This window comes from Solanum lycopersicum, chromosome 2 (genome assembly GCF_036512215.1).
Source record: "Solanum lycopersicum chromosome 2, SLM_r2.1".
Classification (NCBI taxonomy): Eukaryota; Viridiplantae; Streptophyta; class Magnoliopsida; order Solanales; family Solanaceae; genus Solanum; species Solanum lycopersicum.
The window spans coordinates 63,392,634-63,495,895 of record NC_090801.1 but is presented as its reverse complement, the minus strand read 5'-3'; the positions used below and the strand labels follow the sequence as shown (position 1 = coordinate 63,495,895).

Genomic DNA, 103,262 nt, shown 5'->3' with positions numbered 1-103,262 from the left:
TATGACATCAAAAAAGTTGTAATAGATTTTTAATAACAATACAACCAAATATCTTTTCTTAAATGTCATGTGCATCCTCACGCAATTAATTTGGAAACAAATTTTCTATAGATTTTTTCTTTTTTGGGTAGTGTGATATTTTCATTAAACCACAAATATCTATTAAACAATGGTTTTTTAGTAATTTTAATATTATTTAAAGGCAAAATAATAATTTTATAATTAATGATCAAAATGAAAATTTATAAGAATTCATATATGTCATTACTTTTAAAATTGGCCCATAAAGATATTTTTATAATTGTTTCAAAATGAAGAGTTTCTATTAATTAGCATTTTACAAACAATAATAAATGCTAAGCTTGTTTTGACATGTTTTTGAAAGAAAATTTTGAACTACTTTAAAATAAAATGTGTTTGAATAGTTAATATTTTGTTCCTATAAATACTTCAAAGAATTATTGCATAAATATATTTTTAATATTTGTTTCAAATATGTTCGCTAAATTCATATCTTGATTATTAAAATCATCTTTAAAATGACGTATCAATATTTTTCTAATTAATTTACTTTTTAAAAACAATAGTGATTCTAAGCTTGTTTTGACATATTTTTGTAAGAAAATATTGAACAAATTTAAGATAAAATGTGTTGAATAGTTAATATTTTGTTCCTAAAAAAACATTAAAAAATTATTGCGTAAATGTATTTTTAATATTTGTTACAAGAAAAAATATCACTAAATTCGTATCTTGATTATTGAAATAATCTTTAAAATGACGTATCAATATTTTTAATTATTTTGAAGAAATATAAAATTACATGACTAAAAGAACTAACAATGTTTGACTATTAAGAAATCAATGATTCGATAATGTATTTCATTAAAAGATTAAAAAATACAAAAGTTTTCATTTTTATATAATAAATATTTTTTAATATTAAATATGATAAACTATTTAATAGGGAAAATTTGACAAGAAAAAGAATTAATATTCAAATTCTAAGAAATATTTTAAAATACATAATAAAGGAATATGAGTAATAGAAAAATAAAAAAATAAAAAAATAAAAAAATAAAAAAATGAAAATCTCTATAGAAAAGGTCTTAGAGAAATATAAAGGAGGAAAAAAATTAAAATATGAATAATAACTTGAAAAAGAAAAATAAGTATATTGGTTATTACTTATCTTGTGCGGGTAAAATTCAAATATTCTTTTACAACATGATATAGAGTGTAGTATTAAATAAAATTATTAATATAATTTAGAACGTAAATTAATTCAATTGTTATCGTATATAGAAATAAAATTGCTTTTATTTTTGTGGAGTTGGAAATTAATATTTTAATAAATGTTTTCAATATTTAAAATATAACATTATAATAATTATAATTTTATATAGAAATAAATTTAATTTTATGATAGTATTTATTGTTGTGGAAGTTAGAAACCAAGTTTTTAATAAATACTTTTAATATTAATATCAAAATAAATAGAAGTATTTCTATTAACGAAGACGATAATGAAATGTATCACAAAATTCACCAACAAAGCAAATTATAAACACATCATTTGACATAGAACAAAATGGAAATGTCAAACAATAATTTATTTTACATTTGAAACGAAGGATTTAGTGTAAATTTGTTTCAACTTGACCTTATATACTTTCAATTCCATTCCCAATATAATTAAAAGAAAATTAATTTTAATCCCATTTAAATTGAATTGAATCAAAAGAATCACTTTCTGTCGCTCAAATCTAAACGTATTCAAATATTTTGTACGTTTTTTTTAGTTAGTAATACACTAATACCAACACAATATCCAAGTTCAAATAGGTGATCAAATTTGTGACAAATATCATAGAATCTACTCGCTCTTGTTCAAATTATCTCCTCATAGTGTTGCGTGAATTGACTCATATTTCATTTCCCAAGGAGATATTCTAAGTGTGTTAAAGACATGTCAAATTGGCATGCTTTCAGTTTTACTTATATAGAACATTCATATGCTTTAGTTTTTTTTCAAATATTTCCTTAATAAGTTTGTATAATTCTACCACTCAACAAGTAAAACAATATCGAAAAGAGGATGGCCCATCAAAAGTTGACAGCAGATCTCAACAACATACTTAATTAAAGCAGACACATCAAAGCATTAATAGATCATCGATCATATGAAAGAAGAGATTGCTTGAAGAAGTCAGAAGAGAGACTTTCTTCCAAATCTTTGGCTATATGAAAATGTCTTCGCAAGGTAATCTAAGTTTAGACGACAGAAATTGTTATGATAATCTCATTTGTTGTTATTAATTGTAGTTCCATTTGAATGATGACTAGTGGTTGTTGTAAATAAAGCAAAGAAGATCCGATGAGGTGCTAGGACTTTATGATAATAAGAGCAACAAGAGACTACAACTAAGTAAATTGATATAAAGAAGCGATAAAACCTAAGATATAGTTCAAAAATACCATACTTAAGAGGAATTGTAGACTAACAAGGATAAACCGTCTCAAGCACTTTCTTTCCCCTATGCTCCTTCACACCTCCTTCTTTACTTTCATCACCACCAACCACACGCCAATTATCATTCAAATCAAACTAGCAATAACGACATTAAATGGGCTGTTACGACAACATATTCATAAACTATGCATATAAAGACACTTTCTATCATCTAAAACCTAGATTACCTTGGGAGGATATTTCCACAGCCACAGATTTGCAAGTAAGCCTCTCTTTTGACTACATCAAACAACACCTTCTTTCGGATGATGATTTAATAATTTAATAGTACTTAAATGTGTCCGCATTAACTGAAGATGATACTGAGATTACCTACTGGTTTTTTATGCGCAATCCTCTTCTTAAACATGTATTTACCTGTTGAATACTAAAATATGCAAATTTGTTAAAGAGAAATCGAAATAAACTAAATCTTTGTTAGGATAGATTAGCAAGATATGTAAAAGGGGTTTCTTCCCTTTGTCTCCAAAACTAATCCGCTCTGCCCCATAACTATCAAAGCACACAGAGAAGGAATTTGCCATAAAACCTTTTGAGACACCGTACTAGGGACTGATATCTTCTCGATACCAAGCCCAAACAAACTGTTTGGTGTTGCAACATCTTGAAAAGAACCAGTTTGAGTCTATCCACTACTGCACAATTGAAATTGGCATGTATTAGAAATGAATTTGAACAGAAGCAGAAGAATTGCTCAGTTAATCGAATGTACTATTCATACAACACATCTAGTTAAAAATGCACTGTAACTTGACATCAACTAGGGAAAAAATAGTTCAGGATACATACTCAAAGATCATTTATGAGTTAGGACAGGACATCCCTGAGTCGAATTTGATCTACAAATCTAGAGCTGCAAAGTAGCTTGGCCTTGCATACTATAAGGCCGCGGCGGATCTAGGGTATAAAGTTAGGATTTTCAGCAATAACTTTTGCGCAAATCTTATATTTATACAGAGAAATCTATTAAATATACAATAAACTTTGTCCTTCCCCTGTTTTGCTTTTAAGTTTGTAATTATTGGGAATTCATAAATTGAACTAGAAAGGAATTCGTCGAAAATTTATATTGTATATATATAAGTAAAATGGTGTCCTAAACGACCACTTACCTTTGGACACCGCCCAATAGGCATGTATAGCCCAGTGGTTCTTCGGGCTGTTAAATTGCACAAGGGAGCTTAGGGATCGCAAGTTTGATCGTCACCAATAACATTTGTCCTTTTTGCCATTTTAATTTTTTGAAAATAGAGCTTTTTTTTAGTTACTTTTTAAATCTAAAATATTTTAAAATAGAGCTTTTTTTAGTTACGTTCTAAATCTAAATAATAGTTAATAAATTTATTTATTAGAAATAACTAAAAATTAATATTATTTGATAAAATAATCCTTAAATAGATACACTTGAAAAAAATCAAAAATTTAGAAGCCGATTAAAATTTTAATTGATTTGATTTTTTAAAAAAATAATAGAACTCATATTTTTAATTTAAGTTAAATTATTAAACAATCCTAATTTTTTTTCCGCGTACTTTTTTTCCGCGTTTCTGAAAACTATAAATAAAAGGTAGCCGCTAATTTTTCATCTCACAAGTCTAAGTGTAACATGGATAACTCCGTGTCACTGCTCTCCGGTGACGATGGCCGATCAAGATCAATTTTCCCATCTTGGTATTCTTCCATCCATAAAATCTCGACAACTTGAGTGAATTGAAATTCACGCATGCTGTCGATGGCCGATCAGGATCAAGAATTCTCCACTGGATTGCTGTCTCAGTGACGATTTCGATCAAAACCCTAAACCCCAAATCGTAGAATCCTCGATGATTCAGGTATCCTTTTCTCTATTCAAAAAGAAACAAGGTATCTTTTAATTCTTGCATACATTCCTTCTAAGAAAAAAGCCAAGAAATTGTCGTCTTTTTTAAGTTAAATTGGATCTTCAAGAAATCTTTTCTTCTTCAAAAAAAAAGTTATGTTATTATTCTCGCCGTGTGTGTTAAGTTTGTTCAAGAATCTGTTTTTACTTTTCTAAGGGTGAGGCTATTTGGAGTTCAATATCATTATGTTTTCACAAGGGTTGTTTAGGAGTGTTTCAACAGCTCTATGCTGGTGCCACAAAGTCATTCTTTATGGAAAGACGTGGAGTTGTTCTTGAACCCACTCGCACAACTCTAATTATAAGAAGTTGTGATTAGTAGTATTTTGAATTAAGTAGTTTAATTATTAGACAGACAGACTTTGTAAACGCCCTCAATGACCATCTTCCTTTACATGGTCTAGACTTTTCGACTTTGATTGTTTGTTATTGTTTTCATTTGAGAATCAGTAAAAGTCTGCTGAGAACGTCATAGTCAAGTGACTAACGGAGGCAAGTCGTGCCTTCATGCAGTTTTAATCAATTAGACTGATTGCACCTGTGAATTTGTATGTGGCTTGCACGCAAAGGCAGTGACCGGTGGGACTTGTGCGTATTCTAAATTATTTTTTCCGCGTGTATTTACAAAAAGTTTTCATTTGAAAGCTATAAAATGACACCGCCTATCTTCACACGCTACGTCTTCTGATTACAAATTACGCTACTGGTGCAGTATATAACTTCATACGCTACTGACGCGCATTGTAGAACTTCATATGCTATTTTCCTTTACATGGTCTAAGACTGTTTGACTTTGACTGTTTCATAAAATGGAAAAGTGTGCCACCTAAGAAATAGGGAATTATTTGATTCGTCTTTTTTGATTTTGTAAATGTTTTGAGGATTAGTAGAGGTGGGCTGCTGAGAACATCACACACTTTCAATTGTTTAGACTAATTCCACCTGTGAATTTGTGTGTTGTTGCACAAAAGGCATTGACCAGTGAGGCTCTTCAACGAATTCTTATGTTCCTCTGTTTGCTGCTTCCTTGTAGGGCTGTTCTTGTGTTTGTTGTTCTTATAAAGTAGTGTGTTCCTAGTTTGAAATTTAACCCAGTTTCCACTTTCCACTCTCCACCAGGTATCTGTTGCAATAGGAATTGGACCTGCTATGTAAATGTGGTATCAGTTCCTTTCCCACCCCTCACTTAACCACCCTTTTCATGATATTACTCATGCACTCCCTCTTTTGTTATTTTTTGTACTCACTCTACTCAGTTTTATACACAATGAAGATTAGAGGTTTTCATCTGTCGATGTTCAATCAAACATGTTCCTTGTCCAGCTAAAGAACTGTTGATTTGGCACGGCACTTCATATTTTGGTTCTATGAGATTTTTCGAGAAATTTCATTTTTTGGTCTTCCTTTTCTGTCTCATAGGCAAACTGATGCTTGCAGCCATGCTGGGTTTCAAAGCTTTTCAGCAAATCATTTTTGGGCGTCGCAGAGTTCAATTTTTTTTGCTGGTAAATCACCCTTTAGTGAAACTACAGGATCTTCTACTTTTCTTGTTCTTTTATTACTCTCTCTTGTATAACTCAAAAAAAGCAACTTAGCATGTTCTCTTTGAGCTGAACAACTGTTGATTGGCATGGCAGCTCAGGCGGGTATATGAGATTTAGGAGAAAGTTACATTTTATGGTGTGTTTTCTCTGTCTCATAAGGCTTAATGATGCTTGCAGCCATGACAGACCGATTTTTGCAGTCATTCTGGGTGTCAAAGATTTTGAGCTAATCATGTTTGGTTGTTGCAAGTTCAATATTTTTGTCACTAAATCATCCTTTTTGTGAAACTACACGACCATCTTCTTTCTTGTTCTTATTACTCTCTCCTGTATAACTCAAACAAGGCAATGAAAATCTCTCTTGAGCTGAAATACTGTTGCTTGGCATGGAACCTCAGGTGGGAATATGAGATTTAGGAGAAAGTTCCATTTCATGGTGCATCTTCTCTGTATCATGATGCGTGTAGCCACGAACAGATTCCAAAGCTTTTAAGTTGGTTCGTGTTTCGGCTTAGAAAAATTCAGTTTCCTTCCCACCCTCCCCAAACCGCCCTTTTCATGAAATTAAACATGACCTTCCTCTTCTTTTTTTTTTTATTACTCTCGCTGCTCCGTTTATTAAAACATGAGGATGTGGAGGTTTTGCCTTCTGGGGAGTTCAATATTTCTTGTTGCTCTTCAGGTGGGTTCAGTGTTACGAAAGGCGCTCGCCTCGTCGCCAAAGGCGAGAGGCGAGGCGAGGCGAGGGTGGCTCGCCATTCTCTGGCGAGGCGAGGCGAGGAGAAAAAGGCGAGCCCCTGGCGAACTATGGCGATGAAATGGCGAGCGAAAGGCGCCGCCTTTTTGATTAAAAAATTTTGACTTAATAATATTAGTCAAAATTAGGGTTTTTTTTTTACTTTTGAAAATTTCTGAAATCCTCCACATCGCGACTCTCTCTCTCTCTCTCTATCGATCGATTGACTTTTCTCTTCTCATCCATCGCATCGCTGCTCCCTCGCTGTCCCTCGCTGTCGCGCATCTCTGCTCCCTCGCTGTCGCGTCTCTGCTCCCTCGCTGTTGCGTCTCTTCTCCCTCGCCGACGACCCTCGCGACTCTCACTCTCTGTTTTCAGGTAATGTTTTCTCATTTCTGATTTCTCTCTCCTTCTTCTGTTCTTATTTTTTCTGTTCTTCTTCATTTTTATTTTTTTTTTTGGTAAGCTGCAGTCAGGCAGTGCTTACTGCTTTGTGTAACTGTAAAGTGTTAATTTTTTTTAAAAAATTCTTTGCTAATATGTGTTATTGCTATTAAGACTTTGGATAAAATATGCAATTAAATATTTTTAATTTTTGGTATTAATTGGCGCCTTTATTCAAAAAGGCAAGCGCCTCGCCGCGTGGCGAGGCAGGCCCTTGTCGCCTTTTGTCGCCTCTCGCCGTCCACAACACTGGGTGGGTTTATGAGATTGTAATTAAATTTCCATCTCATGGTGTTTCTTCTCCATCTCACAGGCCTGATTGATGCTTGTAGCCACGACAGATTTCAATTCTTCTGAGCTCATCATGTTTTGGATTTATAGAGTTCAGTTTTGTTTCTTTCGCCAAACCACCATTTTGGTGAAATCACACACGACCTTCCCTTTTTCTTATTTTTAGTGCTCTTTCCAATATAACTCAAAAAGGGCAATCGTTCACTCTAGAGCTGAAAAACTGTTTTTTGGCATGGCATCTCATGTGGGTCTCTGAGATTTTTGAAGAAGTACCATTTCTTGGTGTTTTTTCTCTGTCTCTCAAGGCTAACTAATGCTTGCAGCCATGACATGTTTCTAAGCTTTTGGGCTGATTCGTGTTTTGTGTTGAGTTTCTTACCCATCCCTCGGTCGAACCACCCTTTTTGTGATATTACACAAGCACTTTCTCTTTTCTTGTTCTTTATACTCTGCTCCATTTATACACAATGAGGTTTTGGAGGTTTTCATCCATCGATGTTCAATTAAACATGTCTCATGTCAAACTAAAGAACTTCTGCTTGGCACGACACTTCAGGTGGGTCATGAGATTTTGGGAAATGTTCCACTTATTGGTCTTTCTTCTCTGTCTCCTAGGGAAGCTGGTGCTTGCTGCCATGCCTGGGTTTCGAAGCTTTTGAGCTAATCATGTTTGGGCATTGCAAAGTTCAGTTGTTTTGTCACTATATCATCCCTTTGGTGAAACTACATGACCTTTTACCTTTCTTGTTCTTATTACTCACTCATGTAAAATTCAAAAAAAAAAAAGAAGCAATTTAACAAGTTCTCTCTTGAGCAGAAAAACTGTTGCTTGGAGTAAGTTCCATTTCATGGTGCATATTCTCCGTCTCATAAGGCTTACTGATGCTTGCAGCCAAGACAGATTTCAATGTTTTTGAGTTAATTTGTTTTTCGGCTTGGCAAAGTTCAATTTCCTTTCCCCCTTACCCAAATCACCCTTTCCGTGGAATTACACATGAGCTCCTCTGTTTGTTATTCTTATACATCTTTTTCCTCTGTTGATAAACCATGTTAAGAAACCAAGAGGAAGTGGAGGTTTTTTTCTTTTGTGCAATTTCAATAGAACTTGTTGTCTCTCAAGGTGATTAAACTGTTGCTTGGTAGTAGGTGCGACACCTCAGATGGGTCTAGATTTTGGAAATAAATTTCTATTTCATGGTGTTTATTCTTCATCTCACTTGACTAGCCGATACTTGTAGCCACGACAGATTTCAATGCTTTTGTTCTAACCGTGTTTTGGCTTAGCATGTTCAGTTTTTTTCTCTCACAAACCTCCTTTTTTGGTTATATTACGCATGACCTTCCATTTTTCATATTTTAGTTCTCTCCCTGTATTTCTCAAAATGGCAATCAAACATGTTCTCTCTTGAGCTGAATAACTATTGCTTGGCTTGGCATCTCATGTGGGTTTGGGTGATTATGGGGAAACATCCATTTCATTGTGTATTTTTCTGTCTCACAAGGTTAACTAATGCTTGCAGCCCTGACAGGTTTCTGAGCTTTTGAGCTGATTCATGTTTTTGTCCCACCCATCACCTAACCATTATATTCAATCAAACATGTTGCTTGTCGAGCTAAAGAACTGTCGCTTGGCACAACACAAACATGTTGATTCATGTTCTCTTTTGAGCTAAAATTTGATGCTTGGCATGACACCTTAGGTGGGTATATGAGATTTAGGAGAAAGTTTCATTTCATGGTGCATCTTCTCTGTCTCATAAAGCTAACTGTTGCTTGCAACCATGACAGATTTCAAAGCTTTTCAGTTGATTCGTGTTTTGGCTTGGCAAAGTTCAGTTTCCTTTCACCCCTCCCCAAACCACCCTTTTTGTGAAATTGCACATGACTTTCCTCTTTTGTTATTCTTATTACCCTTTCTGCTCAGTTTGTATACCATGAGGATGTGGAGGTTTTGTCTTTCCTGGAAGTTCAGTTAAACTTGTTTTCTCTCGAGCTGATGAAACTGTTGCTTGTCACGGCACCTCAGGTGGGTTTATGAGATTTTGAAATCAAATTTCCATTTCATGGTGTTGCTTCTCCATCTCATACTGTTAAGTTATTTGTTTATGATTTTTGGACTACCAGGAAAAGGTAAAAAAATATGTAGGTCGCTTGAAGATGAAAGAGAATATTTAAAGTTTATGTCTCTTTTGCTTTTCACATTTTATATTGTTTCTTACTTCATTTTTTGCCTTTTAATTGTGGATCCTTATTTTTGCTCTCAATGAACTCAAAAATGCTCTTTGCAAGCAATACAAGCAATCAACTTGAATAATGTAAGCTTTTAGCTCAGTGCTGTTGAGCTTTTAGCTAAGTGCTGTCTTTATTCAGTTATAAATTTTTGGAAGCCATTTAGGTTCTGGACTGACATTTTCTTGAGCCTTTGCTTTGTCTCCTTTTTGCCTGGTTTAATCTGGGTTAGAAAGAATCAGCCGAATGACGCTTGAAGTCTTGTGAATTCCCTTTTGTTAGGTTAGCCCCAAAAGCCAAGAATGAGGCAGCAGAGAGCATGAGATTTTGTCAAGGGTGGTTTCCTACTCCCTAAAATTTTCCTATGATTTTACATTTTTTAAAACAAATTAACAGCCCTTCAAAAAGAAAGAGACAGAGAATACACCTGAGTTTCTGTGTTTCATTGCATTTTTGCATTCTTAGACGTATGCTCATAGGGCAATACACACACAACTATACTACAACAGCTTGACTATGAATTTTATTAAGGAGGCAGTGATGATTTTTGGGCTAACTAAATTTGGGCATTGAGATCACTCAACCCGTATCATTGCGGGGAACCTGCTATGGCCTGTAATTGAGACACAAAAATCACACATGCAATCATGTATTGCAGCCATGGCGTGGTATGCTTCTCTTTGGCCTTACCATAACACAAATTTGAGCCTCAATTTGCTAAAGAGAAGGGAAAAGGGTCAAATTTTTACCTCTTTATATGCACAAGGGACAATATCATTTCCATGATTAATGTGGGAGATATTGAACCCACACACGTCCTTCTGATTTGCAATTTTGATGTTTTTCATTTGTAAGGTGTCTCCATCTTTTGACAAGTACCAGCTCAAGAATGAGGCATTTGAACGAAATGTTGGATTATTGAGGGGTGGTTGCCTCCCTTCTCTTGTAAGCCCTGATTCTATTTTTGAAGTTTTGCATTTTTATGCATCTTTTATAGCTTCAACGTTTATATTCCTCCCACTGATGGATATATGTCTGTCTAAAAGTGAAAAAAAGCATGACACACTTCTTCGTAGGCTCTTTAATCTATTTTGAGGTATCAATATCACTGTTTGTTCCGTCTTGTTGAAATCAAGAAGGATTTTTGAGGGTTTGACCCTTTGAAGTGTCATTCTTGTGTATTGTCTCTTAAGGTCCATTCTATGTTTTATGAATTGTAACTTATAAGGGAAGAACATTTTTGTTCAAACATTAAAATGAGAGGCTCTGATATCTATTTTTGACGTTTCTTTGTAGGAAATTGGTAATAATACTCATTGGAGGCCAAATAGACATCGTAAGATTTTGAAGGTTAAAGTTCTTTGAGTTTTAGTTGGTAGTATTCATTAAGATAACTTTCAAACAACCTAGTCTTTGTTTTGCCATTGTTTAAAGGACGGCAAGTGTTTGTACCTTGGAATTTGATGATTGCACGCAATATGTTGGCACACCAGGTAATTCCGTATAAGCATACCTGATATGTGCGTTGACTGCTTTTGAGTTGATTTGTGTTTTGGCTAAGCAAAATTCAATTTTGCTCCCCCCTCCCCCACCAAACCACCTCGTTCGTGAAATTATACCTGACCTTCCTCTTTTTTTATTACTCTCTCTTCTTCGTTTATTAAACCGTCAGGTTGTGGAGGTTTTGTCTTTTGAGGAAGCTCAATAATTTTTGTTTTCTTTGGAGCTAATCAAATGATGCTTGACACCACTCGTCCGGTGGGTCTATGAGATTTTGGAATTAAATTTTTATTCCATGGTGTTTCTTCTCCATCTAACACGGCTAATTGATGTTTGTAGCCACGACAGATTTCAATGCTTCTGAGCTCATCGTGATTTGGCTTTGCACAGCTCAATTTTTTTCACTCACCAAACCACCCTTTTGGTGAAATTACACGACCTTCCATTTCCCATATTTCTAGTTGTCTTTCCGGTACAACTCAAAAGGGCAATCAAACCTGTTCTCTCTTGAGCTGAATAGCTGTTGCTTGGCATGGCATCTCATGTGGGTATGTGATATTTTTGAAGAAGCACCATTTATTGGTGTTTTTTCTATCTCTCAAAGCTAACTATTGCTTGCAGCCATGACATGTTTCTATGCTTTTGAGTTGATTCGTGTTTTGAGTTGAGTTGGAACATACATTTTGGTGCTTAGGTACTTCTAGCCCAGCTTATGGAGAGAGTATATGTGCCTGTTTCTTTCATCTTCTGTTACGTTTCCTTTTTGTCTGGCCATCTTATCTTATGGTTTTGAATGCTTGCTTTACACCCGTGACATCGAAATACACCATTCAGATGATATGCATGCTTTCCCAGCAAGCTTTGATTGAAAAGGAGAGACTCTATGCTCTTAGATTTCTAATGTTTCTTTATTGGAAATTGTTAGTTAAACTCACAGGAGGCCAAATGGATATTGTAAGGTTTTAAAGGTACAATTCTTTTGAGTTTTAGTTGGCAGCATCCATTAGGATATGTATGAAACTACTAACTTGGTCTTTGTTCTTGCCATTCTTTACAAGATGGCAACAAGTGTTTATGCCTTGATGATTGTAGACAAAATAATTGTACAGCAGGTAATCTGCATATTGAGACTACTGATACATGAGTTGACTGTTGTTTACTGATAAGGAAATTTCTAGGAAGCAAATGTACTCCAAGTACTTCTAGTTTTCTGACAAACAAATAAAAATATTGAATTATATATGTTACTTTCTAAAGCTGTACTATGTCTTGATTGATCTTTTTGTTTGCATATATAATCTGAAAGGCCAAAGAGGGTGTTGCATTCTATGAAAGAGTCTAGAGTCTCTGCTAAGAATCACCCCTGTGCATTCCAGTGTCTCCTTCAAAGTTTCCATTTTTGTTATTTTTAGTACTCTTTACGGTATAACTCAAAATGGCAATCAAACATGTTCTCTATTGAACTGACAAACATGTGCTTGTTATGACATCTCATGTGGGTCTGTGATATTTTGGAGAAATTTTCATTTTATGATGTTTATTCTCAGTCTCAGAAGGTCGTGGCTTACTGATGCTTACAGCCATGACAGGTTTCTAAGCTTTTGAGCTGATTCGTGTTTTGACCTGACAATGTTCAGTTCCTCTCCAACCCCTCATTGAACCTCCCTTTTCGTGATATTGCACAGGCACTCCCTCTTTTGTTGTTCTTAGTACTCACTCTGCTCTGTTTTATATACATTGAAGATATATAGGTTTTCATCTGTCGATGTTCAATCAAACATATTGCCTGTCCGGATAAAGAATTGTTGCTTGGCACGGCACTTCAAGTGGGTCTATGAGATTTTTTGAAAAGTTCCATTTTTGGTCTTTCTTCTCTGTCTCATAGGCAAACTGATGCTTGCAGCCATGTTGGGTTTCAAAATTTTTGAGCTAATCATGTTTGGGCATCGCAAAGTTCAATTCATTTTGTTGGTAAATCACCCTTTTTTGTTGAACTACACAACCTTCTACTTTTCTTGTTCTTATATTACACTCTTGTATAACTCAAGAAAAAGCAATTTAGCATGTTCTCTCTTGATCTGAAAGCTGTTGATTGGCATGGCAGCTCAGGTGGCTATATGAGATTTTGGAAAAAGTTTCAATTCATGGTGCATCTTCTCCGTCTCTTAAGGCTTACTGAAGCTTGCAGCCATGACAGACCGATGCTCGCAGCCATTCTAGGTGTCAAAGCTTTTGAGTTAATCATGTTTGAGTATCGCAAAGTTCAATTCTTTTGTCGCTAAATCATCCTTTTTTTGAAACTACACAACCATCTTCTTTCTTGTTCTTACTCTATAGTATAACTCAAACAAGGCAATTTAATATCTCTCTTGAGCTGAAATACTGTTGTGTGGCATGTGGGTCAATGAGATTTTGGGAGAAAGTTCCATTTCATAGTGCATCTTCTCTGTATCATAAGGCTATAACTGATGCTTGCAGCCATGACAGATTTTAAAGCATTTGAGTTGGTTTGTGTTTTGGCTTAGCAAAATTCAGCCCCCCCCCCCCCTTCCAAACTACTCTTTTCGTGAAATCACACATGACCTTCCTCTTTTTTTTTAAAAAAAAAAAAATTATTCTCTCTGCTCCTTTTATAAACCATGAGGATATGGAGGTTGTCTACCGTGGAATTTCAATAATTCTTGTTTTCTCGCGAGCTAATTAAATGATGCTTGACACCGCTCCTCAGGTGGGTCTATGAGATTTTGGAATTAAATTTTCATTTCATGGTGTTTCTTCACCATCTCACACAGCGAATTGATGCTTGTAGCCACGACAGATTTCAATGCTTTATGAGCTAATTGAGTTTGGGTTCGCAAAGTTCATTTTTTTTTTTCTTACCAAATCACCCTTTTGGTGAAATTACTCACGACCTTCCATTTTTCTAATTTTTAGTACTCTTTCTGGTATGACTCAAAAGGGCAATCAAACCTGTTCTTTCTTGAGCTGAAAAGCTGTTGCTTGGCATGGCATCACATCGGGATCTGTGAGACTTTTGAAGAAGTATCATTTCTTGGTGTTTTTTCTCTCTCTCAAGGCAGACTAATGCTTGCAGCCATGACATGTTTCTAAGCTTTTGAGTTGGTTCGTGTTTTGAGTTGAGTTTATTTCCCATCCCTCACCGAACAACCCTTTTCATGATATTACACATGCACTTCCTCTTTTCTTGTTCTTAGTACTCACTCTGCTCCATTATATACACAATGAGGATTTGGAGGTTTTCATCCATAAATGTTCGATCAAACTTAGCTCATGATGAAGTAAAGAACTGTTGCTTGGCACAACGCTTCGGGCGGGTCTATGAGATTTTGGGAAATGTTCCATTTTTGGGTCTTTCTTCTCTGTCTCATAGGCAAACTGGTGCTTGCAGCCAAACTGGGTTTCGAAGCATTTGAGCTAATCATGTTTGGGCGTCACAAAGTTCAATTTATTTTGTCGGTAAATCACACGACCTTACTACTTTTCTTGTTCTTATATTACTCTCTCTTGTATAACTCAAAAAAGCAATTTAGCTTGTTCTCTCTTGAGCTGTAAATCTGTTGATTGGTGGCTGCTCAGGTGGGTAGATCTGATTTAGGAGAAGGTTCCATTTCATGGTGCATCTTCTCTGTCTAGTGAAGCTGTCTGATATTTAGGAGAAAGAGAGCTGCAGCAGCGCATTTTAGAAACTCGCCACCTCAAATACACCGATCGCCTGTTTTCCTCCCAGAGTCCTTCACGGATCGGCTCTTAAGATGCCCAATTCTAGCCTACTTTTTAAGAAAAAAGATTTAGAACTTGGTATCAAGAAAGAAACCTAAACACATTTTCCCTCATTCTTATCTGCTGGAAAATTCTTGCAAGCCTTCTTTAGAAAAAATCAAGAACTTTGCTTTTTAAAGTTACATTGGTATTCAAAAATACATATTTTCACAAAATCGAGAATTTTTGCATGAATGCTTTTTTTAAAAATTCTTGAACTTGTTGCCATATTTTAAGGAAATTGTAGTTTTCAGGAATATATTGGCATTGCACATGTCAGAATTTTTTTTTTGAAAATATTATGTTTTTATTCTTGCAATGTGTGTTAAGGGTGTTCAAGATTTTGTTTTTACCTTTTTAGTGAGATCGGTAGCATTAAGTGAATGCCTCAGGCTATTTGGAGCTTCACCCAGTTTCCATCAGTTATATGTTGCTATAGGCATTGGTACCTGCTACGGTATGGTGGATGGCAATGGTAAGTTTTAGTTTTTTCAACATTGATCTAATGCACTTTGATGTGCAGTAAATTCTGTTCAATTTATTATATATTATCATCTGCTATGTTTTCTTCATGGTCTCCTTCTTTGTACCTGAATTTGAATTTGTTGTACTTGTGTCGAGGGTCTTTCGAAAACAACCTCTTTTCCTACACGAGGTAGTTGTAAGGTCTGCGTATATTCTCCCTCCTAGACCGCACTTGTGGAATTTCACTGGGTATGATGTGGTTGTTGTTAGTATGATGCTCCATTCTAGTCATAATTTTTTTTCTAAATGAATATTTTTGTAGCACACCTCTCTTTTTTTTTGATGAGATTTAGAGCCTGTTTCGATTAGCTTATTTTAGGTGCTTTTAAGCCTAAATAGCTTTTAATCCAACATAGTGATGAACTTTGATAATGCTTCTGACATTGAAAAGCGAAGTAGATCAAAGATATATCCACTGTTTTTGTTTAACCTAAAAAATTCCTAAGATCTTTAAATGATTTGACTTTGGAGCCTTCAAAGACCTCTGTGGGATTTAAGGTGAGATTTTTTGTTGGCATTTATTATTTAGTTGTTTTGGTGTTGGGAGACTTCTGACATTGAATTTGTTTTTGTAGAAATAAGTTTGTGTTGGTGCTTGTTTTGTGAGAATTGGGTTGGATTGTTTTCTGTAAAAAAATATTTGAAAACACCTATTCATTTTTTGAAACTATAATGTGGGTTAAATAAATAGGTTAAAACTGGCTAAACATCATTATTTATTACTAATTGTATAGGATTTTAAAGTATTAAAAAGGACCTCCTGAAAGAAAGCCCTTTGTGTCACAGATGTTCACGAAGAACAAAATAATCTCCCAATTGTTATGGGAGAACCATGAAAATCACGTTTCTTGCTTTTATTGGTTGCAAAACCAAACAGGCTGTTAACAAGGACATGTACATATTTGTTTCTTGATTGTTGTGTTGTATTTCTTATTATAATGTTTTTTCTGCTTACTACGTAATTCTTCCAGTTTGAATGAGTCTGATATTTAAGTGGGATCAAGGTAGTATCTCAGGAGTTTCAAACTTGCAGGTCAATCTGAGCCATTTAGTTAACAAGAAATTTTTTTGTTATTCAGAATAAAATTGAGCCCTAATATGGTAGAGACAAGTGTTAGAGAAGGACGGGTCCTCAATCCTGCCATAAGGAATATGAATGTTAAAGAGAATAGGCTTCTGGTGACTAGTTGATTCTTAATGTTACTTGTAAGATTGGGGCCCCATCCTTATCTTTATTGAGGATACTATCATGCATATTTGGACTGGAAGTAACTCTCGGTGAGAGCAATTGTACCCGACATTCTTATGCAACATCACTTTGATATACTGTATTTGATGTTATTTGTACATGTGGCTTTGATCACTCCACAATCCCTTCCCTGTATGCTGTAGCCCCCCCCCCCCCCTGCCTGCGTCCCTAAAAGGAGGGTGGGGTGGGGACAAATTGTGGAAAAGAGTTTAGAGTTACTTATGCATCAGATGGTGCAAAGCATTTCAATGTTATGCCATCATTTAGTTTTATCACTTTCTTATTTCTTTAGTTACTTTTGGAAAACCTAGATAAGAATTTAGTTGTTGAAATATTTTCCTCATCTATTGCTATCCCATTTCATTCTCCTCTTTTCAGATATACCTGTGAATTATGAGATCAGGAAAAAGAGGTGCAGGCCCAGAGTTGAGAAGCGAAACTGAACTTCCTTCCCCACAGCCAAAGAAACTGACTGGATAGTGCACTGTCAGGAGAGAGATTTGATCTTCACAGAATATTATGTGGGGAAATGCTTCTGAAAAGCATGATCCCGAGTCCAAATTCCCCTTTGTCAGATCAAAAACTCAAGTCGGTCAATCGATGGCTCTCTTGCTCATTGCAGAGTCGGCGTAAACTGGATATCCAGAAACTCTATGCAATCCCTTTCATCTAACATTTTACCTACAGAGGACTATTTCCTGGTTAAGAAATTCAGTGCTTCAGATAGATTCTAACAGTTATAGCTTGCATATCAAGCTTCATTTATGCGATCGGGGAGAGGTTGCTACATGAGAGAAGGAAACCATTTATGCGAAGCCCTATGCGCAGAAGTCTGACCCCTGATGGATCATCCTTCGATAGTGATGAAGATATTAGGTTTGAAAAATGTAAGTACAGAATCAAACAAAATCGCCTTAAAGATGATTAAGAGTGTTGAATTTGAAGTAGCTGACGGTGTTACCCATGTCTTGAATCACAGGTCTCCTGGTTTTGAGAAACTTCTCCAACTTAGATCAAGGTATTGCACAGGGACTGGGAGGCATAATAGTCGTGACACGTGCAAGTTGACCTGAACATCACCCTCGGAATTTTATTTTATTTTATTTTTTGCAGAGAGAGACAAGGCAAGTGAGGTTTGGTTGATTTGCATCATAATTTCAGATTCCTGCTGATTTGGTAGGATCAGCTTGTTCAGGTTTTTCTACTCTTTTTGCCTTTTGGCGATATAGTTTCTAGTTTCACGTTCTGATTTAATCGGCTTTTGAGGAATTCTAACTGCTTAGGAGGTTGATGACCAACTTACAAAAAAATTATAAAGAATTCTCATAGTATTTGTTGATGAAGTCCTAATCAAATTCGCCCAACGAATGGGAATTACACCCCGATTATTCAATGTGGTTTTGATCGATCGATTCGATGGAGAACTTTAGGAGTTCTTCATTTTGCTTTTAGGTGCTATGTCGTGGACTCTTTGTTGACATTAATAAGGGAAGAGCATAAATTCAATATGTTCCGTTAAACGGTAGCCGCTTCCAATATTTGCCTTCTCTCTTTTTCTTTGATCCTTTTTTCGATGTTGACAGTAGTTAAGTCATCTTTCTCCCTCAAGAATTGGACCTTGAGGTGCTGCTGCCGCATTCCAACAATTACATTATCAATTTTCTTCAGAATGTTTGCATTCATAATCTAGATCAGAAGTACTCTTGAACTTGTTGCTTATAACTCAAATATCTGATTTCAATAGTAGGTTACATGGATATAGAAGCCAACCAACTGAAGAAAATTAAAAGTGTGGCTGTGTTTGTTTGTTAAACATCACTTACAGTAGTATTACTTTGGTTATGGTATGGAGTACCAGAGAGGCTTTGCAGCTTTCTGGAGGCCTCATCTGTTCCAGTATAACAGTAGCTCTTTGAGGATTCAGGATGCACAATTTCACTTCTAGTATATTCATCTGTTCATTCCAATTGCCTATAACTCTTCTAAATATGCTTACAAATTCATATTCTATAGTTCCTTGACTTCAAATATGTTCTCTTTGAAGCATTATTCGAGATCAATAATCCCACTTGTTGAGTTTATCTTTATTTCTTCTTCAGATTGTTAGTGTGCCTGAAGAACACAGAAACATCCACGTGGCAATACTATTCAGGTATACTGAATCTATTTAGTGCCTATTTTATCTGCATTATCTTTTTAAAAATGGCAAGCTAACAATTTTGTGGGAAAAATACTCAACACTTGCTATTTGGATGGTAATATAGTTTAGTGCTTTTTAGAATCAATTGGATTAAGGTGGGAGTTGAATACAAATCTCTACGGAGGAACGAATGTTTGACCAAGGAAAATCAGATGTCAGGCGCTGACCTGTTCAACAACAAGAAACAGAACGTCTTCAGCTAAACTACACTTATGTTGGGAACGGGAGGTCAAGTGATGATCTCACTGCATATGGACTTATATCTAAACTTTCGAGGCGGTTTCCAGATTTAGTGAGTTTATCTTCACTGGATGAGGATCATCTTGTTCAGGTTTTTCTACTGTTTTTGCCTTTTTCCGATGTAGTATCTAGTTTCACGTTTTCATGATTTAATTGGCTTTTTGGGAACTCCAACTGTGCTTAGGAGGTTGATGACCTACTTTAAAGCTAGACCTCCTGATAATAGCTGATGATTTTAATGATATTTATTGATAGATCAGAAAAACAAGGAGGAAGAAGTAGAGATACTTGGACCTTTAGATACTTTAAGAACTTTATATGGAACTTAGGTGCAGTTGACTTAGGTTATGATGGAAAACCTTGGACGTGGTGGTGTTACAGGGAAAATGAGGGTATAATCCAGGAAAGGCTAGATCGTGTCTTAGTCTCTCCTAATTGGAAAATTAAATTTGAGAAAGTGAATGTGCAACATATTGAAACTGAGGCATCAGATCATTCTGCCTTGATGTTGTCTCCTGATGCTGAACCAATAAGGAAGAAAAAGCGGTTTTACTTTGATAAAAGGTGGATTGAGCATGAAGGGGTTGAGAATATTATTTCAAAAGCTTGGTCGTATGATTGTAATGGCTTTGAGCAATCTCAAGTTAGCTTTAAAATCAAACATTGTTGTAGATCTTTGGTGGCTTGGTTAAGTGGGGTAATGGTAATGCAAGAAAGAGAATTATTAGCATTAAGGGAAAGATTACAACCCTTAGGAATAACGCTAGTAATTTTGACTGGAGTAAATTAAGGTCACTGAAAAGGGAGCTAAGCAAAGCCTATATGATGAAGAAACCTTTTGGAAACAGAAGTCTAGAGCCTTATGGTTGCATGAAGGGGATAAAAATACATCATATTTTCACATGGCAACCTTGCAAAGAGTTCCAGACATCTGATGTGAGGTGGGTGGTAGACCAAATTGATATAATTCAAGAAGTTGAGCAGTATTATAACAGTCTATTCTCTACATCTAACCCGACAGACTTGAACTGTATCTTAAATCATATTACAATGATTGTTAGTGATTCTATAAATCAGGATTTAATTAAGGAAGTTGATGATGAGGAAATAAAGAATGTGGTGTTTGCAATGCATCCTCTTAAAGCGCCCGGTATTGATGGTATGACTCCTCTATTTTTTCAAACGTATTGGAATATCTTATAGAAGGAAATCTGTGATGCTGTTAAAAGTTTCTTTGGTACAGGATATTTACTCCCTACATGGAACCATACTTTAATCACTTTAGTGCCCAAAGTTAAAAGCCCCACCTTGGTTTCGCAATTTAGACCAATAAGTTTATGTTCTACCTTGTACAAGATCATTGCAAAAATTCTGGCTGCAAGAATGACATGTGTTCTAACTAAGGTGATATCCCCTACTCAAGCGGCTTTCATATGTTGGATATGTCGAAAGCCTAGGACAGAGTTAAAGGGATTTATTTACAAGAAATGCTTTTACGAATGGGTTTCTATAAAAGATTTGTCGAATGGATAATGCAATGCATCTCTACACCTACTTATAGTCTTAATATAAATGGGAGATAGTTGGATCGGTTAAACCTACCAGGGGGATAAGACAAGGAGATCTAATATCACCATTTTTATTTTTAACATGTGCTGAAGGTTTATCAACCTTATTGAACATATCTGAGTAACAAAATGAAATCCAAGGGCTAAAGTTGAATAGACATGGGCCAAGTGTGACTCATTTACTTTTTGCTGATGTATCCTTTATATTTTGTTCAGTTAACAATCAAAATGCAAGTTGTGTAGCCAATATCTTAAAGAAATATGAACGAAGCTCTGGGCAAGTGGTTAATCTAGATAAATCAGCAATCTGTTTCAGTAAAAATGTGAGAGAGGAGGAGAAAGTTGAGATATCCTTGTCGTTTGGACAACGACAAAGGAATGACATGGGTATGTACTTAGGTTTATCGGCTGTTGTGGGACGCTCCAAGAAAAGGATGCTAGAGTTTATAAAAGAAAGAGTCCAAACGAAAATAGAAGGATGGAAGGTTAAAATTTTTAAGTACTGCAGGAAAAGAAATTATGCTCAAGTCCGTACTAGCAGCGATTCCTACGTATGCGTTTTCTTGTTTCCAACTCCCTGATGGTGTATGTAAGGAAATTACATCCCTTTTTTTCAAATTTTTGGTTGGGACAAACAGAGGAGAAAAGAAAGATGCATTTTGAGAAATAGGATTGATTATGTCATTCTAAATCAATAGGAGGATTAGGCTTTAGACATCTAAAAGCTTTTAATATGGCTCTATTTAGCTAAGCAAGCTTGGCGAATTCTATCTCAACCAGATTCTTTAATAGCAAGAGTTCTTAAAAGCAAATATTTTCCTAACTCAACCTTTTCTAAAGCTTCAACATCATCTCTGGTTCCTGGATATGGAAGAGTATTTTGTGGGGGAAGAGATCTTTGGCTAAAGGATTAAGATGGCGGATTTCTGATGGGAAATATATCAATGTGTTGATCGGCCCTTGGATACCAAATAATAATGGGTTCATACCTAAGAAGATTCATGGGCATAGAAATTTAGATTTAGTAGTATCTGATTTAATTGATAAGAATATGCACGCATGGAAAATACAGGAGCTAAATTCGTTGTTTGAAGCTGAAGATGTTAATGCTATATTGTCTACCCCAATTTCTATTGCAGGTTCTAATGATAGGTTAATATGGCACCATGCAAAACAGGAGACTATGAAGTTAAGTCAGGTTACTACATCGCAAAGGATTTGATCTGTAAAACAAAGAAAAATCTGGAAGCTCAAGCGAGTTGTCATTCTTTTCCAAAATGTTTTGGGACTTCCTATGGAAGTTGGGAGTTAAGAATAAGCTTAAACACTTTTTGAGAAAATGTGTTCTTAACTCTCTACCCGTTCAGAGTAATTTAGCAAAAAGACTACACAAAGTAGATAAGACTTGTAAGATTTGTGGTCTTGGACCTGAAGATATAGGACATATGTTATTCAAATGCCCTCGGTCTCAACTTGTGTGGAAGCAATGTCCTATAAATTGGCCTGATATAGGATATATTAATGATTTTTCTATATGGTGGTATGGCTTGTTCTTAAATACCAAATCTTTTCCTGAATCTATTGACTTGTTAAACTTGAGCGCTAACATTATGTGGCAAATTTGTAAAGGTAGGAATAGTTGGTTGTTTAATCAGGAAAGGTTAGAAACAAGAGATATTGTCTCTAGATCCATGTTCGAGTATAAAGAATATAAAGAGTTACTAACAAAAAGTTTTTCATCTTGTTCATCTAGAAATCATCCTGTGATTAAATTAACAAATTTGCAAGATGGAATGTTATTGTTTACCGATGCAGGATTGCAGAATGATGATGGAAGGGCAAGTATCGGTTTTGTGGCTTTGGATAGCCTTGGAAACCTGCTTCATGCCCATGGAGCCCCAATCCAATTTGTTGGGGAAGTCATGACTGCTGAAGCAATTGCTATTAGGAAAGCTCTTGAATATGCTATCACTAAGGATGGAAGAGAGTGAAGATTTTATCAGATGCTAAAAATGTTGTTTATATGATTTAGAAATGAGCACAGACTTCATGGGAGATAGAAGTGTTGTGTGAAGACATTTGGAAGCTTTCAAGCATGTTCATTTATGTAGAATTTATATATATTTGTAGATTTATGAATAAAATAGCGGATAGGTTAGCTAGATACTCTATCTCTTTGTTGAAGGAAATCCTTGGGAGAAGTTTTTCCCAAGTTGGATCATTCAGGATGCAAAAGACATGTTTAAACTATGTATTCCGTTGATGCAATAATAAAAGAGGTTCTGTTACGGAGAAAAAAAAATAATGAGATTATTACACAGAATTGCTACTTCATAAAACCTGAATAAATAGAAGCATTTATAAATTCCCTCGTTTTCCTTTCCAGTTGTCACATAAAAGAAGTAAAGCAGATCGGCATGACAGAATTGATTCAACTTTTCTACTAGAATAACTGGTTCTGTTCATCTACAGACAATCAAATCTTAACTTCTACAACATGTCATTAGCCAGCAGTTTAAGACAGGTAAAAAGAACATTTAACATCTGTTAAATTCTTAAACCCTCCGAGAAGTGGCCAAATTTATAAAAAGAAAAATCCAATCAGCTAAATAGTATTTGCAAATTGCAACTACTACAACATGAAAAAGGGGTAGCCAAGCATACATAGAATTATAAAGTGCTACAACAACATGATTTTAAGGTCCCACAGCCTTACATCACAATAATGTTCAGTTTTGGTGCAATCAGCCTATTACCTATACAGAACATTAAGATAGTACAAAAAATTTTGATTAATCCCTGCAAAAAAAGGGAAAGCGGAAGCTCCGGTAGATTTATTCCACCAGCTGCAGCAGCTAAGTCTAGTCCAATCAACCTATTCTGATTGTACAAACAAATTTTGATTGATCTCTGTAAAAAGGTCTCTGCTCGCTATTCAGACTTTCAGAATCTATGATGTAGGATAAATTCGGATGAAGGTATTCTGTCATCTGCAAGACATTACTTAAGCAAACGAAACTCGCAGTTTCTACACATTAACGAAGGTCTGCACGATCTCATATAACCTTGAGATGTATACCTAAACTTCTTTGAGAATGGGCCAACCTTTCTTGATAATATCATTGATCTTTCCATCAATCCGCTTTTGGATTCTCGATGGACAAAGCTCTGCTGCATAGCCATTTAGTTTTGTAGCCAGTGTTGATCTCTCAAGCTCCTCCTCAGGCAAGTTTCCCATCAATTGAAGTAGGAAGGGATTCCGCTTGAGCTCAAATTTCTGAAAAATGGAAAGTAGCGATTTGTCAACATGTGTTTCAAATATCATTGGAGCAATGACAGTCAGAATTAAAAAGAAGAATATATAAACATGAGGAAAGAAAAAGAGTCCACATTATTCACGAATCAATAAATGGTAAACCACAAAATCTAGGTGGCTCTGTTTCTGGGGAAGTTCTGGGTCTTCTTTTTCAGAGAAATAAATCAAATAATCTTTCTCCTTTCCTGATTTTACTCCTAAAAAAATAATTAAAGACATAAACATTTAGCAACAAAAAGTCTTTCTTTTCCAAGTGACTAAGAATCTAAGTATTGTAACAAACTGTGAACCAAATGGTCAGAGTGGGCATCATCTGTAAAGAATCATAGTTTGATGTAGATTCTCTACCATTTGGTAACTTGTATGGGAGATTTCCCATCATCAATAAAATTATTTACCTTATCAAAAAAGTCCAGACTCCACTCGTGGTATGTTGTTTCTACTTTGTACCTCATAAAAAAAAATAACCTACAATTTTTATTCCTTTTTGGTTCTCCTGTAGTCCTAGAGCAACTCTTTCTGAGAGTTACATCTTGGCAGTTTCCTCACAAAAAGATTTCCCCTAAATAGACAAACACGTTTCCCATTAGCTTTGTTTTCACATGAAAGAAAAATTGCAATAAATGTTGTCTATCTACCACCTCATCTAGCCTGCTTAGATTTTTTGTTCCCAACTTTTAAAGCAATCCGGATACCAAATTCCTTGGTGGTTAGAACAAAGGATCAAAATAACATGAGAACAGGGAAAAGGCCAATATGGTATAAGTCCCTATAAATTTTCCTTGAACTATTATCTGTAATAAATCAAATACTTTATTAAGATACACCAAGATAGGGTTAAATACACAAGTATCCTATTATAAATAAGCTTTCATTTCCCTAGATGTTTAGTTAGCTCTTCTAACTAGAGCACCCTAACCCCTGTAAGTATTATTGTTATTTTTTGTTATATCCATGGTCTTGGCATAGTTCACTCATGTAGTGAGCTAACTACTACATCTCTTTTGCATGTATTGCATCTTCTTGATGCCTTATTAATGGATCTTCTTACTTCATTCACATTTTTCGTTGGATGTTCCAAAGAAACTGCAGTCATGACCATTGTACACATTGGAAACTAATAAAAAGAGAAATTCCATGGTTTAAGGAAGAGTCGTCAAATGAGACTCCAGCCAGAACAATATATGAATTTTATGATTCCAATTTTTGAAAGAACCCTATGAATGGATAAAGCTTATCTACATAATCTCTTTTACACACTCATAACTGATGATGTTTTGACGTCATCTGGAAAACAAATCTCTATGTTAATTTATCCAAGAAAGCTCAAGAATTCATCCAAATGAAAATAGCTACTCTCCCAATGTCCAAACCCCTATTTCTGATTGGCATTGTGCACACATTGCTAGCAGACCAGATGTACATTTTTAACCGTTCCATTTCAAAGGAAGTACCTCATATATTCTCAACTTTCTTAGATTTGTCGGATGGAATGGAGAAGAATAAAATAGAATATATAGGAATACAAGAAAGATTCTTTTCAAAGCTAATCCTTTCTCAATCGGGTCAAGGGGTAAAAGGCCCCCCAAAAGCACTTAGTAAGGTTTTGAAAATTCCCCTCCTATAACTAGATATACTATCCTGTCTATTTGGGATGTATCCTTCTATTCTTCCACGTAAAGTTCGCTGAGGATAGGGCAAACTGGTAACATTTGGTTGGACATGAATTCTGTGAAGTCATCAAGTACATTTTTCTATGCTTTGGACTCCACTCCTTTCTGCAAATCAGGTAGATTAAGATCCCACTCAAATGTTTCTGTTTCCTGCTTACCTCATATAATTCTTCCTAAAGGCACTATACAATCCTTATAAACTCCAAAAATAACAGAACCAGGGTTTTGGTCTAGCCGTGAGTCAGCTTGTGATGTGTGGTTTAGGTAGACGTCACGAGTGAGAACCTTATTGCACACAAGTTTTATACTTAAGTGGAGAGAGGTAAAGAGATGGACCCATTTTCCACCGAATTCCAGACCATGTGCCAGCTGACACAAGGATTTTTCAGTTACACTTGAGCAAATATATGTGTACATATCACTCCAGATAAAACCCATTCTATTCTTCCCCTTCGCATCTGAACTGTCAAGAGAGGCATTGCATCAATGGAATCTCCTGAATCCCCACCATGAATAACTCTATGAATTTTATGGAGGTAAGAATTAACAATGGCAGGAAACTTCAGTACTAAACCCTTTTTTTGACTAGGAAAGGAAGTGCAACAAACACTCAGTACTAAACCCCTTCGAAATTATGATTAGTATTAGCATAATGTAGTTATGGATACTAGACCTGATGTTCAGGCTCTGCAGGATAAAAAGCTTCAAGCTGTTGAATTTGAGTTGTAACAATGCTGCTCTTTGACTTTGATTGTTCTCTTTCTTTGCTAACAGCAGCCAATCTGGATTCCTCAGTGCCGCTTGTGAAAATAATAGACCTACACTAGGCAGATTTGTAACATTGTTCTTCATATGTTTGTCTTCAATCTCAAGAAAAAAAAAAAGGAACCCGGGTTGAAGTCAAGGATCCTACCTGTACTGGTTACCCACATCAGGACCTTGCCCAAAGACTTGCCTGGAATCATGGCTAGACCAGAAGACCTCCAATAGTTGTCTGAAACCAAGTACTCGGGGGTCATACTCGACCTAAAAGAAATTAAATTTAGTACATTGAACAAGTTGAATAGGAGATAAATGAAACATTCAAAAATTTTAAATGTAAATGTCAAGATAAGAAAATTTAAAAATGCCACTCAACCTATAATCCATTTTACTTGAAGCAATCAGGAACAAACCACAGATAAACATTTAATCACTCCAAACAAGGGACAGGAAAGCTCATTCAGAACCTAAAACAGTTTCAGGCAAGACTAGAATGTCAACCAAATGGAAACTGTAAAACAAAATTACATCAACCACTATCCGCAAAACTCAAAGAATTAGAGTTCAAAAGTATATGTAGCAGCAAGTAAAAGCTATAAGAAAAAATCCTCCAAAAAGGCACAAAACGTTATCATATCTAGTACACGCAATGACATGTTACTGTAACCCTTCCATATACATTGCAGTTATACAAGACAAAGACAAAAAGGTCTGCAACTACAAATTAGAAAGGGACTAATCAGTCATCGAGATATTAATTAGGTTTAGCACGTCAGCTTATGTTAACTCAGCTAACAATAATGAGTAAGATATGTCTTAGCTGACTCTTCTATCACATTGTTTGGATTAGATAACCACTGATTAGAGAACTGTTTGCTCATTTCCCACCTCAGCTAATGTCACTATCATCTCATAGGAAGTGCAATCCAAGCTGTTAGCAATTTGTCCCTCATATACATCATTGCAACTGAATTTTGATCAAACTTGCTCCTGGATTCTGCATACTCTAGTTTATTTTATAACCACAAAAAGTTCATACTCCCTATAACCTAGTCTTTCTTCAAAGATAGTCGTTGGTAATCATACACAATAACTTCCATATTCCACTTTATAACTAGAGATGCTTCCACAATACTTTTTTCTACCGAAAATTAACTACTACTAGTATTTATGTACATAACGAAGATACAAGGCACTGGTTGGGTCTACCCGAAAACCTAATTGTAACTGTCAATTTTTCTTCTCACAATGGAGTCAACATAGGTAAAAATGTTCCAACAAAGGCTTTTAAAATAAAAGCTGGCGAACACATTACATTAGAGTGATTTCAATTACAGGCGATTAAGGCACAAGTGTGATGAGGCAATCAATTTCAGTTCTTAGTCAACATAAGGAAGGAGATCAAACAAATACCTGTACAGATTCAGCGTGGTCGCCCAAATTTCTGTACTCAGGATTGGCTTTTGAACCACCAGAATAACCGACGGTGGTTCTTACGATGCCGTTTAAGCAGCCAAATGACGCTTCCGATCTCCAGAAGCTTCCGAGAGCAAAAACTGCAGTTTGTAATGGCTGATTAGAGGCATCCTGTGGAACCTCCTGGATCCGATCTGGGAATCGGATGCTCAGAACTGGATTCAATGCCAGCAGAATGATCGTGAAAAGGAAATGAAAGCAAAAATGTGAAAAGAAGTAGTTGCTCTTAGCGACTTTCATCTGTACACATGCAGGGAAGCCGGCCGATTACACCCAATTTCCGGCAAAAATTTTCGAGGCGGAATAGTTCCAGTCGCTCTCGCTGGAATTGCCAGCTCCGCTTGTCCGATAATTGCTCAATTCCGATTTGTCAGAAAATACCATCAAATCTCTGTTTAGATAGAAAATGGTCCCTTATATTTGGGCACGTAAGAATAACCTCTTAGATATATTTTTATATAATTTTAATTCATTTAATTTATCAAAAATGTTTACTTTTATGTTTTTCTTAAAATATTTCACAAACACTAATTATTATATTTAATAAAAGTTTCAAAAATAAAAATAGTTTAATTTGAACTCATATGTGAAGATGAAATTTTTAGATTTTACAAGTTTTGGCATTTAATTTATACTTTGAATATGTATAAAACGAGAAAGAGATAAATACAAAAGAAATTAGGTAGGAGACTATTTTTATTGTATAATTATAAATGTAATATAGGACAAAAATATATGTATTTGCATGTGTATGTATAATATTCTCTCACTTTATACTAACAGAAACACAATTTATACACTTTGGTTATTTGTATAAGCAAGAGAGGCGAGGGTGGCGAGCGAAATTAGGGAGAGTGGCGAGCGAGATCTGGTAGAGGGGAGAGAGGGGAACGGAAATATATGTATTTATACAATTTCCTCTCGCTTTATACAAACACAAGCATTTTATTCATTTGTATTTGTATAAAAAGCGAGAGAGGCGAGCGAGATTGCCACCAAACGAGAGAGGCGAGCGAGACTGCCAACAAACGAGAGTAGCAGGCGAGATTCCACCATGGAGAGTGGCGAAAATAGCTACAGTTTGCTATAGGGTACAATTAAATAAAAGTATATTTATAGTATTTAATTTGAATTAATAGTTTGTTATTATATACAATTTAACTTTCACATATAGCAAACACAAAATTCATATTTGTATGTTATACCAAAGTTTGCATAATTGCGCTTCATAGCAAACATATATATATGTATAATTTGTTATACATATACAATTCGAACATGTATAAAACGAGAAAGAGAGAAAGACAAAAGAATCTGGGTAGGAGAGTACATTATTGTATAATTATATGTGTAATATAGGATGAAAATATATGTATTTGCATGTGTATTAATAATTTCTCTCGTTTTGTACTAATAAAAACACAATTTATACACTTCGTTTCTGTTTGTATAAACAAGAGAGGCGAGCGAAACTAGGGAAAGTGGCGAGCGAGATCTAGCAGAGGGGAGAGAGGAGAACGGAAATATATGTATTTATATAATTTTCTTTCGCTTTATACAAATGCAAACACATTTTATTCATTTGTGTTTGTATAAAAAGCGAGAGAGGCGAGCGAGATTCCACCAAGGAGAGTGACGAAAATAGCTATAGTTTGTTATAGGGTACAATTGAATCAAAGTATATTCATAGCATTTAATTTGAATTAATATTTGCTATTATATACAATTTTTTCTTTTTATTATGATATTTATAATTTTTAATATCGTAATTTATGAGATTTAACACAAATAATTCTCCACATACATAAATTTGAGATTAGAATTTACCAATTATGATAACTTTCTAAAATTGTGAGATGTCTTATTGTCTATTCGTCTATTTGTTTTGATTTTATGTATCATCAACTCCATAGTAATATCTAACATGAAAATAATCATATAAGTTAAATACAAAGAAGAATTAAAAGGAAAAAATTTCTTATTTTGGGGTTAAACGTTTTATATAATGTGTTTTTTTTTTTAAAATTCAAAATCATTGTGAAAGTGAACTGAAGGCTAGAAAATAATAATAATAACCAGTAAGGTACTAAGTTTAATATTTAATATTTATATAGAGGTAAAATTATAAATTACAACAGTCTTATTGAGTTATGACTTTACCCAATAACTCAATACTAAAGCAAATCGAACTGTTAACCGATTTTTTAATTTTATAAAATCATTAAATCTATTTAACCTAATACCAATAAACGAATAATATTATTTTAAATTCAATTTATTGGTCAATTCGATTTTTGCAAATCCTTGTCCTTTTAAGCTTTTTAAGTCCAATTTGGAGTCAAATTTCACTTGCATTCTCTCATATTTCCACTTAACATTATATAACAATATATTCGGTCTAATCCTTATACTTCTGGGATGTTATAAGAAACTTTAGAAATAATTTGATGACTCAATTGCAAAGTCTCGGGAAATTTTGGTAGTGAAGTTAAATTTCCCAAAGAAAAAAAAAGTACTTGCTGTAAAAGAAAAGCCAACCCAATACCCATCATGTAACACGGGTGAAGAAGAACCGTTGGATCAGAATTGATCCACCGGCCAAGAACCAGCAAGAATTTGCCCTAAGAACCGTTTGATCATTGTGGTTAAGCATTTGTTTAGACTCTGTCACAGTAGAAGAAGCTGCACTCCCCACTGGTCACTAACCAGCAACGTTAGGTTTACTGAGAAGTAAGGAAAGCGGGAGGAATCAGCCATGAGTCGGAGCTTGGGCATACCGGTGAAGCTTCTACATGAAGCGACAGGGCATATAGTGACAGTAGAGATGAAGAGTGGAGAGCTGTACAGAGGAAGTATGGTGGAGTGCGAGGATAACTGGAATTGCCAACTCGAGAGCATCACTTACACTGCCAAAGTACGCTTTAATTATCCTTCTGGTTTCATTTGGGATTTTGCTGATTTTGTTAAAGCGTCATTATTTGTGCTTTCTTTTTCTGTTTCTTAAACCCTAAACCCTAGTTATTTTCTTCGATTCTCTTGTCTGCTTATGATATTGTATCTTACTCTTGTTTGCACTTATCCTATATTATGTTGAACATGTGCGTTTGGAAACAAGCTAATTGATTGTCAGTGCAATATTTAGGGTGACTATAGTGGATACTTGTTTAACTTCCAAAGAGGAGTAGTACACAGAATGACATGTTCATTTTTTACTGAGTTTTATCCACTTACCACTTGTTCCACATTTTACCAGTAGAGTGTAAACACTCCATGTGAAGATATGCTTATTCACATTGCTCGAAGTAGGAAGTTCTTGATCACCTGAGTAGCTTGATTTCTTTGAATTTGCTACCGGATTCATATTATCTTGGTTAGGCATTTCTAGACTGGGATTGCTCTGAAACATATCATATATTGACTTTGAATTTCAAATTATGGCCTCTATTATTTCAAATCTTCTCCTAAAATTCGTAAATATCAAGCCCTGTTTATTCATGTATAGTAACAAAGCCTATTTTTTATCACTTAGAAACACTTATGTTATCTCGATAATTTTACCTTTTGAATAGCTTTATTTAAAGTCTGTTTGATTCGTCACTTAGAAGCGATGAACCAATGCAAAACAAGGGATTATTGCTTCATTGGTGAAGCCATACATTTAAGAGAAGTGTGTGGTCCACACAATGATGCACAATGTGATTCGGATGAGAAGCGGTTCACTCTCTTAATCTCAACTTTGAGGATTAGGCTTAAATTAACATTATTGTTATATGATGCTAATATTAGTTATTTAGTTGAAATTTGCTTACATAGTATTTCTTAATCTTTCATAAATTGTGTGCTTTACTTATCGCCTTTTCACTTCAAGCACCGTGAACCTTGCCATTTTTTTTGTGTGTTTTTGGCTGATTTTGAGTTACTTTTGTCACATCTCAACCTTGAAAAGCAAATACGGTGTTGAATTCATAGATGTGTAGCCCAAAAACAAAGATTTAGAGCATCTCTTCTCCAATGTTGTAAAGATAGCATAAACATTTGAAAACCTATAGAAAAAAAGAAAGTTTTTGAAGTTCAAGTTACCAAGAGTTTGCTTCCTTGCTTTTCGAATAAGGGGGGACTATAGAAAGCCTCATTCAACCATATAAAACAGGTGCACTTTTCTGGCATTCTTGAATGAAGGGGAATATATTGTTATATCTTGGGACAAAGCCCATAAAAGCCAAGTGTTGTTTTTCTTGCTTCTCCTAATTACCAGAACAAACGCTATATTGCTCATTCATGAGGTTGGCAGAATCATACATGTTTCATCTCGCTTGTTTCTCTACCTCCTTCTGTCTCCCATCAATATGTGAAGGTCTCGATGACATCCATAACTACATTCGAATTTCTTCTAGGCATAAAATTTGTATTGTCAATTAGAAAAATTGGCACAACAGCACAACTAGGCATATCAAACATTGATAATGGAAAAGTCCGAGTTTTCCTGCCATGATGACCCATTTTGAGGCCTCACTCATGGATAGAATAAATGACCAGTGGACCTTTCTTTTTCTATTTTTACCTTTCAATGGAAATTGAAGAGTTTATGAAATTTCTTTCAACTGAAAATGAAAGATCTTTTGTTTTTCTTGACTGGTTAACATTTACCTTATCATAAAAAAGATGAGAGCTGGAGCAAGTCCCACCATCTTCATCTGGCCTTAGAAGATTCATCATTGCTGAAGAAAAAACCAACTAGTTTGGCTGACTAGTGCACATTGTGTGCAAATTAGGTGCTTTTCATTTACTTGTCTTTAATAAGGAATGTCATCCCCGATCACTTTCGTGGGTTACTTTTATTCTATCGTGTTCTTGAGAAATCTGCTTCATGTTAATGGAAAAGCTAGTTCCAGTTATTGGAGCAATGTCTTGTCATTTCTAGTGTTGAGCTAAATTCCTCCAAAAAATGAATTAAGGAGAAGATGCTTTGAAGGCACTCTTACTCAAGCTTCAAGCTAAAAGCCAGAGTCTTAACATGTCTCTGCAGCTGGAGCAACCTTTCCCCTGTAACTTCCCTGATATGTTTTTGAACTTTGTTAGCTCTTTAACTTTAGGTTAGACCTTTTGTAATAGAGCTAACATTGTCTTTTCTTTAGTATTGTTCTGTAAATTTTGCATCTCCGTGATGCCTTCGATGCAATTCATTTCCTCATTTTAAATAAAAAGGAAGTAACAAGAAGATGAAAAACTAGAGATTTTAAGGAGGACTTCAACTTTCTAAAGAACGGAGATAGGAAATCTTTCCAATTTAGGAAACCTTTATCTTCCAAGTTTTGTTCTTCCTAATTTTGGGCCTACTGATGTCATATCAAGATGCTGGGAGTTCAGTAGAGATTTAGAATTTTTGGCATTTTGTCTTGTAACTTTAATGTGCTATCTGATAATGAGCTCCACGTTTATATTTTTTGAACTGTATGCCTTCTTTTGGCTCCTCACTTGTTTCTTTTGCTTGGGTAGGTGTATGCAGTATTGCCTATAAATTATGAAAAGTAGGAAAAAGGGAGTTTTACCTGCTGCTGTGCCTATCCTTGATTCTTATTACAATTGTTCTTCTTTAGTAAAAGGAGAAACACATGTCTGAAAAGAAAATGCATCAAGATACAAAATTGTATATAAAAATTAAATAAAGCACATAAAACTATCTAAATAACTATCTTAATTTTTAGCAAATGCTGAATTTTGTGGTAATACTAAAAATTACACTTCTAGGCATATTTTGGTGAGTCGATGAAGGAAGTGAGAAGCTGGATTAACTAGAATTAAAAGTCTCTTTTACATTGCTAATATTGATCTCTGCAGGATGGGAGAGTGTCGCAACTAGAGCATGTTTTCATTCGAGGCAGCAAAGTCAGGTACATGGTTAACTTTTTTTGTATACTGTGCTATTGCTGGTAAGATCATATCTGAACATTGATTTCCACCAGGTTCATGATAATTCCTGATATGCTTAAGAATGCTCCCATGTTCAAGCGGCTAGAAGCAAGAATCAAGGTTCTTCCTCACTTTCTCTAAATTGTCACTGCTCTTTCAAGGGCTTTGCTTATGATTATTTTCATTTTTGAAGGGAAAAGGTACATCACTTGGTGTTGGTCGGGGACGTGCTATTGCTATGCGAGCTAAAGTGAGTGCTTCTTCAGTTGTCACTGTTCATAGTTGGACTTTTGTATTTGAAGTCAACTTCTAAGTTTACCTCATCTGGTACTCGTAGACCTCAAGCTCATTGCAGTTATGATTCGAGAGGGCGATGCCAACTTTACTTTGGTTTAGAGAAGAGGAGGGGAGAGGGAACTTTCTGATTGTTTTACCTTTCCTTCTATTTTTTCCTTGAATTTTTTTTTTGCTAGTTATAGGGGCAATTTTAAGAAGTGTTAACCCTTTGACTTTTACTCTTTTTATCCTTTCCTCATTTCAACATACCTATATTGCCTAGATTTCTCCCAGCGCTTTTATTTGGCTTTCTTTTTGTTATGGGGGAAAGGGTTGGAGGGTTGTTATTCGGGGGAGGCGGAGGCTGTATATAAGGAATTAATCATAAATATGCTTAGCCAAGTCTTACAATTCTTCTATTGGAGAAATACACCTGATTGTAAACACCTTGCTTGCAGGCTCAGGCTGCTGGTCGTGGAGCACCACCTGGTCGGGGTACTGTGCCACCTGTAAGAAGATGATTGCTTGATGCAGGATTTTATTTTATCTGGTTTAGCAATCGTAAAAATTCAGTGTAAGAATGTTGGAGTAGATTTCTAAGGTTGGTTCCTTGGTCTAATAGTCTGAGTTACATTCATCTACTTTGTAACTTAACCTTTTTCACATACGACTAGAGAATGCTGGAATATGAGTGCTTTTCAAGTTGCCTCTGTGCTTGTACTTCACCTGTGTTAAGAAATATGGATTAGTCCAGTTCTTCACTTTTTCACCCTGGGTGCCCCAAGCATGTCATTGCGCCTGTCTTTTTAATGCTTGATGTGGGCCTTTTGAGCTCACAAAAGGAATACTCTGTTTGCTTGGGAAGGCATGTTTTATTTTTGCTTGTTGGAGGATCCGTATACTATCTATTGCACTTCAGAAGCCTACTTTTGCATTGTTAAGCTAACGTGTGCTTGGAACTGAAGAGTGTTGAAAGTGCCATTCTTTTTCTTGTTTCTTTTTGAGGTGAGGTAATGAGTCTTAATTACAATCAAAAACATATATTTGGTTAGTTATCGATTCATTACATCTGCATCTCAAGTTCTGGGATCAAGAGTTTCTGCTGTTCATTTAGAATCACAAGGAGGCTAAACATTTTATACTTAGTTATTTGGTCATGTATGCTAGTAATGCAGTACTCTAATTAGGAGGAGAATAAGTGAATAAAGCTAGTGCACCTACTTCCCGAAAGAGGTTTAGAGTACTAAAACACTAATTAGCAAGAAAGTTGTAACTGAACGGACAAACCAGAAAGTTATGCCCCAAAATTCACGTTGCACATTCCATAATCCGTTTGTTTCTAAATTTTAGTTTTACCGGTTTGATTAGGGAAGTAAAATTTCACCTGCAGAAGTGCCATGCAGTACTGTGTAGAAATGTTATTTTGAAATGGTCTTTGTTATTTGCAGATAATAGTCTAAATACATTTCAAGGAGATGATTCTAGAATTTTCAATATATTATGATATACTTGCTGTGTCATTATTCACATAGGGTCGTATTACTGCATTCAAAAAGTGTGAGCTAATAGTCAATGATGTGGAACGGATCAAGACTTAAATTATAATAGAGACAATACGTTATTCGGTACTTATTGCTAGTGTTAGGTAGCAGATAGTTGGTGGAATGTTTGAGGTTCAACTCCCGGTATAGTTAGATGCTCATAAGAAGAAAGGGAACAAAGTACAAGTAAAATACATACGACGGTGGGAACATAAGAGGAAGTTTGAGTAGGGAGTTTGACAAAAGATATTGGGTAGGCAGGTGTGATTCAAATTGTGTGGTGGAAAGCTGGGGAGGGCTTTTGTAAACTACCAATGAGGTGAGGAAAAGAGATATAAATTGAACAAGTGTAGACCAATGATTATGAGGTTCAATTTGTTCTTCTTTTCCACCTTTTAAAGGAATATGCACACTTAAGACAGTGACTAGTAACAATTGTTTATTGAACCTTGAACAGTTTCAGCCATAAACAAAAAAGTATAAGACCATAATTTTAATGCATGTTTGATGGCTACAACAAATCCTTTGAACACTAGTTTAACAAACTGGTTAAAGGTTTGCTTTGTCTTTGCTAATTTAATCAAACTTCTTTTTTCTTCTTCTGTGGCTTGTGATATCTGAGGTGCAACATTGATGTTGATTGTCTCCTCATCATATTAAATGCTAGCCAATGAAAAATTGTCTACTCTTGTGTGTACGGTGGTACTGAATTTGTCCTCGTTCATGTCTTCTGGTAATGGCATAAAATGTAGCAGAAGAGTACCCCAGTTGAACATGAATGCATATTTAGGTAGGTACATATTGGGACACCGACTTTAAATGATGTCTCAAAGTATTGTGTTTTTGATAAGTCACCATTTTGTTATACTCTCTCTATATGAGGAAATTCTATGTCTTAGATTCTGTACTCAATCAATTTTAAGCTTACCATTACTAGGTGCTCTTCTTGTTACCGCTAGTCTTTTTTCATTAATTCCAAAAATTCTATATCATAAATGTAGATTCAAGAAAACAAAATCAATAATGAATAATATTTTTTTTTAAGGAAAACATAATACAACAGAAAGAAACCTTTTTTTGAGAAGGTAAACCAAAACAAAAAACAAATCAAAATCATTTGGCCTCTTTTAGTTCTAGACATATAGTCATTCACCTTTTGAGTTAAGGTTTTTGCTCGATGTCCGTATCTATTTTTTCACGGCGAAGAGTCAGGTGTATTTCAGTTTATTGTTTATTTGATGTTGGATTCAAATCTTATATTGTTCACGTTTTAAATGTTTAGTCATGGGCGTTCGGGGGGTGTTGAGTCCCATCACTGCAACAAACATAATTTTTAGCGATATTAAATATTGATATTAATAAAGAATGTCAAAGTATTTATCGGCATTAATTAAGTGACATTAGAATCAATGTCGCTAAAGGGTTTAGGAACATATATATAAAGAGTGTCAATTGCCGTCAAAAGTATATATTTAGCGGCAATTAAAAATTCATTTTTATTTTTTTAGTGCATATTAGTGAGGTTCTTGTATAATTCTTACCCGTTGAGCTAAGTTATGATGTTGAGTTATGCTTAGAAATGTGTAATCATCAAACTTAATAAACTAACAAAAGCTTCAGTTTTTGAATCACATTATTATTGTTATTGGTACTCTTTTATTTCAGTCCGTTTGTCTTATTTTTTTTTAGTCCTTTTAAAATGAATTATCTTTTTTCTTTTGGGCACAAAATTAAAGAATATGTTGCAACATTCCACATATCATTAATCTAATTTTTTTTCTTACTTCTTTTAACTTCTTGTCAAACAAAAAGTAAACAAATAAATTAAAATGGAAAAACAAGTGTTTTCATTTTTGGAGGAGCATGATAAAGGCAAAATAGGAATCAACCAAAACACAAATTACATAACTGCTGACAATTTCTTGTATAATTTATAACAAACTATTAATGAGCAATGGTATTTATTACTTAATTAAGTATCGATAATGCATTACACATGATGGATTCCATTTCATCAGATAATTACAACAGAAAAACCAAATAGACAAAAATCTAACCTAAGAATCTAAGGAACTAAAAGTATTAGCTCACTCATTAGAACAACTTTAACTTTTTCTTTTTTTTTTTTAATAAATCTTACTTTTGATGATAAAATATGATGTGAGATATAATTACCTATTTTGTTAATTAAACTGTTCACATGTCTCCCTTTTAATCTCACTTTGTCTTCAACTGACTCATGCGTCCCAATATAAAAGTAAACAAACTTAATATTTGGACAAAAATTATATATTTAATTTTTCATATTACAATTCTAAAGTATTATTAATTAAATTGATTGATAAGTTATAGACCTATAGGAATATGCTCATACTGGTCTGGTCCTACAACCATGTGCTTTAAAAGGATGCGTCTTTGTTAAATTATCACATTATCCTATCAAAACCTTTATTGATTATATTATTGAAACTAATTAATATTATTCTTGATAATAATTAATACAAGGATTGAAACCTTTTTCTTTTTTTTTTTTCTAAGAGAAAGTAACAATAAATTAATAATAATATATGCTTATTCAAGGAATTAAATTTGGAATTTTGGCAGAGTAGTAAACATAGAAATAATACAACTCTTAACTAACATTAGCCAATATAAAATCTAATATAATTAAAGCAAGGGAGGAGAATACAAGAAAATTAAAAGGTGCCACATAATTAGAATTTTGAAAGAGTTTCATTTTTTTTTCTTTTTTCAAAATAATGTGACACCTTGATTGTGACACATTAGCAAAACGTTAGTAGCAGAATAGTAGTAAACGCGTTAGAAGATGAAAGTTTAACCCAAATTTTCCATTGGACAATTTTCTAGTTTTTTTTCTAGAAACGATTCTTGATACTTCTCCTTGTACTAAAAATCAAACATAAGATATATATTGTACTAGTAACTAAGAGTTTAAGTTTTATAATCTGTAATAAATAAATAAAATAAAATCGCATACTATTAAATCACGAGTTCCGAGTCTAACGTGTAAAAAATATTGACAAAAATTTCAAAAGGATAAATGAAAAAACTTTTAAACCAAAATGGTAAAATCGTCGGTGGTGTAGCGATTTAGGTGATGCCATTAAGGTAAATCGTTGCGGTAGCGATTTGTAAAATTTATTTTTTAAGTTTTTTTAACAAATCGTCGCTGCCAAGGTAGCGATTTGGTAAATGATTTTCTTTTTTAAATTATAAATTGCTGACTGCAGCGATTTTACTTAAAAAAAACTTTTTTAATTATTTTTTGAAGTAAATCACTGCCTTGGCAGCGCTTTTACTTTATTTTTTTTTTAATTTTGAAGTAAAACGCTACCTTGCACGATTTTACTTAATTTTATTTTTTTTAAATTTTAAAGTAAATTAACCCGTTAAATTTGTAAAAATAAATTTCACATGCATGTTAATATTATATCTAGGGAGTGAAATTACTTAGTTGTTGGTAAAATATATGTGCAAAACCATACAGGACATGTTTGAAAAAAATAATTAATTAAAAAATAAATATAAATTGAACCATTGATTAATATCTAAATATTTCGTCATTTATACTCTTAGAAATGCAGTTAAATCAAACATACAACTATCACATTGATTATATTTAAAAACTATATAAAAGATATTATAAGTTAAATAAATTGTCGATCTATTTGTGTAAGCTCTAAGGTTTTATTACGATATTATTTACAACTATCAATGTATATAATTAATCGGTGAGTTATAATTGCTTGAAAATAAAAAGGAAAGCAGATAAATTGATAGTATTGAATTTGTATAATATATATATATAACAATAGAAACAAGAGATTTAATTTCCACGGGTGCAGAATCCACACACCACTGATGAAACTAACAACAATGAAGTAGATGAAAATTAAAACCAAATATACAAACTCAAAAAGAGTTTATAATATATGGGATTATATCCTTTTGTCAGTGAAATAAAACCTATTTAGTACTTTATAATAACATGATATAATAGAGAGAAAAAAAAAGGAAAAAGGAAGATTATATTTTGTTGTTTCATCTAAACATTGAAATAAGTGAACAAAAATCATGTTCATGACAAGGAATAGTAATGCCCATATCATGACTAAATCCAAATTCTTCTTCAGCTCTTTGAAGCAAATTTTGAAATTGAGGATATGTTAACCAAGAAATAGGTATTATATATCTACTTCTATTTTCTCCAACGTACACAACAAAATGTCCTTTTGGAACATCATGTGGGAAACCATTATTCTCATTTTTTCCAAAACTAGAACATCTTTTGATCATTTGTTTCAAAGCTGCTGTTTGTTGTTTGCTGCTACTTGTTTTCTTTAAACCCATTTTGTTGTTGTTTTAGAAAGAGAAATTATTAATATTTTGGATGTGTGATGAAAAAAAAGAGAGGAAAAAAGGAGTATTTATGGAGGGAATATGAGTTGAAAAATGAAAAAAAAAAAAAAAAACAAAGGCATGTGGAGGGAGTGGGGACAAAAGAAACTGAGGGATGGTTTTATTATGGGTACGTTTGTACGAGGACATTGAGGGTCTTCTCTACCCTACTTAAAACACATTATACTAAACAATCTAGCCTGGATCAATACATACATAATTTTGTAATACATGCTTATAGAATTAGATATTTATCCATCAAGATATTATTATGTTGTACTAAAATTATGAATTGTACGGGTAAAATCACCATGATAAAATTACCAATGTTATTTGTCCTGAGTTATAGTCAATTAGTTCCGATACAAAAGTTATTTTTGTATTTAAGTAGGGTTAATGACAGACAAATTGTATAAATCATTGAACAAGTTAATTTTAGGAAATTACACCCAATGACCTTGAAAGAGTTATTTTGAACTTCTGATTGTCACTTGTTCATAAATACAAAAAATATTGCTCATGAGTCAAAACTTGTTAAACTTAAAATTTTACCAAAGTAAAAGAGATATTTACCTCCGTTCCTAATTATTTGTCTATTTTTTCTTTTATAGTTATCTCTAATCATTTATCTATTTCGACAAATCAAGAAAAGATAATTTTTTTACCTATTAGATCCACAGTTAAATGATTAGTTACTTTGCAAAATGTAAAACTTTTCATCCACTTCATAATTAATAAAGGTAAAATGGTAAACTCACTACATTATTAATTATTTTCTTAATAAATGTGCCAATTGAAAAGTGGACAAGTAAAAAGAGACAGAGAGACTGTAAAACAAGGTCACCTAGTAAATAACCGGATCAATATAGCTATTTCTTTTATGATTTGTATAAATCAAACTGATAAATATCCTTTTCCTTTGTCATGATTATCTCAAACAAACCAAACACAAATATAATTTTCTATGTATTATGATAACTACTTTACAGACCCATTAGAGCTAATATTAATGCACACCAAATGGACCCTAACTTTAAATGAACTGGCTTAGGCTAATGTCCAATATGACTTGCTAATGAACATATACGCAACCGAATCAATGTAATCTAAGTCTAGATATATCACATTTTGTTAGAAGCAATCACTATTCTTTTGTAAAACGTCGTTTTTAAATTATAACGATATTAAATTTAATAATAATCAATAAAAAATGTCAGTAAATATTTTAACACTTTTTATTAATATGTACATTATTATCGTTAAAAGTTATTTTTATTGTTTTGTGAAACATTATATTACTTGTGCCAACGTGATTTCACACACACATGTTAAATGAAATGTAATTTACTCATGATCAGGAACTTTTAAGCAGAAAATTGAGGAGACATCGTTAATTAGTTGTAAATTAACGTCGTCTTAATTAAACAATACAATAATGTTGACATTATATTTTTTTTAAAAAATGTATATGCATGGCTGTAAAGTCAAATACTGGGGGCTTCGAATTATGAAAAATAGTCAAGTTCTGCTAAAAATGGCCACTTTGAAAATGTGGACAACATTAAAAGAATTGCAAGGAGTAAGAATTATAACTGATAAAATGTCGAAGCCACTTTAAGTGATTCAAATTTGTTGCACCTAAAGTCAAAAGATTTTAGCTTTAATTATTATTTCCTCATTTCTAAAGATAGTTATTACATATTATTTCTAGTATTAAAAGTTCTAAACAAAATTAGTTAGTTATTGTTAATTTATCATTAATAGTTATTGTTACTGAAGATGACATGTATGATTATGTTAAAGAATGATAAAAGTCTCACATCGATGGTTAATGAAATAGAAATACTCAGTAGACTCGCTTGGACAATCCTCCTTCCTTAAAGCTAGTTTTTGAAGTGTGAGTTAAGCCTAAGACCTAATTTCACAGATTATTCATCTATACTAATAAAAGGTAAAATAATTTAAAATTGTTTCTTAATTAATGTTTCTTTAAGAGGCTTGTAAAAAATCTTTTTAAGTGGAACGCTTGTGACTTTAATATCCAAGCCTATGGTTTATGCTTGAAAATATTGGAATATTGCAAATTCCTAACAAGTAATATTTTCTTTTCATATCATTTGTGTAACGGCATAAATCAAAATATGTCATTTTCATTTTCTGTGAAATTATCGAGTGTAAAGATTATTAAATACGCTAGAATGATTTGTCACTATGCTTAAGAACCCGCGTTTTGCTAATTTCTATATAAGGGATAAGATATATTTTTGAATTGTTTCCATTTATAAAAGAATTTATTTCATATTTTGTTGCAAAATATTTTTAGTCAAAAGGAAGAAAATAACACTAATGTATATAAATAAATACTTCAATGTTTAAAAATTGTTATTGAGGTAATAATAATTATATTTGTGTACATTTTATCTTCTTGAGATCTTATTTATATGATTTTATTAGATATGTCAATGTTATTACTTAAAAATTGTTGTTAATCTTTAATTAACGAAGTAGAAGAAATACTTTAAATTATGATCAATTTCATTATAACTTATTAATTTGTAATATTTGTTTTAGGCGATTTTATTATTATTATTATTATTTTTGGATATTTTAGTGTCACTAATTATCATATTTTTTGTTATTTTATTGAGAAATAAATTAGATAGTTGCATTTTGGTAGGACTAAAGAAATATTTGAAGTACAACTAAATTATATGTTTTTATGAATACTTTATCGGAAGAACTCGAAAATTCGGAAAAACCCGAAGTTGAAAAACCTGAATTTCATGGTTTTATTTGGTTTATACATTGAAAAATCCAACATAAATAATTTGGTTTGATATTTAAAAAATCCGAACCAACCCGGTCATGTACACCCCTAGCTATTACATTAACATCAAAGATTCGACTCAATACTTTATTTCTGTCCCAGTTGGTCCTGATTCGACATTAAAAATATATTGACTTTTTCCAACCAAATTAAATGATCCAAATAAAATCAAATTTCGCTTTATCAATAATTTCTTATGATAAATTGATTTTGTTTTAAAATTGATTTTTCATGTTATATTTTACTGTACAACTGATTTTCATTATATAAGTACCACTCTTTGTAAAATTATCTCTTTATAATAATCATATTTAGGTTACGTATGAAATAGTATTTTGTAAGAAATATATTATGTATAAAATAAAATATTAAAATATTTATAGTAATCATTATATTTAAATAATGCCATATATATATATATATGTTTGCCTTATTTTTTCTATTTTTCTATTTTTTTTATTAAATTAGCTAAAAAATACATTCTTTATTCTTGGTATACAAAACAATTACACAATTTTTTATATTTTTATTTATAGCAACCAAATAAGATTTAAACGTCAAATATCAATATGCATGTATAATACCACCTTACTTTTTTTTAATTTCTATTATGCTTTGTACAAAGATATCATATGTTTTGGGGTGTGCATGGATCGAGTTAATTCAAATTTTTCAAATGTCAAACCAAATTATTTATGTAGGATTTTGAAATTTGTATAACAAACTAAACTAATAAATTTCAGGTTTTCAACCTCGGAGTTTTTTGAGTTTCACGATTTCAAGTTTTTTTTAATAAAGTATTTATACAAGTATATAATTAATAACTTGTATTTTTAAACATTTCTTTAGTCTTATCAAAATATAATTATCCAAAGTGTTTCTTAAAAAAATATTACAAAATATGATATAAGTGATGATACTAAAATATTCAACAAAATAATAATGAAGTTACATAAAATAAACATTGTCAATAAATAAGTCAAAATGAAAATGCATAATTTTAAGGTTGTAAATCATGCCATATGACTAAACATAAAAGAAAACTAAAATTAGGTACAATGTTTTTTTAATTATTTAAATCAATATATAACTAAGAACAAATATGCAATATTATTGTTATACTTAGTATTGAGTTGACTTTTTTCGTCAACAATAATATTGATTAGATTGATTTGAGCTTCGTCAGAATTAATAATATCGATGAATATATCATTTATTGGACTATTCAAAATTCTAAATCAACTTGAATAATATGTTAAAATATAAAATTATAAAAGTATTAAGAAATATTTATAAATAATAGAAAGTATATATTTTTGCGTATAGAATAAAAAAATGTCAGATTGATTTAGTTTCAAATTGACTTTTCAAAATTAAAACCAAAATAATTAAATGAAGTCAAATTTATTTTTGTTTAATACGAAATCAACTCAACCAAAACTATTAATCAAAATTTTCTATTAGATTTTGTTTAGCCCTGTGTTTCTCCTTTTTGAAGAAAATTAAATGATCGCATCTCTCATATGAAATGATACTCCCTTTCCCATGAGTATATTCTAATTATTCTTTATATTATATTTATTTTAGTTGGTAAATGAATTTTATTAAGTGTTCAAAAAGTCAAACTCAATACATTATTCAGATAGTACTCACATTAACATCGTATATTCATATGTCACCGGCACGTGTCCCTAATAATCAACGAAGAAATAATATTTTAGGTTTAACAATATTAGCTAGAATATTTGGGTTGACATTGCTAATGGTGTTGGATTAAAGAGAAGTCAACACCACAACATTTAAATAAAGAAGAGTTATGGATATACACCATATCTTTTGAGGTCAACTAGTCTATAAATTTACTTTACTTTTAAAATTATTCAATTGAATTTATAAGCATGATTCAAAGACACATACAAATTCAGGTAATTGATTAAAACATGTGGTTTATATACGGTAACTTGCTTAATCAATATAGAATTGACATGAATTAATAAGTTAAAAGTAAATAGAATGAGTTTGTGTTCCGATGCTTAGCTAGTGATAATTCTTATGCATTATTGAGACTTGTGATTTTCAACATTGAAAAGTATTTGTACACAACCATAACGAACCTGTTTTTGCCAATTAGAATCATATTTCAACTTATAAAAACGATAGATGGATAATTTTGATATGTAACAAGTATTGGACCACCACGTTAGATAGTCAGAAATAACCAAGGACATCAATCATCAATTTTTTTTATATATAAAAAAATTAGTAAATGACAGCACTTTCTCTTAAATGTCACTCTTATTCATGGCCCTAGGTCATACTCAATGGTTTCAAAAGGATTGAAGTCGTTAATTGAGTTTATAAGTTTAGTTACACGAAAACTATGAGATAAAAGTAAGCCTCGTCAGACCATAGAAATATGCACAAAGAGCTCACATGCATAGAGTTTAGTTAAATTATATCAAATTCCGCCAAAGTATAAGAATGAATCTTGATTATAATTTTCAAAACCTATAGATTACATATCGAGAATATTCGTTTTGTTATCCACGTGTATGTCACTTAAAGTTGCAGAACAAATTCCTCATCCTAATGATACCCTATACTTTTAATCTTTTCATATAGGCTTAATTTTTATCAACGTGATAATTCAAATGTTCACTTTGGGGACACAAATTAAAGGATGTACAAAAGGTAAAAGCACTTAGAGTGAATGAGAATGACTTTTCAAACTAACGTACTACAACTTTTAACTTTGATATAGATTTAAGCCTAAACTTTTTCCAACTTGTGAGGTGATGTGAACCAACTTGGTGTTCTCTTACTTACCCTATCGTTGAATTATCGATATCCATGGTCTTGTAAAGTTAAAAGTTATTAACGAGAAACTCAGTTGTTCAATCATATTTTCAATATGTCTCCCTCACACGCGACCTTCACTCTTCTCTATTTACATCTTCCTATGCCCAAGGAATTTCACTATAACCTTATCACTCTGGTCCCTCTTAGAATAGGAACCATATAGCTGTGATATGTTTAAACTTAAATATACACTAGTCTATTCTAGCTGCATGTCGTGTATTGATGCAGTGACTTTAAAGCGTGTTTTGATGGGCTTATAGATTATAACGTATTACGCTAAACTTAGATTATTATTGATTTTAAAAAAGTGCTGCAAACACATTTTTAATCTTTGTCCAAACACTATAGTTTGAAGTACTAAAAACAAAATTGCATATCTATGAATTAATAGAACTATTAGGAATTTCAAAATGCCAAATAACCCCCTTGAGCCTCTCCTCTTTCGACATGATAACCTTGTTCTAAAGAAAATGTCATGTTTCAACTTATAATATAGACTTCTCACATTCAAAAGAAAAGCCAGTTTTCTGGTCCATTCAGCCTTTTGTCTGTTTATTATTTTAATAATGGTGATGATCAGCCAGTCTTCTATTTCATTTGATACCTTTTACCGAATTCATGATTTTAAGTTTATAAACTCTAAATTATAGCTACATTTGCTTATTTGATTTCAATAAATTATTTATACTTATTAAGTGAATTTTCTACTAAACAAATAAGGTTTTGAATCAAAACTATTGAATTTCACCCCGGTCAAATAAGAAGAAATCACCTAGTATCTTATCGTAGTTTTTGACTTTTTGTCACTTGATTGACCGCTAAGACACGTCATTGTAGTGGTTCATTCAGTCCTCTGAAAGCATCATTTGTTGTTTGGCGGTAAGGAGAAAATGAAATGTCTCAACATCATAAAACCTACCATGTGACCCTGCTTGAAGCTTGGTATCAACATCATAAGCAAATAAATACAGAAACTGACGTACTGCTAATGTCTACCCAAAAGATATAAATGAGAAAAATGACAAAGCAGACATGTATTCTGAAATTATAAAAAGAGCACAACTATTATTAAGTCTTCTATTCTGGTGACAGGTTATGATAATTTTCATGTTCTCAGTCCTTCACATGTGCTGAGGCCCAAAAGCTGCCTTTAAAATTTGTCATTATTAGTGTTCCAACATTCCAGAGAAATAAATCATCCCATCCCATGCCTAAGTTAAGAAATTAGTTAGAAATAAAACTAATATAGGTAGTAGAAACAAATGAAGATTCAGGGTCCAGAATATGTAACGACCCAATCCACTAGTGATACTATTTTAGAACCCGAACATGGTTTTAAAACTCATTACTAGAGTTTAAAACGTGTTTGCTTATATACCCAACATCTCTTTATGTCGATGTATAAAGGGGAATATAGGTCAAGAATGGCTGATCATTGGGGTGGGTTCTGTTATGAATGAAGAATGGACAACATAACACTCTGCTGACTGAAGGCAAAGGACCATCAAAGTTAATAATAACACAAGAAACAAATAGCATTTTCTATGTACACCCCTAGTGACAAGTGACAACATAATACTTGAATTAGCATGTGAAGCCATGTTACTCTTGCTTTCAAGTTGAAACAAAAACGGAGGCTGCTAATACATCCGAGTTTTTAATTTCTATGGTAATCATAAACTTAATTTATCCTGTGTAGTACAATTTGGAAATAACGAACACCAGAACATGTGAATTCTTTTGCCTAATGTCTACTGAAATGAACCGCACAAATTACTAGTTTAAAGAAATTGCACAGTGATCTCCAATGAACAATTGCAACTAGACAGCCCATTATAGAAGAATACACAAACTGAACATAGTAAAATAAGTTGAAAATTTTCATGTACCCACCCCCCAACCCTATCTGAAACTCAAGGAAATCTTAATTGATATGAGAATGCACACTAGAATCCAACCTATACAAGGGGCTTGAGCTCGAAAACCAATCTCAGTCAAATTACTATTTAAAAGAAAACATGTGGTTGCCCTTCCTTTGTTATTTCCTGAGTGAAGTGATTTCACAGAAGCCCCCTTCAATAAGAAAAGGTATAAATATGAAAAATTCTACACCCTTTGGATTAGAGACTTTATGGAGAAATTGGGTTCTAAATCCCTAGAAACAAATCACGCATTTTTGAATTGAAACATTCTCAGAAACGGCAATTTTTCCAAGAATCACACCTCTGCCACTCAGACCCTTGTGCATGAAATTAGTAATCAATTTGATTGTTATAGTCCAAAGTTGAAACTCTGTTACGAATTTTGACCACATTCTTCAACTGGAACATGTTCAAAAGCACCTACTCCAAGCATCACCTCTGCCACTAAGATCCTTATGCATGAAAATAATAAATTTGGTTGTTATAGTTTGACTCTATTATGGATTTTGAGCAAATTCTCTTGCATTAATTTGGTTGTTATAATTTAACCATTACGGATTTTGACCACATTCTCCATAAGACACTTATTTCTTCCTTTCTCCAAGCTTTGGTTATGAAAAAAGGAACAACATGGGTCCAACCACAAGCCCACCAAATTATTGCTATAATGATGATTTTTTATTTTGTAGATATGCTCAAATAGGTCTATAATATAATATTCCAAATTGACTGTCACGCTCTGACTATTGCTTCAAGCTTGAAGCCTTGTGGAACAACAATGATATACTGGGTCTTGTATAATATTTAGTAGGGCTGCTTATTTTCTCACTAGCTAATCATATATTTAATAGAGAACTCATGCCGCCAAAACTGAAAAGGTACTTAAAAGAGGGTACTGCTATTGCTAATTAGTTTACTTTCTTGTATATAGGTCAAATACCTTACCAGACCAGCAACAAGAAGATTCGAAGGATCAAGTTGAGTCAAGGTTAACTGGTTAAATACCAGGACAGGGTACATATGGGAGGAAAAGTTCTACTAGGCTTCCATTCATTACCAGATAAAAAAGAAGCAACACTCAAACAGCTAAAGATCTGCTCTACAATTGATGCTAAAGAATGTCAAATGGCTGTCATAACAAAAATAATGATAGTAATACTTTCAACTTCAACCAGAAAAAAGAAGAGAATTTATCACATCCAGGGTTTTCTTTGCAAATAGTTGACGGCGCAAAGTTAAATGAAGCGCATTATAGAAAAATAATAGTCAAAAGGACTTATCCAAGTGCATGGTATCACATATAAAGCCAAAAGAAACAACTAACTGCAAGTACATGTGCTAGATTTCACACAGCAACCCCACACAGATACCAGAAACAACAAGAGCGTAGTAACTGAGACATGAACTATGGAAAGACCATGTTAAAATTGAGAAGACCTGTCGCATAACTACTGATGTGAAGAGTAGCACCAACCAAAAAAGTAGAAACTATTAAACATGAAAAGCAATAATGTGATGAGCTTACCTTTGCGTAAAACCTGTCACTGAGGGAGCAAACTCACCAATTTAAGTCTCATGTAACATATCCAGAAAGCAACCCAGTAAGACTTCAGTCAGGAAATTTTCTTTCCAATTTTTTTGACAAATAGTTTCACCATAAATCGTGGTAACATTCTTCTTTACAGAGGAGCCAGAATAACACAACTATCCTAGATGTTACAGAAAAATATCCTTAGACGTTACCCAGGACATAGTACAGCTTGTACCTCACAGCATATGGAGGAGATAGACATGAAAGGAGGGGCTGGGGGATAGTGAAAGGGTCAGGTGGAGATTTTGACAAGATATGGATGGAGAAAAGAAAATGAACTTCCACTAACTGAGCTAGTCGACATGTACAAAAGAACATGTAAATGTGACCGACCAATCATGTACATACTCTAATCAGAATCCAGTTTGAATGTCTGGGGTAGCTCATCCATCACACTCAACTGCCTCCTCAGCTTAACAATGTGAGCTTGCACCTGTCAGACCAATATCCAATCAATTAGCTAATAGTAAACAACTAATATTACAAATGTGGAAATTGAGCCTGTAAGCTCAAAGTGCATGGCTTAGAGGAAAATAAATGAGAAGATAGACAAATAAATAATCAAGGAAAGAAGGCTGGTGTGGCCAGCTATAAACTTATTTACAAAATATCTAATTTGCTTCAAAATGCAGCCTTTAGATATACATATTTGTATTTTGAGGTGTTCAACACAGTTGTTGCTTCAAATGTTACGAGTTCATCAATCAGGGATTAGAATCACTTGTACAATATAGCTGATGCATGAAGCTTTGAACCATAACTCGTTAACATGGTGAAATTGGGTTATTTATATCATCTAGCGATCAGCTTGTCTCTTCTTTTTTCTAGTGAAAGTATTCATCTACTTCTCTGACTAAGGAAAAAAAAAGTACTTGGTCTCTTAAGAGCCAACGGCATATGCTTGAAGCTCCCTTTAAAACCCTAATGAAGTAGATAACTGATGGTCTAGAGGAGAAAAAAGGCACACTCCGGTCTAGACAAGACAGTTTATCCAGGTCAGATGAAAATCGAGAATCCAATCCTAGAACTGAAAGATACAAGTAAAGAATATACGACTGCATAGAGAAATTAAAGCTCAAAGAAAAATGTCGAAACATAAGTCTCATTCACCCAACATGTTTAGATAATACACTTCTGCTCTACATTTCATCCAAAAATGAAAAAGGTATAGAGATGAAAATGAACATTTGAGCTGTATTAACATAATTTATGTCAGAAATGTGTTTTTATAACCGTGGAATCCAGCCAACTTGTGTGCACTCAACTAATCCCATGGTTATCTGCTTTCTCCCACCAACACATGGTAACTCTGTCCACAAAGGCTTGGAAAAATGGAAGAAATCACCTACTGTGTTTGCCTGTGCTGGGATTTGAACCTAAGATCTCATAGTTCTTAACCCACTTTATTGGCCACTAGGCCACACCTTTCTGTCACCAAATAATATTGCATCAGCTTAAATAACTAGGTTGCTACGCAGCTTTATATATAAGAAATTACGCATCCAGCTTTATCTCACGAGAGGTACAGACACATGATTTCAAGAATCTATGAGCATGACTGTTTTTACACAAAGACGTTTAGATGTACTGAGCATGTCTGCTTATGTGTGTGTTGTATGTGTGTGAGGGAGGGAGAGGGAGAGAGAGTTAAGTTAAGTTAAGCTCACCCTCTGACGAGCTGCTGTGAGTTTTAAGAGTTCATCAGCCTCAGAGAAATTGATGAACCACTGACTAAGAGGATGATTTTTTGTATCACCTCTCTTCAAGGCATGCAGATCCTCAATTGGTGCTAAGAAACATAAAGTAGAAAATTACAAACTGAAAGGACCAAGTTACTCCAGCAGCAAAATCCAAAAGATCTCAGCAAAGCAAAGAAGATATTTACCAGGAGGCAACTTAAATGTTGTAGGAAGCCGTGGAACGACTACTGAAGGATGGTTCTGAATACGAGAAAAGAAATCCTCAGGAGGATCAGGGAATACAATCTCATTGTAAGTTTCCACAACAATAGGTTTCTTTGTCGACTGGGGGCCAGGCTCATTCTCTGCGTATAACTTCAAATGATGATACCTGGGGAAACAAGAGCACTGGAAGTATATCCACACTGCCAGGCAAAGTTTAAGGAAAAGAAGATAAAGCACAAAGTAAAGAACTTACAAATCCAACTTCTTTTCACCAACGTCATCGTGGAAGAGAAGGGATATTGCAATTTCAAATTCGCCCCAACCACATTCTGACAACTCAAAGGGTGGAGATTCTACCACTCTAACAGGATTGTTAAAGCTTGGATGCAATTGAAAAACAACCTTCTTGATAACTCCACTAAGATCCTCATTTGTTGCCCCACGAACATATACTGACCACCTATGTGACTGAGTTCTGATTGACAAACCGATATATTTATAATTGTATCAAGAAGCATAATACTCTTACCAAATAAATGCACTAAAAAGAATGTCCATGCCCACTTACTCAGTGGCTTTCTTGCCTAGCCAAAATGCAATTGTTCCAAAGACTATTGGGACATAAATTTCAACATCTTTCAGCCTCTTGCTTGAAGTCTGTGTAATACCAGAAATTAATCAAATTATATGTCAAGCTATGGAAGACGTTAGGAAGCGAAAGAAACTAGTCAATGCGCAAGGGTCAAAATATTTCCAGAGTAGACATAAATAACACTCTGAACTGCTCAAACAGAATAATTCATCAAATACATAAATTATACGCAGCATGATAAAATATTACACTCTATCGTTTATGTAAAATCGAATCCTGCAGCTAATATGAAAAATAAAGAACTACAACCGCTATATTATCAAAAACAAGGTCTACGACCTCCACTTTTACCAATATCCTAACACGAAACAGAATTGAACCAATATCCGCACAAACACAGGAGTTAAAAAAAGCATACGATACACCAAAAAAAGTAGAAAATAAATACTGATTAGTACTAGTCATAAATTTATAAGATAACAATAACGTACCTTTTTTTCAAAATCTTCGGAAGGGTTTGCAATTTTGGTGAGATGTAGCCTTGGATCAGACTCATTTCCACCATGTTCACTGTCATTCGGCGAGTTTAGAGGCATTTTACATGCAAAAACGAACCTAGTTATGGAAATTGTGAAGAAATTGGAAATTAGGGTTTTGAAATTGAAGAGTGAAAAGGGGAAATCTGATGAGTTTGGTAGGAATTAGAAAGGCATGGTGGGTTTTGGGTATTAAGTAGAGAGAGTATTTGCATGGAACAAAGAATGTTCCAATTCTGGTTTTTCGCCTCCCTCCAAACTAACCCGCCAAAAAATATCAACGATGTCTCTCTTTCTCTTTTGAGCAAAATTGTTATATTAAACAAATATATGTTCTTATTTGAAATTTAAAATATTGAGAGTTTTACAAAGTTAATCATACCTAGATAGAGTTTGATCTGTTTTGCTTTGTATTTATCATATTTATTTGGAGCTATATCAACTTGATAATGTATCATTTTATCTATTCATTCTGATATAAAATGTTACATTGAGTTTTTGCTATGTGTTGTAATTAGTCAAATTATTGATATGATTGATAATTAACTTCGTCTGCTAATTTTGATTAGTCATTTTACTATTCAAATCATCCTCCTTTCTAGCGAATGATGGAATTATTATTTAAAATAAAAAAGTTACTTTTAAATATTATATACAACAGTTTAGAAAGGTTCTATTTGTATGATATTCTTGTAATTATTATAAGGCCAAAATGACAAATATTGAGTAAAATAATATGATATTTGTGAAAATATCGAAGCATTATCAATATGATATTTGATAGTTTGATTCAGTCTTTTCTATTTTAGTATATATATCGTAATTCATTTTTTTCTATCTTAGTAAATATATCGTAATCATCAAAGAAAAATTTGAGAGTTTAAAATAATCAAAGTTTGCCTATTTAGTAAAATAAACATGCTTATCCAATAATGAGAGGTGTATCTTCAGCTAAGAATGAGTTAAGAATTACAATTGGAAGATACTAGAGTAATAATGAAAAACAATAATTTTTTTAAGATACTACAAAATTATTTTAACCCACATTTCAATCCGAGTAACTTTTGAATGGGTCAATGACTTAACTTTTGGTATATCACTAATTTAGGTAGTAGAGAGCAAGGCATTAACATACTTGTAAAACAAAGACCAATGACGCAAAAGAAACAAATATGATTATATCAAACACCAGTGTGACTGCCATCCTCAATAAACTGAAACTGTGAAAAACAGAAATTTGTCATAGATGTAAAAGGCACTACACCGAAGAGGGTGTCTAGTTTTTCCATTAGATTTGAGGATAAATATGCATTTTATCAATGAGACACTCAGAGTTGCATAAACTGGATATAAGGTTTTGCAGTCTTCACCTTTTTAAGCAGGTGACATTAAACACGAAAAGAAGCAAAGGGTCTAAACACACTGAACTAAATATTTGAAGCACTTAACGCCATAACTTTGCACTGTTCATTCATAGCCAAAAGCTGTGCCTCTTTCTTATCAAGCAGAGCAGTCAACCTCACATTTTCTTCCATCAGTTTTTCTACTTCAGCCTCTTTCTGCGTCTTCTCACTCTCCAGTTGTGTTGACTTGGCGACCAGCCTGGTTTCACATAAAACAAACTCAGCACACAATTTTTCCGCATGATGAAATATCAGTTGATCAAATTATTACAGCTTAAACATTTCGTGCCAATTCGGATATAAGAAAATTTAGCCTGAGAACAGCAGAAATAAGGAGCAGAAAGTTTAAACCTTGTGTTAGCTCAATTCAAATCAGATGAAACTTCATCAAAGTTCACGCTTTCTTTATGTTCTGTACTACTATGTTACTTGGTCGTACAACTACCAACGAATTTAAGATGCTAGTTGGGTTGAGCAAGAGAGTAATGAAATGGAGGATATTGCAACTGAAGCTATCATTTCAAATATATAGCATCTCAAAAGTTCTAATCTCAATTAATTATCAATTAGAAAAAGATTGTTCGACTTCATTCTCAAAAGAAAAGAACAAATTTATGCCATTAGAGATAGAGAATACAACCTTTTCTATTAATAAAAGTTTGAGAGAGCTAGGTTTTAAAATTGATGAACTTGATACTCATTATTGCCTTATATTGGATTAAGGTGTTAAAAACTAGCAGTAAAACCTTCCGAGTTTATTCTCAATTATTTCATTCTGGTATCATCAAGTTTTATTTCATACTTTGAGATTCTTTAGTTTCTGGACTGATATGCTTTTATTCGTATACAAAAAAATAAAAACAAAATTAGGGACTTTATATTTTACCCTGCAAGTTTATGAAAAATAGAGAAATTATTTTAATTTTGTGTTCTTTGGCCAATGTAGAGCAGATGCACTTCATATAGAGTAAAGGCTCTAACCTCTGCACCTTCGACTATTTGTTCTAACTTCTCACAAATATTTCTATTAAAAAAAGTGGACCTTCAACCTTAGCTCAACCTCAAAAGCAAGCTCATCGCTGAGAATTGTCTAAAACCATAAAATGAGACATCAACCAAAAATTTAGAGATGTTTTGTTCCCTAGAATCAGTACCTTACCGTATTGTAAGTTAGTAATAACTAATATAAATTCTCAACCAAACTTGACGGAATAATCAAACTTTCCCAATCACTTCTTTATCTTTTCCCTAATTTCTCACCCCTTGTAGAGTTCTCAGATGGTATATCTGTCTTACATCTGGGAGTCAGTGCAACAAAGCACATACCAAAATAAAATAAACATTAACTCCATAAGCAACAATTTGGATTTTTTCCCCTTTTTGGTTCTGTTATCCCTGTAATATCATGTAAACAATGCATTGTTAATTTCAAATGGTCCCAGCCCTTAGCAGTGAACAATGATCAACACTGTTAAGATTCAAATGATCCCCCATCCCACCCCAAGCCTGGAAATAATAAAAAAGAGAAATATGGTGGCCTAAATCTTTACAAGAACAAGATCCTACAACAGTCCAATAGCTTAAAAGGGACGTTACAGCACTAAGCTTGTCAAGAGTCCAGCATGGTATTAATAATCTAAATCAACCACACTCAAAGAAAAAGAAAAGTTTAGAACACTTGAACAACTATGAGTATCTAATTATCTATGCTGGCACTCCCTTTAAATCAATAGCTGCCTTAAGGTGAAATACATATATATACTACTTCTAATTCCTAAAAGCAATATTTTATACACAAAAAAACAGCCAGACCAGAGAAACAAGGTAGTAATGTAGTGGAGCTATCGCAACATTTTACCAAAAATACACATTAGACTTGTGCATTTGTATTGCGACTATTATACACAAGCTGCAAGGCAAGTATTATTCGATCACACAGGAAGAAGTTGTGCTTGGACACTTGTATTCTAGTTACAAGTTGTATGGCAAGTATTAAAATATAGTGCTATGAAAGTGAGGCAAAAGGATATATTTAACATTTAACTTCATGCATCAGACACATTGTATAGCCAGGAAAAAAAGAAAAAGTTCAGTGCACATGTTATGGTTAATGGAAATTTTTTGACAAAAGGGATTCACTTACCGCTCAAAAAGCCTTTCAATTGTCTGGAATTGCTTTTCTGATGATAGAATTGTTTCTCTCACACTAACGAGATTACTGACATAGGATTTTAGAGACTCAAAGTCGGTCTTAACACGACAAAGCTCCTGCTCATTTTCTGCAGCTCTCTGCCTCTGTCTAGAAGTTTCTTCAACCAAATCTTCAACTCTCTGCCGCATCTCAGTCAGGATAAGATTTGTACCCAGAGCAAATCTTTCCATTTCCTCTAACTTAATAGACATGTTTTCAATAAGGAGCGTCTTCCTTTTAATCTCTTCTTCACCTACTGTTACCTTGTCTTTCTCTATAGCAGTTTCAGATTCCGCCATTATAATCCTCTTGACAAGACTTTCCATAACATCTGTAACCAATTGTACACTTCTGAGTAATTCACTCATATAAGATCCATCTTGTTCATCAAGTTGACCATGTTTACTCGAAAGTCTAATCCATAATTCATCATCAGCATCATTAAAAGATGAGAGATCAACATCCCTAGTCCAACTGGATAATGGTATACCATTTTTATCAACAATACCCACTCCATCTAGTTCTTTGATGCCGCATGAGGAATGGGCCAAATCTGGAACAGCCACGACTCTGGCTTTAGCTTTCAAGTACGTCATCAATGTTGTAGCAGTTCTTACTCTATGCCATAGAACATCTAACTCCTTCTTTGTATCTTCTTCTGATCCCTGAATAGAAGCTTTTACCTCCAACAGTTTTGCTTGTAAAGCATCCACTGGGGACTGGCTTTTCTCCATCTCTAGCTTCCAAGTAACGTCAGTTTGAGTCAATTGGGATTTTAAAGCTGAGAGATCAATATTTCCCTCCCCCGCCATCACCTTATCAAGTCACTGATGTGAGTTCAGGAACCTAAAAAATTAAATGTTTTAGGAACATTGGGTTTTAGTAACTAGTAGAAGACAGTTAATATGGACCACATGGGAATCATATCAAAACTTTAACTCTAACAACCACACTGCAGTTCTCAACCTTCGGGTAAAAAAGGCCCATCGTATAAAAATTCTTCTACAGTGATTTCATTCAAGCACAATATTCAGATTAAAAAAGGTTAAGCTGCACTCGTTTAAAACTTGTTGAGGAATTCCCATGACATTGGATAAAGAATAATAAATCCATCACCATGTTCTTTGCAATGCCCCAGGAATTAGTCTAATTTCATTCACAATACACCACAAAGACAGCATTTCCAGATAAAAGTTTATTAAGAACATTATAAAGTCATACAAATTCATGGCGAACTGTGCTTTCCCAAGGCTAGAAAAGTACAAAACAAACTGGCAGGAAGTTTAGACATCACTCTACTGATTACATCCATAATAATCCAAAACCCAACTGTCAAAAAGCCTTTTTTGACGAAACAATATCATAAAAATCCAAGAAAGAGAAACCCCATTACCTGTTCTTTCCCCTCCTAGAAAAATACAAAGAAAACAAAACACCCATGTAAAAGAATTAGAATTTCAGACAAAGAAAGGGACAATTTTCCCGCTTAAATTATACCAAAATCATAGGATTAAAACCCTTCTTAGCAATACCCATCAAATTCCGATCAACATTCAAAGAATTGGAACGAAAACAAATACAACATCAAGGTAATTTGTCAATCTAAACAACTTTACACAGTTATAAAAGGAAAACAGGATTTCGGAGGCAAACAAAGTAAGCAGAACGAAAAGTTACGATTTGTGAAGATAAATAAAAGGAGGCACCTCGCAAAATTGAGGATAATTTTGGGTGTTGATGATGATGATGCTTACAGTCTCATAGAAAATTATCAATGGAAATTTCCATTACGAACCAATTTGGTAAAGGCAGTTCATCGCTTTTTGTTGTCTCTTCCTTTTCCTTGTCCAGTTTCCTAAAATAATTATTTAGTGGGACATTTAGGTGTTTTGTTTACTCCAATAAATGATAAACCACCAAATGCATTGAGGATAAAATGACAATAAAAAATGTTTATGGTTGGTTGTGTCATGTTCAATTTTAGAACTTCTTTTATATACATATCAAATAATGTTGTCTAAAAAGATATTTTAGGACAACCCATTTATTAAAATTGGGGGAAAAATGAATATTTTCTCAAATTATCGTACATGATATATCAATATTCTACATAGATTTTTGAGTTATTGATACTTTTATTGTTCAAAAATTAGTTCGAGAATATATGTATCATTTTTTTCTTTAAATTTTAAAACTCACTTATAATATAACTGTATTTTTTAGGGCAACTTTCACAAAATAACAAATAAAAATTCATATTTGTATGCTATAGCAAAGTTTGCATAATTGCGCTCCATAACAAACATAAAAACTGTATAATTTGTTATACATATACAATTAAAGCAAATTATATAAAACGGAGTGCATAAAACAAGAAAGAGAAAGACACTCAGGCAAGAGAACTGTATAAAATGAAGTATATAAAACGAATTGTATTATTATAAGTGTATAGAACAATTATATACAATTTGAATTTGTATAAAATAAGAAAGAGAGAAAGACAAAAGAAACTTGACAAGGAATATACAATTGAATCGAATTGTATAAAACGAGAAAGAGAGAAATTAGATACAATTTGAAAATTGTATAAAACGAGAAAGAGAGAAAGGCAAAAGAAACTGGGTAGGAGAGTATTTTTATTGTATAATTATAAGTGTATAGTAAGAAAATATATGTACTTGCATGTGTGTATACAATTTTTTCACCTTTTATACAAACAGAAACGCAATTATACATTTCGCTTCTGTTTGTATAAGTGAGAAAGGCGAGCGAGATTTGGGAGAGTGGCGAGCGAGATCTGGAAGAGGGGAACAAAAATATATATATTTATACAGTTTTCTCTGCTTTATACAATTAGAAACGATTTATATACACTTCTGTTTGTATAAAAAGTGAGGACGCGAGCGAGAGATTGGAGGAGAGTGGCGAGCGAGATATTTGGGAGAGAGGCGCCTGACAATTTTTTGCAAACGTTTGCTATGGAGCACAATTAAATCAAACTCTGACTACTCTATTTATTTTAGGTTATTAGTTTGTTATTATATACAATTTTCCTTATTTTTTATTAGAAATTACAATTTGAACCAAAAATAATTGCTTATAGAATCACATCTATGTTAGTTTTATGAGCAAAATAACGTAAAGTGTATAAAAATATTACTCATAAGACTATATCTTGTTCAAAATTTCCAAAAAAAAAATACCAACTTCCGAAAATAAATTTCCAAAAAAGAAAATTCACAAAACAAATGTCAGCGTAGAGTTGGTTGTACTTAGGGTTATTTGAGAGGCATGTGTTGATCAATTACCCATAATAAATAAAATTATAATCAAGAAAATAAGATAAGTAATTTTATTTATACCGTCTATATTCTTAATTATTTTTTTACATTTCTCTTAGTCGTTTTTAATTATTTGTCTATTGGACAATCAAGAAAGAACAAATACTTTTTACTATTATGTCCTCAATTAATTGATTTGGAAAAGGTAGAACTTTTTGAAAATTATAAGTTTTAAATTCATCCACTTTATATTAATAGGGGTAATATGACAAATTCACTATGTCAATTATTGTTTTTTTTAATAGATGTGTCAATTCGAAAGTGAACAAGTAATTAGCTACAGAGAAGAGTATTACATTTCATTGACATTTGTAAAAGTTTCAATAAATTAACAGGGAGCATAAATTAGCAAATCCTTGTTTATGTATCATAATATATACCATTGGTCATAGCTCAGTTAGACAAACAAGAAAGAAATTTAAGGCATGAACCTATTAAATAGTATAACTGCATCTGGATGAGATGACTTTTCTTCTTATTTCAAATATTTACATAGGAAACACCCAATGCATGGACAAATATAGATGCCTCCAATTGCATACAAAGGTGTCACTGCTAGCCGCTAGGTTGAAGGAAGTTAGAAATGTACATTTTGACAACTTCTTTACTTTGACAGAGTAATCGCTCTTAGGAACATATCTATCATGATACATTTCTTTATATATAATATATACATGATTCGAGCCAAAGCCACTGACCCTGTCCAGATAGAGTATAGTTTAGGCCACCAGCCTGGTGAGGGCAGGCTGTCTGAATTCTGATGAAAGGTTAAGGCAAGGCCTGCTTAGTAAACAGGGAAAAATGAGTGATGGGGTTGAGTTTTCAGTTTTTCACAAATGACTCTACTTGTGAAGAAGAGGTGATAAGGCCTGAGATGAGTCCTACAATGAGGGCACTGTTGTAGGTTGTTGGTTCACTTTGCGAAATGTTGTTCCGAGAGTCCATGTATGTATCACTAAGGGATGGTCCCCCAACAAGAGCTCCAACTGCAACATTTGGATTAGAGTGTCTTGTGTGAAGCCATTTGAAGCCATCACTGCAATTAGAATTAGCATTTACTGGAATTGAAGCACCTCTATGGTGAACTTGCTGAGGATATCTACTTCCATAACCAACAAGGTAGCTCATTTCCATAGAATTGTTTCCCAAGATATAATCCAACTGAAAACAAAATAAGAGGTTCGCTGTGATATAGAAGTTTGATGGCCTTGAAGTGTATTCAGAGTTGAAAAAACAAAAATACTGCTTAAGATCATTCAAGAAAGAAGCAAATACATAAGATAAAAGTTTATTCAAGAGATTATTTAAAAGATGTTCTTCTTAGCCCTTTGGTCCGTTTAACGGACCATTTCATCTATACAGAAAATCAGATGCTGGAGTCATGTGTCGTTCGACTGAAACTACTAAAAGGATAATGACATGTTCAATTGGCCGTGCATACATTAGTACATACCTGTGAAACTGCAAAGTTGCGCAATTCTGTTGGTTCATACAACTTCCCACTGCAATATAAATTTGATGTTTGGGAGCTAAGCATGTAATCACTGTAAACCACTGCCAGAAATGAAGAGGCCACAGAATACTGGAATGGATTCCACTGGTTCACCCATACCAGGCCATCTGCCACAAAATTATAGTTTTTTTACAGCACCTTTTCTTTCAAAAAAGAAAACATCATAATTATACAATGACTTGCTGACATATTTTTTTATTTGGAAGGTATTTTAAAAGACCAGCTCATGTTTTTCATTCCTCAGCTTGGGGTGTATTGTTGGGCCAAATTTTCTGACAGGGTCACAATTTCATCATAATACCTGCTGTTCTTTGGGAGGTTGCCATTGGGGATTCAGGTAGAAGTCCACACAAAAAGGTCTCAGCAGTTTGTCTATACGACTGGAGGGAAAGACTTTCCTCAGTTGAAATATCTTCATTTGAACCAAAAAAATTGACCCTTGATAATAGGACCTGAGTCAAAGGTTAAAATCAGCATGGTTGTTAGCTGGAGAAATCTTTCAACTAAATAATACGAAAAACAGGCCAATACTCAATTTTTGTTTATGAACATGATTTATCAGAAAAGAGGTACATGCTTTACCAAGTTATGGGCCTTTACCTGTTCTAACAAATCAAAGGATGCATCAAAAAGCAGAAGAAAGTTCTTCATAGTGTTTCCAAGTATCACATTTGTCCAACTTCATGCTAATTGCACAAACAGATACTATATCTAACATCTAGAAGCTAGAATTATGGAATACATATAACTTCGTGGCATGTATGCGTTGAATACCTGAACTCCAGCCAACTTGTTTTCCCAAGAAAACCAAGATGGATTTCCCCAATTTGCAAACGTATTGCCATTTGTAGACACATACGTTAGGTAAGATTTGTCTCCAGTAGCATGATAAAGCCAAGCAGCTGCCCACAAGAGTTCATCCACAAATCCAGTAGAATTATAGAAATCTTGCACTCCAGGTATGCTGATACTATATGAACCTCTATAACTATCAGCAAACTTGAATAACTGTTTGGCATGCTCTAGCAGCGTTCCTGAGTAGGCGGAGTCAATTGACTTGAACACCAAGGATGCAGCCGCCATTGCTGCTGCACTTTCAGCCGCAACATCTGTCCCTGGATACGATGTGTTAACTTGTGTAAGAGGCCTTTTTCCTGTCATGGCCTCTGGTCTCTCCCAGCACGTGTGATCGAGCTTTGGGTCTCCCACCTTTCTTGCAGATAAAAACATAAAGACACTTCACTAAGCAACATTATCTTTTTCTGTTAATGTATGTGCTGTGTGCAGCAACTTGCTAAAAGGATGTTGTTTGCATTGGCTATAGATTGACAAGCAAACAGATACTCAGCAGTCAGAAAATCAATTACTCAAGGTCAGACAACACGGAAGTTCTACATTATTATAGTGCTAATGGAAGGAACACTATTCCGCACTCGTTACAGTTCTATGGGAGCATGGAAGAGGAGATAGGAGATATCATAGTAAAAGTCCTAAAAAGTGTAGGAAAAAAGTTTTTCAAGAAACTGAAAAAATGCTTCTTAAATTGTTAAAGGGAATTGATCTACCTGAATATACAGGACATTCTCAGAAGGATGAGCATTTGTAAGAAAATCAGTGATCCACTTGAGGGATTCATGGGCGTTATCCAGCTCGTTCACCATGTTCATGTGGTTTCCATACTCCAAAATAGCCCATGATAAAACTGTAGCAGTGAATGCCATTGGAAATCCAAACTTCACATGGTCTCCAGCATCATACATTCCTCTACTTAAATCCAAATTAACTTCACTTCCATCTCCCATAGCCGAATCTCCTCTCCAAGCAATCTTATTATTCACCAATTTTCCAGCTGCAGTTAATGATTCAAAAATCAAGATAAGTACTCCTAAACTTAAGTTTAATTAAGTGACCAATGTGAATATAGCTATTCTTACACTTCTGAACGTCGAAGAATTGCATAGCAATGCTAAGAGCATTTGCATATTTTTCAACCACTTGATGAGAATCTGCCTCTGAAGAATTAGACGGATGAAAATATTTTCGGAAACTGATTAAAACTGCAGCAAGAACAAGAGCCGTGATCACCAGGATCAGCCCCCTCCATACCCATCTTTTATCCTTGTGTGGTTCTTTCTCCATTCAATTTCAGTTCTCTTCACCGAAATGTTTCGAATGAAATCATGAGCCTCTCCATTCTATGACCGAATGATGAGAGACTAGATTATGATAATGAACTAAATTATACTCCTCTTGTGGCCTATTTATATATGCTATTTGAGTATCTTGACAATCACCAAAATACAGTAGATAGAGATGAAACCGGCATATCTGAGCTTTGTCTTTATCTGATTCTTGATTTCTCTACTTCAACTTTTTGGAAGTATTTGGAACTGTAATTAACGAGAATCTTGATGCTTATTCCTCTTCCTAAACTATGTCACCAATAAAACCCTCCCCCTTACAAAAGGTTATTCTTTTTTAATCATATTCCAACTATGCTTGCTCCCTCTTTGTCAAAGCAACAAATAGCTTCAACTTTACACCATACAAAAAGGAATATTAAAACATCAAAGTAAAAAAGTGCAATATTTAAGTTGTGAAAGAGAATATATCATGGACCATCTTAAATTTTCTTATGTCATTGGGTATTCAAAGAGGTTGACAATTTCAAGTTCAACAAATAGTATTAAGGGGATATTTGCTTCATGTTTTACTTATACAAATATATACATATGTTCTCGCATAACTTATACAAGTATCATCGTTGAACTTCACAAATATATATAGTATCCAATTGACATGTTTATTTGCTTAAATCTAGTAGTACTAATAACTTTCAAGTTACAAAAATTTGGAGTAATTAAAGCGAAAATTTCTTCTGAAACTTGAGTTTTCCAGTGGGTCAAGGTTTGTCTCCTGTACCTTTAAACATAGATTCAGGAGCAAGAGGAGTAGGAGTATCCAACTGGTAAAGGTCAAATGCAGGACCAACAAATCGAAAAAGTATCCAACCCCCAATTATAATAAAAATAGAAGCATAAGCAAATTTGTTTAGCCAGAACAAAAGTCCTTTTTCTCCGACGTACAATTCGATTGCCTTCTCAGTTAGATTCATTGATTCCCAATCCTTTGGTGGAGGTTTAGGTTTAACAGCTTGTTTCCCTGCATTTATCATTTCTTCTTCCTTCTGCCTTTGTCGTTTTGACGGACGTCTTCTGATTCGAATCTCCACCGTGTTTGGTTGCGATTCGTTGCCATTATCACTGCTGCTGCTGCTGTTGCATTTGATGGGAAAACGAATTACATGGCGATGTTGAGATTTGGAGAAAAGTTGTACTGGAAGAGGAGTGAAGTGTTTCGGGTAGGTAGAGAGCATCGTTGTGTTCATTTTTCATTTGCTTTCAGGGAATTTAACAAAGTGTGAGGCCACAATAGTTATCATTACCTTATCCTTTTATTTATCTCAATTAATTGTATTTTTTTTATGACAAAGAAAATTCATAGTTATTATTCATTAATGGTAAAATGTAATTCCTAAAAGTTATTTGTATTTTGCATCTATGTAAATATTGAGAATGTTTGCTCAATAACACATAAATGTTAACTAATTTCCAGCTTTATACAAATCGTTTTACTATCTTCTTTTTATCAATCTGAGTTTCGAGATTGCTTGACAATCATAATGGAGTTTTAAATGAATTCTTAGATATTTTTTAATTATGATATTTTTTGAATAACAGTAAAATATGTATAAAGAAAATAATTTTTTTGAAAGTTACAATTAATAATCATCAGAAAAATTTGTTGCTATAAAAATAGTACTTATTATAATTTCTTTTCAAAACTGCAAGTCTCAAATATTAAAAGAATATTTTTTTTTAGTGAATAACAGTAAAATAGACAAATGGAATAAGAATTTCTTCCCATCTCTCTTATAGTTTTTTTTTTTTTAAAAGTAAACAAAGATCTTTTTAGTTGGGGTAGCCTTCATGAACTTTCACTATGGAAAATAAAATCATTTTAAGATGTGTTTGGGAAAAATTGAAAATATTTATTTTTTAACAAAAGAACAAATTTTAGCGATATTTTTTAGTCTCATTATTCAACTTAGGCGAGAAACTGAAAATTCAAAATATGATACTGGATCGAAATGCAATTCGAAAATCGGTCAGAATGGGTCCCACATGTTATTTTTCTGCTTTCAGTTTCTCGAATTTCTCTTTTAAGGTGGCTGCTTTTTCCCCCTACAAAAATTAAAATCAGGGTATACTTGGGAAACTTCAACCGCTTAATTTTCTCTACCTATTTGAATTGACAAAACACCCCTTTAAATTTATTAGAATTGCACCCCACGCCTTATTCTCAAAGCAACTTCACAATTCAATTCTTCAATTCACCGAGTTGACTCCTCCGCCATGTCCGACCACCAGAGAACTCGGAAGGACGATCCCTTCCTTCTCAATTACAACTCCGATGAACTCAGAATCGCCTCTGAATTTCTCTCCAATTGGCTCCCCTTTCTCTCCCGTGACCTCTGCCGCTCCTGCACCCACACCCTCTCCGACCGCATCCGATCCCTCAATTCTAGTAATTTCTCTTTATCCTTCTCTATCCTTATATTAATGTGTGTTAATGCATATGTTTGATATTGAAAAACGGTGTAGTTCGTATACTGATTTGTACTTGCATAAAGTTCACAGCTTTACTCTTTTTATTGGATGAGATTTATCGTGTGTTGCTTCAAGTTTGATTATTTGTTGAAATTTTGTAATAAAGATGTTTTTGGGCAGTTACTTAGTCGTGAAGAACCCTACTATGATTTCTGCTTTTCGGTTATACTTTAATGTTATGAAGGTTGTTAGTTTTCTGATCAGAGACTTTGTGGGTATGATTGCAGAAGTTAGTGGTAATGCAGAATGCTTGAAGCAACCAAAGAATGTGAGTGTTTTGACTCCAGAACGTTGTGATTCGGATGGATGCAATGGGAGTCAAGAGAATTGTGACAACAATTCGCTTGGAAGTTGGAACGATTATGGTGACTTGAATGATAATGCAGATACAAACTCATTGGGGAGTTGGAAAGATGGGGCTGGTGGGGAGCCCTTTGAGGAGCTTTCTGTGGACAGAAATTCATCTGACGGTTGTATAGATGGCGCAGATTCACAATCTCAATCTGTTGGAGAGGCATCTACAAGTGAAGCATTCAAATCATCCTTACCTGTGACTACCCCGAAAGTGAAGATGTCATGGGCTGATATGGCTCAGGAGGATGAACTTCAAGCTGAGGAAGTGAGTGAGTCAATTGCCTTGAGAAGTCAGGTGAATGGTGTGGCTGAAGAGGAAATTACTAATCCGGAGAGTAAGCAAAAAACAGAATTGTCAAGGGAGAAACGAGAGTACATTAGATTCTGTAATGTGAAGAGGAAAAAGGATTTCATATGTTTGGAGAGGGTGAGGGGGAAAATTGTGAATATACTTGATGGATTGGAGCTACATAAGGGTGTCTTTAGCGCCGCTGAGCAAATTAGAATAGTTAAATATGCGGAGAAGCTTGACCAGATGGGGAAGAATGGGGAACTGAAAGGTTTGTTTTACTCTTGATATAGCCCTTAACCATTCTTTTTCCTTTTCTCAAATGGATTTTATTGTCATATTGGGTTTTGCAAATCATGCTTAAAGCAGGTTTAGTTGCTTGCTTGATATTGTGTAGCTGTTTCTGTTTAAACTTCAAGTGTGTTTGAAATTTAAGCTGGTATTTCTGTGAATTAGAACACTCATTTTTAATCCATTTTGTTGTTGTTAGACTTGTGTTAGCATTACAATATTAATGGTGTTTGATGATTGGTAATAACTAGTGTGTCCTCTTTCTTTCTTTTTCTTATTGTTCTCTTTATTTGCTCTTGAGCTCTCTAAATCATGGCATGCAGTCCTGTCACTGACAGAGGGAAAATAATCTGTATTTGTTGCATAGATGTGAGGTTATTTGTCAAATTTATATTTGTTTCCCTGTGAGGTGGTAGGGCTGGCTGATTTTAACGGAGAAATCACACGGCAAGCTCAAAAATTCTGCTTGATTGTGGGTACATTACACAACTGCTAGTTTTGTAGAATGTGAGATGTACCATTGTTGATTCTGATTCAATTTTTCAACAATTTAGCAATGGAGTAAAGCATTTGATGTTAATATAGTTGTTCATGCCTGAATCTTTATTTTGGCAGATAGTCACCCAATTCCTTTTAGGTTCTATGCTATTTAGATGCTGAAATCTTTCAAGTAGGGCGATTGAAATGGAGTTAGTCTATTAGCTTAACTATCAGAAAACTAAGAAAAAGAATTTTGGCTTTGCTTGAGAGAGCATCAGTTTATTGCATTGGGGTTGGCGTGCTTCTTTTTACCTACCAGTATCTTTTACAGTAAGAATCTTATGCAGGAAAACATACCTATTACTCCTTATTTGAGATGATATCTAATCATCCAGATTCAACATTAGATTTCTCTTTTTTGTCTGTTATTGAGAGCTGCAGTAATGTATGTTAAACCAAAGCTGTTTGGGCATCCTAGACTTCAATATATTGAAATGGGGAATCTTGTCTCAGTAATGATTATTCTATTTTAGTTTGTTGATGTTGATATCTATATAAGGTGGTACTGTGGCATGAGAAATTTCTTCTTCCTTTTTTTGTAATTGAAGAAACTTCGTTAAAATGCCTAGTTTTAATGCCAGATGTCTAGGTTTATTGCACATACCTAGATTAATTGCATAGAAATCGAGTAATATGGAAACTTAACTTATTTACCGTGTCTAAACTAAAAGGAAAAAGTCCGCTTCTACTATGGTAACTCTTGGAGACCCACATTGGTGGGTCAAAGTTTACTTGGTCTCTTTATATGGTCTTGGGCAATCCTCACGTCTTGAGCTTAGCTTTTGAAGTTTTATTACGCTCAAGGTCCATTTCTCTAACATGGTATAATAGTCAAGCTCATCAAAATTCATTGTTTCCAATGTTGGGTCCCCTATCTTATATTGTCCATGCTCTAGATTTCCAATCCTGGGCGTATGGGGTGTATTAGCTTCCCATATTGACGGGTCAAGACTTATTTGTTCTCTTTATATGTTCTTGATCAATCTGCACTTTGTGATCTAGCTTTTGAGGTTGAGTTAGGTTTAAGTTGTTTGTACCTGTATCAAGGTCAGTAAAAAATACACAAATATAGACAGAAAATACACTTTTAATCCGAGTCCACAGAAGCTAAGTTGTCTCCTTAAGAAATTTAATCCCCTCACTGTACCCGAGGTTACATATTAATATCTCTGAAGATAAAACAGATTAATCCTGTTAAAGAAGTAGCGTTACCTCAAACTTCAATAACTTCAGCGAACTTAAGAACAGTAACAAGCCACACAGACTCAGTCGATCGACAATTTTGTTTATGAGAGCAAATGTATGCAGAGAGAAGGAAAAAATCTTCAGTATTCGAAAACTGGAAAATCCTCTTATTTATAGCCATTTTCAGCAAGGGACGCGTCTGTTCGAAAAAATATGTTAAGACCCGTTTTGTCCAGAGCGTTGTGTCGTTTGGGAAGAGTAACGACTTTTCGGAAAGAGTAACGACTTTCCGGAATGTTACCGTTACACGCGAATTAAAATCCCGTTATATTAAATTAATTTTGTTGATTAACTAATTAACTAACATCCTGAATTAATTTATAAGAGAAAGGAAATTAGGAAAAGAATTTAATTGATGAGATTGATGAAATAAATTTTGTCCAAAAATATGATCAATCACATCATTTGTCAAATCCGAAGTTGAGCGACGACGACGGCAGCGCGAGGGGCACCTTTTACTTGATTCAACTTAGAAACTGTTACCTGTTTGAACATTAATAAAGATATCATAGATTTTTGTTGGTATGGTATAGGAAAGAAGAAGTTGCAAAAATAACGATTGAGGCATAACTATAAGTTTTCATTTGAAAAAATTAGCAAGTAGTTTTACAAGGTGCACATTTTCTCTGTTTGGCTAATTTGTCGTTTTCTGTTAAGAATGACACAGGCACCTTCTCTTTGTGAAGATTCGTGAAGCAGTTCAGGAACCTTTCTTTTATAAATTTCTATATTAATTCAGTAATTTTACCCTAGTTTCGTGTCAATTTTGTCTTCCTTGTGACTCACATCACGAATTAGTTCGATCTGGTATTGTTTTTTCCTTTATGCTTGTTACAACGGTGATTTTTTTTCTTTGAGCTTCCTCCTTAAGTTTCTCTTTTAAATTTGTTTGTAAAGTTATTTCTGTCAATTTTAGTTATCTCATGGCTTCTTACCTGCCTGTGGTGATTGTTTAGAGAGGACTTATACTACACCAACAAAGTGGATGAGGGGCAAAGGACGTGTGACAATCCAATTTGGCTGTTGTTACAACTATGCACCAGTAAGCATTTTACAATCTTATCTTTCATCCCTCCTTCTCCACACAGAACTGAGTGCCTTAAATTATGTGTTATTATTAGGTGACAATTCTGTAACGAAGACCCCCCCCCCCCTCCCTCCAAAACCCAATCCCCAGCAGTTGACAACCTTCTTATATGATAGGGATGTGGCATATGGGTTAATCACAGATGGCATAATGACTAAACTTTCTTTATGGCAGGATAAGAATGGCAATCCCCCAGGGATCCTCAAAAGTGAAACTGTTGATCCATTGCCTGATCTTTTGAAGGTCATGATTAGAAGGCTTATAAGGTGGCATGTGATGCCTTCAACATGTGTTCCAGACAGTTGTATTATCAACATTTATGAAGAAGGCGATTGCATACCACCACATATTGACAATCATGATTTTGTGCGCCCATTTTGTACTGTTTCATTCCTTAGCGAGTGCAACATTGTGTTCGGATCCAACTTGAAAATAGTGGGTCCTGGTGAATTTGCTGGTGCGATTGCAATACCATTGCCAGTTGGGTAAGTGAGCGTATTCGTCTTATCATAACTTGTGAAATTAGGAAGATTGATCATTAATGACATTATATTGCAGATCTGTACTTGTCTTGAATGGAAATGGAGCTGATGTAGCTAAACACTGTGTGCCAGCTGTGCCTACTAAGAGGTACAAACTGAATGTTCAGAAGTCTCTAGTCATAGATAAATCTTCTGTTCCGCTGTGTAACATGCTAACGTCTTGTTAATCCTTATCTCACATAGGATTTCAATCACATTTAGAAGAATGGATGAATCTAAAAGGCCAACTGGATATGTCCCGAGCATGATTTACAAGGGTTGCAGCCCTTATCATATGAATCAGACTCGCAAAAGAAATCAAGCTCCTCTAGGCCAAGGTTTTCCGCAAGAAAACAGTCAGTGAGACAAGAAGAAGAGAGCAGGGAAAGAGTAAAGATGCCAATGAGAAGGCATTCGGAGCCCCGTTATCCTGGTCGATATCGAGGAGGACCTGCAAACAGGCAGTGGTATGGGGCGAATACGGAAAATTGAAAGGCACATTCTGACTTGTGTATATATTGATCAAATCGTCATCTGCTAAAATTATCAACATTGTTGGTATTTGGGTCCCCTCTCATCTCCTTCTCGAGTTGGTGAAGCATTAATATTGTGGTACATTGCTTGTTTGCTACTCCATTTGATGGATATCTTCTACTATAGAAGCTTAATCCTCCCGCTCTTTGATCTGCATTAGCAATATGGGAAACCAAGGAGGAAGATTCAAGTTATGTTGTGGAGAAGAGTGATGGTGTGATCTGGAGATGGGGAGGTATGCTTGTAGCTCTGATGTAACATGTATGGTCTTCCAATTTGAGGTGGGCTGTAATGACTCGTCAGCTTGGGTAAACTCTACTCGCGCTACCTCAATAGTACTCCTCTTGAGGAATGCCCATCCGTGTTAGCTGATTGTGACACATTTATTTGCCCAGAAGTTTTGGTGCATATTGCTTTCTCCAAAGGGTCGCATTGTTAATGTATGTTTTCAAGTTAAGTTGTCTTATCTGAGAATTTGTTCTTTTTTTCCCTACTTGTTGGCTAAGTTTTCCATGGAATATTTACGGCTACTTGTGATACTTGTAAATAGGAGAAAGAGGGATTTCCAAAGATGAAATTTTAAATCAAAACAACTATTCTTGTGACTTGTAATACTCATTTCTACATTTTCTAAAAATATGTTTAGTTTTATTTCAAAAAAGTTTTTTTATGTTTAAATTTAAGCTGAGTCAAACCAAACAAATTAAAATTCACGGGTGAAGCCACAACAGAGAAAAAATTATCAAAAAGCAGTCGATTAATTTGTCATATATATCTAATTTACTAATATAAATACATTGCCTAAAAAAAAAAAAAAAAAGAGGCGGGTGGGTTCGTCCGGCTCTTGAAAATAATACTCTAAACTTTTAACTATACACAAAATTGTACCAAGAGAAAACAAAAATCAATACGACCGAAAAAAACTCAGAGATCAAAAATAAGTCTATTATTATAAAAAAAAAAAACCGAGGATGGAGCTTTTGAATTGGAGGAAAATAGTGACAGTTAGTTGATATTTTGATTCTAAATGAAAAATAAATGATATTTCAAAATAATTCCCTAAACTTCGATGAGCATTTAGAAAATTGATTCTAGAAAAATATATAACTGGATCAATACGTCCTAAAAAAACTCAGTCTTATTAGAGATCAAAAATAAAAGTTTATTACTGTACATATTTTTTTTTTATCAAGTAATATCTTGATGGCCATGCATAACCTATTATGTCTGTTACGAAATTCTAACAATCGATCAGTAGGTTGCGAAGAGAAACTCATCGCATTTGACTATGTAAATTGAAATATATTCACACATTTCGCTATAATGTTTTAAGAGATATACAAATATTTTGAACGAGTCTTTATTAGTTAGGTAGTATATATAGTTATTTTATTATTTTTGAATTATATAACTCATTTTATTGTCTCTACTTCCCTTAACTTATAAGCACATTGTGAAGAAAAGGAACATGTCATCGATTGATAAATGTTTGTCAAAATAAGAAAAGCCTAATAATAAGTGGCAAATGGATAAGGCCTCACTAGTATTCCAGACCATTTGTCTAACAATTGTAGTATGTGTTTCTTTATGTGCTGCAGAAATTGTTATGAAAAAAACAGAAAATAATTCAGTAATTTCCAATCAAAGACAAATGCTTGCAACAAGTTTTATTATTTATTGTTTATAGTGTTTATAGTTCTATTTAAAGCAAGTTTTTTTTATTTTATTTATGACTTTAAGTTATTTTGTCGTCATGATTTCAATATTTTTTATTTCGTGTTACTTAAAATCTCAGACCTCTCTGCATTTGGCTTCTTCTCCAAAAACCCAGCCATAAATTGATCATCTCAATTTTTTTTAATTTTTTTTTGTAATAATAAATCGAATTGATGTCAATTTCAGTGTTAAGCGTTTGATCACTAAGCTCTATTTATTCCATTCATATTTTGCAGTCGTGCAATTTTATTCCTTATACCTAATTAAAAAACCATATTAAATTTGCAAATTGTTTTATACTACATTTACTCCTCTCTATAATGTATTCATGGTGTTTTGTTGGTTGTATAGTGTAAATATAATTTGGGCGGTTCATAGTTATGGTTGAAAAATCAAATTAAATTGAAATTTGTATCGATTCGATAAAAAAATAATATTTGGTTAGGTTTGATATATTATTTGGTTTGATTTTGATTACACTAAAAAAAATCACAAAAATAATCAAACCAAACCGATAAATTAGAGATATAAATTTTATAATTATTTAGCTATTATTCATAAATAAAATATAAATATTTTATTAAATTTTAATTAACTTTATAATTTCTCAAACCCAACACTCTAGCCCAACTATAGTAATACAGTACTAAGTGCAAGTCCATTAAAATTCATTTTTTGGTTTTACCTACCCTACTTCAAATAAAATATATAGTCACACTCTCTAATAATTGAAACACTTTGGTCGTGTAATGATAACTCTAGTATTATCTAATTGAACCGACAATTGCTATTTTGTGGATTATTCATGAGCTAGATGTTTTTGTCAATCGATGTAAGTCCTCAAAAAATTACTATTACTTTTAAATCGGATAAACCAGAAAAACTAAACCGAACCAACCAAACCGACAATAAACAAACTTATTTCTGTCGTTTGGTTGGTTTGGTTTTAGAAATTTTAAAAACCGACTAGATTGATTTGGTTTTAATTTTAATCAATAATCGATCCAAATCGAACCAAGCAAACGCCCCTAAATATAATACGGATTTTCTTTAATGCAGAATTTTTTTTTTAAATGGTAATTTCTGAAATTATGGTGTTTTTTAAAAAAAAATGATGATTACGAAAATTACGGCCATACACCCCACACGCTTCCATATTTAAAAGCGTCTCAAAAAATACTCAAAAAACAAAGAATTCTTAAATATTATGCAATACATCATAATTATAAATGTATAGGTTACTAGTGAAACATACCTTGTATCTATTTGAAGGAATGATACATGAATACATAGTAATATATTTACTAATCAAATCAATTTTTGAAGGATCGATACATGGATATATGATTCTGGATACAATTATTAATCAAAATATAGATTTGAGTCAAAGACTTTTACATTTATCATATGAAATACGCAGGAATAAACAAGAGTGTTTTTCCAACTTATTGAGAATAAGTATAATAAGAAAGACACAAGTATACGGATGAACATTGATACATCTAAATATGTGAATGAGAATACAATTTGATAAGCTACATTAAAGTATAAAAATGAATCAAAAAGTTTCTCAATAAAATAACTATATTGAATATGTATAATACACATTGTATAAAAAAAAAAAAGGAAAAATAAACACAAATATAATTTTCTTCTCTTTTCTAAATTGCATACGTATGGGATCAATACGATACTTGGATCATGTAATGAACTCAAATCCAACGATAACTCAAACTCGCTTATCCACTATATTAATTAGGTAAAGATCAATTACAATTCCACCAAGAACTAGGATTGACTGAAGAAAGAGACGAGGAACGAGACTTAGAGAAAGCAGGATGAGAGATATTAATTTTGGGTAAACATGATCATAATGTTATATGCATCAAACTTATTTTTCTTACAAAGACTCTATTTATTAATTCGGATCCTACACATAGCCACTTAATCTGGTATTAAGATCCATATAATTTTTACAAGTTGGACTAGCCGTCACTGTATTTATATGATTCATTCATCCTTATCTATCAAGATTGTTAGCCCTAACTTCTAATTAGGACATCGTGAATAAAATAGAGAAAATGATGATAGTCAAATTCGTAATTAGTGCGAAATTCAGAAGAAGAGGGATCCTTTTTCGACGAAGATATATAAAAAAAGTAGTTCAAGAGACTCATTAATTCGCAATATAATGCGCAATTGTATAATTCGCTAGCCTATTTTGCTGCAATATCTGTATAAAATTTGTTTTGCATACAGTTGAATCGAAGTAAAATGTTTGTATATTGCATAATTATAAGTGTATAAGAAGAAGATATATGTTTTTCTCTCGCTTTATACAAAAGTAGAAACACAATTTATACACTTTTGTTGTATAAAGCGATAGAAAATTGTATTTCACTTCAATTGTATAATTCGCAATTGTATAATTCGTTTTGTATAAAATTTGCATTTATATACAATTGAATCGAATTAAAATGATTGTAAATTGTATAATTAAGTGTATAGCACGAAGATATATGTTTTTTGCATATGTATATACAATTTTCTCTCGCTTTATACAAAATAGAAACACAATTTAAACACTTATGTTGTATAAAGCGAAAGAGGCGAGCAGAGGGAGAGTGGTGAGCGATAATGGGAGAGTGGCTAGCAAGAGTTTTGGGAGAGAGGCGACTGGCAAACTTTGGCAAACGTTTGCTATGGGGCACAGTTAAATCAACCAGTAGCTACTCCATTTGTTTTAGGTTATTCGTTTGCTATTATATACAATTATCCCTTTTTAGTTTAATTACACTATTTAAAAAAAAGGATCTTTTTATTAGAATATTTTTTACTTAAATAATACTTATTTAATTATGATTTCTTAGTTAGGTAAGAAATCACTTATCTAAATTATACTAAGTTTGTAAAAAAATTATTACAAATATTTTCTTGATTAATTATGTGAAAACATATAAACTTTTGAACCAAACATAAATACTAAATACACCATATATAATAAAGAAAATTATACAAAATGACAAACTAACAATGTAAAATAAATATAGTAGTCAGCGGTTGATTTATTTGTATTCCATAGAAAATTATTTGTCAGTCGCCTCTCTTTCTTATATTCTCGCTCGCCATTCTCCCTTTCTCGCTCGCTCCCAGTCGCTCGCCTCTCTCGCTTTATACAATAGAGCGAAAATTGCATAAAGCGAGAGAAAATTGTATATACACATACAAATACATATATCTTCGTAATATACACTTATAATTATACAATGCAAATGTTTCTCTGCCCAATTTTCTATTGTGTTGTTCTCTTTCTCGTTTTATACATACATAATTATATAATTGATTTGTATAAGTTTTTGCAATTTTATAAAGATACTTTTGTATAACGTTCATTTAGACATATAGTTGCACAAACTTATACACATATATAAATTGAAATTTGTTTGTATAATATATATATATATATAGAGAGAGAGAGAGAGAGAGAATCATACCTCCAAACTATGGACGAATCTTCACTATATAAATATACAAACAAATGTTTTCTCTTTTTCTCTTTACTTAATATATTTCTTCTGCACTGTATAAATATACTAACTATACAATTCACCCAACAATGATTCATCCGTAGTTTACAAATAAATATTTTCTCTTTTCTCTTTACTCTATACAATTTCTTTTAGACTGTATAAATACACTAATTTTAGAATTCATCAAATAATGATTCATCCATAGCAAACTACAATTTTGCTACAAAATGCAATTGTAAAAAGTTTATCATTGCATAAAATTAAAAATGTTATATTTATTGTATGTGAAAATTCCGTTGGTAGAACTTGTTAGGAACAAATGCTATATGGTCCCTGCCTGTTACAAGAACTTCCAGTCAACTTAATACATTTATTAGAAAGAAACAAATATAAATAGTAAAAATTCATCCAAAACATAAAACGAAAGACATAATTACCATTTGTGGATGTGGTGTACTGAATGCGATTGCTTTATTTTTAATTAGAGATTTTAAATTTAAGTAAAAGTTCTAACCAATGCAAAGTCAAAATATTACAATTTCAATACAAATATTAAACACCTGACAACGAAAGAAATAAAAAAAAAGAAATAATCAATTTAGGGAGTGGTCCAAATTCAAAACTTTTGAGTGCATTAAAGTTGTAGCCACCTACCTAGAACACTCCACACTAAAACTCAACAAAAGTGTGAAAACTTTAAGAAAAAAAAGTATAGTACATTAAATATTTCTACTTCAATGGACCACTATATATGGCCATATATTATGAATATGTGGGAATATCCAAGTTTAGTAAGTCATACTTCCTTCACATGCATAAAAAAAATAAAAAAATTGTTGTTGTTTTTTTTCTTTTAAAAATATCATTCACAACAGTGAATATAAAGTTTGTGTCTAGTTTTATTTCTCTTTTTTTTTCTTTCAGCATTTGGTTTGATAGTCTCTTTCTAGGAATTAATTGACAAGAAAGCTACAAACACAATTTGTGCTCATTCGATTCATTTTACTTGTTGTAAGTACTAAAAATAAAGGGTACAAAATAGTTATAGATAATTTTTTAAAAAATAAGATATGGTTCACCACTCCTTTTATCTAATATTACTCCGTATAATATTTCATTTTACTTGGACTTTGTATCAAAATAATAATTATTAGTAATGTAAATAACTACTTCCTTCATTTTATTTTACTTGCCCCAAAATAAAAAAATAAATGTCTCAGTTTATTTGTCTATTTTAACTAATTTAGAAAGTATTATTACTTTCTTTAATGCTATCAACTACTTTTGCGGTCTTTAATTACTTGTTTGCTTTTAAATTAACACACTTATTAAGAGAATAATTATTGATATAGTGAATTTATCATTTGACCCCATTAATTATGAAGTAGACATTAAAAACTTAAAATTTTCAAGAAGTTCTACCTTTATTAAAATAATTAATTAAAGATATAATAGATTAAAAAAACATTATTCTTTCTTGATTTGTCAAAATGAACAAGTAATTAAGGATAACTCAAAAAGAAATATGAACAAGTAATTAAGGATAACTAAAAAAGAAGTATAAATACGAGAGAAACAATAACCGTATAAAATAATAATAATTAAATTTTAAGCTTCATAATATCATATATTGAGTATAAATTTAAAATAATATGAAACGAAAGGAATAATAATAAAAAGAAAATAAAAAGGTAGAGATGTCTAAAGATGATGTGAGGAAAATCTTTAGAGATATTGGGAAAGCTAGCTATGGCAAAATTATAATATATTATATTTATCTACTAATACTAATACTATAGGATACATTATGATTACCCGTAAGAAAAGGGGAATGTACGTACTTTTCAAGAATTGTTGAAGGCTAGGGATGAGGTAAGAGCCTTTGCTTTGTTTCAAAAAAATATTTATATTAATTTAAAAGGGAAATATGTACAACTGATTTTGAGCTTTACTAGCAAATCAATATCTATAGACCTTGAAAGACAATTTTCTTTCTTCTTTTTACTCCATATTCGATATTGATACTAATATTCACCTTCAAAGTTTCACAATTTTATGTAATAGCTATCATATTTATTTACACATATTACTATGCTTCGTTATATTTATTGATTATATAGAAGACTTCTTCATCAATAAATAGTGGTATTTTCTGTAGAGCTTTAGGCTCTTTAAAAATAACTCATAGTTGCTCGAGTTGTATTACGTTGTTGGATTACTGTATTCTGAAATGGACAAGTCAATAGTGTAACTCCTGAATCGGTGTATATTATTGTCATAGTAGGCTTGAATTTACTTGAAGAGAACGAGGTATTCGCTGCTTAGCCTAATTTGTTTATTCATTTTTGTCATTTTATTTTTAACTATAATTTATTTTACTTGTAATATATTACAACAACATAAATAATTTGAATTTAATGATTCACTAAATCTAACGATAACAGTTTACTAAATATTTACTATTTGACGAAAAAATGCTTATGTTTTGAAAAATTTAAAATTAAATGTATATACTTACAAAATTATTTTAAACTTATCCGAAACGTATGAAATGAATTGCCATTTAATAAATAATGTATGGTATTTCGCAGATATTATAATTTAGTAATTTACTAAATGTAAATTTTATACTCACCGTATATTAGAATTTATATTAGAACAATTACCAAACACGTAGGATTTAAAACCAATTATTTATTTGAGACATTTTTTTTAACTAAAACTAATTCTCATCCAAACGCAATAAAAAAAAATTTAATCTAACAAAACAAGAGAAAAGACAAAATTTATGGAGACCGGAAGTGTATAGTATTACCCAAGGGAAAAAACTAGAGTTAGTCTTATTGTAATGATCCAACCTACTGATAATATTATTAGTATTATGTCTAAACTTGTACGGTTTTAAAATACATTATTAAATATGTTTATTTATCTATTATCGAGGTGAGACTTTGTATCATCCTATATTAGAGTGTCACATACACCTCCTCTTAATTTTGACTCAATGTATTCGTTAGGGTTTACTCCATTGCAGAAAGTTTGTCTAGATTTAACACTGATGTTCAACATGCCGTATCGAAATTTGCTCAAATTCAATTAAACTCTAGCCCATAATCCACATCGACAAAGGCTTGCATAGAATGATTCGATGGTTTTTTCTTTTTCGTATATATTACCGGAAATAAATACCAAATGAAAATTTCTTCTTCGATTAAAAATCAATGAATTTTATTTCCTCAAGCCAAAATAGGTACCTCTTTGTGCAATATGCTATGCATGGCCAAAGATAGGAAAAAGGAATTTACTTAACCTGTCAATTTCTTGTTTTAATATCCCCCTTGTCCTATTTAATAAGAATGTTTTTTTTATTTGAAAGTTAAATAATCTTTTTTTTTACAAGTTCTTTAAATTCTGAAAAAATATTTGAATTATTAACTGTGATTACTATATCATATACGACAGAAGATAGTAAAGAGTAATTTAGTCTAAATGGTATTTTCATTAAAAAAATAGGAAAAAAAATTTAAAAAATACTCTAACTTTGATCGAAATTGATGTTACAATATTAAATTTTATGAAGAATTTTTTACCCCCTACACTATTTAATAATATATTTAAAGGTATACACCCACGTGTACACATTACTATTTACAATGATGTAATATTTATAATATACACATAAATGTATACATACCTTTAAAATACACTATTAATAATGCAGTGGAATAAAATATCCTTTTCAAAATATCATAACAATAATTTTAACTAAAGTTCAGAATATATTTTTGACTTTTTAAAAATATTATATATATATATATATATATTTCGAGAAAAAAAAAGTGAGACAGCTTATTAATTAATGAGTAGTCTATTGGTGAGCTGAACATATAATTTAATAAAATGCGGCGATAGAAAGCAATTCGTTGAAAGTGACGGATTCTTTTTAAGGATTTAATTAATTTACATTTGTTGTTGCATGTGATACTAAGTTAAACTTATCAACTTATTGTGATTAGTTTAAACACCCACTAAATCTTTGAACTCTTGCTCTTAATTTCTTTCATTATTTCCTTGTCATTCAGGACCAAAGAAAAATAAAAACCCTTTAGATTAAATTATACAGGTTCTCTTAAAATAAAGAGAAAAGATATAAAATTATTATTAAAGTTGTTTTGAATTTTCAAAAAGACACTATAACTTTGTGAATGTTCTATTAACTCATTGAATAACTTCACAATAGTATGTATATTTCATTTTTTTTACCTAATACCTCTTATATAAAAATATTTACAAGTCACACACGAATAGTCACTTGACACGTGTTAAAACTAATTTTACATTATTATTTTTTTGATTTCTTTTCTTTTCTTTTAATTTTTTTTTATTTTTGGGAAAATGGTCTGATATACCTCTCAACTTTGTCATTTAGAGCTGATATACCCCTTGTTATAAAAGTGGCTCATATATACCCCTACTTGTAAACAAATGGCTCACATATACCCTTTTTCTCTAACGGAAATGAAAAAAATAATAATTTTAATCTAAATTTTTATTATTTTTTTCTAAAAAATATAATCCCATATGAATAAATTAATCCTCGTCAAACTTTTTTTTTTTTTGACTTTTTTTTGTTTCAATGACTAATTTATAATTATTATTTTGATAATCAAATTTATTTATGTTTCACTAATATTTTTGTAAAACTTATTATAGATGATCAAATTTTTTCTTCGAATCCGAAATTAAATTACAATACACACACAGAAAAATAGTTTAAATTTTTAATTCTTTAAACTAAGGAATGAAAGAAAAAAACAAAATAAGAATAAGAAATTCAAATAATTATAATAAAAGAAGTCAAAAAATAATTTATGTATGAAAAAAATTAAAATATACCTTGAACTTTGATAGAAGAATCATATATACCCCTAAATATTTTTTTAAAAAAAATTAGAAGTAGTAAATATAAATTTAAAATCCGTTAAATGAAGGGTATATGTGAGCCATTTTGTAACGGCAGGGGTATATATGATGTGAGCCGTTTGTATAACGGTAAGGGCATATATGAGCCACTTTTATAACGAGGGTATATCAGCTCCAAATGACAAAGTTGGGGGTATATCAGACCCTTTTCCCTTGATTTTTTCCTGTTTCTCTTTCTTCTTCACCCTCATTATTTTTTCTTTAGCTTTTATTATTCCTTTCGTTGTTAGAACAGCCTCCAAATTTACTGTGGCGGGACAAAATTTTTGACAACATCAATAATTATTTGTCAAACTATCAATTAATTTATTTATGAAAATAAATATTAGTAAATAATCAAAATCTAAATATTCAAAATATCATTAAGTCAAAATATGACATTTAAATAACTTCCTTCTTCAACTTCTTACTCTCAAATCGAGTTTTTCATAATTTCGCTATTCCTAAATCTAAAACTTGATTTGTAGGAGGAATAAAATCACTGAACTAATTATTTATTTATTTATTTATTTATTTTTAAAAAGAAGAATAAGAGTGAACACAATAACATTAGTTTTTTAAAAAACGAAAGAAGATATAAACGTTCGAGAAATGTGAATAAGCTAATCATGGTAGGAAGATGAGAAAAAAGAATTGAAAAGTAAAAACTATTCATAATAGGAGCTTTAGAAAAATAAATACATGGATTTATATATATATTTTTTTTAAAATAAGTCAAATTGAAAGTGCCACATGGCAATTTTGCATTGGTCTGAAGCTGTATGAACAGTCCTTCACGCGTCCAAATTTCGTAAAGTAATAGGACACAAGCAAAAATTAAGATGTCTTTTTGAAAATTCGATACAACTTCAATATTAACTTTATGTCTTTTCTCTAATATAAATATGAAATATGTACTTCCACTTCTCCTAGGATATTATATACGCCCTATGTTTCAATAGCTTAAGTTTATTTATAATTTATAAACTACGTAAAAAGTATTATAAAAATTTATTTAACTCATATTACGAAATTGAGATATATTTAAATTTAATTAGCCAAATAAAATGATATTTTTAATAAAGCACGAAGATAAACTAATAATGTATATCAAATTTAAAAATAAAATATTTTTTTTAATTAAACTCTAATACGTACGTACCCCGAACACATAAAAGGTAAAAATATTTTGGCAATTAATATTGGTTAACGTGGTGTAGGTGCAGAATATGAATTATGTAGACGTGATATATGCCATGGCTTTCAATGTCCGGTCTTTCTGTCATCACTTCACTCTTCTAATTCTCTCTCACTACCTTTACCTTTAATTTGTACTTGCTCTTTCCCTAAAAAGTTCATCATATATGCTCTGCCTTCTAGTTTCATGTCTATTGTTTTCGTAACCTATTTATTACCATCTCTGTTTAATACTTTTTTTCGTTTACTTTTATTTGTCAAATATATTTTTTAATACGAGGAAATTTTATAATGTATAATGTTTTACGTAAATATCTAATTTTTTAAAATTATTAAATTAATGAAAGATAAATTAAATTAATTTTCGTAAAGCAAAACGTGACTAATAAAAAGTGAACGTAAGAAGAATATAATAGGATGAACGATGATCTATATTAATCTCTTCGCCTCAGTTTATACGACGATTTTTTGGATTTATGTAAGCTATTTTATATATATATATCATGTAAATATTTTAAATAAAAAAATATCACATATAGTAAGATAAATTTTGTATTTTGAAATTTAAGAATATAACGATACTTATAAAGTTGAACTACTGCTCTCTCTTTTTTTGACATAACGAACGATTATTTCAAGAGGTACCTGCAACCTTCCATCGTAGGAATATATTGTATGATTTGGTGGCTCTTGTATAGGATTTCTTTCGGGGCAGTACGTACCGATGTGTAAATGAAGGATGGGGAAGTTCATTTAATTTCTTAGAAGATGTGTGGATATACAATTGTTTTTTTTTTATTGAAAAAAAAAAATTAGAGAAGAAATGAAACATTAAAAATAGGGAAATAATATAATATTTTGTATTGTTGAAGAAGTTCACTAATGATCTTTTGGATATTTACAAGTTCTTCAACTAGCAGAAAACTCTGACATTAATGCTACTTGTGAGAATGTGGCTTTAATAATTGCCTACCAATAGCAGCTGCATTTATATGCAAATGACCACACATCATTTGCAAATTAGTAAACTTTTTGAATCTTTTTCTCTCTATTTTATTTTTATATACAATTACCACTCATATTTTACAACATTTACCCTATTAACCATTTTGTAAGTGCTAACTAGATAAAGTACAAAAGAATATAAAAAATTTATTCCCCTAAATGAAAGTCTAAAAATCACAAAATGAACATATTATACATTCATTCATTCATTTAACAAGAAGCTATATATCTAATTACTGTCCTCTCATAAAGCACACTTTTTTCTTTCCCATATATATATATATGTATATATCTCCAAAAAAAACTTTATAATAATCATAACATATAGTATTATCATTTGCCTTTTCATCCAAGCAAACTCCATCTTTTTTATCTAGTCCCTCTTTTGTCCCATACTTTTTATTTCCTTTTTACCCTTTGCTCTGTCAATTTCAGTCCTTCTCTCCCAGATATCCCTCTTGATTTTCTTCTATTTATCATCCTCCTACATGTACCCTACCCCACCCCACCCCAACACTTACAAAAAAAATTTCTTTATAATTCTCTTCATAAGTCAGTGTGTTTTTTTAGTTTTACATACATACATACATTTGTAGAGTTGTTGTTGTTTTATGATGGAACATCAACACAACATAGAAGATGGTGGTAAAAATAGTAACAACAGTTTCCTGTGCAGGCAAAGTAGTAGCCGTTGGACGCCAACGAGCGATCAGATAAGAATTTTGAAGGATCTCTACTACAACAATGGAGTTAGGTCTCCAACTGCTGAACAGATTCAGAGGATATCTGCTAAGTTGAGACAGTACGGTAAGATTGAAGGCAAAAATGTGTTTTATTGGTTTCAGAACCATAAAGCTCGTGAAAGACAAAAGAAGAGGCTCATTGCTGCTGCCTCTGCCACTGATAATAATAATATCTCTTCCATGCAAATGATTCCACATCTTTGGAGATCTCCTGATGATCACCACAAGTACAACACTACTACTACTAATCCAGGTAATTCTTTCTACTTTTTAGTATTGTCTTGGTTAAAATAAAGCGGACTACCTGCTGCTATAACATGTTAAAATACATTAATAGTTTACGATTATATATATACAGGTGTTCAGTGTCCATCACCATCTTCACATGGGGTATTACCAGTGGTACAGACTGGAAACTATGGTTATGGAACTTTGGCTATGGAGAAGAGCTTTAGGGTAAGTTTTGGCCTAATAAAACAACACCAATCTTAGAGTTAAATACTCTATGTTGCTTGTGTTTTTTTTTCCAACTAAGTACACATGAAATGAAGAAGAAAAAAAAAGAAGAGGATATATATATATAGTCCTATTATCAAAACAACATTTTCTTCACCATAAAAATATGAGAACAACTACTCAACTTGTCATATGTCAAATTTTCCTTTATTCTATACATATAGTATATAAGATTTGAACTAGAAAAAAAAGAAAATAAGATTTTTGAAATTGAACCCTAATTTTGCAATTGTTGTTGATGAATGGTTGAAACAGGAGTGTTCAATATCACCACCAGGTGGTAGTTATCATCAAAATTTGACATGGGTTGGTGTTGATCCTTACAACAATATGAGTACTACTTCTCCAGCAACTTACCCTTTTCTTGAAAAAAGCAACAACAAACACTATGAAGAAACCCTAGATGAAGAGCAAGAAGAAGAAAATTACCAAAGGGGTAACTCTGCTTTAGAAACTCTGTCACTTTTCCCCATGCATGAAGAGAACATCATCTCAAATTTCTGCATCAAACATCATGAATCTTCTGGAGGATGGTACCATTCTGATAATAACAATTTGGCTGCTCTTGAACTTACTCTCAACTCTTTCCCCTAAATTATGAACTAGTCTATCTTATGTTTGTAGTAAGTAAGTACTAATCTAATTTGGTATGTGCCAAGCTATTTGGACCTTATGGTAATGTTAATTAATCTTAATCTAAGTTGTACTAATATTATTAATTAAAGTATGGATAAGTTTATTAGTCTTTCTGTCTCATTTTATATGATATTTTTTATTCCTAATCAAATCGTATCACGTGAAATTTTAATTTACTATGAATGGAGGAATTTTATTTTTGATAGGCACTAGTCAGTAATCACTAGCAGACAGTACGAAGCAAATATTGTACTGTTCGTACCTACACCTATGGTAATATAAAACCAACATGCCATGGAGTTTCTAAGCCAAAACATTAATTGAGATTATGAATTCAAGATGATTAATAATGGAAGAATTTAACATTGTGCTCTCATAATATTTTTTTTTTAAGAAAAAAAAAGTCACATCAATAACAAAAAGGTTATATGACTAGGGGCGGAGCTTGAGATCAGTAACTATTAAAATTCATTCGCTTTTTCATGTATTTACTTTTTATATTTTAAATTTTCTTAATGAAAATTTACACTTTTTTTTACCTCATTTACAACATCATGTAATTGTATACGTTAATACTTAATATGGTAACCTAGAAAATAAAGTTAAAAGCTATCATAACATAATAGTTTAGAAATTATTTGTACCGTTAGGGTATGAATGTTAATTTTGTCGGGTCAGTGAGAGAAATGTTTGAGAATATATGTATCCTAATTCCTAGGTACTTACTTACTAATAATTACCCTAATTACGGGTAGTTTCAACACTAATTAATAATTAATAAAACCAATAATTGTGTACATGATTTTAAGGAGGAAGAGTAGAATAGGACAGAATGAATCTAAAGTTGAAGAATAATTTTAATGATAGAGGATAATTAAATCATTCAATATATTATCATAAAAAGAATATAGATAATATAGTATTGGTTACCACTTGCCACATATAACATGCAACTATTAGAATTGTCTTTATTGCTCTTAGAATTTTGGTCAACAAAGTGTCTATATCATTGAATTTAATTATCATCTCATGCGTGCCTTGAACATTTCTGTTTTACATCTCTTTCACGTGGAATAACAGATATATTGTGGTATTCCTTTCTGAAATAAATTCAGTATTTTTATTCTTTCTACCTCTCCGTCCATTTTATATATCACGTTACGCTTTTCGAAAGTTAAATTACATGACTAATATTTTAAGATGTTTGTATTTTTTTCATTTCAAATTTAAATTAATAATTATTTTAATTCAAATTGGTTTAATTAAATTTCGTAAAACGAAACATGACAAATCAGAATGAACCAAAGGAAATAATATGCGTGTAGTAGTTAGTAGTCTATATTTAGGGTTTGATCATGGTCTTGGTCTCTTGGATGATGACTATTGCACTTTGAAAGTGGACAATTTTTCCTATTATAACTTTTTCTTGTTTAATTAATATCACCTTATAGTGATAGAGATTTGGCATAGACCTTTTACCTTGTAAATTAAATCCAAGTACAAATTACGTTAACCAGAAAGATGTATATTAGGACATCTCTCCAATTTGACCATCACTTTAGGTACTTCAACTAGTTTAGTAGATTTGAAGCAAGAAAAAAGAGCCTGTTTTTTTTTTGTTTTAAAAATCACTCTCTAATAATCTGAAAGTGAAGAGTGTTTATCTTCTGAACCACACGTCTCGTCAGAATGGCATGTTTACAAGACCACATGTTCATACAGAAGTATTATTTGAATGACATGAATTAGGATTGTGTTTGAGATGGAGATTTAGACGACATGAGAGACTTCGAAATGACTTTTCCAAACTTTATCTTACCAATAAGTTGTCTTGCCTGATATCCTTTTCCTAAAAGATTTGGCATGATGCTTACTGATTGGACAATTCGTACTACTTTATACATTTCATAGCATTCCATTTTTTTTTTGGACATATTTTACATTATATTCTATAAAATATTCAAGATCAAAACACTATTTTTATATACAAAACTACTTAAATTATGGTTATTGTTTTGTCCTTAATTTTAAGAATGGACACGAGGCATTATTTTATTTTTAACTAAAAGGGATCATTTGGTTTGAAATGTTGATGTGTTCGGCCGGTTGGGAAATGTTTTTCAGAATTTTTTTTCGTCTTCCTTGCTTGTTTTATGTGTTTGATATATAAATAAAACATATTACTCTAATTTTTCATACGTATAATCTAGACAAATACTATAGAAAATGAGGCGCTGATAGAAAGATAGTGTGATGGAGATAACGGATAGAGGGATGAGTATGATGAAGGTTATCTATATTAAAAACAAAGCATAATTAATATAAAATGATAATGTGATGAAAATGACGGATGGAGGGATGAGCATGATTGAACGTTATTTATATTAAAAACAAAACATAATTAATGTAAAATATCATTATTCAACTTTATTTTCATTGATGAGCCTATTGGCCAAGGTAAAATACATAAATGTAGTGCGTGTATAACCTCATAACATCTAAGAGAATCGTAAACTTGTACAGTCTCAACTTTCCGCAGCCTCATAATTAAATTACAAAATGGAATATGTATCAGAATATTTTAATCATTAAATTAGACGATTCATCCTATACTCTCTCCATTTCAAAATAAAAATTAGTTTTTCCTTTTATTAAATTCAAATTATGTTTAATGTATCAAAATATTTTTAAAAATTTTTTTAGACTTAAACATATCACGAGAAATATCAGCTTAAAATAGTTAATTTCTCTCAATTTCAATTTATTTGTCTTTAAAATCTATTTTAAAAAGAACATCTCTTTCCTATTTTAATAAGGCTCAACGTATCTTTAGTTAATACAATCGTAAAATTCATAAGTCTTTTACGCAAAATAAAAATGAATTATTTTAGAGAAAGAATGAAGGGCGCGTGATGTTGAAGGATTGTTATAGGGGACAGACATACCAAGGCGGTGCCGTAGCTCTGAAATCCTAAGTAGTCTATAGAGCAAAAAAGGCAGTCAGTGACAGTCATCCAATCCAAATAGTACACTTTCATAAAAGATTTTCCAATGATCATCATTTTCTTCCTCTCCTTTTTTGCTCATCGTAAACTGCAATAGCAAAATCATGAGCTTTGAGAAAATTTCTGCACCCCACTACAATGCGGCCGTTATTTTGGAGTATTTTTTTTTCTTATCTGCATTTTCCAATTTTTTTCATAGGAAATATAGCTTACGGGAAAAAGATAAATTTAATTGGATTGTGACTACCGAAATTCAAAAGGTTGCATTCATTATATAACTTCTGAGCCCATATCGGATAATCCAAGTGTTCTACTGTATCTATATTTAAGAGTATGTGAAGGCAAATGCCATTTTATTCCCCTAAAACTGATCTTGCATAGAAGAAGTATATCTATAATTTGGATATCCCTTCTCATCCATAGGTGTAAGAATAGTACATCCACAAATTTTATACAAAAATAGGCTTTTTATTTAATTTAATGCAAGCAATTAGATGAAGTTACCGATAAACTAACTCCCAGGGAAGCAAGCCTCCAAAAAATGGAGATAATTATGATAGGTAAAGAAAATGAGTTATGAAGAAGCAAGTCAGCAGACTCGAAAGAACAAGAGACAAAGCTATGTAACTGACAAGTGGGCCACTGACGTCGATGGTCCAGGCCAGTTATGGTGATGGGCACATATAACATTACTTCATTCACATTGTAGTGAATTTTCTTCCATCAAAAGCTTCCTTGGTCCCACTCCCTAGCAAAAGCTTCTTTTTTCTTCTCTAAAATAATTAATTATATGAAGCAAGTCCCAATCACAAAGATTTCGCTGGGATGCTTTCCCCCATATATGGGTTGACAAGTTTCTCATGCTTTACTGGTTTTCATGAACCTCATTCCCTTTGGAGCACTCTCCATTTGAACTTATACTCACCACCATCACTTTGGAAAAAAAACACAGCCAATGCCATCAACTACACAACTCAACTAACATGGTCACTCGCTTACCAACTCTAAACCAATCAATAGTCGTCTTGAAATAATTCAAACTCACTTACCACTTTCCAAACAAAAAAATACACATACATCCTAAAATATCAGGCATTACATAACAGGACATATTCCAAACAAAAGATAGGCACGGAACATCAGGAAAATAAATGAGTTAGATCAAGTAATTTACAACGAGCAAATATGGAGATACCATCTAATTTATCTTCAACAATATACCTGATATTGACAATTTCAATTTCCTCTTTTCTTTTACTTTTTTCTCGGATGTAAAGAGGATAGTCAGCTAATGCCAGATGCTGCTTCTCTAGAGACAGTAGGATGAATCGAGACTTACTAGGAGCGGACAAACCCAAAAGTCCAAATCTCATTAATCATATGAGAGCTTAAGACTTAGAAGTTCCATTTGTGATAAAACACAATGTGGCCTTCAAACAATCAAATAAAGTTTCATGACAAATCAATTCACTAATAGAATTATACCACCACAGTTCTGAGCTAGACCAATCTTTCAACCTCCCAACTACTGATTTTTGGTGTAGCCAACACTGCAAATGTTAGACAGAACATCAGTAAAATGCAGAAATCAATGATATCAACTAGGCTATATTTTTCAACAAGCTGAATTCATATTTATACTACAGAACCAAGACATTATGCAGCATCCATAAGGGGACTTATATTCTCTAAATTGCATCATTCAGCGAAAAAGGAGGTATGCATAGTTATCTTTCACGAGCTTGCCTTGGAGACAGAAATTTTTTTTGGATGACGGTGGTGTCAGTGAACACCTCGACTATTCCACCGAGTACCTACTACCTCCCACTAACACAGTGCCTTCCCACCAAGACTCTGGCAGCTGTGAATAAAGCATCTAGTATTGTTGCCTCTGCTGGGACCCTAGACCTTATGGCTCTTCTGACGTTCCATAGATCACTAGGCCCTAGCACATAGACATATAACATATCAAAGCTAAGTGCTTACGAATAAACTAACCAAAAGCTGTCCTACCTTCTACGGAATCTAGACTCCCCTTCAACCAGATAAAGTTAACATGATCAGCGCTCAAACTCGAGAACTGTTCTGAAACACCTAAACACTTCACCATTTACCCTCTGTCAGGCTACTCAATTGAGGCAGGTTTCTTAACAGCTTTCATTTTCTTTCTCCAGTATCATACAACCATTTTAGTCGATGACTCTGGACATCAAAAAATCTGCATAGGCTGCTATAGCATGTTTCAACGGAAGACGGGGTCAGAAAAAGAGAGAAAGGGAGAGGGCGAGAGAAAGAGGGGGTGTCCTGACAAATATATATCACCACAATGATGAAGTTATCATAAAGAGCAGAGGTATAATCCATAATTGTCGCCACTGTAGCACTGAAGGGGGGTGACCTGACCAAAATACATCACCATAATGATGAAGCTATCACAAATACTTAGAGCAGAGGTGTGATCCATAATTGTCGTCAATGTAGCGCTGAACAATTTCTTGTCAAGCATGTAAGTTCATATTTTGGAGGTATGGTTATGGTCAAAGCATTTAGCATACATTTAAACCACCACCTAATGTTATAAACACAACTGGAGAAAAAACCTGTTAATTCCACACACAGTAACCAAAATAAAGGATTATCAGTCAACAATGTCTTTAAGCAGGAAGAACCAGTCGCATCACTACACAGCAGTGTTTCAACATAAAACAAATTGATAACATGCAACAATTAACCAGCGGAAAGTTAGACATAGAAAAGAAATTTTATGCTCTACATATGGAAAATTTCAGTACCTGATCGTCCAGTGTTCGACTTCAGAAAGCACTCTGACGAGCATACATTATGATCTGTGAATTCTTAACATCATGCAGACAATGCTCAGGAGGAACAATCCAATAGGTTTTGGTGGCCTTGTTCTATCACTTCCCAACACATGAAGTACAGTATGAAATTCCACTATTTTCTTCCGACATAAGCTGCTAATTTTGATAGGTCCGGGATCCAAAATGAAAGCTCAGAAGAACCGGTCACAAACATTAAGCTTCCTGGAGCCCACTTGATCATAGGTGGTTCAGTATCTGTACTCATCCAACTGGCTACCTAAGATATGCAAATAGAATCATAGGATGAGTCAATACAAGCAAAATTAAACAATATGCAAAGATTCTCTTCTAAGCAAAGAAGCTTCACCGCTTATGTATTGAAGCAGCTGCTTGAAATCTTCTTCTTTTTTTTCCAATTCTATCTTTAAGTGATACATTTTCCCTTGCACAACTAGCTATGAATCTCCACCTTTTCACATCATTTTTTGCTCTCTAAAGCTATTTATCACTAATAATAAACAAGTGTTTAGCTTAAAAATTAATTCTAACAACATACAACATTTTTGTCATCCCATTCTCGCAAGTGTAGCATAATACCAAGAGAAGTGAACTTCCAGATAGTAGGGCGGAAACGCACATGCAAGAGCAACAATAGAGAAGTGAGGGGGTGAGGAAAGGAGAAAGCACTTGACTGATCTTTATAACTAGCAAAAGGAAAAGACTGATCCATAAAGCTTTATATTTCCTTCTAAGAAGACTCCTTTTCTTATTTACAACTAAAGTTCCCTGCAAGAGACCACCACTTTACATGCAAATATTTGATAGTAGCAGACATAGGATTCTGTTCATACTTCTTTACCGCTCCGGACACTCCAAGCATAAACACTACCATCACCTGATCCTGCAAGGTAATTCAAAGCAACATGTTATAAACTTTACCTTCTCTGTCTTTTGGGAGAACGAATGGCATAAATAAGTAAATTTGCTTTGTAAAAAAACAATTCTATAACTATAAAACTCTAATATGACCTCATTTCATTAGGATATGCATCTGAGGATAGAGTTAAGAAGAACAAAATGATCCTAATTGGTTGTAGACAAACTGAACTTATGTATCCAAAGCATTAATGGGACAAAGAAACTGATACACATACACCCTTTGGCATTTGGATTCCGCCCTAACTCATTGGTTTCTCATTATGCAGCTTCACGAGTTCTAATATATCAAGTGATTCTTGCATTCCCAATTAAATGACAAGTTGCTAACTAAAGCAATAAATGTATAAGCTTCTCTTTTTCTCCTCCTCTCTCTTAAGCTGAATGGTATTCTTCTAGAAAGATTTAACTACTTCCCCAGGTGAGCCTTAAGATCATCTCACCACTAACTACTGAACACAAAATTTTCGTTTTTTTTAGTGCACCACTTCCATTAGGGGTACTTTCTAAGCTTCTTTAGATGTATGAATTGACAAGTCTGAAAGATGCAAGATAAAAATGATCTTAATTAAATGCAGTAAAAGAGAAGGAATTTTTGAGCAAATGCTTATATTCTGCCAGTAAGAACTCATGACATGCAAGTCAATAGCATATTAGCATTCACACTTTTGTCAATAAATCAAGTAAGACTCAATCGTAACTCTGTTGGTGTATGCTACAATTGAATCCGCTTTACTCATACCCATTTATTCTAATCCTAAATGTTGTCGTTGTATGCAAATTAAGGGTTCTTTAAACCTCACACATTTCCCTACAGAAATAGTGAGCTTAATCCCAACTTATCGCCTATATGGATCCTTTGCTTTTATTATATTCTTATCTTAGCTAAGCTTGCATTGGTGCCCGGAGATTTTACGTCTCTTGAGACAACTACCTTACATGTGATTAGGTCTACCAAACGTGCTTTTAGCATTTTCAATCATTACAGAGTTACACTTACCACTACTGCATTTGAGGCCTACATACAGTATTCTTGAGATCTATGGAGGACAAGACAACCATTTGAGTGATTTTCTCTCAGTTAATCCTGTGTGTCCTACTTGCTGCCTCTGTTGAAGATCACTCCTAATACCATCCATCTTGCATGAGCAATGTCCATCTCATCAAAATACTAGAAATGTTAGAGAGGATACTTCAATTTATATATTTTGGGCATGCTACGCGTCATTCTTTTTCTTTAGTCAAACACTCAGGAAGAATTTCTTAATGATTAGAAATGAGACTTGAACACAATCTCTTTCTGCTCATCCATGTTGGTTTATGGGAAAACCTCATCTAAAAGCTTAAAATATTGGAAAAAGGAAACTTATATTTATTTATTTTAGGTCTGCAACACATAATGATAACTCTTATTATAGGAGATCTCCAGATATCAACCAAGCAGCAGTCAAATTCAAGCAATCTTCCTTGGGAAGTTCAAAAAGGGCAATACAGCAAATATTTTGGGAAGTTCAAAAAGGGAGAATCAGAGAAGTGTTAGACTACAGGAGCCCAGCATGAATATCATGACAAAACCATTACCTGATATAACAAACATCCCTTCTGGACTGAAAGATGCCTCCAGTGTTGAACTACTTGAAACGGGCTGTACATTATACGTTGATAACTGCAGGAAATACCAGCGTAAATGCAGAGCTTATTTAGTCACAATAGTAAAACCAAATGCTTTTGGAATTGAAGGATGGAAACAACTCACATGTGTGCCACGGGAAGAATCAAGCACATGAATATGCCCATCCTTAGTTGTCAAAAGCACAAGTCTCCCATCGTTACTGAACTTAACGCTGTTAGCATCAGACACATCTCCACCAACAGAGAAAATTTCAAAAGGTCCCTTCAAAGAGTTAACTTTCGACAAATTAATGAAAGCTAAAGATGCAAATGACAAATATTACGCATGTCAATTAAGTAATTCATTTTCATGTATCAAATGCAAAACCTTGTCGAAATAGCGTGCATCAAACATCCTTATATATCCTCCAAAAGCAATAGCAAATACAAGGCCTTGCTCATCATAAGCAGTAGCTGGTCTTCCTTGCACTCGAAGAAGGCCCTAAGAACAGAAAACTTATCAATTAATCAGATATATGAAGAAAACATTTGATAAGAACAAATAATGTCAATGAGGACTTTACCTGGCATTTCTCAGCCCTTTGATCCCAAAGTAGAACAGTTCGATCAAGTGAGCCAGAGATAAAATACTCCTTTCTATAGCATAAGCTAAGAGAGACGACCCTGCAAATGACAAATACAGACTTAGTACTGAGGATTGATATTCAATGGAAGTCTGACAAAGTTGGTACTGCTTAGAAGTGTGCCTGTCACGATGACCCTTGAAATACCGCAAGTACTTGTTGTCATGCAATGAAAGAAGTCGTAGAGATTCTGAAACAGTCCATCAGACAAATTAGTAATTCACTTGTTCTGCTTTTCAAAGATTATACACCGGAATTTATCATCTTAGAATAAGGTGCATACCATCCCAACCATTCTTGGAGGAGTATATTACAGTCGTTGGATGAGAAGTGAAGCTAACCAGATCGACCCCGTACTTTTTGCTATTAATAGTTTTCAAACACCTGCAATGATGGATATATTACATAGCATCCCCAACAACATGAGAAGAAGGCATCAAGATAACATTTAATGAAAAGAAGAAACAAAAATGAAAAAAAAAACACGGAAGGAGAAGAGACAGAATAAGAGCATTTTCCCCAAGTTTTTCTAATAGAAGCTCTTTCTGAAGAAAAGATGCTTCTATAGGGAGCCACCTTGTTAATAATGATAAAATGTAGAGTTATTTTATGAGGCCAAACATGATGAATGAGAAGGCCATAAGGATCTTAGCTCATATTTGAGTCCAATAACAAATTCTGGTTCAAAATTCACTTTGTAAGGCTTGATTGTAAAGAAGCAGATATACAGCAATGACCTTCTTTTTTTTTCATACGTGCCTTTCCTTTTTATTTTGATTACATCAGGGAGAGGGATGCTACGCTAGTAATGGGGCTTGGAAACCTCAACGGTGGAAGGCAGGGAGCCCACCAAGTGAGCTAGCCCTCAAACCCACCTCAGCAGATGATCTCAAGCTTCTGTTTTAAATTATTTTGCGCTTCTCAACAAATGATCATCTAAAGTAGGACACTGATAAGTGAGGAGATGATTACAGGGCAAAGTGTGGTTTTGAGAAGCCAACCTGCTTGAGAGTCTTTTTGAGTACTTGCTAATTTAGTGCATCATAAGTGTAAAGAGGATTACTTCACGCCCCAAATGGAAATAATTAATAGCTGTGAAAGGAATTTAAATGGTTAATGGGTGCAGCAGCACATCATTATTTGACAACCAATACGCCGTTTTATTAAACACTGCTCTTTTTGAGCTGGGAAAGAATATAAGAATATACTGTAAGTTGCGCTCTTGGAAGAACAAAGTTTTAACTTTCCTAATTTATCAGTTATACAGAGGTTAACAGAAATGTAGCACTGCCTGCTAAAAGTACCAAGAAACAACAATAAAGAAAGTATGAATCGTTTAATTAAATTTGCTGCCAATAAAGTAAAAGTAAAGATGCTTACGTTGCATTTGCAACATCATATAGACGTATGGACTCATCATCACTGGCTGTCACCATAAAATTTGATGTCTTATGGAAATCCATTGAACTGATTCTACCACTCTGCATGTAGAGAAAATCTATGTCAATATTAAATGCTTACACAGCCTACACACTTTAGTGAAGAAGAACAACAGCTGTTTTAGAAAGGATCACAGCATAGCTCTTAATAGTTGGTCTATAATACCGTTACTCAACCTTTTTAGACACAAGGTGTTGACAAGAATATACATTAATTAACAGATAATGATCATATTGTTGCGTCTCAAAAAAAAAAAAGATCATACAACTACAAAGTTCTTTTAGAGCTCATTCTATTTGTTGTATAAGGAAAAAATAACCACCCGTTTAATTCTATATTACCAGTACAATGATTGCTTTTACGTATAGAACTTTGTATTACTAATACAACTCTAATTTACTACTATATTATAATCGTTGCATGAACACAACGACCCTCAATACAATAATTGAAAGAGTCTTACTACTCTTGTCAAATAGAAGCAAACATTGTGCATCCCTTATGCATGCCTATGTATATTCCTCTTTTCATGAAATGGAACGAGTAATAGAAGTGTTTGTTTCGTTTCTCCGACAACCTTAACCAACACAAATGCAAAACTTTAAATTAAAAGAAGGTGTATATTTCTCTTAAGTATTAGCTATCATTGAAATCATAAATGATGATAACGCAACTGTATTAAACCAATAAAGCTAAAATTAGCTTAAAAAAACAAGATTTTCCCCATTAAAAGATCAAGCGGCACTTCTGCTAGGGTTGTTCAATTAGATTTGGCAGTCTGATAACACATACTGCGATCAATTACACCACTGTTCCTTCTGAACCTAATATTTCCCTTGAAGTAATCAACAGCGCCAGTGTGAACAATATACTAAGGAAGGGACAAAAAAACGAGGACAAATTTTACGGCTTTTAAAATCGGTTTCCTGTAGCTTATGAATTCTTAAACGAAAGAGCTATCCAAATTACCAAACTTACATAGTCGCGAAATGTCATGCCGACTTCCATGCTCTGTAGAATTTCTTCAGTGGTCTCAAGTGAGACCTTGTCTTCTCTGTCAGTTGGTCCACCTGAGAAAAACTGAAATCGTCAAGAAGCAACAGAAAATAATCAAGTAACACAAAGATAATTCAATTTACTTCATAATTTCTACTGTACCTGCCATGGTGTTCTTCGATAACAAGCAAGTTGCAGATTCTTTTGTATTGTATTTCACCGGCGGCGACGGAAGTTTACAACTGAGAACTCGAGCGGGGAGAATGTCGCGTTTTCTCTGGGACTAGGAAAATTCCGGACCCGTTAGAATTGGGCTTAGTCTAAGGCCCTGATTTTTTTCTCTTGAATTCAAAAATTTCACTATTTATTTATTATATTCTATATAATAAATAAATATTGCTATCGTATGTTATTATAGTTTATTTATATTTTCACCGTGAAAGGTTACCATATATAATCGGTGTTTAGACGCTTCAAGAAATTATGACCTAAATGTTAGTCATTTCGAGCCTCGGAACTAGTAAGAAAACATAATAAGCTATTTACACATTTTCTGAACTAAACTACCGCGTTTTCTAGATTTTCTAGAGCCTTTACCTATTCTATTTTTTTAATAATGAGTTCGGAGTCTAAAGGGTGAAAAATATTAACAAAAATTTAAAATGATATGTGAAATTTTTTTTACTAAAATGGTAAAATCGCTCATGAAGTTGCGATTTTATCCGCTTGAAAAAATAAAATCATTGCAATAACGGCGATTTATTAAATTTAATTTTTTAAAAAAAATAAATTAAACATCGCTCCCTTGGGAGCGATTTCCAAACTAAAATTTTCTTTTTTTAACCATATTTCCAGTTCTTCTTGCACTAATATTGTCCACCTCCATTCAAAAATAATAGATTCAGCGGAAAATCCTCTTTGTTAGAATCACACATACAACATGTTATATCATCTATTTATTATATAATTTTAGATAGACATAAATATTTAATAAAGGAAAATAGTCAAAAATATTCTTAGATTATGTGAATAATTAAAAATGTCTTCTGTTTATATTTTAATCCATTTATACCTTTATAGTTAGCGAGATGGATCAAAATATCCTTAAATGAAACGGAAGCAAACGAAAAAACTTAGACACTAATTAGTGTTAGGCCTTATTTGTTTCCATTACAATTAAGAGGTCTGAATTTAATTATACATTTAAATATTAAGATTTGAGTGTTTTGATATGAATACACATCTGAATATTAAGATCACGGTCTCTAAATCTGAACACTAAATAATTAATTTAGTTTTTTTATAATATCTAAAAAAATGATGTTTGATTGAAAAAAAGTGAGAAAGAAAATTTTTAGTTATGAGATAAAAAGACACGCAAAAAGCAGAGAAAATATGATTTATTATTTAATAACTTATTAAATGAGTCAGATTGTTGTTAAGAGTCCTACAAATCTGATTCGTTCAGACCCATTAAGAGATTTTTCTAAATGAACTTAATGTGTTAGATCTGAATGATTCAAGATCATACTTAAAAACCAAACGTTCTTTAAGGACTGAATCTGAATGATTAAGATTCAAACCTCCATTAAATACAAACAGATAATGCCTTTATTTGTTTGCCCCATCTCTTCATCTGAAGCCAAAAATATTTTCTTCCAAATTTTATTTCCTCATCCTTCAAAACCCTAGCCTCCTCTTCTAAATTTCTCATATATGCCCAGGTAGGTGTAGAATTTTCTTTTATGTTGGGTAATTTCCACATTATTAAAGATGAGATAAGATGAATAGTAGCCACCATAGCCACTAGATTCCAACTCTTAAATGATAAAATCACCTGCAAAATCACTTTTTTTTGCTATTTTTCTTTATACAAACTCTCTTTTACACTATAAAATGGAGAATTATCTAATATTTACATCATCATCTTCTCATGAATTTTCATCAATTAATAACGATACTACTCTTTGTTTGAAATGCTGGAAAAAAGTATTATTATTGCTGATAATTAGTTGCCACAAAGTGGTGGTAGTCAAAATATTTTTGGACTAAGCATTATATGCGAATGGGTGCATAAATGCCATCCGAATCAGCGTTTAAAGTTTTTCCGTTTTCTTCTTTTACATTTAAATGCGTTTTTAGCTCATTTAACTGATTATCACGATATAAATGGATCAAAATTAAATGCTACACGTTTTTATCATTTCACATAGTACAACATATTTTTTACCCTTATTCCTTTAATAAAATCAACAAGACTAACTAACTATTTTTCTATACAATTATACACTTGTTTCATAGAGAGCATGAGTTATTTTATAAAAGTTTGAATTGTTTTTGTTTTTTATTTTATGAGTAAAATTATAAGTTCAAAAAATAGAAATCACAATTTTGCAATTATAATTCTAAACTTTGAAATGAGTTTGATGTTTGAAACAAAAATTTTAAATTTTAAACTTTAAACTTCAAATATTAAATCCAAACTTTGAAATGCATGATCACACGGCCCTCGAACCATTTGATCTCAAATTCAACTGACCCAACTAGGGATTAAACTTGGATTGTAACTTTTAATGCGAATTTAGCCATACAATTAGGGACTATTATGATTTATGAGCTTTGAAATTTGTAGATGATGATAATACAAACAAGTTCACTGATTTTTTATATTTAATTTTTATTTTCGTTTAGGAGTAGGAACACATGTGAACTTTGCCGTTTGTGATAAAATTTTAAAAAGAGACTAAAACGTGAATACATTTTGAACATTTGAAGGGTTGTTAATGCTCCATACTTACTTTGAGAAATCATTAATTCTGAATTTTCACGCTATTTTAATTGTCTTGAACCAAAAAAATTCTTACATGTAAAATTGGAAATGAGATACCTCTGGTACTTCTCAAATCACCTTATTGAAAATTAATATACACAATTACAATATTTGAAAAGAAAAAATATATTGACAAAGTAGAATAGATCCTAAATTTCACTCTGTAGCTTTCCATTACACAACAATTTACAATATCTAATGTGGCAAATCAAGCCTCCAAACTTTCAAATACAAACAAAAAAAAAAAGAAAAAGTAAAAAAATGTTTAAAACATAAAAAGGAAAAAAGAAAAAGATTTGTGGAATATTAATATTGCGGACTCTGATTTCCCACCTTTTAATCGTCTCCTCTATTTCTCCTATTCCGCTGTTTTCCCCAAAAAAGAACAACGCCGGAAAAGGAGAAAAAATTCTAATATAAAATTACATTACCGGCACAGAAAATACAACCTCCGAGGAATCACCGTCGGTGCCGTCATCGGTGATGGTGGACTTTTTAATGAACTCTATACAGTCCGCAACAGCTTCACTGTGATGATGTTCATGGGAATAATAAGACCGTTGTGAAATCGGCGATGAATTAGATCGTTGTTCTTGTGGTTGTGTAGCCTTCGACATAGCTGATAACATGATCAACCGGAAAACGGCTTCCCGGAATCGATCCAGCAATGTCATCGGCGATAACCGGTTACTTTTCCGGCTGCAGTTATTGCCTCTGACTTTGGGCATGCAAAATGGATTCTTCATTCTTCTTTTTCTTCCTTTTGATTTCTCCATTAAAATGAATAAATGATAGATGCTTTTGCCTTTTTAGATGTTATATGTGTAGGAATCTATTAGCAATGTTCCAAGCACATGCTGTTTAATATGTAGTACGTATAGAATGGGTTGTTGTTAAAGTTGGAGCTGCTTAAATTAAACATTAAAAAAAGGGGAAAATAACAGTTTTGGTCCTCCTGTTATTAATAAAATTTGATTTAGTCCTTTTGATATATGACAAATTATATTTTTAGTCCCTGTGTCTTATATTTGAATATTTTTATAACTATATTATTGTCGAATATCAAGTAACATTGTAAGTTAGGAAGTTTCATTACACTTTCTAACAAAGACGATTCTGTATTTAAGGGGAAACGAACTGAGACCTTTTAGTTAAAAATGAAAAATTACTTATCACTTCACCACAAATCCTTGTTGGTGCGTCATTCATTATTAAATGTGGGAATAATTAATAAGTATGGTAAAATTTCTGAGTGTTAACAACAAAATGAATCGAAAATGCATGCATTGATTAATTTAAAAATTAAACTGTTTAGTTAAATATCATGATAAATATATGAGTAGAATTTGTCAATAATTAAAGGATCAAAACAAAGAAGAATTTTTGTTTGTGTCTTTAAATTATTATTACTTATTATTAAGGCAAATTTTGAATTTTGGCTCATGAGCAAGTGCCGCATCATTATGAAGAAAAAGACGATAATTTGTTAGTTTAAAAAGATAATGTGAATATGAAATTGTGGTTAACATGATTGTTCCTTTTATTTTATTTTTTGTTTTACCAAGACTAACATGATTGTTCAAATAATTAGCAGAAAATTAGTGGTACCTAATTTGTCCAAATGCACTTTGCTTACCGACGAAGTTGCATAATGATTAAGGGGCAGTCGTCAAGTGTAATAACTTTGCTCAAACTTTTATTAACGCAAAGGCAATAATCTCAAAGTTTTTTCTTCAATCTCACGGTGGCACAAAATTAGGGAGTAATATTAAGAAAATTAAGCATGATAATTAAGGAAGCGTTGCGTGGTGTGATAGACCGACAAATTATTTTTGAAAAAAAAAGGTTCAAATATAAATTTTGATCTCCATACCTCTATCTATGTATTTATTGTCACCTAGAGTAGACATTATCAGTGGGAGTGATTCACCCTTAATTAGAAATTTCGGGTTTGAGCCATGGATATAGAAAAAATCTTGTTGGGAGTGTCACCTTAAATGGGCCCCACAGTGTACGATCCGAATTTAATCGGAGCTTATTAGAACTTCGTTTATTTATATATGTTTGATTACATTAAAAACTAGTAATATTTATTTTAATTATTCAATTTTTAAAAATCAAAAGATTATTTTCTATTTTCTATTTTATATTTAGTTACCTTTATCGTTAAGTATTATTCTTAATTTTAATTCATTTACATACATAAGTGGTGATGATAAAATAAACTGATCATTTTATTTATTGTTTTTTAAATGATATGTCAATTGTCAAACATGAAAAAGTAAATATGGACGGAGAAAGTATTCAATTACTATTTATAGCCCCAGCGTAAATCGTTGTAAAAAAAGATGTTCGTATAAAGAAAAGCTATAGGTTACTTATGGTTTTAAGGTCATGATCAGCTCATGTTTAATGTTGACTGTGCTGATGGGTTCTAATAAATTGTTTTTATTACTGATATAGATATTCTTACAAAAAAATAAATAATTAAAAAAGAAGAATGTAATACTGTTTGTGAAAAAATGTCTAGTAATGCAAAATAAAAGGAAGGGTGTACTATTAAGGCCGAAAATCTTGCTGGAAATGCTGCGAATCACATTGAATTGAAGTCAACACTACGTACTCCAGAAATCCAGCAACTTAAAATTTATTTGTGTAACGAAAAATGACAACTAATTAAACCAATGGTCCCCTCATTTCACTAATTAAACTATTTTCAAATTGTTCCATAGTTTTAAAATAACTTAGACAAAGAATGGGAGTTAATAAAATCCTTGTCTTGTGTGGAAGAGTTTCACATGCATACATGTGAGCTTAGTATGATAGGAGAATAGTAGGGCAGTCTTTTTTTCCCTTATAAACGTAAATAAATAATCGTATTTTATCATCAAAAGATGTGATACAGTGAATAAGGTTATTCATTTCTTAATCAAAGATTTCATATTCAAACACTAAATATAGAAAAAGAGTACTTCCTTCCGAATAAAGTTCTACACCTAGATCAGTCAAGCTCTAATATCGAATATCAATGAAAAAATTATCAGTAGCTTTACCATTAAGTCCATATTCAATTACCGACCATATAACCCTATTGTCTTGGCTTTTGTCCCATCCCATCACTAAACCACATTCAATGTTCTTCCCCCATTCACTTACGTATACCAAGATATGGTGACCAAAAAGAAACAGATTTTAAGGATTAGATTACTTTGAAAAATGGTTGGCTCTTGGAAAATGAGAATTTAAAGATTACACAAGATTTGCACACCCAATGAAGGAAAAATCTTCATTTGTTTATCAGAATTGGATTTTCTTTGTCGGATTTCTACAATGAATACTAATTAATTGCAGTCCATGTCCATTTAGAAGTTGCAGCTTTACCTTTTGTGTGTTTTCATTTTGAAACATTCATGAACATGACAAAATTATATTGTTTCTCTGAAAATCAAATCTGAATCAAGGAAGTGTTCAGTGTTTCGTAAGATCAAACAAAGATATGACATAAAATCTTGGAGACATATTAATCATGTATCAATTAAATTGTCTATTAATAGCATAAAAGCAACAAACGAGTCAAATTAATTTTTATTTTTTTAAAGTCGGTGAATTAGAATTACATCGCCTATATATTATTCAGTGAGTTATATATATATAGAGAGAGAGTCCATCAGCTAAAAACAATTATATTTGATAGTCAAGTATATATATAAAAAAAATTATATAGAAGATTATGTTTATTGCATATTCTATATTTATATTAGATTTACATTTTCGATTATATTTTTTATGGCAGCTTATTGAGTGTCATCTAAGTTAAGAAATGGATCATAACAAAATCAAGCACGAGTTAATTTGGTTCAGCCTCAACCTCGTTTGGGTGCAAAACAAGGACGGTATTAGGCTTGGCCCATTCAAGAGCACTGTGGGCTTCTCCGGTTGACAGCCCAAAATACACAAAGTCCTTTATTTTGCTATGTTCTAAGTTCTGAGCCCCCTCAAGTAATTGACTTTGTAGCCACGTTGATTGGTTAACTGAATTTTCATTTTATTGATAAGGTTCGATTTTCTACATTGTAATCTTCTCCTCATTCCTCTTTACCCGACCATCAGTTTTAATAAGAACAAAAAAATGGATACTTAAACTAAATGGGATTAGATTACTATAATGTTTAAAATAAAAATTTTCATATTTAAAAATTGTATAAAACATATAATAAATCATCAGTTTTCCCTATTTATATAGTAAAAATATTTATTTTAAAATATTAGTAAAGATTAATATAATTTGACCTTTAAGAAAAGAGAAAACGTATTGTGAAATTGAGAGAATAAATATACCATTTTTCTTATACTTAATACAAACTAGTGAACA

At 32.7% G+C, this 103,262-nt stretch overlaps 10 protein-coding genes across 13 annotated transcripts; 3 read left to right on the top strand and 7 right to left on the bottom strand.

Moving 5' to 3' along the window:
• Positions 1-23,281: 23,281 nt before the first annotated feature.
• On the bottom strand, positions 23,282-28,370 carry MSRA5 (peptide methionine sulfoxide reductase A5). The gene is made up of 4 exons (NM_001320242.1): positions 27,883-28,370; positions 26,621-26,733; positions 26,381-26,525; positions 23,282-23,995 (listed from the first exon to the last, which is right to left on the bottom strand). The coding sequence occupies exons 1-4, from the start codon at positions 28,183-28,185 to the stop codon at positions 23,798-23,800; spliced, it is 759 nt and encodes a 252-aa protein (NP_001307171.1). The 5' UTR covers positions 28,186-28,370; the 3' UTR covers positions 23,282-23,797.
• A 2,093-nt stretch (positions 28,371-30,463) lies between these two features.
• Positions 30,464-34,900, top strand: LOC101256541 (small nuclear ribonucleoprotein SmD3b). Its single transcript, XM_004232431.3, has 5 exons — positions 30,464-30,859; positions 33,784-33,836; positions 33,909-33,975; positions 34,049-34,105; positions 34,590-34,900. Exons 1-5 carry the CDS (start codon positions 30,701-30,703, stop codon positions 34,650-34,652), a joined length of 399 nt encoding a protein of 132 aa, XP_004232479.1. The 5' UTR covers positions 30,464-30,700; the 3' UTR covers positions 34,653-34,900.
• Positions 34,901-39,470: 4,570 nt separating this feature from the next.
• On the bottom strand, positions 39,471-40,105 carry LOC101256828 (auxin-responsive protein SAUR50-like). The gene has a single exon (XM_004232432.5). It carries the CDS (start codon positions 40,041-40,043, stop codon positions 39,735-39,737), a length of 309 nt encoding a protein of 102 aa, XP_004232480.1. The 5' UTR covers positions 40,044-40,105; the 3' UTR covers positions 39,471-39,734.
• Positions 40,106-49,307: 9,202 nt separating this feature from the next.
• LOC101257425 (transcription initiation factor TFIID subunit 14b) lies at positions 49,308-52,814 on the bottom strand. Its single transcript, XM_004232434.5, has 6 exons — positions 52,278-52,814; positions 51,763-51,851; positions 51,448-51,669; positions 51,176-51,360; positions 50,958-51,079; positions 49,308-49,723 (listed from the first exon to the last, which is right to left on the bottom strand). Exons 1-6 carry the CDS (start codon positions 52,380-52,382, stop codon positions 49,640-49,642), a joined length of 807 nt encoding a protein of 268 aa, XP_004232482.1. The 5' UTR covers positions 52,383-52,814; the 3' UTR covers positions 49,308-49,639.
• Positions 52,815-53,543: 729 nt separating this feature from the next.
• On the bottom strand, positions 53,544-57,935 carry LOC101257129 (uncharacterized). Of its 2 annotated transcripts, none has more exons than XM_004232433.5 (3): positions 57,623-57,935; positions 55,869-56,762; positions 53,544-53,924 (listed from the first exon to the last, which is right to left on the bottom strand). In XM_004232433.5, exons 2-3 carry the CDS (start codon positions 56,726-56,728, stop codon positions 53,750-53,752), a joined length of 1,035 nt encoding a protein of 344 aa, XP_004232481.2. In that variant the 5' UTR covers positions 56,729-56,762; positions 57,623-57,935; the 3' UTR covers positions 53,544-53,749. The 2 variants fall into 2 exon arrangements, with proteins under 2 accessions (XP_004232481.2, XP_025885289.2); XM_026029504.2 differs by having other exon boundaries at positions 57,671-57,883.
• A 1,756-nt stretch (positions 57,936-59,691) lies between these two features.
• On the bottom strand, positions 59,692-62,909 carry LOC101257723 (endoglucanase 2-like). Its single transcript, XM_004232435.5, has 6 exons — positions 62,705-62,909; positions 62,336-62,619; positions 61,545-61,979; positions 61,072-61,222; positions 60,711-60,877; positions 59,692-60,418 (listed from the first exon to the last, which is right to left on the bottom strand). The coding sequence occupies exons 1-6, from the start codon at positions 62,907-62,909 to the stop codon at positions 60,080-60,082; spliced, it is 1,581 nt and encodes a 526-aa protein (XP_004232483.1). The 3' UTR covers positions 59,692-60,079.
• A 645-nt stretch (positions 62,910-63,554) lies between these two features.
• On the bottom strand, positions 63,555-64,158 carry LOC101258023 (uncharacterized). The gene has a single exon (XM_004232436.5). It carries the CDS (start codon positions 64,156-64,158, stop codon positions 63,673-63,675), a length of 486 nt encoding a protein of 161 aa, XP_004232484.1. The 3' UTR covers positions 63,555-63,672.
• Positions 64,159-65,060: 902 nt separating this feature from the next.
• LOC101258324 (RNA demethylase ALKBH9B) lies at positions 65,061-70,794 on the top strand. The gene is given in 7 exon segments (XM_004232437.5): positions 65,061-65,357; positions 65,668-66,354; positions 69,116-69,201; positions 69,421-69,731; positions 69,805-69,876; positions 69,972-70,021; positions 70,024-70,794. Coding segments are annotated over 7 exon segments (1,614 nt in total). The 5' UTR covers positions 65,061-65,185; the 3' UTR covers positions 70,260-70,794.
• Positions 70,795-83,288: 12,494 nt separating this feature from the next.
• Positions 83,289-84,709, top strand: WUS (protein WUSCHEL). The gene is given in 3 exon segments (NM_001247086.3): positions 83,289-83,707; positions 83,813-83,910; positions 84,226-84,709. Coding segments are annotated over 3 exon segments (822 nt in total). The 5' UTR covers positions 83,289-83,322; the 3' UTR covers positions 84,565-84,709.
• A 3,954-nt stretch (positions 84,710-88,663) lies between these two features.
• Positions 88,664-96,573, bottom strand: LOC101258611 (ubiquitin ligase complex subunit 1-like). Of its 3 annotated transcripts, none has more exons than XM_069293123.1 (12): positions 96,223-96,573; positions 96,043-96,134; positions 95,005-95,105; positions 93,908-94,008; positions 93,748-93,814; positions 93,565-93,664; positions 93,369-93,482; positions 93,126-93,263; positions 92,951-93,035; positions 90,801-91,334; positions 90,404-90,710; positions 88,664-89,161 (listed from the first exon to the last, which is right to left on the bottom strand). In XM_069293123.1, the coding sequence occupies exons 1-10, from the start codon at positions 96,227-96,229 to the stop codon at positions 91,279-91,281; spliced, it is 861 nt and encodes a 286-aa protein (XP_069149224.1). In that variant the 5' UTR covers positions 96,230-96,573; the 3' UTR covers positions 88,664-89,161; positions 90,404-90,710; positions 90,801-91,278. The 3 variants fall into 3 exon arrangements, with proteins under 3 accessions (XP_069149224.1, NP_001315513.1, XP_069149225.1); NM_001328584.1 differs by having other exon boundaries at positions 88,690-89,161; positions 91,285-91,334; positions 96,223-96,316; XM_069293124.1 differs by lacking the exon at positions 88,664-89,161 and having other exon boundaries at positions 90,627-90,710; positions 91,285-91,334; positions 92,370-93,035.
• Positions 96,574-103,262: the final 6,689 nt, after the last annotated feature.

Coding starts and splice junctions, on each gene's coding strand:
- MSRA5 (NM_001320242.1), bottom strand. CDS start 28,185: ATGAAAGTCGCTAAGAGCAACTACTTCTTTTCACATTTTTGCTTTCAT. Junction 26,734..27,882: donor ACCACGCTGAATCTGTACAG/GTATTTGTTTGA, acceptor AATTTCTTTTAG/GTCGAGTATGACCCCCGAGT. Junction 26,526..26,620: donor GATGTGGGTAACCAGTACAG/GTAGGATCCTTG, acceptor TGCCTAGTGTAG/GTCTATTATTTTCACAAGCG.
- LOC101256541 (XM_004232431.3), top strand. CDS start 30,701: ATGAGTCGGAGCTTGGGCATACCGGTGAAGCTTCTACATGAAGCGACA. Junction 30,860..33,783: donor GCATCACTTACACTGCCAAA/GTACGCTTTAAT, acceptor TGATCTCTGCAG/GATGGGAGAGTGTCGCAACT. Junction 33,976..34,048: donor GGCTAGAAGCAAGAATCAAG/GTTCTTCCTCAC, acceptor TCATTTTTGAAG/GGAAAAGGTACATCACTTGG.
- LOC101256828 (XM_004232432.5), bottom strand. CDS start 40,043: ATGGGTTTAAAGAAAACAAGTAGCAGCAAACAACAAACAGCAGCTTTG.
- LOC101257425 (XM_004232434.5), bottom strand. CDS start 52,382: ATGCCTCTAAACTCGCCGAATGACAGTGAACATGGTGGAAATGAGTCT. Junction 51,670..51,762: donor CTAGGCAAGAAAGCCACTGA/GTAAGTGGGCAT, acceptor TTTGTCAATCAG/AACTCAGTCACATAGGTGGT. Junction 49,724..50,957: donor TCACAGCAGCTCGTCAGAGG/GTGAGCTTAACT, acceptor TTGGTCTGACAG/GTGCAAGCTCACATTGTTAA.
- LOC101257129 (XM_004232433.5), bottom strand. CDS start 56,728: ATGGCGGGGGAGGGAAATATTGATCTCTCAGCTTTAAAATCCCAATTG. Junction 53,925..55,868: donor ATTGAAAGGCTTTTTGAGCG/GTAAGTGAATCC, acceptor ATGTGAAACCAG/GCTGGTCGCCAAGTCAACAC.
- LOC101257723 (XM_004232435.5), bottom strand. CDS start 62,909: ATGGAGAAAGAACCACACAAGGATAAAAGATGGGTATGGAGGGGGCTG. Junction 61,980..62,335: donor AGAATGTCCTGTATATTCAG/GTAGATCAATTC, acceptor TCTGCAAGAAAG/GTGGGAGACCCAAAGCTCGA. Junction 61,223..61,544: donor ACAAGTTGGCTGGAGTTCAG/GTATTCAACGCA, acceptor CCTTTGACTCAG/GTCCTATTATCAAGGGTCAA.
- LOC101258023 (XM_004232436.5), bottom strand. CDS start 64,158: ATGAACACAACGATGCTCTCTACCTACCCGAAACACTTCACTCCTCTT.
- LOC101258611 (NM_001328584.1), bottom strand. Junction 93,815..93,907: donor CTCCAAGAATGGTTGGGATG/GTATGCACCTTA, acceptor GGACTGTTTCAG/AATCTCTACGACTTCTTTCA. Junction 93,665..93,747: donor TTCAAGGGTCATCGTGACAG/GCACACTTCTAA, acceptor TGTCATTTGCAG/GGTCGTCTCTCTTAGCTTAT.